Below are 144,179 nucleotides of genomic sequence, written 5' to 3'. Positions count from 1 at the left end.
CGGGGAGATCATGGAAGGATTGTCTACTGAGTCTCTGTGGGTGGAGGTTAGAAACAGGAAGGGGTCAATAACTCTACTGGGTGTTTTTTATAGACACCCAATAGTAACAGGGACATCGAGGAGCAGATAGGGAGACAGATTTGGGAAAGATGTAATAATAACAGGGTTGTCGTGGTGGGAGATTTTAATTTCCCAAATATTGATTGGCATATCCCTAGAGCAAGGGGTTTAGATGGGGTGAAGTTTATTAGGTGTGTTCAGGAAGGTTTCCTGACATAATATGTAGATAAGTCTACAAGAGGAGAGGCTGTACTTGATCTGGTATTGGGAAATGAACCTGGTCGGGTGTCAGGTCTCTCAAGGGGAGAGCATTTTGGAGATAGTGATCACAATTCTATCTCCTTTATCATAGCATTGGAGAGGGGCAGGAACAGACAAGTTGGGGAAGTGTTTAATTGAAGTAAGCGGAAATATGAGGCTATCAGGCAGGAACTTGGAAGCATAAATTGGGAAAATATGTTCTCAGGGAAATGTACGGCAGAAACGTGGCAAAAGTTCAGGGGATATTTGCGTAGCATTCTGCATAGGTACGTTCCAATGAGACGTGGAAAGGATGGTAGGGTACAGGAACCGTGGTGTACAAAGGCTGTTGAAAATCTAGTTGAGAAGAAAAGAAAAGCTTACGAAAGGTTCAAAAAACTAGGTAATGATAGAGGTCTAGGAGATTATAAGGCACGCAGGAAGGAGCTTAAGAATTAAGTTAGGAGAGCCAGAAGGGGCTATGGGAAGGCCTTGGCAGGCAGGATTAAGGAAAACCCCAAGGCATTCTACAAGTATGTGAAGAGCAAGAGGATGAGACGTGAGAGAATAGGACCAATCAAGTGTGACAGTGGAAAAATGTGTATGGAACCGGAGGAGATGGCAGAGGTACTTAATGAATACTTTGCTTCAGTATTCACTACGGAAAAGGATCTTGGCAATTGCCGGGATCATTTACAGCGGATTGAAAAGCTTGAGCATATAAATATTAAGAAAGAGGATGTTCTGGAGCTTTTGGAAAGCATCAAGTTGGATAAATCTCCGGGACCAGATGAGATGTCCCCCAGGTTACTGTGGGAGGCCAGGGAGGAGATTACAGAGCCTCTGGCAATAATCTTTGTATCATCAATGGGGACAAGAAAGGTTCCGGGGTATTGGAGGATTGGAGATGTTGTTCTCTTATTCAAGAAAGGGAGTAGAGATAGCGCAGGAAATTATAGACCAGTAAGCCTTACTTCAGTGGTTGATAAGTTGATGGAAAAGATCCTGAGAGGCAGGATTTCTGAACATTTGGAGAGGTATAATATGATTAGGAATAATCAGCATGGTTTTGTCAAAGGCAGGTCGTGCCTTACAAGCCTGATTGAATTTTTTTGAGGATGTGACTAAACACATTGATGAAGGTAGAGCAGTAGATGTAGTGTATATGGATTTCAGCAAGGCATTTGATAAGATACCCCATGCAAGGCTTATTGAGAAAGTAAGGAGGCATGGGATCCAAGGGGACATTGCTTTGTGGATCCAGAATTGGCTTGCTCACAGAAAGCAAAGAGTGGCTGTAGACGGGTCATATTCTGTATGGAGGTCGATGACCAGTGGCGTGCCTCAGTGATCTGTACTGGGAGCCCTTCTCGTCGTGATTTTTTATAAATGACCTGGATGAGGAAGTGGAGGGATGGGTTAGTAAATTTGTTGATGACACTAAGGTTGGGGGTGTTGTGGATAGTGTGGAGGGCTGTCAGAGGTTACAGCGGGACATTGATAGGATGCAAAACTGGGCTGAGAAGTGGCAGATGGAGTTCAACCCAGTTATGTGAGAGGTGGTTCACTTTGGTAGGTCATAAATGATGGAAGAATATAGTATAAACGGTAAGACTCTTGGTAGTGTGGAGGATCAGAGGGATCCAGGGGTCCGAGTCCATAGGACACACAAAGCTGCTGCGTAGGTTGACTCTGTGGTTAAGAGGGCATACGGTGCATTGGCCTTCATCAACCTTGGGATTTAAGAGCTGAGAGGTAATGTTACAGCTATATAGGACCCTGGTCAGACGCCACTTGGAGTACAGTGCTTAGTTCTGGTCACCTCACTACAGAAAGGATGTGGGAACTATAAAAAGAATGCAGAGGAGACTTACAAGGATGTTGCCTGGATTGGGGAGCATGCCTTATGAGAATAGGTTGAGTGAACTCGACTTTTTCTCCTTGGAGAGGTGACCTAATAGAGGTGTATAAGATGATGAGAGGCATTGATCGGGTGGATGGTCAGAGGTTTTTTCCCAGGGCTGAAATGGCTAACACAAGAGGGCACAGTTTTAAAGTGCTTGGAAGTAGGTACAGAGGAGATGTCAGGGGTAAGTTTTTTTACGCAGAGAGTGGTGAATGTGTGGAATAGGCGGCCGACAAGGTAGTGGAGGCAGATACGATGAGAGACTCCTGGATAGGAACATGGAGCTTTGAAAGATAGAGGGCTATGGGTAATTGTAGGTACAGCATGTCGGGCACAGCACTGTGGGCCAAAGGGCCTGTATTGTGCTGTAGGTTTTCTATGTTTCTATAATACACAGAGATTCTCTAATAATTTGCAAGCCAGCAAGTGAGACATTCAAAACATGGCATTTTTACTTTGATGGAAAATTAAAGCTGAGTTAAAGCAATTAGCAGGCATTGATTGATATGTGGAAATTGTTTAATTATGATATCTACCTTTGGCCTTGTCAGACTATTTTATAAAATATTCATGTACTGAAGACTGGAGGCAGAGCATAGATATTCCCAGCTCTTTGCAACTTTCTCCATGTCACAAATAGTCATCAATTAGAATTTATAAATAGTTTAGGAATAACACTTAATTGAACAGAACATTCATCAATCAAGTCATTTGCAGTGGGGAGATAGATTCTCCAAAATCACAACATAATATCACCAATGCTTCAATACATGTTATTGTCACCCTTTAGAGTCATACCATCTTCATCAGAGTTGTAACTTTTAGTCCTTGCTTTAAGATTCCATTCCTAAGAGTTTGAATCTGATCTATCCCTGGCTGTGCTGTAATTTTCTTGTTGTAAGTACACTTCCCGAAGATACAATTCTGCTTCAGCAAGTGAAAATCAGGTGGGTTTATGTTAACTCCAGCCTGTGGTAGCCCCACAGCTGAACTAAATATTTGCTTCCATGTAGCTACTAAGACTGATAACAAGGAATCACACCACAAACTTTTCATAAGGCACAACAGACCACAGATGGCAGAAAGTAAGCCTATGCCACCATTCTGACAACTCTCACACAGGCTCATCTGACGTCAGGACCTTATCACATCCAGCATGTTTTGAATCAGTGGTTGCTCATAACTTTCATTCCCAGATCATCATCCTGCCCAGAGGAAGAGGAAAAGGTCAGATCCATGCCCAGGTGTACTCCCTGGTTGGCTAAGAATCATAGTGTTCTGCATGGCAGGAGGATGGCAATGTGCTGTTTTGCCTAATTAAACTATGAGCTCATGGACAAAGACTAGTTCCTAATACTGTGCTTCTGGGAGAAGCTCCAAGAAATCTGAGCCATGCTGTGAGAGCGATGACTTGCCAGAATAAAACTCTGATCCACTTTCTCCTTTCAGCACCTGAGGAAACCAATTCCCTAGGTACAGGAAAGACTAAAACTCTACCCTGCAGTCTGTACAACAAAATAGCAAGTAGCAACGTGATTTGGCTCTTCTACTCAGACTGGCCTGAAGAACACTGAAAATGGTGACAATGGTCCAAACCTTTCTGATGGCCTTGTTCAGATGAAAATGTTGAATGGGCATATAAAAACAGAGAATATATTTCAAAGATGGATGCAAGGTGAGAAATAGATTAATTTTTCTGCACTGAAAACAGAAGGAGCTTTATGCAACAGCTGTAACCATGGCAACTCCATTGTTTGAAAAAAGACATATAATTTTCTTATTGTTTTGTCTTTCGTGAATATGCAGCTTCATTGCTGAGAATATGCATTATTCACCTTGCAGGGTACATTAAGTATCCAAAGCAAAACCAAGGTTATAGCCAGTAGGAAAATGGTCCTTAAATTTGTGTGCCTATGTTTTTATATGAAGAGTGAATTAATTTTAATGCTCAACAGCAATTAGTAACTTTGGACATCAGATAACAGAATAGTATAAATGTTGTCAGTGATAATAATGTCCATGAAGGAGTTAGCTATTTAGCTCTGTTTGTCAGTAAAGACCTAGATAACTTGGAGAGCCCCAAACTTACTGCAAAGAGACTTAAATAACTTATTCCTTTTATTGAAAGAGCTGTTGAAGCTGCACCCAAACAGGTACTTGTTGTGTGATTTAGTGTTTAGAATATGCTACAATTCAAAACAAATTCCAAAAATAAAATATGTTTAGGGGAATTATTTCTTTTTTGAGAGAACGGGAGACCAAAATTTGGACACATGCATGAGGGAGGAGGTAAGTTACTTGGGAATTTTGTTCTGGGATGCAGTCAGACAATAGATTAAATACTGTAGAATCTGTCAGTCAAAAGCAACAGGAGGCTGCAAAGATGAATTAAGCACCAAGGTATGATGTACACAGGAAGAACTTCAATCATTAAACTTTGTCAACAGGTATGAAATTTGTGCAGCCCATGTGCATAGGAGTACAAACTGCAGAGGCGCTGACCAAAGTAACAAAAGCACTGTAGTATCAGTTGTAATTCGAGTTAGGATTATGAAAAGCAATGTAGTAGCAGACAAAATTATTAGGGGAATAGATACTGATCTCTGCAGCTGAGGGTATAAATCCAGAAGAGTCCATAACCTGCCCATTGTCAGGAACATCTACTCAGGGCTGAAAACAAACTTAGAGTTGTCGTAGTCCAATTGTGAAGTAATGACTTAAACAGATCAAGAAAGAGGTTTTGTTGAAGGAATACAAACAGCCAATATCCAAATTACAAAACAAAACCACAAAGTTAACACCCTCTGGATTACAACCTGAACTACATGAAGATTTAGCATGAGGACAATAAGACTGGAAAGCTGAATATGGCATTCAAAATTTAATGTGTGAGAAATGGATTTCAATTCATGACCATCAGTACTGTATTGAGCAGGAACATTCTGCTGGGACCAGTATCCGAGCAAATCAAATAATGAAGGCTACAGATAAGGGTTCAAACTAAACAGTGGGCAGTGTGGATTGGGAATGTGGGGTGGGAAGGAGCTTACAGATGAAAGGAAATTTAGAATAATAAAGATTCTAAAAGACCAGAGTTGCTAAATTGAGTACTGTGCTAAGAAGAGGACAGAGCATAAAACATCCATGCATACCTCCACTTAGAGTAGAGTCAGGAAAAAAAATTAAAAAGTAAAATCAAGTCTCTTTATTTGAATGTGGGCAGCAAGATAGACAAATTAATGCAACAAGCAGCAATAAGTGTTATGCTGCATAGAGGTATGCTTGAATAGTGATCAAAGATGAAAATTATATATTCCAGAATACTTAGCTTTTTAGAAGATACACCTATCCTCGTCATATGCGTCTTCAGACAGTGTGGATTCACAGTTATGCGAGGAACTTATTTCCACCAACTTCTCCTTATATGCGTCCAAAACTCACAGTTATGCGAGGAGCACTGCTTTTCCGCCAATACAGGTCACGTGCACACGCCTCATGGTCTCACCGTTGGGACGAGAAGCACCGCTTTCCCGTCAATACAAGTCACGTGCGCATGCCTCACAGTCTCACTGTTGCGAGAAGCACCGCTTTCCCGCCAATACAAGTCACGTGCGCATGCCTCACAATCTCACTGTTGGGACGAGAAGCACCGCTTTCCCGTCAATACAAGTCACGTGCACACGCCTCACAATCTCACTGTTGGGACGAGAAGCACCGCTTTCCCGCCAATACAAGTCACGTGCGCATGTCTCACAGTCTCGCTCCCGCCAGTTTCGCATTGGTTTTGGCAACGTGTGGATGTGCGATCTTGGGCTCTTAAACTTTTGTTGTTTTTACCTACGGTGCAGTGATATTGTGCTTGAAATATTTAACTATGCCTCCTAAGCGTCCGATGTCAAGTCCTGGGCCATCAGCCAAGCGGCAGAGAACCGCTTTAACACTTGAAAAAAAGTTGGAAATTATAAACAGGGTGGTGTCAGGTGAAGGTAACACAGCTCTGGGACGCTACTTCGGCCTGGGTGAGTCCATGATCAGAAACATAAAGAAAAATGCTGAGAAAATGAAAAGTGCAGTGATTGATTCATCACAAGTGTCTTCAAAGATTGTTACCAAAGTGTGTAACCCGATTATGACAAAAATGGAGAAAATGTTGAGTTTGTACATTGAACATGAAACAAAGGGAAAAACAACACTCAGTTCCAATCATCTTCGTGTGAAAGCTTTGGAAATTTATGGTCGCCTTTGTTCAGAGGCTAGTGAGGAAGTGTCAAGTCCTATTGTTAGCTTTAATGCAAGTAGGGAATGGTTTTCTAAGTTTGTTAATCGTCACAGGCTTCACAACTTAGCTGTGTGTGGTGAGCAAGCTAGTGCTGACCACGAAGCTGCTGAACTCTACCCTGTGCAGTTGCGGGCTTTGATAGCTAAGTTCGGCATCACACCAAAGAGGGTGTTTAATGCAGACGAGACTGGGTTTTTTGTAAGCGTATGCCGAAACACACTCACATAAGTAAGGATGAAAAAACTGCGCCAGGTTTCAAGGTAGCAAAGGATAGATTGACTTTGCTTACATGTTCCAATGCCGAAGGAGACTGTAAGACGAAGCCTCTCTTAGTTTACCATTCACTAAACCCCCGTGCTCTTAAGGGTTTGAGTAAGAATATGCTCCCTGTCCACTGGGCAGCTAACAAGAAAGCATGGGTCACTGGTCAAATCTTTGAAGATTGGTTTGCTAATCATTTTGTTGTTGAGGCAGAACGCTTCTGCCGGGAACAGAATCTTGCTTTAAAGTTCTTTTGTTGCTTGACAATGCGCCAGCCCATCTTAAACATTTGGACAGCATTCACCCTGTTCAACAGTGCGTTTCCTGCCACCTAACACAACATCGCTGATTCAACCACTCAACCAAGGTGTGATATCCACAGTTAAGGCGTATTTTTAAAGGCAAACTATCTCTCAGGTGCTGCAAGTAACAGACGATTTTGAAAATCCTGGAAGTTTACAAACGGTGAGGGAATGGTGGAAGCCCTTCAACATCAGACATGCCATCAACAACGTTGATGAATCCTGGAAGAAGTCAGGTCTTCCACTCTCAATAGAGCGTGGAAATCAATTTGGGCGGAGTGTGTGTGCACCCTCAAGGGGGTTCCTGCCTTCACTGCAGTTGTCCAGGATTGTGTGGCCCGGGGCCGTAAAATTGGTGGGAAAGGATTCTCAGATCTCGAGACTGCTGACGTGGTAGAACTCCTGGATTCTCATGATGAAGAATTAAATGTGGATGACCTTCTGTGTTTAACTCAGACTGAAGGTGATAACGATGAAGAAGAAAGTGTCAAGTTGCAGGTGAAGGATTTTACGGTGAAGTAACTGGCAGAATTTTTTGAGGCTGCGGAACACTAGGCACAAATGGGGATGGACATGGACCCAAGTTTAGAATGGAGTCAGCATTTCAGTCGTTCCCTGCAGTCAAATCTTCTTCTCTACAAGCAAATTTATGCTGAAAAACAAAATGCTGCCAAGCAAACACCCCTCACCACTTTCTTCAAACCGGTGTCATCTCCTGCTGCCGGCAGTGCTGAGAGTTCTGTGAGTCTTCCTTCACCCCTTGCTGTCCTTGATGATCCTGACGACATACAATCACCCACCTCATCCGGGTCAAGCTGCCTGACACCACTGCACAACCACTCATCTCCCGCAGCCAACACACCTGCCACTGTTGGTGAGTACTGTACACCCTAGTATGTTAACTTTCTATGATTTATTACGTTGAATATTACCTTAAATTGATGAAATATTATACAAATGTTTCCTTGTGGTACTGCTTTTGTGTCGTATTGGTATGAAAATGTGAATAAATTACAGATAAAATATATTTAGCAGGCCCTCCAAAACGCATTCCTATTTTCTCCATTTAAATAATTATCCACATTAAGCGTTTTCACATTATGCATCGACTGCGAGGAATGTATCCCCCACAAGCAGAAGAGTAGCTCTCATTATAACTATGGGATAAAGAGACCAGAAAAAGAGGGAGAGAGATCTAAGCATGCAAGTCAAGAAGCAGAATTAGTTTGAGCAGTTATGCAGTGTCAGAGTAGCATTACAAGTGCACAGATAGACAAAAATAGAAATATTAGAAGTAGGGAAGAATAAAAAAAAGTTACCTCGAACAGTTTAACAGGAGGAGGAGTCATCATTTCCCCACTATAGGCTGGTTCATTATAGAGCCTAAGGCCAAGGGTAAGGATTACCTCATATAGTGCTCTTTGAAGCAACGCTGTTGGCTTAGTCTATTACTAAAAGTGCTCCTCTGCTCAGCCAAGGTGGAATGCAAAGGAAGAGAAACACTGTTCAGAATTGCCAGGATTTTCTGTCGGGTCCTTTGTTCTACCACAGCCTCCAGTCTGTTTAGTTTGACTTCTATAATAGAGCCAGCCTTTCTAATCAGTTTATTGAGCCTGTTGGTATCACCCATGTTGATGCCATTGCTCCAGCACACCACTGCATAGAAGACTGTACTGGTGACAACAGACTGGTAGAACATGTGAAGGAGGGGCGTGTATTCTCCAAAGGACATCAGTCTCCTCAGGAGGTAGAGGCGACTCTGGCCTTTCTTGTACACAGCCTCTGTGTTGGTTGTCCACTCAAGTTTGTTATACAGGTTAACCCCCAGGTGCTTGTAGGTCTTCACCACATCCACGCCCTCACCATCAAGAGTAACAGGGAACAATGCAGGCTTCTGTATCACCATCTCCTTTATCTTACTGATGTTGTGCTGCAGATGATTCAGCTTCCACCATTTGACAAAGTCTTCCACCAGGGCCCTGTATTCATCCTCCCATCCTCCCTTTATACACCCAACTACTGCTGAGTCATCAAAAGAATTTCTGCAGATGACATGACTCAGTGCTGTATCTAAGGTCAGAGGTATACAGGGTAAACAGGAAAGGAGCCAATACGGTCCCCTGTGGAGCCCCAGTGCTGCTTATAGCCATGTCTGACACACAGCTCTAAAGTGGCACAAACTGTGGTCTGCCAGTCAGAAAATATTGGAGGGTGTTCTTCATCCCAAATTGTTGTAGCAATGTGGCTGTTGTGTAGATCAGGAAATTGGACACATAAATAATAAGACCAATACAAGAATCATGATGGTTTTCCATCTACATACCAACTGGCAAACTAAATTAACAGTAATAACATGCAGAATAAATTCATAAGGTGCCTAAAAAAGAGGTTTCTACAACCAAATTGACAATAAAAATATTTTAGATCAATTGTTGTACAATGAAAAAGGGTTAATATTTGTAGTAAATTAGTGCTGTGAAGCTGCACTTGGAGTACAGTTTTGGTCACCCTATTCTAGGAAGGATCTTATTAAATGAGAGAGAGTGAGAGAGTGAGAGAGTGCTGAAGAAGAAGGATCTGGTGCTTTCCAGTGTATATGATGAATAAATTTCTTCTCAGGTCACCAGCCAGGTACAGGCATTGATTTTAACCAATGTTTCGATGACAACCTCGGCCATCCTCATCAGGGATGTTTACCAGATTGTTGACTGGACTTGGAGGCCTGAGTTACAAGGAGAGGTTGCATAGACTAGGACTTCATTCCCCAGAATGTCAAAGACTGAGGGATCACCTATATATAAGATCATGAGGAGCGTAGACAGGGTGAAAGCAGATAGTTTTTTTCCAGACAGGGGGGCTAAAAACACGAAGGTTTAAGATCAGAGGTGAGATATTTAAAAGGAGCACCAGCGACAGCTTCCTTGTGCAAAAGGTAATGCATATTTGGAATGAGAGGGCTATGAGTCAAATATGCGCAGGTGGGACTAACCCACAGGGCAACACATTCAGCATGAACAAGTTAGGTCAAAGGGCCTGTTTCCATGTTGTATGATTCCCTGACTGATAGTCCCAGAGTTAAAGGGCCTTTCCACGAAAATCATCATAATATGGTAAAATTTCATTCCAAGATTTAGCTTAATCCAAACCAGGGTCTCAAATCTAAACAAATCAGACTACAATTGCATGAGGCATGAGCTTGTGATGATAGAGAAGGATATTACCTTAAATGGTAAGACAGAATACAAACAACGGTTCACTTTAGAATAAGAAGATGTAAACAAGTTTAAAAGAGCACAGAGAAAATTTACAAAGGATGATGCTGGGTCTGAAGGTCTTGAGTTATAAGGAAAGATTAAATAGGTTAGGACCGTATTCTTTAGAATGTAGAAAATTGAGAGGAGGTTTGATAGAGGTATACAAACTTATGAGAAGTATAGATAGGGTAAATGCAAGCAGGCTTTTTCCACTGAGGTTGGGTGGGACTACAGAGGTCTTGGCTTAAGGGTGAAAGGTGAAAAGTTTAAGGGGAACATGGGGGCAAACTTTTTCACTCAGAGGGTGATGAGAGTGTGGAATGAGCAGTCAGCACAAGTGGTCCATGTGAGCACGACTTCAATGTTTAAGAGAAATTTGGATAAATACACAGATAGTATGGATATGGAGGGCTGCAGGTTCAGGTCCATATCCAGGTGCAGGTCGATGGAAGTACGCAGTTGAATTTGGCATGGACTAGATGGGCCAAAAGGCCTGTTTCTGTGCTGTTCTTCTCTATGACTAGGAAATTCAGTGAGAAGACATGGGCTTTAGCTTATAAATAATGTAGCACTTCTAATAGTTGTGTTCCTTTCAGGCACAAAAACACAGTAAGAAAAGTGATCCAACTGTGGCTGATAAGAGAAGTTAGATCAAACAAAATTTCCTATTATGTTGCCAAAAAGAGCAGTACATCTGATACGAGCATAGCAGTATGTCAGCAAATGAGGACCAAGAACTTTGATAACGAATGCTAAGGTAGAATGCAGGAGTACTCTTATAAAAAAAACCATTAAAAACTTGATGTAAAAGCTTCCAAACACATAAAAAGCAAAACTTAAGCTAATGCACATCATTTACTGACTGAGACAGAAGAAATTATAGAGGGCAATAATGAAATATTTTCCAAATTTTCCAAACATTTCACCCTCTGAGTGAAAAATCCCAAAAAAGTCTGCCATTCAGGATTTAGATGAGAATAAATTTCTTTTTCAAATAGCAATCTTTGCAAGTCTCTACGCAAAGAGCAATGAATACGCCGTCATTCGGTACATTAAAGACTGAGAGTAATAGGTTTTGAATATTTATAGAATCAAGAGATACGGGATAAATTTAGGAAAGGAGCACTAAGGCAAAAATTTGGGCATGTATTATTGGATAGTGGGAAATTGCCAGGAAGACCAAATATGGTGAAAATATTATTTGGTTCTTCATGAGTTCACAGAGGAATTTTTTAAAAAACACGTTGTTTAAAACCTAACAAGAAATTAAGCAATCAATCACCTGCTGCTGTAAAAGAGAGAATTTGTTGTTATATTTGTAATCGTGCATTGAGACCAAACCGAACCTGAAGTAATCCAAACATAATATCTACTTTACACATCTCAGGAATGGAAGAAGAAGTTCTATAACATGTTCTGGCCTAATTATTATCCAACTCACAGCTGTACTTCATCATCTGTATTTGATCTAGGACTCTCATGCACAATGGCTCACTTAAAATATTGAAAAATAGCAAAAAAAATGTGCCAAGAACACGTAGTAATAATTAAGAAGAGAAATTAGAAGACCTACCAGTAATCCAATTTTGCTCCACTTCTTTTTAAAATACAGTAGATTTGGATTAATTGGGACACATTGGGGCCTGTACATTTTGGCCCAATTAAGTGGCTGCTCCAATTAGCCAAAGTTTCATGCAAATAGTTAAAAAGGTATAAAAAGACAAAATGTGTAGCAAATTATGTATTTAGATTAAAAATACAGAACAAATTAGAACACTACCAATACCACCAGTACTAAAAATCTGTATACTTGTTCCTAATACTTATCAACAGAGGAATTAATCCACATTGCATTCTTTTTCACCGTAAATGAACAAAATCAGCGCAGACACCTAGTGCAGAAAATGGACTGCCTTCATACAATGTTGTTGATGGTTGAATCCTATAAATCTTCATTTTCATTGTAACATTCAAGATGATTGTCAATACTTTCAAATTTTTCATAGTTCTGAACTTGCTGAAGTAGTGAAATTGTTTCATTTTCACTCCTGGTATCTCCAAGCGTGAAAACTTGAAACCACAGTGAGCAAAACAGTCCTGAATTGTCTACTGCTTACTTCTTGCCAACTATCAGTGACAAAAACCACAAACACACGCAACTGATGCTATTTAACAACTGCTTGCTCAAAGCACGGTGTTGTGACCGACACCAGTTAGAAACTGTTCCGCAATAGCCGCCTATCCCAATTAAGTGGCAGACTTTATACTTTATACTTTATTGTCGCCAAACAATTGGTACTAGAATGTACAATCATCACAGCGATATTTGATTCTGCACTTCCCACTCCCTGGATTACAAATATTAGATATTAAAAATAGTTAAAATTAGTAAATATTAAAAATTTAAATTATAAATAATAAATAGAAAATAGAAAAATGGGAAGTAAGGTAGTGCAAAAAAAAACCGAGAGGCAGGTCCAGATAGTTGGAGGGTACGGCCCAGATCCGGGTCAGGATCCGTTCAGCAGTCTTATCACAGTTGGGAAGAAGCTGTTCCCAAATCTGGCCGTACGAGTCTTCAAGATCCTGAACCTTCTCCCGGAGGGAAGAGGGACAAAAAGTTTGTTGGCTGGGTGGGTTGTGTTCTTGGTTATCCTGGCAGCACTGCTCCGACAGCGTGCAGTGTAAAGTGAGTCCACGGACGGAAGATTGGTTTGTGTGATGTGCTATGCCGTGTTCACGATCTTCTGCAGCTTCTTTCGGTCTTGGATAGGACAACTTCCATACCAGGTTGTGATGCACCCTGGAAGAATGTTTTCTACGGTGCACCTATAAAAATTAGTGAGGGTTTTAGGGGACAGGCCAATTTCTTTAGTTTTCTCAGGAAGTAAAGGTGCTGGTGGGCCTTCTTGGCAGTGAACTGTGCTTGGTTGGACCAAGTCAGGTCATTTGTGATATTGACCCCGAGGAACTTAAAGCTTTTGACCTGTTCCACTTGTGCACCACCAATGTAAATTGGGTCGTGCGGTCCGCTACTCCTTCTGAAGTCAACAACCAATTCCTTCGTCTTGCTGATGTTGAGGGATAGGTTATAGGGATAGGTTAGTATCCCAAATAAACGAAGGGAAACACGGCTATTTTCTCAATTAGTTTTTGCTCTTTAGGAGTTGTCCCAAATAAGAGTTGGCTCAATTAACCAGAAACTACTGTATTTATAAATGATCTCTACACCATTTAAGATAATTGCCAAGCTATAGGATGTACATCTGAAAGACTGACAGCAACTTGCATCCACCAACAAGAAAACTATCACAGAGTCAAGGACACATCCAATCATCACAATTCCATCTACAACATCAGAATATGAGAAATAGGTGCAGCAGAAGGGCATGTAGTGGTTATTCTGCCATTCAATATGACAGCTAAACTCCTGACTTGGCTCCACTTACATGTCCTGAGTCCCTTAAAACCCAAAAATACACTCACCTCAATCTTGAGTATATTCATACTCAGCATCCTCAATTCTCTAGGACAGCTTTCTTCTGAATGAAGAAATTTCTCTTCACCTCAGTATTAAATGCTCAGTTTCTTTCCTGAGACCACACTCCATCATTCATGATTGTTTAGCCAGGAGTAACAACCTCTCAGCATCAATATATTTAAATGTTAAATTTCAAACTCTCTCCAAGGACCACCTCACCATCAGAAAATGAAATGTGGAAATGATATGCTGCAAAAGTGTGCAACCTTGTCTTAAAGGCTAATTCACTGCATAAATCTCTACTATTAAATCATTGTGTATTGTATTTCTGTGTACTATCTCTTGAATCACTCATTCTCAATGCTTGTGAAAAGAACAGCTTGGTTTTAAACTACCATGCCACCTCTTGTAGGAAATCCACTGCCTTGAGATGTCGTGCGACAAGATAAAGAAAATAGCAATGCTTCGGGACGCAGCCCTTTGTGGAGTTGTAGCACTGGCATAATCACTGTGCATCTATTAAAGGGCTGTATATTTGAAACCACAAAAACCTTTCTTATGCACAAGTTCTGATTCAGGGGATAGTAAATTTAGTATAAATAATGCCTACTCTACCTTTGATATTTTTTGCCATTGTCACTTTATACTTTGGACTATGAGCCATTTCACCCACCACCATCCCCTCCCCACCTCCCCCATCTTTGTAGTATTACCGGTTGATCTGCAATTAGTAGCAACTCTAATTTTTGGAATGCCTTTTAATGAGCTCTGTGAAAACTTGCAAGAACATCGCTCAAATAATTCTGAACACAATTCATAGCAAGGCTGCTCAGCTGTTTTACAACTGACCTAACCACGTAATGAAAAACTTTCTCAAGTTCTACATGTAGAATTAAAAAGACTTCACTGGAGCAATATCAACAAGTTGTACTTGACTCATGCCAAGAACCACGATGAAAGGGGATGGTGTGTCAACCCAATAAAAGCTGCGGACTGGTTAAAAAGAACAAAAAATGTTAAGCTACTTTGGCCACTTCAGGATGATATTAGTGGTCATGATCAGATTTATTTTGGTGAAGAAGGGCAGAAGCCTGACAGAAGGAATCAAAACAAGCTTCTATGAGTAAAATAAATGAAAACCTTGGAAGCAACAACACATTCAAGAACTATGGATTGAAAGGTTGGAAGTGGGCGTATTGTAAATAATAAACACAGGAGATTCTGCAGATGCTGGAAATCCAAAGCAACACACACAAAAATGCTAGAGGAACTCAGCAGGTCAGGCTATCTATGGAAATAAACAAACAAATGAAATTTCGGACCTAGATCCTTCTTCATAACTGGAAAGGAAGGGGGGAAGATGCCAGAATACAAATGTGAGGTGGGAGAATGGTTAGATGGGTAGGTAGAAAAGGTAAAGGGCTAGACAGGAAGGAACCTGACATGAGAGAAGAGCAGAGTGGACCACAGAGGAAAGGGAAGTAGGAAGGGAGCCGGGGAAGGAGATAGGCAGGTGAGGAGAGACCAGAGTATGGAATACGAGAGGGGAGGGTGCGGAAATTCTTGCCATCAAGTTGGAGGCTACCCAGAATACAAAGTGTTGCTCCTCCACCCTGAGGGTGGCTTCATCGTGGCACATGAGCTCATGGACCGACATGTCAGAACAGGAATGGGAAGCAGAATTAAAATATTTGGCCACCAGAAAGTTCCGCCTTTGCAGGATAGAACAGAGGTGGTCTACAAAGCAGTTTACCAATTTCCAATGGGTCTCACCAATGTAGGAGAGGCCACATTGGGAGCACTGGACACAATAGGCAATCCCAGCAGATTCGCAGGTGAAGTGTTGCCTCCTCTGGAAAGACTGATTGGGACCCTAAATGGAGCTGAGGGAGGAGGTCCAAGAGCAGGTGTAGTACTTTGGCCACTTGAAGGGATTAGTGCCAGGAGGGAGATTAGTGGGAGGGATGAATGGATAAGGGAATCACTGAGGGAGCAGTCCCTGCAAAAAGCCGGGGGGGGGGGGTGGAGGTAAAGATACGTTTGGTGGTGGGATCCCTTTGGAGATGGAGGAAATTGTAGAGAATGATGTGTTAAATACAGAGGCTCATGGGGTGGTAGGTAAGGACAAGAGAAGCTCTATCACTGTTAAAACGATGGGAAGATTTGGTGAGCATAGATATTTGGGAAATGGAGAATATACTTGCAAAGATAGAGGTGTCAAGAGGTTCTTTGTTTTGAAAAAGTGTCAGGAGAAAGTGTCAGATTTCAGGACAGGAAAGAATTAAAACAAAGGTATGAGCATCTGCTAGGCTGGGGTATCCTTATAATGGGCAAGGCTGGGGACAAAGGGCTTGGAAGGAGAGAAAATGCTAAAGTATTTGAACAGAATGTACCAACTTCAGTGAGAAAAAAATTCAGTGAACTTTCCAAGTCAGTTAGAGTAGACATCAGAGGGGTTTAAAAATGTGCAAGGGAGGCCAAGAATATCCTGGAGCGGTTAGGAATCAGTTTCACAGGTGCAAGTTGTAATTTTAAGGTGAACAATGTAGATCTGACAGTGAATAATTCCATCAGTTGCCAGTCTCATCTCTTCCAATGGAATTAAGACTAATATTATTTTTATTGCATATAGACACTCTCCATATATGTTAAAACAAAATCAAAATAGCACATTTGAATCAGTGCCAATGTCAAATTTCTGAAAAGAGAAACTGCAAAAATGTAAAACTTAAACCTCTACCAGCTGTTCTTCTTAAAACAAATGACAGCAAAATTGCATTCAGGAATGTGTGACAAGGCCGATAAATTAGTCAATTTCTAATTTAAATGAACATTCAATTTAGTAACTGAGTAATGGCCAAAAGAGTGTCCAAATTACTGAAAGTTTCCAGTAAGCTGAATTTATTCACTTTTGACCATAAAAGGGAAAACTGATTCAAGGACATAATTTATTGCTCAAGGTGCACTTTTGGAAGTTAAAGTATCTTTAAATTAGTGCAGTTGTATGTTCACTGGGCATTATGACAATCAAGTGTCTTTGCTCTTTACACTTACTCCATTCAATCGATGCTTTTGCAATACCACCAGTCTTCGAAATCTTTTTGTAGAAGTAACCATCAATGCTGCTGTTGTGCTTTTGGATTGATTTTGACTTTTCCTTCCCCAGCTTTGAGGAGTTACTCTTGGGCCTAAAACTTAACTGGGGTAAAACACCACCACCAATTTCCATGCACAAGTGCAAGCTCAGTTTATGCAGTCAATTCAGGAAGGGCAGCAGGACTAACCAGGTAGGTACAGGCTAGTGTACGACTTAAACATCAATGAAAACTTAGACTCCTCTTCAGCCTTGACCTGAACTCCGTATTTCATACATAAACACATCTACATCATACATTTTCATTCTATTTCATCTCTGCCTATATTGTCATCATCCTTGATTTCAATTCTCCATAATGTCCTCCCTGCTAGTGCTTTTTGGTTGCAAAGAGCCCTTCCTACCAGTTAGTGATATAAACCGCTGGGTGTATTCTGCAAATAAGAAGCAAACTGCTGGAGGAACTCGGTGGATTAAGCAGCATCTGTGGAGGCAAAGGGGTGGTGTATATTTCAGGTTGAGATTGTACATTAGGACTAAGAGTGTAGACAGAAAGTAACCAGTGTAAAGAGAGTTGAGAAGTGGAGACAGTTAGCAGTTTCAAGTTCCTGGGTGTTAGTATCTCTGAGAACCTAACTTTGATGCAACATATTGATGCAGTTATAAAGAAGGCAAGACAATGGCTAATTTCATCAAGTGTTTGAAAAGATTAAGTTTGTCAACTAAAACACTTGTAAACTTCTGCAACTGTACTGAGGACAGCATTCTGATAGGCTGCATCATTATCTGGTATGGGGGTGTGGAGGGCACAAGATCGAAGTAAGTTGCAGAAACTTGTAAACTTAGTCAGCTCCATCATGGGTACTACAATACGTAGTATCTAAGACATCTTCAAGGAGTGGTGCCTTAGGAAGGCAGCATCCATCATTAAGGATCTCCATCACCCAGCACATATCCTCCTCTCATTGTTGCCATTTGGAAGAAGGTACTTAAGCCTGAAGGCACACACTCAGCAATCCAAGAACAGCTTCTTCCCCTCTGACATCTGTTTTCAAAATGGACATTGACCCCATGAATATTACCTCTATGTTTTTTTATGTTTTTTTTGTACTACCTATTTTAACAACTATTTAATAGCTATATATATTTACTGTAATTCAGTTTTTTTCTCTATAATTATTTATCATGTATTTCATTGTACTGCTGCTGTAAAGTTAACAAATTTCATGACATATTCCAGTGATATTAAACCTGATTTTGATTCTGACAGGGGCTGGTCAGCGACAGGTCGGTGGTTGTGATGGAAGAAGATGATTTTTTTTCCTGCCAGCTTCCCTCTACTACACTCAGTCCTGATGGAGACTCAGCCTGAAACATCAACCTTCCCACTGATTGCAGAGATGCTGCGTGACCTGCTAAGTTCTTCCAGCAGTTTGTTTTTTTTTTTCTCCAGATTCCAGCATCTGCAATCTCTTGTGTCTTTGTGCTTTCTGCACAGGAAAACATTCACCATTTTTTCATCATTTTAAGTTGTGCTGTTGGGCTTGCTCTCATGTCACCAATAAACAAACCCAGCCATGAAGGGCAATGGAAGTCCAACAGAAAAAGAGCAGATAATTTACTGTTTCCACATAAGTGCACAGCATCTTCAAAATTCTTGGTAACTGCCCTATATCTTAGTAAAATGCATACCTTGGGTATTTTATTATTTCATTAATACTTATTTCTAATTTTTAATGTTCAGGTGTTATTAACAAAACTTTTGGTGATAAATTTAACCTTAATAAGTTTCTCTATAAATAACTATGTGAAATAAATATAATTACTGTGAAAGATTACACAAAACTTTTCTGTCCTTTTCTCTGATTTTTTTTTCCACTTCTGCCCAAATCCCACATCAACCCACGGACTGAAAGGAGGTGTGGGTTAATGCCACTCCTGACCTTGCTATTTAAAGACACTCTCCAACTCAATTTGTGGAAAGAAACCAAATGTTAATTTAATTGATTGCAGATGTGTTTGTGTGATTTCTTTTGCTTGTTTCAAATTTTCTGGTTTTTTCTACCGATTATCATTCATGCTTTTCTCCCAAATAACAGGAACAGGAGACACAATGAGTTCTAATTCCACATGACCAGCAGAACAAACTGGACTCAGAGAGAATTTCAACTTTCCTGCACATGTATAAATTGGCCATAAGTTTATTGTTAAGTACAAACTAAAATTCTTATTTAGTGAGTTTTACTCCTGATTACCAGACATGGTGGCTAATAAGACTTACAATAATCATTGTAAAACTCTTTCTGCCTACAAACTCTATCAACAGCATAGCAGTGCAGCTGGTAGTTTACATGCTCTCCCTGTGATCATGTAAATTTCCTCCAAGGTACTCGGGTTTCCACCCACATTCCAAAGATACACAGCTGCCCCAGTGTGCATACTGTGTTAGTGAATGGTGGAATCGGAGTGGGGAAGGCAGTTCATGGGAATGTGAAGAGAATAAAAGTGGGATTAGTATAGGCTTAGTTTAAGTGGGTAGTTGATGGTTGGGATAGACTTATGGGCCTACGGACCTGTTTCCATGCTGCTTTTCTCTATGACTCCACTATAACATCATTCATAGCAAAAGGCAAACAAGAGAAAATCTGTAGATGCTGAAAATCAATGTAATGCACACAAAATGCTGGAAGAACTCAACAGTCCGGGCAGTATCTATGGAAAAGAGTAAACAATCGTCGTTTTGGGCTGAGACCCTTCATCAGGACTGGCCCAAAACATTGACTGTTTACTCTTTTCCTTAGATGCAGAGCCTGCTGAGTTCCTCCAGCATTTTGTGGGCAGTTCATGGCAAAAGGCATCATTTCATCTCATATGGTTAAAATCATATTGTTGAGCTGGAAGAATGAGGTATTTGGTAGCCTTTTCCCACCACCCGAACAAAAAAAAAATCAGTGGCAAGTATATTTTTCCCTTTAAATTAAGTAATTATTTTCCTCCATCATGTTTTGTCTTCATAAATTTCTCCCATTGACCTTATGTAGAAGGTAGTGCCTGCAAACTAAGTGGTCCAGGAGTATGTTGAGGTGGATTATGAAGTCTTTAGAAAGCCACACATTATGATATTTAAAAGTTGCTCTGTAAAGGTTTGTTTCACTTTTTTGTTCTTCCAAGTTCAATTTGGAAATCACAAGCCTTCCCTGCCCAAGACTTCTTGTTTTATTCATTTCTGGAAAATGGGGATCACTGGCAAAGGAATTGTTCATTGCCCTGAAAAAGATGGCACTGCGCTCCCAGTTCCGAGATCTCTCCCAGTGCACCGGACTGTATTAAAGGCCCATTTTGTGGAACATACTCAAAGGTTCACAGGTAGACAAGGTCTACCCAATTTTTTCTGGAGATCAACATCTTCTTTATCCCCAATTTCCAGCTGATGTGAGTGGGAAGTGGATCAACTGTCAAAACAATATAGCTCCATGGATGAGTGGGAAAGTAATTAAGACCCTGTCTTTTGCTGTTAAATCCTTACATCACTTTCCTCATGTAATCTTACAGTGATACACGATCACTAAAATGGGGCTAAAAACTTTAATGGCTCATTTTTTCTTAACTTCTAGGTGCATTAAATATCTTATTCACATCTGTACATTTAAATGTATATTTAATCAGGAAGTACACATGGTACATCTTCGAAGATCAGTTAGTCCAAACTAATTGAAAGCATGGTGTGTGAATTCCACTTCACCCTCACCTGCATAAGACTTGCAAGGGTTGAATGGAAAAATGCTTGAAACACTAATGCTCTCATCATTAAACAGAAGCTACAGCAGGAACAGCTGGAGAAGCAAGAGTGTATGATTAGGCTCAATTACGTGACCAACATGATTACTTATTTCAATTACTTAATTTGCACAATATATTAACTAAAATATCAAAAATATACATTAGGTACAATGCATAATAGGCATGTGTCTGTGATTGGATCATCTCAATGTTAAAAATTGATTTTAATGATATAAAAATATTACTATGTAGCCACAGAAATACCCTCAGATCCTCATGTTAATCACAGCAACTTTAATCTGCAACTATGATTCTTGGCAGAGCAATACTGACAAATGTTGACATAGTAATGTACATTTAGAGAGTGGTACAAAAATCATTGTAATGGAAGTCTAATTTTTTTCTATTTCCATATATAATATCCAAAATAATCTTGTTGAACCAAGGACAGACTAGAGAAATCAACTAGTGAGGTGTTATGGGTGGATCTGAGAAATAAGAGAGGTATGACCACGTTAATGGGGCTATATTGCAGACCACTCAACAGAATCAGGTTTATTATCACCGGCATCTGACACGAAATTTGTTAACAGCAGCAGCAGTTCAATACAATACATAATCAAGCAGAGAGAGAGAGAGAGAAAAAAAATAAACATAATAATAAATAAATAAATAAATAACATATATTGAATAGATTTTGTAAAATGTGCAAAAATGGAAATACTGTATATTAAAATAAGTGAGGTCGTGTCCAAAGCATCAATGTTCATTTAGGAATCAGATGGCAGAGGGGAAGAAGCTGTTCCTGAATCGCTGAGTGTGTGCCTTCAGGCTTCTGTACCTCCTACCTAATAGTAACAGTGAGAAAAGGGCATGCCCTGGCTGCTGGAGGTCCTTAATAATGGATGCTGCCTTTCAGAGACACTGATCCCTAAAGATGTCCTGGGTACTTTGTAGGCTAGTGCCCAAGATGGAGCTGACTAGACTTGCAACCTTCTGCACCTTCTTTCGGCCCTGTGTAGTAGCCACTCCATACCAGACAGTGATGCAACCTGTCAGAATGTGCTCCAGAGTACAACTATAATAGTTTTTGAGTGTAAGGTGGTTGTGGTAGGTGAATTTAACTTTCCACATATTGATTAGCAATTCCATACTGTAAAAGGACTAGATAGGATAGAGTTTGTCAAATGTGTTCAAGACAGTTTCCTTCATCAGTACAAAAACGTCCCAGTGAGAGAGCGTGTGTTACTGTATCTGATATTAGGGCATGATATAGGACAGGTGACTGCAGTTTGCGTAGGGGAACACTTTGCATCCAGTGACCACAATGCCATTAATTTCAAAGTAAATATGCAAAGAGATAGTTCTGGTCTGTGGGTTGGAAAAAGGCCAATTTTGATTGTATCAGAAATGATATGGCAAGTGTGGATTTGCTGTTTTCTGGTAAAGGTGTACTTGGAAAGAGGGAAGCCTTCAAAAATGAAATTTTGAGAATACAAAGCTTGTATATGCCTGTCATAATAAAAGGTAAAGACAACAGGTGTAGGGAACCTTGGTTTTTGCAGTGCAGTCTCAACAGGCCAGATGGCCTACTGCTCCTGTTTCTTATGTTCTTATATACTCAGTCTCTTACCCAGTATAAAGATTGGAAACAGCCATTATATTCATTTTCAAAATGGTGAATGCAAATAATGGTTTAGCAAATCATATCTACGCTTCCCACAAAAACTTTATTTTTCATGGGGTTTTATGGCAACTGACTTTACACTGAAACTAATGGGCAAGTCAAATACCATTTCTGTAGTTTCCTGCTGCCTCAAAGAATCAATGATATATTGAAAAACAGACTTAAACTAAATATGGAAATGTTCTCCTTTGCGACAACTGTGATAGATACACTTTACCATTTTAACTATGTTTGGTGTGAGATGGTGTCTTGCACATGTACTAAAAATCACACGCCTGGCATTTATCCAAAACTGACAGCTCTAAACCCAGCATGAGTTAAGTGCTTTAGCACTGAAATGGCAGAGTGATATGATTCATTATGTGATGCAATGACAACATTGTCAATCACATTTAGATCTCCAGTTGTTTTATATTCTTAGCCTCATTCTCTGTGATACAAATCACACATCATAGATAGACTCCACTGCTGTAATACAGATTTCCAATATCCTGAAGACAATCTCACTGCTGCAAAATAATTTACAATTACTATCGACAAGCATTTGTCACTATTTTCCACATCAGGCAATAGATGGGACTCTTACCTACTGAAGTTTACCACAGTAGCAAATGTATCAGTGTTCGTAAAATACTGCAGTCAAACTAATGTATTATTGCAAAGCAGCTTATTTATGACAGCCAATAGGCTGGCAAATCTGTCAAATCTTTTGCTATAGAAGTTGGCATGGTGGTATTGGAGTTGAATGTGAAACCAGATTATTCCAGCCAATTTAAAACTTTGCATTGAGCAGACAACTCTATATATTTAAAGCTCGTGTTATTTTTGACAAAAGGTGAAAATTGTCTCCTTAATAGAAATTATTCCAATATCGCTGTGAAACTTTCCTGTTGTTTCAATACAGCCAATTACGTTTTAAACTGAGAAATGCTGCAAATTAGTGTACTAAGTAAACTCAGTATTTCTAAGAAACCATAAACTAAAATAGATTTATAAACACCTCATGAGCATGTGTCACACATTGTGTGAACTATACAATTTAGCCTGGAAAGATTGATGCATGACATACTTAAAGCTTAGCAAAATACTTTCTTGACAAGTTATGGTGTCAGCTGTGATGAGTTTAAGACCTGGCATCACATCACAGCTATAGGACATATTTTATAGATAGGTACAGAAACTGAACTCCCATCAGCAAATAAAAGGAAGCACACCCATAGGCTTGATAGCATGAAGGTCACTACAGAATTTATGGCCAAACCAAAGCATTATTAAACGGGATAAAACCTTCTAGGTAAATGTAATCTATAAATTTTTAAATCTCACCAACTGCAGCCCTTTGTAAAGCTTTAATTTACTGCTTCCCATGGTTCAGGACATTTACAAGGACAGGTGTGTAAAAAGGGCCCGTAAGATCACTGGGGACCCAACTCACCCCAACCACAATCTATTCCAGCTGCTACCATCCAAGAAATGGTATCGCAGCATAAAAGCCAGGACCAACAGGCCGTGGGACAGCTTTTTCCACCAGGTCATTAGACTGATTAACTCACACTGATTTGAGTGTACTCTATGTTACATTGACTGTTCTATTTATTATAAATTACTATGATTGCATATTGCACATTCAGATGGAGACGTAACATAAAAAGATTTTTACTCCTCATGTATGTGAAGGATGTGAAAAATAAAGTCAATTCAATTCAATTCAATTCAATACAGGCAGTCCACAGGCTACATAAGATTTCAGTGGCTGAGAACTGTCCATAAAACAATTTCTCCATAAGTTAGAAATGTCCATTTTCTGCAGTAACGCATATCAGCCTGCAAGCATGTGTTACAACACTTTCATTTCATTGAATAATCATACTAACACTATACGTTATCAAACAAATGGAATAAAAATGTATATCTTATTCAGTCATTAACGAATAGAATGAAATATTTTATTGTTATTACTAGCTTGAAGAGTGCTTTAAAATACAGTATATGGTAGAACCTGCATATAGATGGATTTCCCAAGCTAAATCAATTGAAACATGAGGAGGTCCCATACACTATATGTAGTAAACAGCTTTGCTTTATTCTGTGTTGGCAAGATTGATACTCAGAAGTAAAGCAAGCAAAAATGCAAAGACAAGTATATTATGCACCCACCTCAGCAAACGGTATCTGAATCTACTTCAGACTGATCTAATTCTCCAGACTTGGCAAGTATATGCACTATTTGAAGGACACCTGAATCCTATGGTCAGGTCACTCGTCTGAGTGCTACTGGTACCACGTAACCCAGTACTACCTGTCGCATGGTCGGGTAGTCAGCGACTAAACCGGCTCCCCCGCCAGGTTTGCCTGGTGAGGATGGTGGCTAGAGACATCCTGAAGGATGAAAAACAAGACCTGTCAAAGAGCGGATGAACCCTCTCGTAGGGTCAACAGCCACCTAGCAAACATGTGCCGTGAAGCATGGAAAGGGCATCCCTTGCATCGAAACTTGGTCTGGCCATTCACTTAAACAGAACTTCTCCCAGACATCTTGGACCCCACCATGCCGCTGGATCCGGGAGGGGATGTCGAGAGGGTGGGTCTGGACCTGTGCAACCCCCTACTCACCTAAGATCCATTCACGCACATGCTGTTCCTTGAAAGGAACCATCATCATCCTATGGGATGGATAGCCAGAGAGAGAGAGAGAGAGAGAGAGAGATGTGCAAAGGACATAATTTCATGAAATTAGGGTAAATTGATGCAACATTAGCAATGGAGAGGGGTTGGAAATTGCCACTGTCGAGAATGAAGTAGAGTTCTCAATGATGTTGCAAAGAATGCAATGTGAGCTGTAGGCTATACAACATTTTGAGTCAGAGTGGCTAGAGCTGTTGCATTCTACATCTAACCACACTTGACGCTAGCGGCTGTCTAAGGTCCAATGTTGTTTCATTTCCCATCACAGGCACTTTGTAGTTCAAAACACTGCTGAAATAACTATCAATTTAAAGGCTAATTTGTCCTCTCCCATATCTTAAGAAACCTGGAAACGGCAGCAGTGAAGGTTCCACAACTAAATCCTTCTTTATCATATCTGCCGTGAATCAATGATTTACATTCCCAGCCTGCTGCACCTTGTCAAGACTGGACAGCAGCGGGAAGGACCCAACAGCTCTGATGGAATGGAAATGTCTCTTAACAGTCTTCTATCTCAAAGCATTCCTCCAAGCTCACCTGCTGAAGGCTCCAAATGAGACCTGGAAGTTTGCTAGAATCTGTTCAGTCCTTTAATTGTGGTTTCCTTATCTCCCAAAACTCAGGATCACTGGCGGGCTCCCAATTACACATACAAAATGCTGGAAGAACTGAGCTGGTCAGGTAGCATCTATGGAAAGGAATAAACAGTCGAAGTTTTGGGTCAACACCCTTCAGGGATTTCCAGGTGCTGGCTGTTAAAAGCTTCACTAGGAGCTTACAATGGAAACATAGTTCACTGTAATTCGAGAAACTATGACAAGGTCAAGGTAAGGTTGGCGGCATAGGCATAAATTCCAACTTAAATTTCTAACAGCATGAAGAGGAAAACACAGGCCCAAAACTTCTGTACATGAAATGACAGGAAACCACAGAAAACCAGGCACATGCAGAGTCTAGCCTGCTCTGGACCAAGGTGATCACTTCTCCACGGTGGCAACCACACAAGTAGCCACATAGACTCAGAAGACAGGACAGAAGGAAAAGTCGGTGAAAAAAGAAAAAAAACGTGAAAAACTACAGATGATTCCACACAGTAAAACAAAGATTCACTGGAAGGAGTTTGTTTTGCTAAATTAGTCGTCTCACCTGGAAAAAGTAAAGCTGGATACTTACAACGTGCTTCCTTTGGCCCTGCAGTGATGGAAAAGTTAGCCATTGTTCCATGATCTTAGAAATTAGCCTCTAAATCATGGTGAAAACTGACGTCGAGCAAGAACGACAATTTTAGTGTGTGATTTCTCCATGTCAAAAATACATTTATTGATGCTCCTTGCTGGGTCTCAAGTATGAAAATTGGTCACTTTAGTGATGTTGCAGGACAGCTGGTACCCAGATCCCAAAGAATAAATACCAAAGGAAGATTTTAATCATATAAACAGGAAGTAGGAGGACCAAAAGGAAGAAAACAAGGAGAGCTGAGGATAAAAAGGAGGGTAAATCTATTAATATTACAATCAAGCTACATTGAATGAACTTACAGTATTTTTATGTATAGAAATAGGTGCAATAGTTTCATTTCCTGTTTGCACACCAGACTGTAAAAATTAGACCATTAGGCATTGATTTTATGCCAGCAGTAGCTCAGAATCTGAAATGCTTGTTCATACCCATTCACCTGTATCTTTTCTGTAAATTCTTAAGCTCAACCTGTGACACTGCTTGTTTTAAATTGTTATACATCTTGCCTTATTGACCTTTACTTTCTAATAACTTTCTGTGTATAAGTAGTCAGATATTTTAACTTCCTTCAGATTTCCAATAATAACTTTCAATCATTATAAAGCCTATCTGAGAAGATAGCCTGAATTTTGGTCATTCTATGAAAATATTAGACTATAAGACCATAAGACAAAGGAGCAGAAGTCGGCCATTTGGCCCATCGAGTCTGCTCCGCCATTTTATCATGAGCTGATCCATTCTCCCATTTAGTCCCACTGCCCCGCCTTCTCACCATAACCTTTGATGCCCTGGCTAATCCGATACCTATCAATCTCTGCCTTAAATACACCCAATGACTTGGCCTCCACTGCTGCACGTGGCAACAAATTCCATAGATTCACCACCCTCTGACTAAAAAAATTTCTTCGCATCTCTGTTCTGAATGGGCGCCCTTCAATCCTTAAGTCATGCCCTCTCGTACTAGACTCCCCCATCATGGGAAACGACTTTGCCACATCCACTCTGTCCATGCCTTTCAACATTCGAAATGTTTCTATGAGGTCTCCCCTCATTCTTCTAAACTCCAAGGAATACAGTCCAAGAGCGGACAAACGTTCCTCATATGTTAAACCCCACATTCCCGGAATCATCCTAGTGAATCTTCTCTGTACCCTCTCCAACGTCAGCACATCCTTTCTTAAATAAGGAGACCAAAACTGCCCAAGTACTCCAAGTGAGGTCTCACCAGCGCCTCATAGAGCCTCAACATCACATCCCTGCTTCTATACTCTATTCCTCTAGAAAAGAATGCCAACATTGCATTCGCCTTCTTCACTACCGACTCAACCTGGAGGTTAACCTTAAGGGTGTCCTGTATGAGGACTCCCAAGTCCCGTTGCACCTCAGAACTTTGAATTCTTTCCCCATTTAAATAATAGTCTGCCCGTTTATTACTTCTGTCAAAGTGCATAACCATACACTTTCCAACAATGTACTCCATTTGCCACTTCTCTGCCCATTCTTCCAATCTATCCAAGTCTCTCTGCAGACTCTCCATTTCCTCAGCACTACCGGCCCCTCCACCTATCTTCGTATCATCAGCAAACTTAGCCACAAAGCCAACTATTCCATAATCCAAATCGTTGATGTACAATGTAAAAAGAAGCGGCCCCAACACTGATCCCTGTGGAACACCACTGGTAACCGGCAGCCAACCAGAATAGGACCCCTTTATTTCCACTCTCTGTTTCCTGCCAATCAGCCAATGCTTTATCCACGTATGTAACTTTCCCGTAATTCCATGGCTCTTATCTTGTTCAGTAGCCTCATGTGTGGCACCTTGTCAAAGGCCTTCTGAAAATCCAAATATACAACATCCACTGCATCTCCCTTGTCTAGCCTACTGGTAATTTCCTCAAAAAATTGTAATAGGTTTGTCAGGCAGGATTTTCCTTTAAGGAATCCATGCTGAGTTCTGCCTATCTTGACATATGCCTCCAGGTACTCTGTAACCTCATCCTTGACAATCGAGTCCAACAACTTCCCAACCACCAATATCAAGCTAACAGGTCTATAATTTCCTTTTTGCTTCCTTGCCCCCTTCTTAAATAGCAGAGTGACATTTGCAATCTTCCAGTCCTCCGGAACCATGCCAGAATCTATCAACTTTTGAAAGATCATCGCTAATGCCTCCGCAATCTCCACAGCTACTTCCTTCAGAACATGCGAGTGCATTCCATCTGGTCCGGGAGATTTATCTACCTTTAGACTATTCAGCTTGCTGAGTACTTTCTCTGTCGTAATTGTGACTGCACACACTTCTCTTCCCTGCCACCCTTGAGTGCCCGGTATACTGCTGATGTCTTCCTCAGTGAAGACTGATGCAAAATACTCATTCAGTTCCTCTGCCATCTCCTTATCTCCCATTACAATTTCTCCAGCATCATTTTCTATCGGTCCTATATCTACTCTCACCTGTCTTTTACTCTTTATATACTTGAAAAAGCTTTTAGTATCCTCTTTGATATTATTTGCTGGCTTCCTTTCATAGTTAATCTTTTCCCTCTTAATGACCTTCTTAGTTTCCTTTTGTAAGGTTTTAAAAACTTCCCAATCCTCTGTCTTCCCACTAATTTTTGCTTCCTTGTATGCCCTCTCCTTTGCTTTAACTTTGGCTTTGACTTCTCTTGTCAACCACAGTTGTATCCTTTTTCCATTCGAAAATTTCTTCTTTTTTGGAATATACCTGTCTTGCACCTTCCTCACTTCTCGCATAAACTCCAGCCACTGCTGCTCTGCCGTCTTTCCCGCCAGTGTCCCTTTCCAGTCAACTCTGGCCAGTTCCTCTCTCATGCACTGTAATTTCCTTTACTCCACTGAAATACCGACACATCAGATTTCAGCTTCTCTTTTTCAAATTTCACAGTGAACTCAATCATGTTATGATCACTGCCTCCTAAGATTTCCTTCACCTCAATCTCTCTAATCACCTCAGGTTCATTACAGAATACCCAATCCAGTACAGCCGATCCCCTAGTGGGCTCAACAACAAGCTGTTCTAAAAAGCCATCTCGCAGACATTCTACAAATTCTCTCTCTTGAGATCCAGTGCCGACCTGATTTTCCCAATCCACTCGCATGTTAAAATTCCCCACAATTATCATAACACTGCCCTTCTGACAAGCCTTTTCTATTTCCAGTTGTAATTTGTAGTCCACATCCCTGCAGCTGTTTGGAGGCCTATAAATGACTGCCATCAGGGTCCTTTTACCCGTTTCTTAGCTCAACCCATAAAGATTCTGCACCTTCCGATCCTATATCACCTCTTTCTAATGATTTAATATCATTTCTTACCAATAAAGCCACACCTCCCCCTCTGCCTACCTTCCTATCCTTCTGATACACTGTGTATCCTTGGACATTCAGCTCCCAGAGACATGCATCCTTTAGCCACGTCTCAGTGATGGCCACAATATCATACCTGCCAATCTGTAGCTGTACGACAAGATCATCCACCTTATTCCTTATGCTGCGTGCATTTAAGTATAACACCTTAAGACCAGTATTTGGTACTTTTCGCTTTGATTTCACTGCAACTTTATTGCACTGCAACTCATCCCTATGGCTACAAATTTGCCCCATCACCTGCCTGTCTTTCCTGACATCTTTACTGCTCACTATCTTAGATTTATTTCTGTTTTCCCCTTCCTCCGCTCTGTCATTCCGGTTCCCATCCCCCTGCCAAATTAGTTTAAACCCTCCTTAACAGCTCTATTAAACTTTCCTGCCAGGATATTGGTCCCTTTCGGGTTCAGGTGTAACCTGTTCTTTTTGAACAGGTCATACTTCCCCCAGAAGAGATCCCAATTATCCAAGAATCTGAAGCCCTGCCCCCTGCACCAGTCTCTCAGCCACGCAGTCATCTGCCTGATCCTACTATTCTTGCCCTCGCTAGCACGTGGTACAGGTAGCAATCCCGAGATTACTACCCTGGAGGTCCTGCTTCTCAGCTTCCTTCCTAACTCCTGGAAATCTCTGTTCGGGACCTCCTCCTTTGTCCTATCTATGTCATTGGTACCAACATGTACCAAGACATGTTTGCTACTTTAAAATCATTCATCAGTTCAAGAAGGAATAACCAAAAGTACAGCACAGAAACAGGCCATTTAGTCTGTGCTGAGCCATTTAAACTGCCTACTCCCATTGACCTGCACTAGAACCATAGCCCTCCATACCCCTACCATCAAAGTGCCTCTCCAAAATTCTCTTAAAGGCTGAAATCAAGCTTGCATGCACCACTTGCGCTAGCAGCTTGTTCCCACACTCACGACCCTTTGAGTGAAGAAGTCTCCCCTGATGTTCCCCTTAAACTTTTCATCATTCACCCTTAACCCATGACCTCGAGTTGTAGTCCTACCCCCATCACAGTGGAAAAAGCCTGTTGGCAATTACCCTATCTATACCCCTTTTAATTTTGAATATCTCTAGCAAATCTCCTCTCAATCTTCTACATTCCAAGAAATAAAGTCCTAACCTATTCAATCTATCTATATAACTCAGGTCCTCCAGACCTGGCAACATCCTTGTAAATTTTCTCTGTACTCCCTCAACCTTATTGATATTTTTCTTGTAGGTAAGTGACTAAAACCTGCACACAATACTCCAAGTTAGACCTCACCGATGACTTATACACCCCATGTCCGGTACTTTGATTTATGAAAGCCGATGGCCCAAAAGCTTTCTTTACGACCCTATCAATCTGTGATGCCACTTTGAATAATTATGGACCTGTGCTCTCTGATCTCTTTGTTCTACCACACTCCTCAGTGCCCTACCATTCACTGTGCAAGACCTGCCCTGGTTGGTCCTGCTGAAGTGCAACACCTCGCACTTGTCTGCATTAAATTCCATCTGCCATTTTTCAGCCCAGTTTTCCAGCTGGTCCAGATCCCACTGCAAGCCATGATAGTCTTCCTCACTGTCTATTACACCCCCCAATCTTGGTGTCATCCACAAATTTGCTGATCCAGTTAACCACATTATCATCCAGATCACTGATACAGATGACAAATAACCATGGTCCCAGCACCAATCCCTGCGGCACTCCACTAGCTACAGGCTTCCAATCGGAGAGGCAACCATCTACTACAGCTCTCTGGCTTCTCCCACAAAACCAATGTCTAATCCAATTTACCACCTCACCTTGAACGCCAAGTGACTAAACCTTCTTGACCAAACTCCCATGTGGGGCCTTGTCAAAGGCCTCGCCAAAGTTCATGAAGACAACATCCACTGTCTTGCCTTCATCAACTTTCCTGGTAAATTCCTCTAAAAACTCTGTAGGATGGTTGAGGCATAACCTACCATAATGACTATCCTTAATCAGTCCGTAACCATCCAAATATTCATATATCCAATACCTCAGAATATCTTCCAATACCTTTCCCACTATTGATGTCATGCTCACCGGCCTATAATTTCCCAGTTTATTTTTAGTGCCTTTCTTAAACAGCGCAACAACAATGGCTATCCTCCAATCCTCCGGCACTTCAACTATCGTTAAGGATGATTTAAATATCTCTGCCAGGGCCCAGCAATTTCTGCACAGAGTCTCCCACAGAGTTCAGGGGAACTTGTCAGAGATTTATCCACCCCAGTTTGCCTCAAGACAACAAATACCTCCTCCTCTGTGATCTGAAAAGAGTCCATGAAGTTGATGCTGTTTTGCCTTACTTCTATAGATTCTGCGTCTGTCTCCTGAGTAAATACAGATCCAAAAAAATTATTTAAGATCTCCAACATCTCTTTTGGTTCCACGCATAGATTGCCATTCCGATTTTCCAGAGGACCAATTTTGTCCCTTGCAATTCTTTTGCTCTTAACATATCTGCAGAATCCCTTAGGATTCTCTTTCACTTTGTCTGCTAAAGCAACCTCATGCCTTCTATTCGCCCTCCTGATTTCTTGAAGTGTTCTCTTGCATTTCTAATACTCCAGCAGAACCTCATTTATTCCTACCTGCCTACACCTGCTATGCACCTCATTATTTGTCTTAACCAGGGCCTCAATATCTCTTGAAAACCAAGGTTCCCGACATCTGTTATCTTTACCTTTAATTCTGACAGGGACATACAAACTTTGTACTCTCAAAATCTCACTTTTGAAGGCATCCCACTTACCAACTATACCTTTGCCAGAAAACAACCTGCCCCAATTGTGAGAAACAACATCCTGACATTTGTGTTTTGCTAAGCGAATTTCTAAAATAACATTGGAGATCTATGCAACATGTCATTGTTTGCATCCATTTTTGGCTAAGGGAAACCGAGAAGTTAAATATGTGCTCAGTTCAAATCTGACAATTTTCAAGATTCAAGTTTATTTGTCAGGAGTACAACAAAGCATAGAGTGAAATGTGTAATTTGTTTTAACAACTACACACCCAAACGTGTGCTGGGGCAGCCTGCATTCCAGCACCAACATAGCATGTCCACAGTGCTTGGCAGAATACAAGCAACAAACTGCAGCTAAAAAAGGCCTGCTTCTCCTCCCACCCACACACAAGCACAGACCTTTAACGCCACGACCCAACCTCCAGCAGACACAGACTCGGGCCTGCAGACACCATTTTGACCACATCAGCAGACTCATGGAGATTTGCAGACTCGGCTCACGCCAGTGGACCTCAAATCTGGACTTTCGACTTGCCCTCGGGCCTTGATCCTTGTCATCTATCCTAGATCACACCAATCACCCAACATTAGGCCTTGAACTCCAGACTCTCTGATTCATGAACCCAGAGGGACATTGGAACTCGTTACTCTTGCCTGAACAGAATTCCAATTCCAGAACCCTCCAACAACTCACTGATCTGGGGGAAGGCGGGGATAATCTTACCCACTCTCTGCCAGTCCGACATTTAACATCCAACCGTGGGTATCCACATCCATGTGACTGGCCTTCAAATGTGGAGCAGAGACTTAAGAGACTGGCCTAACCTCCAGTTCCACCACATCCTTGTTTGGAAACCCTATCCTGACCCTTAAATTCACCTCTCTGTCCCCAAAATCATCCTCATGAACCTGAAAATCAATTAAAAATAAAACAATTTTTAAACAATCTGATCTGTGACTCAATGGAGGTCACAGCTCGACCTTTTCTTGGAGATATTTTTCATTCTCCATTACCACAGCAGAGCAGTACGAGCATATGGCTTCCTGAGCAGTGCAGCAATCTCCATGGTTCAGACTGCAACTAGCTCAACACACACACTGCTTTGCTGGCACCACATGTCAATTTCCACAAGTCACCTAACCAAGATTTTACTCCTTTATTGTCCATTTTGTGCTTAAGCATTCACCACACACCATGCTGGTCAATAACTAGTATCCAAACAATAGCTCTGATGATTGTATTCTGTAATGGGCTGCTGTGTCATCTGAATTTATGCCACCAAACTAAAGGACAGTTCCTGAATGAAGATGGCTCTGTCAATGGCATGGTTCAAGATGTCAATGAGCACCAGGTTGCCAAACAAAATGCAACAGAGCAGGTCATTGAGGTGCTCGAGTAATCAGCTAAAAAATGAACTCTCAGCCAGTGATTCCAAAGTCACCAGCTAGCAGCAGTTCACTCAATAATGCATCCCAGATTTCCTTTCCTGAGCATTCCATATATATCTACCCTTTTAAACCAACACCTGCACTCAGTGGTGGGTCCATGTGTAGACAGATGTGCCTCCTATCCAGTTCTTCAACTTTACATCAGCCATCAATGATACATCCAACAGGGATCCATCAGTTCCGAATTTTCATTCACAAAGTAGGTAAAACTTATCTTTTTTGTTTATTAAATTTCATTTAACTCTAATTAGTTATTGTCAATTAATTAGCAGGTTTAATGTACTTTAAAATAAATAATTATTTTACAAATTTTCAATTTTAATTATTTTTACAACTTCTTCATTAGTAAAAGGATGAATGCCAGAGGGGTGTATCAGCATGAATGCTTTCAATGAAAGCCTCCATGTGCAATAAACCTAAAAGACTCCTTCTAGTGGTGAATGCAGAAGTCACATTACCCAGAAATCTAACATGGTTGAGCACGTTTTTTTTAATTTCACAGCAGCAATTCACATAAGAAAGGAGCATGAAAAGGCCACAGCCCTCAGCTTGACTCTACCATTCAACATGATGATGGCTGAACTACCGCAGGCCTTGTTTCATAAGTGACATACTATATGTCAATAAATACCATCTACAAGGACCTTGAAGCAAGGATTCTGAAAGTGAGAGGAATATTAATTTTGACTGAGAGCAGCTCAGGCGGTTTTAGCTTATACATGAGTTTTATTGATCACAGAACAGCTTGCATACCTATTGCTCCTACAAGAGGTGCCACGGTAGTATATTGGTCAGCCCGACGTCGGTACAGCTCAGAGCATTGGAGATCAACTCCAACAGTACATGTAAGGTGTTTGTACATCCTTCCCTTAAACACGTGGGTTTCCTCCAGGTGCTCCCACGTTGCAAAGCTGTGCCAGTTAGTAGGTTACACGAGGAAATCGGCAGATGCTGGAATTTCAAGTAACACACATAAAAAATGCTGGTGAACACAGCAGGCCAGGCAGCATCTATAGGAAGAGGTACAGTCGACGTTTCGGGCCGAGACCCTTCGTCAGGACTAACTGAAAGAAGCCATAGTACTTTCAAATCTCTTACTATCTCTTCCTTCAGTTAGTCCTGACGAAGGGTCTCGGCCCAAAACGTCGACTGTACCTCTTCCTACAGATGCTGCTTGGCCTGCTGCTTTCACCAACATTTTTTTTTTGTGTGTTGCCAGTTAGTAGGTTAACTGGTCACTGTAAACTGTCCTACAATTAAGCAGGATTAAATAGGTGGATTGCTGGGTGGTCCACACTGTATTTTTAAATAAAAAATAAATAAGTAAAGAGCATTGGATTGGATGATATCTCCCTGTGAAGCGTGGGTACAGAAGGTTTTTAGAAACATTGATTTTATCTGAAATCCTTTTTCTACTTTTCACTCATTTGACACGTCTGTTTTGCATGATTTCATCTGGCTTTTCAGTCCCCCACATTTTGACAGCAAGTACACTGAAACATCATCACAGTTCCCTGCTGACTAATACCTGGCTGAGGCAGTCTACTGGAGGTTTCTGCACACTCCGCCTGTGACTACAGGCAGGAATTTCTCAACAACCAATCCCTATCTTCAGTGTTATCATGAATTTGTTCTTCGGGAGGAGAAAAATGCCAGTCTCTATTAAAATCACTGAGATGCAAAACCTTGTCAGAAATTAATGTCAAGCACTGTACAAGTGTTGACATTACTTGATGTCAAAAGATAGTGCTGGGTAGTGCTGCATAAAAATTAAACTAATATTTATACTGATTATCAACTGCTGATAATTCTCCAAGAAACATACAGCAAATTGGCCATCATCATTTTCATCTCCACACCTAGTTTATCATCAATCCAATTTCCACATTTCATTATAAGCAAAGCCCATGTCTCCTCACTGACTTTCTTACAGCCACAGTGTCATAGAGAAGTACAGCACAGAAACAGGCCCATTGGCCCATCTAGTCCTTGCAAAAACCATCAAACACCCTACTCCCGACAACCTGTACCTGTACCATCGCCTTCCATATCCCTACTGTCCATGCACCTATCCAAACTTCTCTTAAACTTTGAAATCGAGCTTGCATGCACAACTTATGCCGGCAGCACATTCAACACTCTCACAACCTTCTGAGTGATGAAGTTTCCCCTCTTGTTCCCCTTAAATGTTTCACCTTTCACCCTTAAACAAGCATGATCTCTGGTTGTAGTCCCATTCAGCCTCAATGGAAAAAGTCTCCTTGCACTTACCTTATCTATATCCCACATAATTTTGTATCTCCTCTCAACCTTCTAAGTTCTAAAAAATACAGACCTAACCTATTCAATCTTTCCTTACAACTCAGGTCCTCCAGGCCCGGCAATATCCTTGTAAATTTTCTCTGCACACTTTCAAACTTGTTTACATCTTCCCTCTCGGTAGGTGACCAAAACTGCACACAATACTCCAAATGAGGCCTCACCAACATCTCATACAGCTTCAATCTAAAATCCCATCTTTTATACTCAATACAATGATTTATGAAGGCCAATTTGGCAAGAGCTTTCTTTACGACCCTATATACCTGTGACGCCACTTTCAACAAATTATATACCTGTATTCCCAGATCCCTTTGTTCTACCACACTCCTCAGTGCCCTACCAATCACAGTGTAAGACCTATCCTGATTGGTTCTACAGAAGTGCAAAACCTTACATTTGTCTGCATTAAATTTCATCTGCTATTTTTCATGCTATTTTTCCAGCTGATACAGATCCCTCTGCAAGCGATGATAACCTTCCTTACTGTCCACTACACCCCTATCTTGGTGTCATCCACAAATGTGCTGAACCAGTTAACCGCATTTTCATCCAGATCATTGCTATTGATGACAAACAACAAAGTGCCCAGCACCGGTACACCACTAGACACAGCCCTCCAGAGAGGCAATCCCCTACTACCACCCTCTGGCTTCTCCCACAAAGCAAATTTCTAATCCAATTTACTAATTCATTCTGAATGCCAAGCGACTGAACCTTCTTGACCAGCCTCCCATGTGGGAACTTAACATGTAGTAATGTCAATGTAGACAGCATCCACTCACTGCCTTGCCTTTATCCACTTTCCTGGTAATTTCCTTGAAAAACCCTTTAAGATTGGTTAGACATGACATACCATGCACAAAGCCATGCTGATTATCCTTAATCAGTCCATGTCTATCCAAATACTTATATATCTGGTCCTTTAGAATACCTTGCAATAACTTTCCTTCTACTGATGTCAGACTCATCAGTTTATAATTTCCTGGTTTCTGTTTAAAACCTTTTTTAAACAGCGGAATAACATTGACTACCCTCCAATCCTCTGGTATCTCCCCTGCCACTAAGGATGTTTTAAATACTTCTGCTAGGGCCCCAGCAATTGCTGCACTTGCCTCCCGTAGGGTCTGAGGGAACACCTTGTCAGGCCCTAGGGATTTACCCAACCTGACTTGCTTCACGGTAGCACACACCTCCTCCTGTCATCTGTACAGGATCCATGAAGTTGATACCACTTTGCCTCCCTTCTATAGACACTGTATCCCTCTCCTGAGTAAATGCAGATGCAAAGAATGCATTTAAGATCTTCCTCATGTTTTGGCTCCACCCATGTATTACCATTCTGGTCTTCCAGAGGACTAATTTTGTCCCTTTCCATCTTACATACCTGTAGAATCCATTACAATTCTCCTTCACCTTGTCTGCTAGAGCAACTTCATGCCTTCTTTCAGTCTTCCTGATTTCCTTCTTAAGTGTTCTTACATTTCTTTTATTCCATAAGCACCTAATTAGTTCCTACTTGCCTATACCTACTGAAGACCTCCTTTTTCCTCTTAACCAGGGCCTCAATATCTCTTGAAAACCAAGGTTCTCTACTCTTGTTATCTTTACCTTTTATTATGACAGGCACATACAAGCTCTGTACTCTCAAAATTTCATTTTTCAAGGCCCCCCTCTTTCCAAATACATGTTTGCCAGAAAACAGGCTGTCCCAATCCACACCTACCATATCATTAACGATACTGTCAAAATGGGCCTTTCTCCAACCCGCAGACCAGAACTATCTCTTTGCATATTTACTTTGAAACTAATGGCACTGTGGTCACTGGATGTAAAGTGTTCCCCTACATAAACTTTTGTCATCTGCCCTGTCTCGTTCCCCAATAGCACATCCAGTATCACACACTCTCTCATTGGGACTTCTTTGTATAGATGAAGGAAACTTTCCTGAATACATCGGACAAACTCTATCCCATCTAGTCTATCCTATCCAGTTCTTTTACAGTATGGGATTCCTAGTCAATATATGGAAAATTAAAGCATGTATCATAACAACCTTGTGCTTTTTGCAACAGTCCACAATCTCTCTACAAATTTGTTCCTCTGAATCCCAAGGACTGTTGCGTGGCCTTTAATATAGCACCATTAACATGTTCATACCTTTCTTATCTCTCAGTTCTACTCATAATGCCTCACTAGGAGTTCTCTAGCCTGTCCTGACTGAGCACTGCTGGGACATTTTCCCTGACTAGTAACGCCACCCCTCCTCCTTTAATCCCTCCCGCTGTCACGTCTAAAACAACAGAACCCCAGAATACTGAGCTACCAAGACTACCCTTCCTGCTACCAAGTCTCACTAATGGCTACAATATCATAATTCCAGGTGTTGATCCATGCTGAGCTCATCCGTTGTCCCTATGTTATTCCTTCAATTGAAATATAGGCAGCTCAGGACACCAGTCACATCATGCTCAACCTTTTGATTCCTGACTTTGTCTCAGGTCTTACCAACATCTGCCTTCACAACCTCTCCACTAACTGTTGGCACTCTGCCACCCTGCAACTCCAGTTTAAACAGCATTAACAAACCTTCCCACTAGGATATTAGTGTCCCACCAGTCCAGGTGCAAACCGTCCCTTCTGTACAGGTCCCACCTTCTCTGGAAGAGAGCCCAATGATCCAAAAATCTTATGCCCTCCCTCCTACACCAACTCCTTAGCCAAGTATTAAACTGTATAATCTTCATAGTTCTAGCCTCACTAGCATGTGGCACAATCCTGACATCACAACTCTGGAGGTCCTGCCTTTTAACTTAGCACCGAACTCCCTCAGCAGAACTTCGTCACTTGTCCTACCCATGACATTGGTACCTACATGGACCGTGAGCTCTGGCTGTTCACCTTCCCACTTAAAAATGCTGAGGATTCGATCCGTGATGTCCCGGGCCATGGCACCCAGGAGGCAACATGTCATCCAGGAATCTCATTCTTGCCCACAGAACTTACTGTCCGTTCCCTTAACTAATGAATCCCCTATCACCACAGAGTGCCTCTTTCCCCTCTACTGCCCTTCTGAATCACAGAGCCAGACTCCGTGCCAGAGAGCCAACCACTGTGCCTTTCCTCTGTTAGGTCAGCCCGCAACCCCCCCCCCCACAAAAATATCCACAGTAATGCACCTGTTGTTGAGGGGGATGGCCACAGGGGTACTCTGCACTGGCTCAACCCCTTTCCCCTTCCTGACTGTCACCCAGTTTCCTGTGTCCTGCACCTTGGGTCTAACTACCTCTCTGTAAGTCCTATCTATCACCCCTTTAGCCTCCCAAATGATCTGGAGTTCATCCAGTTCCAGCTCCAACTCCTTAATACAGATTGTTAGAAACTACAGCTGGATGTAATTCTCACAGGGTGTAGTCATCAGGGACACTGGATGTCTCCCTGCCTTCCCAAATCGCACAAGAGGAGAATTCCACCATCCTCTACTGTCCTAGCTGAGCAGATATAAAAAAAGGAAGAGGAAAAAAAAATAGTTTTGAGATACAACCTTTGACAGAAATGTAACCAAGCAACTCAAGTTCGATTTCCTTATTCAGTGGCACCAACGGTGGTTCACAATTCCTTTTCTCTAGTTGCCAGATATCTACTTCCCACCCTGTATATTCCAGAATGTAGGGGAGAATGACTGTATTTATGTCCCATGCTCAGCAACCATGAACAACCAACCAATGATTAGTTCCTACATGTTTACAAGGCTACAAACTATGTGAAGAATAGACCTTTCTCTTTTAAATAGCATTGCCATGAAAATGACTCAAAGGAGTGAGGAGTAGTTTTTGACCTCTTGTGATAATGTGTTGAAAGGTCAACTGGTAGTTTCATATCTTTACTGATATTTGGTTCCATTGACTTGAATTAAAGAGATGTAACTAAGAACAGCTTGTCAACCTGTTTCATACAAACACAAGATAATCTGCAGATGCTGGCAATCCAAACAACATACACAAAATGCAGGAGGAATTCAGCAGGCCAGGCAGCATCTATGGTAAAGAGTAAACAGTTGAAGTTTCAGGCCAAGACCCTTCATCAGGACACCTTTGCACCAAGTCAAATTTTTCTCATGAAGTCTACCTAGGTAAGATGGTAGGATTCCTTTTTGAGTGACAGCATATGATAGATGAGTCTACCACAGTTGGAAAATGTTAAAATTTGGAAGAGCAGTAGAAATGCAGCTCAAATAATTTCAAATTAATAACTGTACAAAAATTGTAATAAATGGGAGAATTAAAGTTTATAATGATTGCTGTCGAAGTAACTAGATGGCTTCAATTAAATTTAATTGGGTACTTATAAACATGTAAATGCATTTATCAAAGGAGAGCATAATTAACTTGTATCATGATTTTCCATTACTTTTTTTGGTTGCTATGGAGCTCATACAATGACCTTGTAGTGAGTAATATTTAAAGTTATTACAATTTAAACTTCCAGTTTACATTTCCAGAAATAATTTTGTCATTTCCTAATATCTGAGAATTGGAATTACAAGTAGAAACAACTCCTGCATAATTATTATTCATCATTTCTTTAAATGCTATAACCACTGCCATTGGTTCAGTCATTCTCAAAAGTTGATAATAAATGAAATGTGCTTAAATTGAAGTATTATCATTATACATCATCTAGTGAAATCATCCACTGTTTAAGAAATATAATTGCTATTATTATAAAGGCACTATGCACACCAAACTAATTGTACATAATGCAGTAAATTAGTAAGGAGGACAAAGCACCACATGTTAAACATAATACAATAGAAATGGGAATTGATTACGCAATGACAGGCAAGAGGAAAGAAAGAAAAATGAATATTGATGTTTTTGCAGGGGGCAGCATAGTAAGAATAATATATTAATAAGTGCAATAAATACTAAAACATCAATAAAGAATTTTTACTCTTGTTCCCAGTTCTAAGGCATGAATAAAAAATCAGTGAACATAAATGTTTCATAAAGAAATCATGAATATTAACAGAAAAATCACAAAAAGTGAGAACCGATGCTTTTTTATTATAACCTGACAATCAAATGTGTGTGATTAATTCAAGATATTTCAGAAGCAAGTACCTTTCTGCAATGGGTGAGATACAGTTCTTTGGTACCTTTTAATTTTGTCAAGGAGCTCAAGGCAGACATTGAGCTGCATTGTATCTGCATTTAGGAACTTGTAATGCGAAAAGGAAATTACGTAAATTATGTCTGACTTTCTATTCAGGATTGAAGGCTACATTCCCATTAAGTTCTAGAGAATTTTGCACATGTAATGTACACTCAGTGCCCACTATATTGGGTACAGAAGGTACCTAACAGAGTGGACACTGAGTGTACGTTCTTGGTCTTTTGCTGCTTTAGCCCATCTACTTCAAGGTTCAACTTGTTGTGGATTCAGAAATGCCCTTCTGCACATCATTATTTTAAAGTGCTATTTGACTTACTGTCACCTTCCTGTCAGCTTGAAGAAGTCTAATATCGTCTGATCGATCTTATTAACAAAGCATTTTCACTCACAGAACTGGATTTTTTTTTTTTGTTTTTTGCACCATTCTCCAAAATTTGTAATGACTGTTGTACATGAAAATCCTGGAGATCAGCAGTTTCTGAGATGCTCAAAACACCCCATCTGGCACCAACAATCAGTCAGAGTCACCTAGATCATATTTCTTCCCCATTCTGATATTTAGTCTGAACACCAACTGAATCTCTAAACCATATCTACATGTTTTATGCACTGAATTGCTACCACATGATTAGCTGATTGGATATTTGCAATAACGAGCAGATGTACCTAATAAAGTGACCACTGAGTGTATAAAGAAAAAAATAAGAAGCTAGCTATATGAGATATACTGTGCATTCTCTAATGTACATGGACACGTAAAATGAAATTATTTCTACCTGACCTATCAAACATTGCTTATTACTCAGCTTTAAGGATGACTGATGTGATAGAAGGGGTAAAATTATAGCACATTATGTAAAACTGTGCTCCTGAGACGGAGACTGGGACTGAGAAATCTGCTTGCATAAGGTACAGAATGCTTTATTCTGCACTTCACTGTCAATGGTTTCAATCCCCACAGCACAACAAAGATTGAAAGGAGAAATTTGTCCATAGTGATAGAACTAAATAACCATAATTGGAGCAATTATCAACTAAATATTAATACTATAATAATAATGAATATACTATAATAAATACTATGATAACTTATCCACAATAATATTAAGATTTAGATTATATATTTCTTTTCAGTTTACCTAAATGAATCTTACATTTAAATTAGTTTATTAATTGTGCTTTCTTGAAAAGGGCTATTTATACTGCCTTTTATTTGATCATTTAAGCATGGCAGCACCTTTGCCAGTCCTTGTTTTATTTATGTAATCTAGCTAGCTGAGGTTGGTCCTTCAGCACAAAATCCACGTTTACGGGACAAGGCTAAGCTGAGAGATCCTGCTAAGCAAGCTGGTGTTTGGAATTCATGACAGTGGGAATTTAACCTTGATAAGATGAACCTGTATTTAAAAAATTAATATATACTAAATAGCCACTTTATAAGATACACCCATTGATGCAGATATCTAAATTGCCAATCATGTGGCAGCAACGCAAAGCATGCAGATATGGTCAAGAGTTTCAATTGTTGTTCAGATCAAACATCAGAATGAGTTAGAAATGTGATCTCAGTGACTTAGACCATGGAATGATTGTTGGAACCAGATGGGGTAGTTTCAGTATCTCAGAAACTGTTGATCTCCTGGGATTTTTGCACATAACAGTCTCTAGAGTTTACAGAGAATGACACAATAAACAAAATCGCATCCAGTGAGCTGCGGTTTTGTAAGCAAAAACGCCTTGTTTATGAGAGAGGTCAGAGGAGAATGGCCAAACTAGTTTAAACTGACAGGAAGGAAACAATAAATCAAACAGCCATGAGTTACAACAGTGGTGAACAGGAGAGCACCTCTGAATGCACAACATGTCAAACCCAAAAGTGTATGGGCTACAGCAGCAGATGACTATACCGGCTTTCACTCCTGTCACCTCTTTTTTAGGTACATGCCAGCATCTGCAAAATCTCATGTGTTTATCAGTGCCTCTCCACATCCTTCCAGTGCAATTAAAAGAAATCAGAAAGCTAAGAAACTCTAGGATTTACTCTCACTGTTAGGTAGATTAAAAATGCTATGGCTTGTTGCATGAAATGCAAGCTCATTTACAATGGAGTCATGCTTACTGCTTCGCTCTTGCTCAGGCCTCAATATTAACCTTAAATATACTTGGATTGTAAATGACTGATAATTATTTCAAAATATTAAAATATTTTAAAATTTATATTAAATTACTTCATGCTTTATAAAATGTAATTATTATACTACTTATTTGCATGTGTTTCAATCTATAGTTTTTACATTGAAAAATTTTTAAAATAGCTAAAAACTGTTGTCCTTTGTTCCTAGTTTTCTGTGGGAATTCTTTTGTGATAGATACCCAGCTGTTTGATGACATTGTGACTGCAGTATGTAGGGATCCCATTTCTACAGATGGCTGAAAGCTACTAACGACAGTAATACTGAAGTTTATGCCACAGACATCATGGGCAGCTAGCTTCAAGGTCAGTGAGAAGTGCATGATCATTTACCATTGCCAGTGACCATAAAATCCAAACCAATATCTAATACTCAATAAAGACCAGTGTAAAATATCATGCAGTTTTAAAATTTCTATTTTTGCAATTCTATAATTATATTTAAGATGTGGCTCCACATTTACAATGATAGACCATACATTATAATGATATAACCATGAATAGGAAAACATTTCAGTCGGAAGGATATTTTTTCTAGTCACTATTTTATCACTGGATAAAATAGTGTAGAAGCAGAAAGTTAATTTATTCATTTACTTTTCTTACAAATAATCATTGCAAGACCATATCTCTTTCAATTGTCAAAAGTAATGAACCATTAAAACTTCCAAGGTTAATTATGTTAAAAATACTGAAGAACGCTCTCCTTATCAAAGCTTTATTTTCCCTCACACACCACGTTCACCACCCAGGATTTTCAACATCATGCACAAAATTCCCAAAGGAGAGCTCAGATGATGCCTGCCTCAGTCATGAAACAAAATTCCTGGCCATAGTCTTTTGTTGACAATAAAAGAAAAAGGCAGTGTTGGAAGCCTGAAGTAAACAGAAAATGTCAGGAATGAACTGAGTTCTCATGCAGGGTCCAATCTGAAATACTGACCTATCATACTCCTTCAGATTTACCCAGTGTAAATGTCCAGAGTATTTTCAATTTATTTGCAAGATCATGATTTTCTTTCATATTCTAAATGGCTCACATAGATATACAGCCCTCATACTAAATTCCAACATATTTTTGTATATGGTGCAGTTTAATGTTGTCACCTTATCAAACTTTTAAAATTTTCAATTCGAAATTGCAAATGAAAACATAGTGTGATATAAAATTTACACAACTTGTTAATTCATCTGGGGATAATACAAATATGACTTCATCTCTCAATATAATTAGATGCACTCACTGTATAAATATATGCAATCAAGTCCCATGGGACATCTCTTTGTGAAAGCAATGACCAGGGACTGAAAAAGCAAAGAGAAAAGAATGAAGAGCGACATAAAATATAGGAAACAAACAGGCTAAACAGTAGAAAAGAACACTAAAAATCTTCACAGGGAAAATTAGCGGAATTTAATTGTCAAACATAAGAAAAATTAGAAAGAAGAAAAATCAAACTATATAAACATGGAGAAGGGGAAAAGGAAGAAAAAAATCTGGAGATCTTTGCAAGCATGATAAGCAGTCTGCTCAATATTTCTTTTTGTTCTAAATACCTATGATCATATTTAGAATGGAAACAACCTAGGTAATGGTAAATCCTAGATCTACACTATAATTGACATGTCGCAGTAGTACTAATGATGGACAGATAACTACAGTATTACAAGCAAGAGACAAGTAATCGTCTTCTAATCCTTGCAAGGATGACCATCAATTCTTTCAAAGACCATCTTCATTTCACTTTCAAGACCACCTCTTAGCTATTTTTTTATCACTGCTTCAGCTTGCAAGTCTTTGGCGTCTGCTTTAATCTTCAGTATGTGCAGCTTGCTCCTTTCCTTGTCAAATTGGACTTATTTTCAGGTAAATCCTCTTGCCAAAGCAGTCAGATCAGCCCTCTGAATGACAAGATTACACTGGCAATTCCAATTACAAAGGTAGTTGCAACACTTTAAAGGTAAATAGACAGATAATTTATTGATCCCAAAGGAAATTATAGTGTCACAGTAGCAGTACAACTGCACCAATATAAATATAAGTAGAAAGAATAAAAAGTAAGTTACCACAAACAATCTAACAGGAGGAGGTCATCCTGGCTTTAATCTATGATTAAATCAAAAGCCAAAGTATAAAAAAAAGAAAATATTTGGCATCAGAAAGGTACCTAAACTGCAAATCTGCCCCGATCAACAAATCTCTCCCCGTAACTTAACTTCACTTTTATATTTCATCCATACAACCTAGAGAAATTTAGCAAATATATATATATATAAACAAACTAAATAAGAACAGCAAACATCATGTAAAGATAGATATTTCTTCTGCAGCACAGTTAAAAAAAAAATTCCTCTTGTAAAATGGATTCCTAGAAGCCACCAGCACAGTAGCACAATGCTTTACAGTACCTGCAACCTGGGTTCAGTTCCCGCCACTGTCTGTAAGGAGTTTGTATGTTCTCCCCTTGAATGCATGGGATTCCTCCGGGTGCTCCGGTTTCCTCCCACATTCAAAAGACGTACCAGTTGGTAAGTTAATTGGTCCTTGTAAATTGTCCCATGATTAGGCTAGGATTAAATCGGGTGGGCGGTATGGCTTGGAAGGCCAGAAGGGCCTACTCCGTACTGGATCTCCATAAATAAATAAATAAAAGTACATGCATCACAACATAGTGACCATACAGCTATATTTTTACATAATTATAAAAAAAACTGAATAACTAATCACACTCAGACTGAAATTTCACTGTAAAAGTAGTAAATGGAAATTAGTAAACTATTTTTAACTAGAGCGATCATTAGTACATTACACAGTGTAATCTGAGTCTTACACTATGGGGAAGGTTGGTGAAGCGTTCTACTGGGCTTTTGTTCCATTTGACAAAGTCATATATAATTCCAGAGTGCAAGACCAGGAAGAAAATCACAAATCATCTCTTACAAGTTTACTCAGTTACATCAAAACTGTCATTAGCTATCAACAGATGAGGAGCCTACAAAGTATATCAGAAAAGGTTAAAAAAACTCAGAGGTTTGTTCATGGAATCAATTCCACAACTATACAGATAATGAGTTTACAATGAGGTTACCTCTATGCCTCACCTTAAGCTCCATGAGAAGCTAACACCTTTTTTGGTAGTTGCAAGTTTCACTTACAAATCCAAAAGATACTCATGGGTGCCTGTAGCTCCCTCTGCAATTTCATTAGCAAACCTCAATCAATGAGGATTGGCAATAACATCTTCTCCTTGCTGAGCATCAACACTGGTGCATCTCAAGGCTGCGTGTTTAGCCCCTTGCTCTTTTCCCTATAAACATGACAGTCTGGCTAAACACAGCTCCATCGCCAAATTCAAAATGACTGCTGTTGAACAAACCAGAGGTGATGATGAGTCCATGTATAGGGCACCTGGTGAGTGGTGCCACAGCAATTTCTCGCTCAATGTCAGTAAAACTAAAGAGCTCATTGTTGACCTCAGGAAGGGGAAGGAGAACAAACACAGACCTGTCTACACTATAGGAATCATCTTTTCCGCATCTACTCCATTTAGGCTTTTCAATATTCAATAGATTTCAATGAGATCCCCCCTCATTCTTCTAAACTCCAGCGAGTACAGGCCCAGAGCCACCAAACACTCCTCACACACTAAGCCTTTCATTCCCAGGGTCATTCTCTCGAGCCTCGTCTGGACCCTCTCCAATGTCAGTACATCTTTTCATTGGTAAGGGGCCCAAAACTGCTCACAATACTCCAAGTGTAGTCTAACCAAATCCTTAAAAAGCCTCAGCATTGCATCCTTGATTTTATATTCAAGTCCTCTTGAAACGAATGCTAACATTGTATTTGCCTTCTTTACCACCAAATCAACCTGCAAGTTATCCTTTAGGGAATCCTGCACTAGGATTCCCAAGTCCATTTATCACTACCTCTGTACAACAACACTTTGAACACATTGCACAACAATAGACATTTTATTCTAATTGTGTTCTTTCTTATACAAATACTAATCTAACACTTAGTTTATGTTTTTCTTGTGAATGTTGTGCCTCTGATGCTGCTGTTTAAGTATTTTTATTGCACCTGTGAATACATGAACTTGTGCATATGACAATAAATTTACTTTTGACTTCAATGTAGAAAATCATAGCAAGAACTTAACTAAACAAAATTTGACAAGCCACATAGAAATGTGTTAAGAGCACTACCAAAAGGTTGGTCAAATAGGTAGACCATGAAGAATGAGAACCAGAGATTGCTGAGATAATTTCAGTGCTATAATGACTGCCAATCATGCAGTAATTAAATAACACAAGAAATTTGAATTGATGGAGATGACTATCCAGGAAGGCTGCAGAATGTTATGGAATGTGGAGGGGACAGGTTACAATAAGATTTGAAAATAAGAATGAGGATTTTTAATTTTGAAGTATATGCAGTAAAGAACAAATGAGGGCCAGGAATCTGTTAGAATAATCAAGCCTGTAGGTAACATATGGACAAGGGTTCCACCAGCAGATGATTTGAGGTAGGATGCAGTCCAGCATATATTGACGGCAAAAATAGGCAAACACCTCTCACCAAGATTGCAAATGGTCTGATTCAACTTCAGATAACAGCAAAGGAAAGGCTTAGAATAAATGGCTAGAGGTCAGTTAATGACAGCAAAATAATTATACTCCCAGAATCTGAGATGCAATTTGCCGCCTTTTTCATAGGTATTGTGGGGATTCTAATCTGCTATCCTTGAATCAGTAATGTGGTAACTCTTACACAGAATTTTTAACATGTGAAAGATTTCATTCAATAATAACTTTCTGGTCATGCTGGGACACAACTTCTTCTCATCTCAATGAAACATTCTACCATCTGAAGCAATGCTATAGAGTCCTCACAGAATTTCTATCCCTGTATTTAGACTATTTGATCATTTTTTCCAAACCTATAAAAAGGCTATCTCTTATAAAATGCAGAAAATATCATCCAAGAATACAAATTATTGAACCAACAAAGAAACCATAATCTTAAAAAACTCCACTCCCTTTACCAAAGCATTTAACTGGAATCAACATTATGAACTCTAGTCTGAAGACTATGTACCCAATATATACTTAACAGTAATTTGACTTTGCTATGTTTTAAATCATTTTTAACTTTGCAGCAAAGTATTACAATGCCAACTGTGTTATTGAATACTATAACCTTTATGACCAAGAGATTATTAGAAGCCAAAAGCAAGCAAAAAAACGTGTGTCCAATTTCTAGTGTTCAATTCTACAAGATCACTAGTGTTAGTAATAAGGGAGGCTTACAAGTATAACCTTTTGCAATAGACGATTTGCTGTGAAATTACTGCATTCCCCTATTAATTTGGTGAAATGTTATTTTATAAAGATGCCTTAATTATCAAAGCTTTCACTGCTGGAAAATGGAACCTTTTCCAAATTAGGTATCCAAGAGCAATAGTGAACATTTCCATGGTCATCAATATGATTCATTGGTACAAAAAATTGCTCCTTTTGCCTATCTCATGAACATGTTCTATCACCAGTATGTTTTGTTTCATTCACTGTTCTCATATCACCCTTCAGGGTGACTCGGGAGAAAGTACTGTAAGGTTAGACAGTCTGTGTTCCCATTCACTTTATCAGAGAGTTGAGGTGTGTATTGCAGATCACCTGTCCATAGACTCCTCATGATAAACTCCAGTAAGTCAGAAAATCCATCTCTTAGTGGATGTACTAACAAAGTAGAAGGTTATATTAACCCTTGTGGCCAATCTCAGCTGGATGTGAATCAGGTTATCACTTCAAAGAGGGTACATTAATCAAATGCCCCACAACATACACACAGACTCTTGATCTATGTGCTAAACTCAAGATCTGCATTAACAAGTATTTTGAAGGTGTATGTTGTATTGATGCGTAACATTCTATACATAATTTTGCTATGAATTAAATTCAATTAAGGGGATAAAACACAACAACTGTTCACAGAAAAAATGTATTAATAATATATTGTAAACAATTTAAACATAAATATTTACAAATAATGAAATACAGATCAATTCAGCAAATCATTAATGAAAAGTACAATTCTTAAATATGCCTGGCATAACAAATAAACACAAACTAATAACAACCTGACAGTAGGGGTTAATCTTCCAAATAATTATGCATTTCAAAATTCTAATGCAAGAACAATCTGAATTTATGTAAAAATTGAAGCTGTTGTTATGTGCATGCTTTTGAAAGAAAAAAAATCAATAAAGTTTTTTTTCATTACAGGCCAAATGGAATTTCAGTGCACACAAGGAGTAGAAGATAGTGATATCTGGGTAAAATCCATAAATTGCGAACGCAATTATTTTATTCACACAATTAAAAATTCTGAAGCAAAGAGATGCTTTGATGCTGGGTAAATTTTAAATTAGATTAAGCCAATGTTTTAAACTTTGATTTCTTTAAAACTACAAAAGTTATTACTGGTAGCACATTCACCTATATGCAGAAGTTCAATCTGTATCACATATATGCATTTGCAGTTCATTTCAAGATATTTTAAAAAATAGTGACCATATAATAATAAACAGCCCCATAATTTAGCAATATTTTTGATCATAAAGCTGCAGAAAATGTTAAATGCAAGTACCAGATTCAAAGGCATTATGAACTATTTACAAACTTGACATGAAAAGCCATTAACACTGAGTCATCAAAGTATGAAAATAACACAAAAAAGCCTTTTCGGGCCCAAGGCAATAACTATTTGTCAACAGAGGGCTACCTGCCAAACAAAGGAATGTCATGCAGTAAAGCAACACCTTCTACATTGAGTTCACAGTGAAGTCAGCATGATAGCTCTGTGTTGATTCTCACGATAAATCCAATGAATATCTGTACATTAAATATGAAAACAGCTGCATTAGGATGCAAGGTTCTGTGTACATGTCATGGATGTAAATAGCATAGACTTTGAGAAATATTTTAACATTACAGTATACTGTATCTCAACAGGACTATTCATTTTCTATTAAATAGAATTTGTTGTATTACTTTATCTATTTACATGCTTAAGGCAAGTTCTCTAAAAAAAAGTGAAAGACTAACCTTTGATCCTTTGACTGTGGCTGTAAACGACATGCACAAGTCTAGCTTTTTTGGCCATTTGAAGATACTGACGATCTTGTTATCAGTTCAGAATCTGATTATCAATTGATCCCATCTCAGGACTTATTAAAATGGATGTAGATTTGGGGAAGAGTGCAGTCACTGTTCTACAACATTGTCCAAATGTCACTTCCTCAATACATTTTCAAAGATAAATCAGATTCTTAACAAATAGCAATCCAGAATGTTTTGCTGTGATCATCTTAAAGGTGCTTCCAGTTCAAAGATGAGGGAGATCTTTTGTTTCATTATTTGATTTGTTCTCTAGTGTCAACAAGTATTATTTAACAACGTTCAAACTTCTGGTACTTAATCCCAATCTTCATATGTTCTGACAAACCAGTTTTCAGATCTACTGTTCAGGATAAATATGCAGACTTAAAATCTGTAACTAAACAGCAATGTCAAACAGTGCATTCATTTAGATCTTTGTACAATGGGACATTTTCAATTCCATGTGTGCAACACATTAAAGGTATCATTTCCACAAAATATTTTCCAACTCTACAAGTAAAAGACAGTCCATCGTTTAGCCAATTGTGTATATTCTGTATAAAAAAGGTAACTGTGTATCTCGGTCTGCAGTACTATGGAGAAAATACAAAAAGCTCCAATTATTTCAATACACTATTCAATAATTAATGCATAAACATTTATGTTTGTTTCATAAAGGCATTGAAAAAATATATTATAAGTAGACATAAACACCATTGCATTGATCCAATCAGTACCCCATATTTGTCTTCATTACCAACACATTCTTAAAATGAACAATTATATTTTTCTGCTTAATTTTAGAACAGTTGCTAGAAAGCAAACAATAAACACTATTACAAAACCTCTAAGTGGACCAGCTCTGTACTTAATCATCTTCCAGCAAACCCATTCACCTGTTGGAAGTTTTCTTGAATACTTTGAAGAAATAAAGCAGAAAACACAAATTCAAATAATCCACAACCTTTTCCCTTCCCGGCAAAATTAAACTGAACTATTTCAAACACTTACCCCCCCCACAATAACAGAACAAAAATAAACTCATGGAATTTGAAGACGTTTGTTTTCTATCACTTATTAAAGGCACAACAAATGCAAAACGGGACTGTTAAATTAATGCAAATATTAATGTGCTCCTTTCCCTTCAAGTTTAAGTTGCAGCGCCCATGCATATACCCAATCTTATTTGTATTAATTTTTGTAAGATAAAGTATGATGTATAAAATTAGTCTCTCTTTCCATCGAACTATTCTAACTTTTGTAATGTGTACAAATGTGTCTTTACTTCAAAATTATTCCTCCTATAAATAAACCTAATCTGTATAGTTCAAGCACCCAGCTGTTGACTACAAGTCCGTTTCAGTATTTGGATCAATACAAAGTGCGTACAGGGGCTTCCTGATGTCCGAGGTGCTGTTAGCTTTGCAATGCGTCCCTGGGCCATAGTTCATGCCATCGCTGTTCTCGAAGTGGTTTCCAACAGAGTTCCTGCTCTTTTTCAGATCTTCGGAGACGCTGCTCTCAGTATCGATGTCGTTGTGCAAATACTGAGCTTGTTCTTCGTTGTCAGTCTCCCGGTGGTAGAAGTAGTTGAAGTTGGACACAATGACGGGCACGGGCAGCGCGATGGTCAGGACGCCGGCGATGGCGCACAGGGATCCCACAATCTTCCCCGCCATGGTGATGGGCTTCATGTCGCCGTAGCCCACCGTGGTCATTGTGACCACCGCCCACCAAAAGGCGTCTGGGATGCTGGAGAAGTGGGATCTGGGTTCGTCAGCTTCGGCAAAGTAGACGGCGCTGGAGAAGAGGATGACCCCGATGAAGAGGAAGAAGATGAGCAGACCCAGCTCCCTCATACTGGCCTTGAGGGTCTGCCCCAAAATCTGAAGCCCTTTGGAGTGCCTGGACAACTTGAAGATGCGAAAGACCCGGACCAATCGAATGACCCTGAGGATGGCCAAGGACATGGCCTGCTGTCCATTGGACTGCTTCTCCGCTAGCTCGGTGCCCAGCGTGATGAAGTAGGGGATGATGGACACAACATCGATTACGTTCATGACGTCCCTGGCGAAGACGGACTTGCTCGGGCAGGCGAAAAAGCGCACCAGCAGCTCCAGGGTGAACCAGACCACACAGGTGGTCTCCACGATGAAAAAGGGGTCGCTCAGGCTGTCGTCGCCCGTTCCCCGGGTGCCGTTGGCTGAACGGTTGTGGTTGCTATCCCGCTCGTCGCGGAACTCGGGCAGGGTCTCCAAGCAGAAGATGATGATGGAGACCACAATGACCAGCACTGAGACGATGGCGATGCCCCGGGCCGGGCTCGAGCTCTCGGGGTACTCGAAGAGGAGCCAAAGTTGCTTCTGGAACTCGGGCTCGGGCAGGGGCTTCTCCTTCTCCTTGATGAAGCCCTCGTCCTCCCGAAACCTCTCCATGGCCTCGGGTCCCAGTTTGTAGAAGCGGATCTCCTCGGCGAACATGTCGATGGAGACGTTAACGGGCCGGCGGATCCTGCCGCCCGACTGGTAGAAGTAGAGGATGCCATCGAAGCAGGGCCGGTTGCGATCGAAGAAGTACTCGTTCCTGAGGGGGTCGAAGTAGCGCATCCGCTTGTCGGGGTCGCCCAGCAGGCTATCCGGGAACTGGCTCAGGGTGCCCAGCTGCGTCTCGTACCTCAGGCCGGCGATGTTGATCACCACACGCTCCGAGCGCCCACCGCCGCCGTCCGCCACATGGCGCCGGCCCTCCTCCGCCAAGCTCTCGGGCGGCCCCGCCAGCTCGCACATGCTGCCCGTCGTGGGCACGGGGGAGGGTCGCGGCTCCGCGCGGTCCTGGCCCGGGCGCGCCCACGAAGTGATACCGCCACCGCTTCCTCCTCTGTCGCTGCTCGGACACCTGCTGTCCGCGGCGCCCCCGCCGTCCTCCAACCTCAGCAAAGCGATGTCCATGCCCGTTCCATTAAATATTCATCGGTGCTGCTGCCTCACTGATTTCACAGCAGCGAATCAGTCGGTGCGAGGTAGGAGCGCCCAGAAACAGAGAGAGAGAAAGGATGGAGACTGAGCGAGAAAGAGAGAGAGAGAGAGTGTTGGGAACCAGCACTCAGACCCGATGATCAAAACCTCACTTATAATCCCAGTGCTCAGTGATGCAAACACTTCGGATAACTTCAGCAAAATCCACGTCCGCAGTCTTTCCACTTAATAGTCAAACCTTATTTTAATCCATAGTTCTCCTCACCATAAAACAGCCTTTCCCCAGAATGTACCGCCTCCCAATCCCACCCCTTCCCTCACCCTGGACTCGTTAACACTGACGCTATCCGACTTTTTTAAACCTATAACACATACATAACCCCGTCCTTCCTCCTAAATCTACCTAAACCAAGGGTTCCCAACCTCTTTATGCCATGGACCAATACCATTAAACAAGGGGTCCGTCCTACTTCATCTCCTAATCCCTACTTTACTCGGTACGCCAACTCCCCAGATGCTTTACCTCACCTGTCAAAGGATCATGCTCATTGGAGCCAAATCACCAGCATTAATTTTCCAGAAATCAGCCTTCCCGTCTTAAGTAAACACCATGATTTTAATGACAACACAAGCGGCTAGAATATGAAAACAAAAAAAGTCAAACTGTGTGTTATTTGGTTTAAATTGTATGCTGAGTTAAAGATTGTACAGGATGTTGTCTTCTTTATAAGATGGAGGATATAGAAGTTTAATTGTTCATGGAACAGTGAGAGGTGTCTCAATCTCTCCCTGACTAGTGAAACAGAACTAATCACAAATGGTCTCAGAACTGCTGCTATTTATAATTTGCATAAAGCATTCCAAGCTCACTGTCACTGGAACTGCTCAATTCAAACCATCCTCCTCCTATTTGTAAAGCTTAAGTGTAAAATACTTAAAGTACTTCATGGTATGATTAAATAGTTTACAGTTTTTAATCCGGGAGTTTTAGAGAGTGGAGTTTGTGCATCATGGCATTCAGTCAAGCAGCAAGCTTGGCTTTGCATAGCAAATTCCAATTTAGATCCATCCCCAAGCAAAGATTCTTCAAAGGCAACCCGACCAGCACAGTTGCCTGACAAGCTTTTTAGATGTACTTGCAGTTAAGTTTTAGACCACAATGATTCTTTATCTCCACATTCATTTCATTCAATAAAACACTGAAGACTGACACTCTTTTCAGAAGATTGGAAGACAATATGATCCAACCTCTACATCTGACTGAGAACATTCATTTATTTATGGATTAAAGAGCCAATTTTATAAAAATCTTTTTTCCAGTGGAAAGACTTAACAACCAGGAAATCATATACAGACCTTTCTTGATTTTGCCAACCTGCTAGTATAGGACTTCCTCCAACAGGTTTGAAATCAAACTATAAGATAGATTTGGTAAAAACGACAGTTGAGATTGAGAATTCTGTCAACTGTGGCTGGGAAACCATAATTAGGGAAAAGGAAACACAACCTGGAAATCGCGAGGTATTGCTACCAGAACGGATATGATGGAATCCAGTAGACTTGGAGCCTGGAATGGAATCCTTACATAAAACAAGGTGGGTGTAAGTGGAGTCAAGAAAGCTGTGAGAGCCTGTGTAAAGGATTTTGGTTACCTATCCAACGAGATGAAGACAAAGGAATCAAGAAAGGGAAGTGTTAGATGTGGATTGTGGAGTGCATGAAAAGGCAATGGAACTTTACAGTTATGTGCAAAAGCAGGAAGAAGCACCCCTGCAGCCATCAATTTACCAAAGCAAGCAGTGAGGGACTGAAACAAGGACCATTTCACTATCCCACAAAGAAATAAATATGGAGTAATAGAGTACAAAAACAGGCTCATCAGCTGAACTGGTCCACACTGACTATGGCATTGACCCAGTTGCCCCCATTCAGCCCATAACCCTCCAAACTGCTCCCCTCCATGTACCTATCCAAAGGCCTCTTAAATGTTGTAGTTGTGTTATCCTTATTCCAGGTACTCTCTACTCTCTGTGTAAAGATATTACGCCTCAGTTCTCTTTTAAATCTTTCCTCTCTTATCATGTGTCTGTGCCCCCTAGTTTTGAATTCCCAACCTGGGAAAAAGACTGACTGTCCAACTTATCCATACCTTCATGATTTTATAAACTACTATGATGTCACATTTCATTCTCCTACACTCCAGGGAATAAAGATCCAGTGTGTCCAACCTCTCCCTATAACTCAGGCCCTGTAATCTAAACAACATTCTTGTAGATCCCTTCTGCACCTCTCCAGTTTGACAATGTCTTTCCTATAACAGGGTGACAAAAACTATACATAATACTCCAGTGTAGTCTGACCAACAACTTATAAAGCATCACCACAATGTCCATACTCCTAAACTCGATGCCCTCTCTGATGAAGGCCTGCATGCTAAATGCCTTTTTCACTGCCCTGTTGACTGGTGCGGCCACTTTCAATAAACTATTCACTTGTACTTCAAGGGGTCCCTCTATTCCATAATGCTTATTGGTAACCAGTCATTGGGTCCTAAGCAAATTTGAAAGTACAAAATGCATCACCTCACTCTTATCTAGGTCAAAAACTATTTGTCATTCCTCTCCGGTCTCCCTAACCGATCAAGATGTCTTTGTAATTCTTGTAACCTGCTTCCCTATCAAGCCCCAATTAGTATTGTCAGCAAACTTGCTAATCATGCCGTGTACATTCACATTCAAATCATTTATATGAATAGCAGAGGTCCCAACACTGCTTCTTGGGGCACTCCACTAGTCAGACACCCCGCAGTCAGAGAATCAACCTTCAACCATCAACCTCTGCTTTCTATCATCAAGCCAATTCTGCATCTACCTTACTCGCTGTCCCTGAATCCCATGCAAACTAAATTTCCAGACCAGCCTGCTGTGCAGGACCTTGTCAAAGGCCTTTCTAAAGTGCATATAGACGATATCAACAGCCTTGCCTTCATCTGTCCCCTTAGTTACCACTTTAAAAAATGCCAAACGATTCATCAGACATGACCTCCCATATGGAAAAGCATGCTGACTATTCCTGTGATCAGGCCTTGACTTTCCAAGTGAAGGTAGATCTTGTCCTTCAGAATTCCGTCCAGTAATTTTGCTACAATTGAAGTCGGGCTCACCGTCTTGTAGTTCCCTGGCCTATCCTTACTACCCTTCTTGAATGCAGAACAACATTAAACATCCTCCAGTCTTCTGGAACTTCACCACTGGCTAAAGATGAACAAAATATCTCTACATGGACCTCCACAATTTCTTCCCCGACATCCTCCACAATTTCTTCCCCGACATCCTGCTTCGGGTTTGATTCGAAGAAGGAGTCTGAGAGTCTGAGTGAGAGTGCCGAGAAAGACATTTTTGAAATTTTCGTTATTTTTTTTTCTCCAACGGCGTTCTGAGAGGCGGGACTGCGCAGGCGTGTGACGTCGGGCTGTGCAGCGCGGCAGATTTAAAAGGAACAGAGCCTCATAGAGCGGGCAGCGGAGTTTGCGGGCTGCGGAGTGAGCCGGGAGCAAAATGAAGACTTAAGGGCTTCGGCTCAACGGGCTTAGGAGGAAACGGGCGAGGTGAGGGAGGTTTGGCATTCATTTTCTGTTATTTGAGGAGAGGGGCAGTATGAGTGTGAGGGCAGTTTGCTGTTCTCGGTGTCGGATGTGGGAGGCCCTGCAGTCTCCAAGCCTCCCAGACGTCTACATCTGCGCCAAGTGCATCAAGATGCAGCTCCTAAGGGACCGCGTTACGGAACTGGAGCTGCAGCTCGATGACCTTCGTCTGGTCAGGGAGAGTGAGGAGGTGATAGAGAGGAGTTGCAGGCAGGTGGTCACGCCGGGGCCACGGGAGGCAGACAAGTGGGTCACAGTTAGGAGGGGGAAGGGGAAAAGTCAGGTAATAGGGAGTACCCCGGTGGCTGTGCCCCTTAACAACAGGTACTCCTGTTTGAGTACTGTTGGGGGGGACGGCTTACCTGGGGGAAGCGACAGTGGCCGTGCCTCCGGCACAGAGTCCGGCCCTGTAGCTCAGAAGGGTAGGGCAAGGAAGAGGAGGGCAGTTGTGATAGGGGACTCGATAGTAAGGGGGTCAGATACGCGATTCTGTGGATGCAGTCCAGAGACCCGGATGGTAGTTTGCTTCCCTGGTGCCAGGGTCCGGGATATTTCTGATCGTGTCCAAGATATCCTGAAGTGGGAGGGTGAGGAGCCAGAGGTCGTGGTACATATAGGTACCAATGACATAGGTAGGAAAAAGGATGAGGTCCTGAAAGGAGAATATAGGGAGCTAGGAAGGGAGTTGAGAAAAAGGACCGCAAAGGTAGTATTCTCGGGATTACTGCCTGTGCCACGCGACAGTGAGAGTAGGAATGCGATGAGGTGGAGAATAAATGCGTGGCTGAGGGATTGGAGCAGGGGGCAGGGATTCAAGTTTTTGGATCATTGGGACCTCTTTTGGCGCAGGCGTGACCTGTACAAAAAGGACGGGTTGCACCTGAATCCTAGGGGGACTAATATCCTGGCAGGGAGATTAGCGGAGGCTACTGAGGTGACTTTAAACTAGAATGGTTGGGGGGTGGGAATCAAATTAAAGAGGCTAGGCGTGAGGAGGTTAGTTCACTACAGGGGGATGGGAACCAGTGCAGAGAGACAGAGGGGTGTAAAGTGAGGGTAGAAACAAAAAGTACTATGGAGAAAAGTAAAAGTGGCAGGCCGACAAATCCAGGGCAAGCATTAAAGAGGGCCACTTTTCAGCATAATTGTAAAAGGACTAAGAGAGTTGTAAAAGAGCGCCTGAAGGCTTTGTGTGTCAATGCAAGGAGCATTCGTAATAAGGTGGATGAATTGAAAGTGCAGATTGTTATTAATGATTATGATATAGTTGGGATCACAGAGACATGGCTCCAGGGTGACCAGGGATAGGAGCTCAACGTTCAGGGATATTCGATATTCAGGAGGGATAGACATGAAGGAAGGGGAGGTGGGGTGGCGTTGCTGGTTAAAGAAGAGATTAACGCAATAGAAAGGAAGGACATAAGCCGGGAAGATGTGGAGTCGATATGGGTAGAGCTGTGTAACACTAAGGGGCAGAAGACGCTGGTGGGAGTTGTGTACAGGCCACCTAACAGTAGTAGTGAGGTCGGAGATGGTATTAAACAGGAAATTAGAAATGTGTGCAATAAAGGAACAGCAGTTATAATGGGTGACTTCAATCTACATGTAGATTGGGTGAACCAAATTGGTAAAGGTGCTGAGGAAGAGGATTTCTTGGAATGTATGCGGGATGGTTTTTTGAACCAACATGTCGAGGAACCAACTAGAGAGCAGGCTATTCTGGACTGGGTTTTGAGCAATGAGGAGGGGTTAATTAGCGATCTTGTCGTGAGGGGCCCCTTGAGTAAGAGTGACCATAATATGGTGGAATTCTTCATTAAGATGGAGAGTGACATAGTTAATTCAGAAACAAAGGTTCTGAACTTAAAGAGGGGTAACTTTGAAGGTATGAGACGTGAATTAGCTAAGATAGACTGGCAAATGACACTTAAAGGATTGACGGTGGATATGCAATGGCAAGCATTTAAAGGTTGCATGGATGAACTACAACAATTGTTCATCCCAGTTTGGCAAAAGAATAAATCAAGGAAGGTTGTGCACCCGTGGCTGACAAGAGAAATTAGGGATAGTATCAATTCCAAAGAAGAAGCATACAAATTAGCCAGAGAAAGTGGATCACCTGAGGACTGGGAGAAATTCAGAGTTCAGCAGAGGAGGACAAAGGGCTTAATTAGGAAGGGGAAAAAAGATTATGAGAGAAAACTGGCAGGAAACATAAAAACGGACTGTAAAAGCTTTTATAGATATGTGAAAAGGAAAAGACTGGTAAAGACAAATGTAGGTCTCCTGCAGACAGAAACAGGTGAATTGATTATGGGGAGCAAGGACATGGCAGACCAATTGAATAATTACTTTGGTTCTGTCTTCACTAAGGAGGACATAAATAATCTTCCAGAAATAGTAGGGGACAGAGGGTCCAGTGAGATGGAGGAACTGAGCGAAATACATGTTAGTAGGGAAGTGGTGTTAGGTAAATTGAAAGGATTGAAGGCAGATAAATCCCCAGGGCCAGATGGTCTGCATCCCAGGGTGCTTAAGGAAGTAGCCCAAGAAATAGTGGACGCATTAGTGACAATTTTTCAAAACTCGTTAGATTCTGGACTAGTTCCTGAGGATTGGAGGGTGGCCAATGTAACTCCACTTTTTAAAAAAGGAGGGAGAGAGAAACCGGGGAATTATAGACCGGTTAGCCTAACATCGGTGGTGGGGAAACTGCTGGAGTCAGTTATCAAGGATGTGATAACAGCACATTTGGAAAGCGGTGAAATGATCGGACAAAGTCAGCATGAATTTGTGAAAGGAAAATCATGTCTGACGAATCTCATAGAATTTTTTGAGGATGTAACTAGTAGAGTGGATAGGGGAGAACCAGTGGATGTGGTATATTTGGATTTTCAGAAGGCTTTTGACAAGGTCCCACACAGGAGATTAGTGTGCAAACTTAAAGCACACGGTATTGCGGGTAAGGTATTGGTGTGGGTGGAGAGTTGGTTAGCAGACAGGAAGCAAATAGTGGGAATAAACGGGACCTTTTCAGAATGGCAGGCGGTGACTAGTGGGGTACCGCAAGGCTCAGTGCTGGGACCTCAGTTGTTTACAATATATATTAATGACTTGGATGAGGGAATTAAATGCAGCATCTCCAAGTTTGCGGATGACACGAAGCTGGGTGGCAGTGTTAGCTGTGAGGAGGATGCTAAGAGGATGCAGGGTGACTTGGATAGGTTGGGTGAGTGGGCAAATTCATGGCAGATGCAATTTAATGTGGATAAATGTGAAGTTATCCACTTTGGTGGCAAAAATAGGAAAACAGATTATTATCTGAATGGTGGCCGATTAGGAAAAGGGGAGATGCAACGAGACCTGGGTGTCATTATACACCAGTCATTGAAAGTGGGCATGCAGGTACAGCAGGCGGTGAAAAAGGCGAATGGTATGCTGGCATTTATAGCGAGAAGATTCGAGTACAGGAGCAGGGAGGTACTACTGCAGTTGTACAAGGCCTTGGTGAGACCACACCTGGAGTATTGTGTGCAGTTTTGGTCCCCTAATCTGAGGAAAGACATCCTTGCCATAGAGGGAGTACAAAGAAGGTTCACCAGATTGATTCCTGGGATGGCAGGACTTTCATATGAAGAAAGACTGGATGAACTGGGCTTGTACTCGTTGGAATTTAGAAGATTGAGGGGGGGATCTGATTGAAACGTATAAAATCCTAAAGGGATTGGACAGGCTCGATGCAGGAAGATTGTTCCCGATGTTGGGGAAGTCCAGAACGAGGGGTCACAGTTTGAGGATAAAGGGGAAGTCTTTTAGGACCGAGATTAGGAAAAACTTCTTCACACAGAGAGTGGTGAATCTGTGGAATTCTCTGCCACAGGAAACAGTTGAGGCCAGTTCATTGGCTATATTTAAGAGGGAGTTAGATATGGCCCTTGTGGCTACGGGGGTCAGGGGGTATGGAGGGAAGGCTGGGGCGGGGTTCTGAGTTGGATGATCAGCCATGATCATAATAAATGGCGGTGCAGGCTCGAAGGGCCGAATGGCCTACTCCTGCACCTATTTTCTATGTATGTTTCTATGTATCCCATAAAGTCCAGTGCTGCACCTGATCGGGCCCTGCGAATTCACATACCTTAATGCCCTTTAAATTTGCATATACCTCCTTCCCCATAATATGCATATATTCCAAGACATCATTACTTATTACCCACATTTCTTTGACATAAATAATATTCATGGTAAACACCAAAAAGAAATGGACATGTCTTGACCTATATCTGTTCCCAGAGATATACCTTTGATTTGGAGGAAGTTTAAAGAGAAGTTGTTCCGTGGAAGAACAAGGCAGAGCAGGGGTGGAAGGAAACTGACTGGGCCTCTGTTTAAGGAAGAAGTGAAAGGCCCCAAGTCTTCCTGGAGTGGGATGAGAGTGTAAGGGGATTAGAGTCCATGGTGAACCTGAGCCAACTGGGTCCCAGACGATAGGTTACTTTTATGATGTGGAGACTAACCAAAAGGGGAGAAAAAATAGGAAGGGAGTATGGGAGCCTCTTGTGTAGCTCCTTTTAAAAGCCTCCTGACACTCCAATTACGATACATGTAACCATATCTGCTGGTTGCCCCCGTTTCTGTTTTTTTCTAATTACAACATCAAAGCATGAGCAGATTTGTTAAACATAATTTTCCTTTTGTAAATCCATCTTAACTCTCCCCTGTACTATAACAATTCTCTATGCGCCCTTTTACTAGTTCCCTAACAATTACAGCATTTTTTCTGCACTGATATTCTGCTAACTGTTCCATAGTAGAGTTAAATTTGCTCTCTTCCACTCTGTGGGAAATACTGTGTAATAGAACTCTGAAAGATAATAACAGCACTATTTACTATTTCCATTGCTATCTCAGGCCCTGAGGATTTATTGGCTTCCAGTCACATTAATTTCTCTTGATATTTATTTGTATGTCAAATTTTTTTCCTTCCCTCTAGAAAAGTAAATCACAACTATTTCCATGAGGGTTTCTTTCAGGCAAATGGGTACTATATATACAGTTTGTTTAGTTTCTCTGCCATTTCCTCATTCCCAAATATAGTTTCTCTTGTTTCATTCTACAACTGGCCCATATGAAATTATATTAATCTTTTCCCTTCTGAACCTCTATGAAGAATAGTCTATTTTAACGATTCTCTCTAGATTTCTCATTTTCTTATTTTCCTTTCCTTATCAATGTTATTGTCTTCCTTTGCTGAATTCTGAAATATTCTCCAATCCATCGCTTTTTTGGCAATATTATCTTTGATAGAATACTATCTTTAAATTCTCTTGGTAGCTACAATTAGAATATTATTCTCAGATGTATGTGCCTTAACCTAAATTAATTCTTCAAATGTTACATTACTTTTCATTTACTTTATAGATTTAATGTAGTTTCCCAATTTAGCAAGGTCAAATCATGCATCGTATTTCGTAGCTTGCTTTCTGTTTGGATTTAAGGCATTGTTTTTACATTAATGTACATCATTTTTACTATTTGTATGAAATCCTGTTTTATGCACTCTTCCTAAAAGGCCTCTTTACTACCAGATTTTAAATAACCTGTGTTTTTGACACTTAGAGTGGCTCGCCATGGCACAGCTGCACCACAGTTCTAGGGGCTTGACATTTGGTGTTGTCTGTGTGGAGTCTGTACATTTCCCTTGTGACCATGTGGGGTTCTTCATTTTCCCTTTATATCTTAAAGATCTCCCATTATTTTAATGTGATGCTGTCAACAACCCTTAATTTAGTTAAACGGCAATAGAATCAAAGGGATATTAATCAGCATGTGAGCAAAAGAAAGCTGCAGGAGTACAGGGAAATAAGAAAGGAAAATGGACTGATGGGATTTCTCTGCTGGAAGCAGTGTTGAACTGATGGGCTAAATAGCCTCCTGTGTTGTAATAAAATGAGATCAAAAATAGCCTATTCTCTTGTAGAGTCTTCGGCATATCGATCTAGAAAGCTATCTCTGACACACATCACAAACACACTTCCATACCGTATCACAGACAAGAGAAGATCTGCAAATCCGTACCATGTCAACTAAGTTGGTTTACATAGAACATAGAAATCTACAGCACATTACAAGCCCTTCAGCCCACAATATTGTGCTGACCATGTAACCTACTCTAGAAATTGCCTAGAATTTCCCTAGCACATGGTTGTCTATTTTTCTAAGCTCCAGGCACCTATCTAAGAGGCTCTTAAAAGACCCTATTGTATCTGCTTCCACCACTGCTGCTGGCAGTACATTCCACATACCCACCACTCTCTGTGTGGAAAAACTTACCCCAGACATCCCCTCAGTACCTATTTTCAAGTACTTTAAAACTATGCCCCCTCATGTTAGTTATTTCAGCCCTGGGAAAAAAGCCTGTGCCTATCCACACAATCAATGCCCCTTATCATCTTATAGACCTCTATCAGGTCACTTCTCACCCTCTGTTGCTCCAAGGAGAAAAGAAACTTAAAACTCCCTCATGCTTATTGTAATACCCTAGATGTATACTTTTCAATATTTTAGTGGAATTTAAGCACCAGTTTTCCATCTTCTTTGATATGCAATCTCACATTATTACCCTAGATTAAGATTACCTTGCATCAATACACAAAAATTTCTTTAATTCTTATATCCCTAATAGCTCCTTCACTGTCATCTACCCTTTCTACTTTTGCATCATCTGCAAATATTAATAATGTACCTTCAAAATTTGTGTGTATGTAAGATGCAAGAATTGTGATGTGCAAAGGGTCTCAACAAAGACCTCAAATTAAGGAAAATCACTGTTTACATCACTCTCTCCAGTATGAAAATATTTTGGAATATCCCTCTGATCATTAAACAACATTGCTCCACTAATATCACATTTTTTTGATACACAGCTTCTTTATCAATAAAGTTATTTGTTAATTAAATGTCTTTTGATATTTCTTATACAGAACATCATCTGTAATACACATCACTGCTTTCTACATCTCTACAAAAACTTTATTATATGAATAAAATTATAAATAAATTAGTGTCTAGCAAGTAAAATAGTCTGCAGAGTGGCATTGATTTAAGTATTTAAGCCTGAAAAGAGAATAGGAGCTTGGTGCTTACTCATTCATCCAAATAAATTCTGCACACAAGATCAAGTACGCACATTTAAAAAAAAATTTGAGTATCCATTTGGCTGAACTCAAGGTTTAAGACCCATGTTGTCCAAGAAACACAAAATATCTGTGTTGTTGAGATAGTCTCCATCTTGCATGTTTTTAAGATTATATACTAAAGCAAAGCCCCATCTGGCTAGCATTAAAGGAGTGGAGAATTCTCCTACTTGTCTGACAAATATTCCCTGCTGAATTGATTCCCAAGGAGTCCATCAATGTGCTCATTACTGCTTGTTGCATAATGTTGGTTTGGAACAGTTGGTTTGTTTGCTTCCTTAACAAACAGAAAGCCTGAAAATCTTGCTAATTTACTAAAATTGTTAAAAATTATAATCAATGATAAGCACAGATTAATTGGCCACTGTAAATTGTAGGTGAGCTGTGGAAACTGGGTTGAACAGATCTTAATGTTGAGAAGGGTTAGTGTACGATTAGTGAAATGGGTGCTTGATAATCGGTACAGACTCAGTAGGATGAAGGGCCTTTTCTGTGCTGTGTAATTCCATGACAGATTAATCAACAATATCTTTTAGAGTCCTCATTGAATTGTAAGATACTTCAGAAATGTAGTTCCAATTTATTGTTCCTAGATAAATGTTTTACTTGCTTTCCTAATTCATGTAAATGGTTATTCAATTTAGAAAATTTAATTAACTTGTTTCTGAGGTGAAGCCTGTGTATGATGTCATCAAATCAGCACTCAAATTTATGTCCCAATTATGACAGGGCCTGGCTGTTTTGTAGAAACAAAACATTCCTCTTTTATTCTGATAGATCCTATATTGCCTAACTTGGATTATGATTGGTTTATAGATTTGCCTTTTCTCTTACTATCTTGCTTCTATTATTCTATGATTCCTGTGGTTCCTATTTTTTATATTTTTAGCTTTCCACATTCTGCTAACAATTTAAATAGATGCAATGGATGGAAACATCTGGGATCATATCCTGTCTTCTGGTAGAAGCTGGACACCTTCAGTTTTCTGTTACAGTAATTTAACAAAAATTCACTTTGATTTTATTCTGTTCTTAGTTTTATTAGATGTTGGTGCGTGGCCAAGTGGTTAAGGTGTTCATCTAGTGATTTGAAGGTCGCTAGTTCGAGCCTTGGCTGAAGCAGCGTGTGTGTCTTTGAGCAAGGCACTTAACCACACATTGCTCTGCGATGACACCGGTGCTAAGCTGTATGGGTCCTAATGCCCTTCCCTTGGACAACATCGGTGGCATGGAGAGGGGAGACCTTCAGCATGAGCAACTGCTTGTCTTCCATACAACCTTGCCCAGGCCTGTGCCCTGGAAACCTTCCAAGGCGTAAATCCATGGTCTCATGAGACTAACAGATGCCTATAAAAAGTTTTATTAGCCATTAGAATCAAGGATCAGCTGATGTTTTTTATTGAATGATATTTCCACTGCAGGCTTATCTGTTCCCACTGAACTCCTAAAATGTCTCAAGACATTGTAGCCCACCCGAGACTATGTTAACCTGAAGAAGGCAGCTTATAATGGTAAATTTCCCCATCCTCACGGGACTGCTTGCATTTATAAACAGCTGTGGCTAATGGGCAGTGGGCTATTAATGGTAATCTCTCAGGTCACCGAGTGCGTGGCCTCATCTTCTTTTAGAACACCACCAAGGAACGCAAAAAAATTAACCCAAAAAGGTAAAAGTTGTTGGCCATTCATCTTCCAGTTAGTGTTTGTGTTTCTTTGAACTAAACTACTTTTCTGAAGTCCAGATCTAGATAATTTTTTGATACATGTGGCTAGAAATATATGCAAGAAACACAAATACTTCTCCATATTTTCTGGACTTATCTGTCTCCATCTCATACAGAAAAATTGCAATTGACATTTTCTGTAAACCCACAGCTCCCACCCTGTTCCCTGTAGGTGCACCAAAGCTTTTATTCAATTTCTCCATCTCTGCCACATCCATTCTCAAGATGATGACTTCTATTCCAGAGCTTCTGAAATGTCCTCCTTCTTCCAGAAATGTGGCTTCTCTTCTCCCTTATTCAATGGAACCCTCACCTGTACTTCGTCCGTTTCCCAGATTTCTGCTCTGAAACCCCAATCCTACCCTATCCCTAATCACCCCAGCAAAGCAGGTCCCTTCATCCTCACCTTTCTCCCCACCAGCCTCTGCATCTGACGCATCATCTTCCATCATTTCCACCCGCTTGAATATGATCCTGTCACCTCCTTCAGCTAGCTTTCCCTGCAGAAATTCTGTCCTCGGGACTCCCTGTTCTACTCATCCCTTCCCATCCTTTGGCATTTCCTCAGGAACCATAGGAATGTAACTCCGAGGAAGGGACTAAAATGTCAAAAATCTGAAAACCACTCAGAGAGATGGTTTGGGAAGTACTTGCCACTATTCTGCTGTAAAGCATTTAAAATTATTAATGGAGCTATAACTTTAAATGAAATTATCAATTAATATCGGCTGGCCTCCCAACCACCGAAGAAAGGAGGATTTCAACTGTTAACTGCTACTCCAGCACTTCCTGTAAACACAAGGAACAAAAACAAGAAGTCTCTTCCAAACAAACCTGCCATAAAATTAGTTCTAGCCCACACACCAGCGAATACCCCATAATCTGAACCCCCACTGCTGGTCCCTGATATTCTCAAATTCTCCTCCCTTGTCCGAGGGCTCCACTCTCTCCTCTCCGCCCCTTGAATGTATCCTTTCACCAGATGTCCACTCAGTTTGACCAACCGTCATCCAGTAAAATAACAAAATAGTCAAACAGAACCCTATTGTTAATTTGACAGAATATATCCATTACCCAGATTCAGTTTTCCTACTGCTAACACTCACATTCAACTTTCAATACTTCAATTCCACATATATATTAGTGTCATATTTGGGACTATTGTAATACAACTATTTTAAATTTTCAGAGACAGTTGAATATTGAATTAAAATTCCTTCACGGCTATTTTACGCCATCTGCTGTGTCAGTGTTTTTTACAGCTACCATCACTTAAGACTCAAATTGTGAATATGCATTGTGTGCTGCAGGAAATGTGTGCTAGAATTGTACAGTGACAGAAATACTTCAGGTCAATGACCTAAACCTCTGGAGACAGATCATTGACCTGAAATGCCATTTATTTCTTGCTCCACTGATGCTGCCTGTTTTTCTGAGTATTCCAGACACTTAGTTTTTATTCCAGATTTCTGGCATATACAGTTTTCTCTTCACTCTTCAAATGCATCTTATAGAATTGCTTGAATTTATCTAACTTGAATATTCCCTTCAAAAGGGCACATTGCAATCTTATTGCTAATCTGAACTCAAAGCATTAAAACATTTTGCAAATGACAATAATTTTGTTTATCTTGAGCTTCTTCTTAATGAGCAGAAGTTTATCATTGTGGACTTTGCTGCTGTAGAGTTAAAAAAAAACAGATAAGTAATTCCTGTCTGTGGCTGGAAATGTGACATAGATTTTCAAAATAAAGCTGGATAAGAATTCCTTACCAACCAGTTATTCACCCACTACTTGTCTAAAGATAGGTACATGGGAAAGAAGTTTTTTTTCCCTCGAATCTGTCCATGCTTATAATTCTAGCAACTTTGTAGGAATGTTGTATCAATTACAGAATGGCCTGTTATGTAAGGGATCCTCCTCTATAAGATAATAAAGGACCTGTGACCTGAAACATTAGCTCTGCTTTTTATTTCCACTGATGCTGTCCAGTTTGCTGAGTGTTTTCACAGTTTCTACTTTTACTCCATAAAAAGATGATGCAACACTAACTATGTAGAGGAAGAACTATATTCTGTGGTTCCAAATAATTGTCCAGACTTAATTTTGCAAATACTTTGTTTCAATCCCAAATTTAAACACAGGTCCTGCCCACCTGAGTAACCCACACATTCGGTACAAATAAGCTTTTGGGAGACTGGTAGTCTGGATTTGTTGGCAGTGCAGGGTTGCGTGCATCTTCCCCCACCTGGGAACCTGGTTCATGGCTGCAAATCTATTTATTATGTCATTGCTGCAAAACTGTTTGGGATACAGGAAGCTCACAGGAATGGAATACTGCCGAAACCCGGGGAGAACCTGTATATTGAATTTTCATTATTTTGCTTATCTGTTCTAATTCATTTAAATCTGAACCTATTTTTACAAATATAAAATATTTACACGTTTGTATTTTGTTGTTGGCAATATATTTTTGCAATTTAGGTGTCTTACTAACTCTGTAGACAATTATCTGTCAGAATGCAGAAGCGTACAATAATTGTAATCACTAAACTCATTAGATAGAATCATATTATGCAGGTATGTAAATCTTTACAAAATTAATGATCATCTAATTTATTCTGGAGCTTTCTGCATAAATCTCTGAAATAGAGTGGGTACCACAGTGAAATTGGCTTGGTGTAAACTGATTCACAATAAACATCCTACTATCCTAATTTTTTTGTATTGCCTACGGTTTTGCAGCAATGACATAATAAATAGAATTATTTTCAATTGTACCTAGCAGAATATTTTTGTTTAATCTGAAGCACTGAACACACTAGAGATTCTTCAAAGCATGAGAATATATTTCTCCTTCTAGCTCTTCATCTGAACAACAGTGCAACCCAGCTCCTGTTGAGCAGCTTTTCAATAACAATGAAAAGTGAATTTGCATATGTAAAATTAAAATACCACAATCATTTTGCCGCCCAAATTAGTATGTTATCAATACCGTTAGTCTACCTTGTAAATCAACAACAATTGTAAGCTCTATACTTTGAATTTCAGTGTGCCAAGAAATGGGGCAAGGTGTGCTCAGCAGCAAGTCCTCTAAACTTCATTAAAGGTTAAGAAGCACACCCTGAACGATACAAAGAATGACTCACTGCATGCCCTGTTCATGTGGTAAAATTAGGCAGCATTTCCTGTCAAATTCAAAGAGCTGTATACGGCAATCCATATATAATTCATAACGAGTGTATCGCCATCTTATATAATTCATCAAGAGATATGTGACACACCCTGAGTGCTTGAGAGATCCTACTAGGAATTACTTACAATATATGGTAGATCACAGATATAAAACATACAGACCAAAATCTCTGAGGCAACATTAAGACTCTCCAATCCCCCTCCCATTCTCTTTCACCCGACCCTACTGCCATTCCGCACCTTTCTGCTCATATTCTTATACAGTTTCTTTGAAAGGCATCAATACCAATTGGCTCAGCTTCTTGCTGTGGAATGGATGCCCATATTCTCAACATGCTCTGGACAGAGAAGTTTCTTCAGAGATACCACATTAAATTTTTGGTAACAATTATATACTGCTGGTTTCCAGTTACTTGACTCAGACTGATTTTAGAAATTGTGGTTCCAGCACTGCTTCACATGGGACGCCATTCACCTTTGCCACCGTGAATCGCTACCAACTAGTTCTAAAATCTGTCCTGTCAGATTCAAATGCCTTGTCATTTCTCCAGTTGTGCTGAAAATTAAACAAAACCTGCAGGTGTTGGAAATTTGATATGTAGGAAGAAACAGAACTAAACGGATTTAGATCATAGCATTCTGAGGAAGAATTTTTGACTGAAATGTTAATTCTGTTCCTCTTGCCACAGATGCTGACTGACCAATTGACTGCTATCTGTAACTTCTGTTTTTAACCCATTTATGCTGCTTATTCGTAAACTCCACATCAATTAATGTTATTCATTAGTCTGTTGTACAATACAACATGGAGATCCACCACACTAACCTTGTCCACACTCTCTGTGACCTCTTTAAAGAATACAGAATTTGATTAAGTTCTTTAACCTTTTTGAATGACGTGCTGACAATCATGATTTTACTTACTTTTTTTTATCTATTCTTTTCTGCAGTAGTGTTTCTGGAAGACACATGGGCAGAATTATGCCACTTAGCCCATTGAGTTCCATTACGTTTGTGTCATAATATTAAAGTGCCTCATCCAATGTTACAAATGTTTGATTCCCCCACTGAATGAAAGCGTGACTGCAAATTTTGTTATCTGCTCTGGCAGTACATCTCCTTTCTAATACATTATTAAATAGACATAATAGAACCTTTCCCTAGGTTCTATACTAATTTCTCATATTTCCTTACAGTGTGAAAGAGGCCATTCAACCCAGCAAGTGTATGCTGGCTCTCAGGGCAATCCCATCACTCCATTTCCTCGCATATTTCCCTGTGACACATTCTGTTTCATGTGCCCATCAACTTGTCTCCCGTTCGCTGATAACCCATCTACACTAAGCATGAGTTGCTGTGGCCAATTAACCTACTGGCTGATCCACCTTTGCGATGCGGAAGGAAACTGGGGCGTCTGGGTGAAACGCACTCACTCACGATGGAGAACAGGCAGACTCCACAGCACCTGAGATCTGGTGCTCACTGACTTAACTCATAGTCGGGGTTTCATTCTGTCTGGCATAAGGTTTCATCCATGAGATTGATTGGTTTATTTAATAATTTAGTATTCTGTTTAAATGGGGCCTTAGTGTTTCTATTGTTAAATGAGGATGCCTAGTCAACATTGTATCTTTGATATTAATAGGAAGCATGTAGTGCCCTGTATAATTCAGTGAGTATATGATAGGCTCTGTGTCATTCAGTAAGTTGGATACAATACTTATATATCTTGTCTACAACCCCTTATGTAGGAGACATATATAACAATGTAATCATACATAACTGCATAATCTACATAGAGTCATGGAAAAGTACAGCACAGAAACAGACCCCTCGGCCCATCTAGTCAATGGCAATCCATTTAACCTGCCTACTCCCATTGACCTGTGTGGGACCACAGCTCTCCATACTCCTACCATCCATGTACTTATCCAAACTTCTCTTAAAGGTTGAAATCGAGCTCACACGCACCACTTATGCTAGAAACTTGTTCCACACTCTCACGACCCTCTGAATGAAGATGGTTCCCCTCGTGTTCCCCTTAAACTTTTCACCTTTCATCCTTAACCCGTGACCTCTGGCTGTAGTCCCACCCAACATCAGTAGAAAGAACCTGCTTGCATTTACCCCAATCCATACACCTCATAATTTTGTATACCTCTATCAAATTTCTTCTCAATCTTCTACATTCCAAGGAATAAAGTCTGAACCTGTTCAGTCTTTTCCTATAATTCAGGTCCTCCAGACCCGGCAGCATGCTTATTAATTTTCTTTGTACTCTTACAACCTTATTCACATCTTTCCTGTAGGTAGGTGACTGAAAATGCCACACAATACTCCAAATTAGGCCTCAACAATGTCACCACAAATTATGAAGGATGCACTAAAGGATGGGTTTTGCATATAATACATAGCAAAGAGCAAGTTTTAATTTAGTAAAGTCCTACCTGGGGATTGAGCTGTGTTTTCTATATTCAGCACGATGTTCTCCTTAATCTGGCAGTTTCCTAGGACCTGCAAGTACTGCTCCAATTTCTCTTGAACTGCCAGTTCCATTCTAATAGTGCCGCTGCACAGAAAAAAATAAAACAAGAAGAGATCTCTTCAGAGGCTGAATCTCAAAGATGCTACTTGTAAGCTTATTGGTTGAAGCCTGCTTTCGATGGTTCTGGAAATTAATTTTCTCTCATTTTTTAGTCTTGAAATTTGGTCCCCAAAACATCCTTGGGGCTACATTGCTTGCAGCCAGCATTTTTCATCATCTGGAAGGCAAAAGTAAATTTTATCTAGTATTGGAAATACACTCAGTGATCATGTTATTAGGAACACCTGCACACCTGCTCCTTAATTCAAATATCTAATCAGCAACTCAATGCATATAAACATTCAGACATGGTCAAGAGGTTCCCTTGTTGTTCAGACCAAACATCAGAATGGGGAAGAAATGGAATTGGGCATGAAGTAACTGTTGGTGCCAGACGGGGCTGTTTGAGCATCTGAGGTACTGCTGATCATCTGGGATTTTTCCAGCACAACACTCTCTGGAGTTTACAGAGAATGGCGTGAAAAACAAAAAAAAAAATCCGGTGAGTGGCAGTTCTATGGGTGCCTAATTAAATGAGCGAGGTCAGAGGAGAATAGCCAGCTGGTTCAAGCTGACTGGAAGGCGACAGTAACTCCAATAAACATGCCTTACAACAGTGGTCTGCAGAAGAGCACCTCCGAAACACAATGTATCAAACCTTGAAGTGGATGGGCTACAACAACAGAAGACCATGAACATGCACTCAGTGATCACTTTTAATCGGTACAGGTGGACACTGAAGGTATAGTGTGATAATGATTGAGAGTACAAATTTGTTCACACATCCTTCAAAGGAGGAATTCACTATTTGTCCCCTCATGGCAAGGAAACCCATTGCAACCTGATTCAACAGACAGAAAATTTTGGAGGAAATCGGCTGCTCAGGCAGCATCTAAGTGAGAAAAGGAACAGTTAATGTTTTGAAGCTTTCAATGCCAACCATCTTTTCTTGTTCAGTGTATGGACTGATACAATTCACTGAGAGCTAGTACAGATGACATTTTCCTCAAACCATGTATCATTTCAGTAGTTATTGAGCATTCTTTTGTCTGATCCATTTGCTTCTCATATGCTGCCAGGCTGAGGATATTCTTGCTGTGCAACAGTCTCTGTTTTCTGTCTCCAGCTCAGAGACGATAAAAATGCTTTGGACCGCCTGGAGATTTGAGATCGTTGTGCTCTTCTGAACATTACATGAGAAAGAATACAAGTATTAGGTCACCTGGTCCCTTAAACCTGCCCTGGCATTCAATATCATCAAGGCTGATGTATTGCTAGTCTTGCGTCAGTTTCACAGAACTCAATTCCCCAATCTTTCAAAAACTTCCCTAGCTCCTCTTTAGAAACACGAGAAAATCTGCAGATGCTGGAAATCCAGAGCAACACACACAAAATGCTGGAGGAACTCAGCAGGCCAGGCAGCATCTGGGGAAAAGAGTAAACAGTCAATGTTTTGGGCTGAGACCATTCATCGGGACTGAAAAAAGGGGAAGAGTCAGAGTAAGAAGGTGGGGGGAAGGGAGGAAGAAGTAGAAGGTGGTAGGTGATAGGTGAAACCAGGAGAGGGGGAGAGGGTGAAATAAAGAGCTGGGAAGTTGATTGGTGAAAGAGATAAAGGGATAGGGAAGGGGCAATCTGATAGGAGAGGACAGAGGACCATAGAAGAAAGGGAAGGGGAAGGAGCACGAGAGGCAGGTGACAGGTAGGTAAGGAGATATGGTGAGAGAGGGAAACAGGACTAGGGACTGGTGAAGGAATGAAGGGGGAGGGCAATTAACAGAAGTCAGAGAAAGCCAAGTTCATGCCATCAGGTTGGAGGCTATCCAGACAGAATATAAGGCATTGCTCCTTCAACCTGAGTGTGGCCTCATGGTGGCAGCAGAGAAGACCGTGGACTGTCGTGTTGGAATGGGAAATAGAATTGAAATGGGTGGCCACCAGGAGATCCTGCTTTTTGTGGCGGATGGAGCGAAGCTGCTCAGTGAAGCAGTCTCCCAATCTTGCAGCGTCGCCTCACCTGAAAGAACTATTTGGGGCCCTGAATGGTAGTGAGGGAGGAGGCATAGGGGCAGGTATGGCACTTGTTCCACTCGCATGGATAAGTACCAGGAGGGAGATCAATACTGCCACCATGAGACCACACTCAGCTTGGAGGAGCAACACCTTATATTCTGTTTGGGTAGCCTCCAACCTGATGGCATGAACATTGATTTTTCTAATTTCTGGTAATTGCCCACCCCTCTCCCCTTCACTCCTTCACCATTCCCTACTCCTGTTTTCCTCTCTCACCTTATCTCCCTACCTGCCCATCACCTGCCTCTGGTGCTCCTCCCCCTCCTCTTTCTTCCATGGTCTTCTGTCCTCTCCCGTCAAATTCCCTCTTCTCCAGCCCCTTATCTCTTTCACCAGTCAACTTCCCAGCTCTTTACTTCCCCCCCAACCCACCCCTCTCCCCTTCACTCCTTCACCATTCCCTGCTCCTGTTTTCCTCTCTCACCTTATCTCCCTACCTGCCCATCACCTGCCTCTGGTGCTCCTCCCCCTCCCCTTTCTTCCATGGTCTTCTGTCCTCTCCCGTCAAATTCCCTCTTCTCCAGCCCCTTATCTCTTTCACCAGTCAACTTCCCAGCTCTTTACTTCCCCCCCAACCCACCCCTCTCCCGGTTTCACCTATTACCTGCCACTTTGTACCTCTTCCTCCCCTTCCCCCACCTTCTTATTCTGACTTCTCCCCTTCCTTTCCAGTCCCGATGAAGGGTCTCGGCCCAAAACTGTTTACTCTTTTCCATAGACGCTGCCTGGCCTGCTGTGTGTGTGTGTGTGTGTGTGTTTGTGTGTGTGTGCCTGTGTGTGTGCGTGCGCGTGTGTGTGTGTGTGTGTTTGTGTGTCTGTGTGCGTTTGTGTGTGTGTGTGTGTGTGTGTGTGTGTGTGTGTTGCTACCTCCTCTGAAAATGCTTCCAATGCTCTGCAATACAGAAAGCTCCCGAGATTCGCCAGCATCTCTGAGAAAAAAAATTCCTACTGGATCCTTTGATCTAATTTAAATTTATAGTTTAGAAAGGAAAAATCCCTCCAGGATTCTGTAAACTTAGAAGCTAAACTATGATATAGTTTAAGAAAATTAAACATAGTTCAAATCTGAAATCAAAACATAAAATGCTGGAAAAACTCAGTGAATCAGGCATCATCTGTAAAGGGCGAAACAGCTTAATGCTTTGGGCCTGAGTCCCTTCACCAGAACTGGGAATGGAAAAAAAAACAAGCTGGTCTTCGGCAGCAGATAAGATAGGGAGGGATTTGTAGGACAAAGGAAATACCTGTGATGGAGTGGGTGCAAGTGACTTACAGAGGACAGCAATCAACACATTAAACCTCTTTGTGTAATATGTTGCAAATGGCACTCAATAGCAGCCAGTCACTCAGCAAGCCAGCCTGTATAAACAGACAAAGAAATGCTGAGCCTAATGAATGACAGGCAGAAATGGACAGTTCTGGTACAGACGGAAAGACCTGAGGGATAACTAAAGTTAGAAATTTTGCTATTGAGTCTTGAAGGCAGCAACCTACCTGGCATAAGATAAGGTTTTGTTCATCAAGCTTGTATTGAGCCTTATTGTAATAGTGCAGGAGGTTATAGACAGAAGTATCAGTGTGAGTGAGATGGTGAGCTGAAGTGGCAGGTAGCTAGATGTTCAGGGTCACCCATGTGGACTGAACGCAGTGGTTTGCAGGAGTACTGATATGCTTGCTCAGCAAGGAAAGGGGTAGTTAGATCATGTGGATAGTCGGAGCTTTTTTCCCCAGGGCCGAAATAGCTAACATGAGGGGGCATAGCTTTAAGGTGCTTGGAAGTAGGTACAAGGGGGATGCCAGAGGTAAGTTTATCGCACAGAGAGTGGTGAGTTAATGGAATGCACTGCCAGCGAAGGTGGTCGAGGTGGATACAATAGGGTCTTTTATGAGACTCTTAGATAGGTACATGGAGCTTAGAAAAATAGAGGGCTATGCTGGAGGGAAACTCTAGGCAGCTTCTAGAGTAGGTTACATGGTCGACACAACGTTGTGGGCCGAGGGTCCTGTAATGTGCTGCAGGTTTTCTATGTTCTATGTTCCAATAGGTAATGTAAAAACAGACATTACAGACAGAGCAACAAATAAAAATTGCTAGAGGAACTCAGCAGGTCACAGAGTGAAATGAACAGTCAATGTTTCGGGTCAAAACCCTTCCTCCAGCATTTTTAGTGTGTTGCTCTGTTCCACCATCTGCTGTCTTCCTTATGTCTCCACTGTTGAAAGAAGCTGCAGAGATCGTCATGTTCGTATTGGTTCACTGAAAGAGCCTTACAGTTTGTTCTTCCATTGTGGCCCCAAACATCTTTACATTGCCAATTTCCTTTTGTCTCCATCTGTTTCTAAGCTTCCAAGATATGAACTGTGGATCACAGAAAATGTCTCATAATTTACATTAGATCCCTGTTGATATCTTAAACCTTCCCTGCAAAAAAACACACTCTTCTTCCACTAAATGCAGGAATTCTGCTGGAAGACATGACCACTTAGGGCATGGTTACAGGCCTTTCAGCCTATCAGTTTTTCTCTTGTCATGAAGCAACCACTTACACTAATTCCATTTTATTATATCTACTTTCCCATTAATTCTCCAGAGATTCTACCACTACCAATGCATTCAATAACATGTTAGGCACATTTGCAGCGGCAAATTAACCTACCAACTCACACATCTTTAGGGAAGTGCATTGAAACTGGAGCACCTGGAAGAAACACGTGGGTCTACGGGTTGTAGACGGGTCATATTCTGCATGGAGATCAGTGACCAGTGGTGTGCCTCAGGGATCTGTTCTGGGACCCCCACTCTTCGTGATTTTTTATAAGTGACCCGGATGAGGAAGTGGAGGGATGGGTTAGTAAACTTGCTGATGACACAAAGGTTGGGGGTGTTGTGGATAGTGTGCAGGGCTGTACAGAGGTTACAGCAGGACATTGATAGGATGCAAAACTGGGCTGAGAAGTGGCAGATGGAGTTCAACCCAGATAAGTGTGAGGTGGTTTATTTTGGTAGGTCAAATATGATGGCAGAATATAGTATTAATGATAAGACTCTTGGTAGTGTGGAAGATCAGAGGGAACTTGGGGTCCAAGTCCATAGGATACACAAATATGCTGCACAAGTTGACTCTGTGGTTAAGAAAGCATGTGGTGCATTGGCCTTCATCAATCGTGGGATTGAGTTTAGGAGCTGAGAGGTAATGTTGCAGCTATATAGGACCCTGGTCAGACCCCACTTGGAGTACTGTGCTCAGATCTGGTCACCTCACTACAGGAAGGATGTAGAAACTATAGAATGGGTGCAGAGGAGATTTATTAGGATGTTGCCTGGATTGGGGAGCATGCCTTATGAGAATAGGTTGAGTGAACTCAGTCTTTTTCCTTGGAGTGACGGAGGATGAGAGGTGACCTGATAAAGGTGTATAAGATGATGAGAGGCATTGATCGTGTGGATAGTCAGAGACTTTTTCCTGGGCAGAAGTGGCTAGCACGAGAGGGCACAGCTTTTTAAGGTGCTTGAAAGTAGGTACAGAGGAGATATCAGGGATAAGTTTCTCATGCAGAGAGTGGTGAGTGCGTGGAATGGGCTGACGGCGACAGTGGTGGGGGCGGATACGATAGGGTCTTTTAAGAGACTCCTGGATAGGTAATTGGAACTTAGAAAAATAGAGGGCTATGGGTAACCCTAGGTAATTTCTGAGGTAAGGACATGTTTGGCACAGCATTATGGGCCGAAGGGCCTGTATTGTGCTGTAGGTTTTCGATGTTTCTACATAGAGAATGTGAAAATTCTGCGCAGAGAGCATTCAAGTTCAGGATTGAAAGATCACTGAAGCTGTGAGGTAGCTCCCCTATCATCTGCACCATACATTGCCCTAGTATTCGAAACCTGCGACTTTTTTTTGTAGCATTGTACCTGGAAAGATTGAAGATGGCCAAAAGAATTTAAATGAAGCCTGTAAGACAGCACCAAGACTAATTGCTGAATAAGTTTCAAACAAAAAATGTTACTACCCTCTCACGGAAAATGTTTAACTGTTGGCATTGGACAGTGTATGAGCTAGATGTTATCTTCTCCCAAACAGATACTCTGGATATTAATGTTTACAAAATACAGAAGTGATGGAAGGGATGACGGAGGAACCGGCTAACATAGACTGGGTACACAGTGTGGGACTGTTGAGGAACAGTGGAAGACTTTCAAAGAGATTTTTCATGGTGCAACGGAAGTGTTTTCTAGTTAAAAGCAAGAACAGTAAAGGGTGAGAAGAGCCGGCCTTGGACAACTAAGGAAATAAAAGAAGACAACTAACTAAATGCTCATGCATACAGTCACCTAGAGTAGTGGTAAACTGGAAAATTAGGAAAACTTTAAAAAGCAACAAAGAACCACTAGGCAAGCAATGAAAAAAGATACATAGATTTTGCAGAGCCTTTAAAAAGTATCCACCCCCCCACCTGGAAGTTTTCATGTTTTATTGTTTTACAACATTGAATCACAGTGTATTTAATTAGGCTTTTTTTCACTGATCAACCGAAAAAGACTCTTTTGTTTCAAAGTGAAAACAGATTTCTACAAAGTGATCTAAATTTATTACAAATATAAAACACAAAATAATTGATACCACAGGTATTCTCCCCCTTTAATATGACACACCAAATCATCACTGGTGCAGCCAATTGGTCTTAGAAGTCACATAATTAGTTAAATGGAGATCTCTGTGTGTACGCAAGGTGTTTCAATTGATTGTAGTGGAAGGTCAGTATCCTGGCAAAAACTACGCCATGAAGACAAGAGAAAACCCCAAGCAACTCCACCAAAAGGTTATTGAAAAGCACAAGTCAGGAGAAGGATGCAAGAAAATTACCAAGTCACTGAATACCCCATGGAGTACATTTCTATAGGTGTACCATAGAACAGCTGCATCACTGTCTGGTATGGGGGTGGGGGGCTACTGCAGAGGACCAGAAGAAGCCGCAGAGCGTTATAAATTTAGTCAGCTCCATCTTGGGCACTAGCCTACAAAGTACCCAGGACATCTTCAAGGAGCGGTATCTCAGAAAGGCAGTGTCCATTATTAAGGACCTCCAGCACCCAGGACATGCCCTTTTCTCACTGTTACCATCGGGTAGGAGGTACAGAGGCCCGAAGGCACACACTGTAATTAATAAATTAATTTATTTATTTTTTCTTCTTCTTCTGTGTTATGTGTTGCACTGAACTGCTGCTAAGTTAACAAATTTCATGACACATGCCAATGATAATAAACCTAATTCTGATTCTGATTAAGTCAATCATCAAGAAATGGAAAGAATATGGCACAGCTGTAAATCTGCCTAGAGCAGGTCGTCCTCAAAAACTGAGTGACCGTGCAAGAAGGTGTCTAGTGGATGCGTTACAAGCTTCAGTGGCTGAGATGGGAGACACTGTGCATACAACAACTGTTTCCCGGGTGCTTTACCAGTCGCTGCTTTATGGGAGTGGCAAAGAGAAAGCCACTATTGAAAAAAAGAACTCACATGAAATCTCAACTAGAGTTTGCAAGAAGGTATGTGGGAGACTCTGAAGTCAGATGGAAGAAGGTTCTATGGTGTGATAAAACCTAAATTGACCTTTTTGGTCATCAGAGTAAATGCTATGTTTGGCATAAGCCAAACACCACACATCATCAAAAACATACTATCCCTATCATGAAGCATGGTGGTGACTGCATCATGCTGTGGGGATACTTCACTGCAGCAAGTCCTGGAAGGCTTGTGAGGGTAAAGCCTAAAATAAATGCAGCAAAATACAGGAAATCCTGAAGGAAAACCTGATGCAGTCTGCAACAGAATTGTGGCTTGGGAGAAGATTTGTTTTCCAACAAGACAATGACCTCCATAAAGCTAAAGCTACACAGGAATGGCTTAAAACAACAAAGTTAATGTCCTGGAGTGGCCAGGTCAGAGTCCAGACCTCAATCCAATTGAAAATTTGTGGCTGGACTGCTCACTCAAGATCCCCAAGCAATCTGATAGAGCTTGAGAAGTTTTGTAAAGAATGGGGAAAAATTGTATTGTCCAGATGTGCAAAGTGGATAGAGACTGCCTACACAGACTCAAGGCTGTAATTGTTGCCAAAGGTGCATCTACTAAATATTGACTTGAAGGGGGTGAGTAATTATGCACTCAATTATTTTGTGTTTAATAATTGTAATAAATTTAGACCATTTGTAGAAACTTGTTTTCATTTTGTCACGAACAAGTCTTTTCTGTTGACCAGTGCCAGAAAAGCCAAATTAAATCCACTGTGATTCAATGTTGTAAAACAGTAATCATGAAAACTTCCAAGGGGAGTGAATACTTTTTATAAGCACTGCAGGTCCCTTGGAAGATGTGAAGTGGTATGAATGTTGGGTAATGTGGAAATGGCTGAGTCTTTGAATGACTATTTTGTGATAGTTTTCATGGCGGAGGATATGTGCATACGTAGATGCCATGGGAGATGAGAGCCTCAGTACAATTAGTAGGCCTAAGAGTAGATAAGTCCCTGGGTGCTGATGGGATACTGAAAGAAATGACAGACATTATAATAGACTCGTTTGTGATAATTTACCAAAATTCTCTGGATTTGGGCAGGTCCTGGCAAAAGTTCTACACTCTTCAACTAACAATAATATACCACAGTATTAAGTATGTAGAAGGCCTTCAGTACCATTACACACATCACTGGAAGCGCCCAATTTGCAGCCCTGGGAAGACAGGAATGATCACTAAAAAGTTGTTTGGTTGACTAAATTGTAGTTACTGCAAACTTGCTCTGTCCTGCAGGCTAATCCATTCCAAGTTTGTTGTATTTATCCAACAGTGATCCAAAGCAATTGTGATGGAGGGAAACACCACTCATGGTTTCTAGGACAATGGAGATTTTGTTTGGGTGGAAATCCCTAGCAACCCCCTTCTAAGGAGATCCATGTGTTACACTACCACATTGTTTCCAGTCTCTTGTCAAATGACTAAAACAAGATATCCTAATAAGTCAAAAAGAAACAGACATACCAGAAATAATGACTCTGGTGAAGCTAAACAGAGCAGGTTGTTTCAAGAGGTGGTGCTGTTGAACTTGAATTTATTGATGTTGATTTATAATGGAGAGCTATACAAATTCAAGAAATTTTGCAGTTGCCAATGAGTCCATGAGAACCTCTGAGGAAAAATCGTTATCTTTTACAGCTTTAAGAAGTTCAAGCACTCTACTTACTAATGTGTGATTGCCAACACTAAGCTGCATTTTCTTGCAGATAGGATTCTACTAAACATTGCATTGTTTTCTCATACCTCTATGTAGTTATGTAGCTACTTCACTGTATCTTTGACATCCACTCATACCTGACTTTACTTGATTTTAACATTGACCTATTGATAGCCCAGCATTCAATTGTCCAGAAATCCTAATAGTTCAGCATCTGCCCCCCTCATTAGTCTGGAAGGCGGGCCAGAGGTCTAAACTATGAGAGGATTATGTGGCCGGGGCTGGAGGTGTGATCCAGAGTTCTTGTATATTTCCTACTCCCTTAAGTTAACTGAAGCATTTATTATACTATTATATAAGTGTATTAAAGAAAGTGAAATAAAAGTGTGTCTAGGTTTGGAGTAACATCCAATAGTCCGGAAAATCTGAAGGTCCTGCATTGTCAGAATCCCAGTGGTGATAGATTGCTGGAAGTTTACTGACCATCCATTGGAATCATTTGGCCTGATTTGGCTGCATTGGTTGATCACTGCCATTCAAGGTTGAAATATAGTGCTGAGATGCAACCCATAAAAGGGCTGTGGATTCCCCTTAAGAGGGAAAATATCTCATTAACAGGAAATGCTTGCACAAAAATACTGCAATAAGTAGATACTTTCAATTGGAGGCTTCTTTACAAAATAAAAGAGAGGTGGGTTATCATGCTTGGGTCTCCACAGTACAACATACAGCAGGCTAGGAAATCTACCAAAGTAAGCTTGGTAGATGGCAAAGAATGAATGACTCAGAGATTTCCTCTTGCCTGGTTGATCCATAACTCTTCTGGAAACATTGGTCTCAATCTTCTGACACTATTCCATTACTAAGGTTGGGAATTATCCATATTTTCCATTTTCCAGCATTGCTAGCCTTAAACTGATGGTAGCATGTTCCATTCACCAGTGATGCACCAGTAGACTCGTGACACAGACAGGCAGGGCAGCAGAATATCCCATGAGCTCTCAGGCTCGGAAATCTGTCTTCCCCATTCAACACTGGCTACAAGTTCTTGCATGTCTGTTAATGTCAAGTACTTCCATTTTCAGTGAACCAGGGGTAGGGCCACACAGATAATCACAGCCATTTTTCAAGTTTTAAGGTTATTTGCCTGATGTGATTTCTACAGAAATACTGTGTCCAAAACAATACTAGAGTAAACCAGGTCAGGGCCTGTTATTTGACACATTTTGTGCAAAAGTCAGGAGCAGAGGTTTTTCATGTACTTTTTAACACTTTACATATTTTCCATTCGTTTTAGGATTCAGCAATCTCAAAAATATAATCACATTAAAATTACAATGTTTAAACCATTCTTGACATAGTAAAGCTCAGATTCAGAGTTAATAAACAAATGGATCTCTTGTTATATGCTTGTCCAGAAATCACTAATGGTTTTCCATCTGGCTCACTGGGTGCTGTTTTCCATACTCCTTTTAAACTTACCCAAGTCTCATTTCCTTTGCTCCACTTAAACCCACTCGGGTCCTATTTCCAACAACTTTAAATTCGCCAGGTTCATTGGAAAATGTACTATACTCCAATGCAACGTATTTTTAAAAATGTAAAGGTGTGTCAGGTTACTAATAAGAATAGCATCCAACAGGCTAGAAAGTCTGCCAGCCCAGCATCTCCAAAATCCCAGAGATGCCAGATTACTGGAATTTTAATTTTGGAGTTTCTGGCGTTCAGATTTATAGCCTCTCCAGCCCCATCTTGTGGTAGAAGATGGAACAGGTGTGATTTCGTCACAGAATTGTAATGCACAAATAAGGAGCGCCTGACATGCATGGAAAATGTATTATACTGTGTAAATAATTACCATACCAAAGAACAATTCATCTGATTCCTGCCTGCTTCATTACACTCATAATGCAGATACACAGCTAAGCTGCAATTAGGTATCCTTACATTTATTTTTAGGTCAAACACAGTGATATTTAAAGAAATATTTTTTTTAACATTGTTATTATTTAAACAGTATTCTATGTTATAGGCTTTACTGTTTTCCAGCCAAATTTTATGAGTAAATGGCAGACTAAATTGAAATAAATTATATCACAAGACAAATTAATTGTCACTTAAAGTTAAATTGGATAGCTATATGGACAGGAAAGGAATGGAGGGTTATGGGCTGAGTGCAGGTCAGTGGGACTAGGTGAGAGTAAGTGTTCGGCACGGACTAGAAGGGCTGAGATGGCCTGTTTCCATGCTGTAATTATTATATGGTTATAAATTGGGATTTGGGTTCTTTCTAGTTGTAGTATTGCTAAATATTTAGGGACTTCTCCATTTTAATTATTTACCAAGTTAATTTCTGAAATTTATTTTTCCACAAGCTTTAGGCTAGAAAGTAGCTAGATGAGGCAGAAATTATTTTGAATATATATAAACCTTCTTGGTTTTTTTTCATCTCTTTATTGGTCTGAAACTGGTTACCAAATAGTAAAGGATCCTTTAAACAGGAAATGCTGTTTTCAAATGAAAATTACTTAACAGCTGCTGACAAGATATGATTTTACTGGTAGAATCTGTTAATTCAAGCCGCATTTAGAATAAATGTACAGTAGCCTGTAGAAGTCTTAGGCACATGTACAGGTATATAGTTAGAGTGCTTAAGACTTTTGCACAGTCCTGTAGTGATTTTATATATTGCACAGTACTGCTGCCACAAAAAAAAAACAAATTTCATGAGATGTCTGAGTGATACTAAACCTGATTCTGATTTGAGTCTCTATTGTGGGTTGAGAGTGAAAAGGAGGCAGGAAGAGGGGATCATGTTTGGCAAAAGGGGGAAGGAGAGGGAAGGAGGCAGGAAGCACCGGAGAGGCATTCTGTAATGATCAATAAACCTATTGCTTGGAATCAAATGACCTTGCTTGATGTCTCTCATCTGGGTGTGTCTGCCCCTGTGCCAACACCCACCCCTGACATTGTTCCTCCTTTTCCACCTGTCCCATGCCCCTCCCGCAGTGCTCCACCTTCTCCATTCCCATCATCCTTTACTCCCGCCAGATTTATAAACTCACTCTCCACTCCATGTTGACATATACAGTGCTGTGCAAAATATTTAGGCACCCTAGCTATATGTACCTGCCTAAAGCCTTCGCACAGTACAGTATATTCACAATCAGTTGTAAGTTGCCTTCAATGTCAGCAGAGAGTGGACTGTGACAAAGGGAAGGCAGCTAGCTGCTAGAAGCAAGGTACTGTATCTGTAGCACAAAAGCTTGTTCATTCTCCTTATATGACTTAGTCGCCATTATTTTTCCTTCTGTCAAAACTGTAATGTATAAGTCATGAATTTTTGTGACAGATTTATGAATGCACTTAAATGTGTACAAATAAGCTTGTGTTTACCTGAGTATACATTATGTATATCCTGTATACATGTATGTCCTGAGAGCTCATTTATGTATAATGCTGTTATGCAGGTGTGTTTTGCGTATTCTGAGTGCAAGTGTATGTGTGCATAAACTCATCTAGAACTCTGTTGTCAACATTGATTCTTCTTCATCATCATACCCAAGCTAGACCAGCATTTGCTCTGATGAAGCCACAACTTTAAACCGATAGTGCTTGCTTTCAATTCTTTAAGTAGTGTTTCTCCCCAGTTGTGTCATTATTTTGTTTGATTAAACTTCTGTTAATAACCTTCAGGAAATATCACTTTGGAGGTTCTATGTAAATGTAAGTACTTGTGCATAAATAAATACGTTTGTGTGAATGCACAATAGTATTCCATGTAGATGTGTGAGTCAGTGCAATCATCTGGTAGTTTGGATGACACCTGGATTATTCCGATGGGTTGCATAAATTGTTGGGGGTCAGCTGTGAAACATCAGTGTGTTTTATTTGTACTGCTGACATTACATGAACACTGCAAAGAAGTTGCCATGGTTACAGCTTGCACTTAGTGATGGAAAGGATGGGCAGAGAGATGTTGATATATTTTTAAACTGTCTTTGGCTCATTAGAAACTAAGTATAATAGGCTGCTTCCCGCTGTTATCTTTGGATATTGGATGGCTTAGGATAGGGGACTCATGCTTCAAACAGTTGGTATTAATTACTGCCAAAAGTTCAGAAATTTGGCAAATTGCACAGAATACCAGAAGGGAACTCATTTTCTATTGCTCAGATAAAATATATTTCAATAAACAAAATCTGCACTTGCATTTCAGCACCAGAAGGTGACAGTCTGAGAGAGAGTGAGAAAGAGAGAGGGAGACAGACAGAATTCTATAGGAAACACACCCATGTGAATTTTGATGACTGACATTCCACGTGTATTTTACTGATTGATGCAGGAAGCCTAAGCATAGCCAAAGGCCCTCTAGTACTTCTGATTTGAATGTGAAGGTCTGGATTAAGAACTTCTCCAGTCTTATTGGTGCCCAATCAGTCCAGGAGAGTTGGTCCTTTGCTTGGGAAGCTGACAATCATCTCAGCTTTGTAATATCAGTCAGACTCCAAGATCAGGAAATAATTGATCCTGACATCCCCCTTTAAAGTCTATAGATATAATGACAACTTTTTATTTCTGTCTGGGTCCTCCACTGAAAAGGCCAAAGGCCCCACTATTCTATCTATTGGTGGATTGACCTGGCTATATGACTAATGGTCCCGGACTATATAATGAACAGGCCCTTTGGCCCATCTAGTCCATACCTAAACCATTTAAACTGCCTGCTCCCATCAACCTGCACCGGGACCATAGCCTGTTTCTGTAGTGTACTTCTCTATGACTCTGTGACTCTAATTGTCTTCATTGAACCCTGCTATCTAAATAAGGTGTGACTTTGCTTGAAGGTTGTCACCTGAGCAGAAGGGAATCAGTGCATCAGGACTTTAGTTCAACAAGGGATTTTGAACTAAATGAGAATGAGGCTAAAAACAATTTTTATGTGGAAAATGCATGGCAATTTCCAGTGAATGTACTTGCACAGATAAAAGCAGACATTTGAAGGTTGCTATCCCTAGTGTGATGCACCTCCAAAAACTACCCAATCCATTGGACTCAGAAATCTCATACATAAAACAGCATGCCATACACATATCCAAAAACTGCCCAGCAGAAATTGGGCATGGACCATTCCCTTGTCACTATCATTTCAGCATGTGACTGACATTAATTACTGGTAAAACTGATTGATTATCTTGATTAAGGTTACATTTGTGTTACAAATTAACACACGTCTTTGATGCATTAAACAAGAGTCAGAGTTAGCATTAACTCCCAATTTGGAGTCAGCACAAAAGCAGAGTCAAGGGTTGAGGGATTATGATTGGTCTGAGGATGAGCCAGGGATGAATATACCATAGTGAAACAGATTCATATTTAATATCACTGACATATGACATGAACTTTGCTATTTTGTGATAGTAATACAACACAAAGACTTAAAAAAGCTTTAAGTTACAAAAATAAGTTCATGGACTGTTCAGAAATCTGATGGCACGGGGAAGAAGCTGTTCCTGAATTGTAAATGGGATCATTTGAAAAAGAAGGGGCTTCATATTAATAGTCAAGACAATGTCCAAGCAATGAGTCTTTAAATCCCATAACGTTCATTACTTTCAGTACGATGCACTTCTTGTTGAACATTGCATTACCAACACAGTTGATAAATCTTGGTAATGATCCAATTTCCAGCATTAGGCAAATAAAGCTCACTCTGCACAGACGACTTAATTACATGTACCAAATAATACAAGGAAATATCGCCAGCATAAGAGTAAATTACATCAGGATGTATCTCGTCCAGTTTCCTGATGGGCAACATATAGAAATACTTGCAGTCACTTTGATCTGATATTATTAAACTGAGCACTGAGTTGGACGTCTTTTCCATCATCTACATACAACCTACCTTAAATATATATACAGTAATGTCCAATCATGTTGAAAGCTACAGGTTTAACAAGGATTTAGTCATCAGGCCCATGACATCAGAAGCTGCTGTGTTCCTGATTTCAAATGCCATGCAGGCACAATTAAGAAAGTATGCATTTCAGGCCTCCTTCATAAAATCAATACATCATGACACATTCTCTCTCGGCATTGCTTTGAAAGCAAGGACTCATCAGTGACTGATAAAGTCAAGGAGTTCCAAGGACCTCCACAGAAGCCGTATCCAATGCCAGGACATTCAAGCTCCTTGAAATGTTCCAGTGTCATTCTTGAAATGCGTTCTGTGGCTAGCAATCTGGTATCTCTACTGTAGATCTGATGATCTCTGGTTTCACCAAGAGCTGGTGCGATTCTGCAGGTGAAGACTTACAGTTGGCACGTAGTGCAGACTGGAAGAACATAAGTTTAACTCAAGCAGTAAACGGCTCCACCGCATACCCAGGTCTGTACCATTCACAACATCCCAGACAAGATGAAAGCAGTTCATTTCATTTCCTCTCAAGTATCAGCAAAGTAATGGAAAGTGTAATTGAGATGCTAGCAAATGGCACTCACTTGTCAACTTGCTCACCCATGCCCACTTCAGGTTTCCCCAGGATCACTTGGCACCAGACCTCATTAAACCATTATACTAAACATTGTCTAAAGAGCTGAATTCCAGAAGTAAAGTGAGAATGACTTCCTTTAGCCTCAAGACAGCATTTGACAGTGTGGCATCAATGTGCCCTAGTCAAACTGAAGTCAATAGGTATCAATCAGAAAACACTCCAATTGTTGGTGTTATACCTCATAGGAAATAGCAAATGTTGTGGTTATTGGAAGTCAATCATCAAAGGTCCAGAACATTATTGCAGAGGATTCTCAATGTAGTACTTAACGAGTTCCTCGAGTCTGTGTCTGATGTTCAACTATTAATTCCTTCATCAAAGGCCATCCTTTTGTCATTGGAGAAGAAGCGGGATGTTCACTGATGATTGAACAATATTTACTTCCATTCAGCACTCTTCAGCAAATGAAGCCCCACATAGTACCTGCAGTAAGATCTAGACAACATTCAGGCATAGGCTGACAATGAGGCAGGTAACATTCATCTTACCATCAAGTATCAAACAATGAGCATCACCAACAAGAGAATATCTCACGACTTAGCCTTGACATTCAATGGCATTATCATCACTGAAACCTCTACCATCATCATCCTGGGGGTGTCACTATTGACTAAAAACTCAGTCGGGCTAGCCACATAAGTACTGTGGTTCAAAGCTCAGGTCAGAGGTTGGGTATCCTACAATGAGCTAGTCATCTCTTCATACCTTCCGCCCATTTGAAGGCACAAATCTAAAGTGTCATGGAAAATTCTCCACATTCCTGGATGAATGCAGTTCCAAAAACAGCCAAGACATTGACACTATCCAGGACCAAAACCCTACTTGATTGATAGCCCATTCATTACATCGAAAATTCATTCCCTCCATTGCCTGTGTGCAATGGCTGCAGGGGTGTGTACCGTCTACAAAATACGCACCTAGGTGCATCTGACTGTACCTTCACTTCTAATACCAAGAAGGGCAAGAGTTCAAGGTGCATGGAAACACCACCACCTGCAGGTTCCCCAGATCTTACATATTCTGACCTGGAAACACATTCAGTATCATTGGGTCTAAATTCAGGACTTCCAAGCATAGTGATGTGCAGTACCTGCACTAACAGGAGGGCAGGAGATCAAGATTTGGATTCATGTTTCAATTTACCACATGCACATTGAAACATACACTGAAACGTGTCCTTTGCTTTAATGACCAATACACCCAAGGATGGGCTGGGGGCACGTGTCACCACAGATTCCAGCACCAGCGGGGCATGCCCATCATGTTCAGCACAACAAAACAGAACACAGCAAGCAAAAAATAAACAGGATAACAACATCTTCCCTCCCTCTCACTCACCAACCCACCCGCGCACCAATAGGTAAATCAAGAAGGATACCCACCATTGCTTCCTCAAGGATAGCTGGTATTGGCAATAGATACCTGGCATTTCCAGTAGCACACAACATCTGAAAACTGAATTAACAGATATTCTATGTCAGCAGCTTCATCAGCTAAGACTTCTTGGGTAATATAGCATGTTAGAGATCACCACTGTCTTCCCCTCCTTGAAATATTTTATATTATGTCAAAATATTGCAAGGAAGAACAAGGAGAAAAGGAAAGATATGCAGCAATCCTTTCCACCAGACCACTTTTCAGCTACGTGTATTTTCCAGGGGACTTCAGAGCAGAACACAAGAAACAGTTCATTCCAATTCTGGATCATCCCCATGCATCTGTACTCATCCCCGGCTAGAACATCTGTTATCCTGTTCTGCACTCTGGACAGAGCAATAAGGAGAGTATCCCCTGAATGTTTCCAATCAATGTATCTGTCTTCAAAGAACATCCGACAAGAATGAAGAATACATGTCTGGTCTGTTCAGAATTTTGCACGAATTCTGATGATGTATAATATATATTGGTAATCATAGCACTGAAGACACCTTCATGTTATTATTTCTGTGAATTGATGCTTAATGCGTGATTATTCCTAGAGAAGTAGATGCATTATTAATACAGGGACTTCGGAGCTAATAAGCAAAATTACTTAATAGCATTCCAACTCAACTTTTTCTAGTTTGCATTTGTCAATTAATGCTTATGAGGTTTCAGAGCCAGAGGACAAAGAGAGAGGATGATCATTTAAAATTTGCCCCAAGGGTAAAATACGTTCCCACAAGAGCAACAGAGAAAATAGCATCATTGTCATTCAGTAAATGAATCAGCTGCAGAAATCAGGACCAGTAGTCTCACTACAATAGTTCGCCAAGAAACAAAGATACAGTTGAGAGGATACATGGGGAGGGGAGCAATAAAGCGACACAAAATATGGCCCTGAAGAATAATTTTGCACTAAATTCCAAATATTCCTTGCTCTGTCAAAAGTCTTCCTTGCACTGAAAGTATAACCATTTCTATTGCTAGTATGATAAATTACTGCCAGACTCATATAGAAAAAGAAATTACACATGTACAGCCATAATTTCCAAATATGTATTTACAGTGGGATGGCTCCTAGACCAAAGTATACAAAAAATCTTTTTCCTCAGATATTGGGACTGTAAAACTCCCCTATAGTACCTGTTAATAAGGTGCAGTTGGGTCAATAAACATAACCAAAATATACATGTACATTTGCTGCGCCCCAAAGAACTTAGCACCTGAGAAGTTGGTGCTTGCTTAATGTGTACAGAATATACAGATCATAATGTTAGTCAGTATGCAAAACTGGTTTAATGACATTGCTGCAACACACATCAAAGTTGCTGGTGAACGTAGCAGGCCAGGCAGCATCGGTAGGAAGAAGTGCAGTCGACGTTTCAGGCCGAGCCCCTTCATCAGGACTTAATGACATTGCTGTCAAATTGGAGCTCCATGCTTCACCTGAACTCCCCTCTCTTAATCCCTCAGCTGCATTCAGGAGCAGAATTCAAAGGGGCCATCGGCTATGGCAGGAAGACTCTGAATGATTCCTACTGGTTGAGCTACAATTGTACAAGGACTTCAGATTTTCTAAAGTCAGCATGTTGTGTAGGTTAGATGCCAACGCACTTCTCCTTGACTTCAGACCTTCTGCTTAGATCAGTGGGTCACTTAGTGCACAGCATGAATGGGAGAATGCAGAGAGAATGTGCAGAAATGGACAAGCTTCTAAAAGGAGGAGGTGGAGGAAAGGGGGGGACAAACCTCAACAGATGCCCATTTTGGCCCAAGGTGGTCTCTGATGTGAAGCTGTGAACTCTGGGACCTCAGTGCTTCTGTGTTTATTAACAACTACACTGAAATATGCCATCTGCTCCAGTCAAAACTCTAGGGTAACAGTCACATTACCCCTGGCTATCAAGGACAGTGTGACCATGAGCTCATGCTCTGAATCTCTACAGGCTTGAGGTCCAGACATTTGCATCATTTTACAGTTTGCCATTCACTGTTACATGAGGAACATCCCTGGAGAAATTGCTCATTCTCTCCTGGCTGACAGCAAATGGTTCTAAAGAAAAATGGCCACTTTGCACTAAATTTAAAATACTTTCCCCTGGGGAAAAATGTTAAATTGCAGCATAATTTTCCTTGCACTGAAAATAGGTAGCTTTGTCCTAGGCTCTCCGTGATGCAGGGTGTCACACTGAGCACTGTCAGAAAATGTAGAGGAGCCTTGACCTAAAAGCAGAGCAGTGGAGAAGATTTGGCAATGAACGATAACTTTAATTATAGACTATGAAAATAGCAGGACACGAGAGGCCACAAAACAAGAGAGAACAGATACTCAACATTATAGGCAACAAGGTAACCGAAGGCTAGGAGCAACTGACTGAGGCTGGATGGTTTGATGAGTGATCAAAGACTGTGGATGAGAGCAGGGTTTAAATAGGCTGCAGGTGATGAGTTGGAAACGAGTGGCAGGTGACCCCTGGTAGCTGGATGGAGACTGGGAAGAGCGCGCATGTGCGGGCCTGACAAGCACAGCCACTATGGTATGTTCCCATAAGCTGTATGAGTTAAACTGCCTTTATTCCATGGTAGCCTACATGTATTTAGGCCCATATAATAAGACAAGTCAAAAGCAAATTACTGCCCTGGATTTGAAACATTAACTCTGCTTCTCTATTCATAGATGTTGCCTGACCTGCCAAATATTTCCAACATTTTATGTGTTTATTACAATATGCTGCAAAAACTGAGAAACATGAATTTTCCTGCTGATGCAGAATCGAAGCTCATTTGAGACCTATGCAAAGGATAATATTTTGCTACCACATGAAAACTGGTAGAACAGACCATTGCCATGCTGAAATAGCGATTCCCCTGCCTGTTCTACCTCAGAGTGGAGATCTCTGGGGATTGAGATGACGTGCTGTATCCTGCAAAAGGGCATTGTCATAAGAGCACACCCCTGACACCAGTAATGTGGAGAGCAGCTGGAGAAGGTAGAGTGAAAGAGTGGAATAGGAGAAGGAGGGAAGCATGGAAGGAGGTTGCACATTCCATATATATGTTGGCCTTGCTAGTAACATCCACAACCAAGAAATAAATAAGAAAAACTTCATCCAACTGCAACTCCAAATTGACATTCACCAGCAATCGCATATCTGACCACTGCAGAGTAAAAACCACAAAAATATTTATCTTAAACCAACCATCCTGTAATACAGGGGAGGGTGGTCTGCATTGTAAACAGTAGGATCAAGTTCACAGTGCTTTGTCTATTTCATGAGACATATACAGTACTGTTCAAAAGTCTTAGGCACGTATATATAGTTTGGAATCAACTGAACTTGCCTGGTGTCTCAGGGCTAAGTATGACTGCATCTGTGTCACTCATCCCCCACCCCCGGACTTAGCCCTTCTCTGTCACCTGTCCCACACTTCTCCCGCGGCACTCCGCTCATGCCATTTCGAATATCCATTTCTCCCACCAGATTTACAAACTCGCTCCCCACTCCAAGTTGATGAATGGAGTACTGTTCAATTAGACTCCTATTTCATGAAGAATGGACTATTCTAACTCACACCACCTCAAGCAAGAACTTCTTCTGAAGTTCTCCTGGAAAATGCATGGTCATGCACTTAGGTAGTAGAAATAAATGTGCAGACTATTTTCTAAACGGGGAGAAAATGCAAAAATCTGAGACGGAAAGGGACTTTGTGGAGGACATCCGGAAGGTTAACTTGCAGGTAGAGTTGGTAGTGAGGAAGGCAAAAGTAATGTTAACATTCATTTCAAGAGGTCCAGAGTACAGCAGCAGGGATGTAAAGCTTAAGCTTCATAAGGCACTGGTGAGGCCTCACCTTGAGTATTGTGGTCCTCATTTAAGAAAGGATGTGCTGACATTGGAGAGGGTTCAGAGGAGGTTCACAAGGATGATTCTGGGAATGAAAGGTTTATCATACAAGGGATGTTTGATGGCTCTGAGCCTGTACTCACAGGAATTTAGAAAGATAAGAGGGATCTCACTGAAACTTTTTGAATGCTGAAAGACCGAGACAGAGTACATGTGGAAAGGTGGGGAGTCTAGGACAAGAGGGCACAGCTCAGGATAGAAGGGCATCCATTCAAAGCAGAGATGTTCTTTCAATCAGAGGGTGGTGAAATTGTGGAATTTATTACCACAGGCAGCTATGGAGGCCAGGTTGTTCAGTGTATTTAAAGCAGAGCTTGATTGGTTCTTGATTAGACACTGCATCAGTGTTTACAGGGAGAAGGCTGGGGAGAGGGGCTGAGAAGGGGGAAAAAAGGATCATCCATGATTAAATGGTGGAACAGACTGGATGGGCCAAATGGCCTAATTCTGCTCTTATGTCTTATGGTCTAACGGTCTTCTCCCCTGACCTGTATTCATACCTGATCACCATCACTAGCTCATATGAGGCACAGACTCACGTTTCAGACAACCCCGATAAGAATCTCTGGGCATTCCTTCCAAACATATCATCCAACCGTGCCAGTTTCCTTTGTGAAACAAATTCTACAGTGAAATTGATTTTTTCTCCATAAAAGTTATGTGTTCTTCTTCAGGGCCGGCTGGTGGCGCAATGACATCGGTGCCGGACCAGGGAGCAGAGGTTCCACGGTTCAAAACCATTGGGGTCCACTCCCAAGTACGCTTTCCATCTGTGCTGGGTTGAGTGTCGAGATTGTAACTTGACCTCGTAAAATAAAGGGAAAAATACTACAAAAATGTCTGTGTGAAGAGTAGCACGCCAGTTTCTCTCTCTCGTGCTGCGCCTTGTAAAAAGCCATGAAAAAGACATCATCACGGACGCACGCACGTACACGCAGATGCATCCCAGACGCACAGCCTCGCACACGCAGGCACACGCCACAAAAAAAAAGTTATGTGCTCTATCTCTAATATAAACTTGATACTTTAAACATGGGTCCTCACTTTCATACAGCGTCTCTAAATAGTGTTGTACATCTTAAAGCATCAGCTGGGTAAAATGGCATAAAGTTCAACACAGACATACCATCCAAAATCCTCTTCAAAAGGAATGCAAAAAGATAATCTCTAGGTATACATTGGACACACTGCTTGTCAGTCATTAGGGATGTTGTGTTGAATGAAAGAGATTGATTGCTTGATTGATTGATTGACCTTTGACAAATTCTTTGGATGAGCCTCTACTGCACTACAGTCCTGAAGCCTCATCATTCCTCAACTCTGTCATGTGTTATGCTGTTCTAGAAATGGGTTACTCTACACAAGTTGAAGAAAAAGTCAGCAACGTCCTACCTTCACACTGTACATGTCTTGTCCAGTCAGATTGGATTCAATAAATCAAAGAGAGAATCTGTTTTTAATTTTATTACGGTATCCATGTAGATTTATACTAATGTGATTTATGGTGGAAATTTTAACCCCTTGAACAGGTGACTTTTGACGAGGTTAGAAGGAAAAAAATGGAAAAATTTAAAACCAGTCCCTGCTTGTTTAATTATGGACAAAGGGGGCAGGGAAGCAGTCTACCACCAGGCTAAGCTTCCATCAATAAACTTTCAAGGAGGCTTTCTGCCTCTATTCCTATGGGTTTTCTTTTGTTCAGTTCTGTCAGATTTCCCAGTCTCAGTGATAGATAAAATGAAGCACAAAGGGCCAACTCCATGAGGCAATCCTTGTGGTCTGGTCTGCAGAACAGAAGAACCGGGAGTCTTTCCTCAGGCACACTGAGCTCACAGTCCAAACTTTCCTGACTTCCATGCCCATTTCCCAACTCTGAAAGTGTTGTCACAGATCATGGCACAGGCAGATATGATAGGGGTGTTTAAGATACTCATCGAGTAGGGACGTAAAAATGCAGAGAATAAAGGGACGTAGCCCGTCCGTGTACAGGTAGAAGGGATATGCATCATTATCACATTACCTATGCATCATTAGCTTCATTAGCTTGGCACAACTTCATGGGCTAGAAGCCCTGTTTCTGTGCTGTAATATTTTATGTGCTATCATACCATCAATCTTCCCCTAATTACAATCCATTCATTTCAACTATGACTATGAGCTTTTCCCTAAATACAATTGCTTCCACCAAACCACAAACTTATACAGCACCACCTCCCCTCCCACCCACTCCCCCTCTGCCTTAGTCTACAGGCTGACAAAAAACTGTGACATGCCTTGTGCTACATTTTCGTAGGACATCCAGAATGACCATTTTCTATGAGAGTTTCTCACTAACTCCCACCTCTGCATATCCCCCAAGATATATCAGGGTTACTTGTATAGGATGAAATTCATTTATTGTTAATGTTTCTCCTGTTATTCTCAGGAACAGCTAACACAGCAATGGTGAATGCATAATTTCTGCCTCTGAAAGGAAAATAATTCAAGTTTACTCATCAGATATTGTATATGTTATTCATCATAACTTAAACCTTTGTTTCACCATAGCCTAACACACTTCCCCTGTATAGCTGGCATTTTACATCCAACATAGAATAGTTCTGCTTAGGACTGGCCATTTAGACCCCAATGTTGTGCCAAGTTTGATATGAATTTATACTAAATATCCTTGCCCATATCCCTCCATTCACTTCATATTTATGTGTCAATCTAAAAGCCTCTTAGACTTCACCAGACTGCCTGCCTCCACTATTAACCTTTGGAACCAATTCCAGTTACCTATCAAACTCTGCATAAAAACTTATTCATGTCGCTTTCAAATCAACCACTCACCCACCCAAACTTAAAAGCATGTCCTCTGGTATTTGATATTTCTACCCTGGGGAATAAAATTCTGACTGCCTTATCTATGCCTCTTATAATTAAAAAAAACTTTATCAGGCCTTCCCTCAGCCTCTAACACTCTGGGGATAATATCTCAAGTTTGTCTAGACTTTCCTCTAACCCAGACAGCATCCTGATACATCTCTTCTGCACCTTTTCTACACTCAGGTACAGCTTCTTCCCTTCTGCCATCTGATTCCTAAATGGACATTAAACCCATGAACACTACCTCATGTTTTCAATAAATATTAATTCTGTTATTGTATGATTTTTTAAAATCTATTCGATATACATATACTGCAATTGATTTACTTATCTATTGAATATTATTGTTTTCTTTTTCTATATTATGTATTCCATTGAACTGCTGCTGCTAAGTCAACAAATTTCCCGACACATGTCGGTGATAATAAACCTGATTCTGATTCTGATTCTGATTCTCCACATTCTTTCTATAATGGGGCAAACAAAACTGCACAAAATACTCCAAGTACAGTCTGATTAAAGTTTCATGCAAAAACAGCATGACTTCTTATGCTTAGCACCCCTCAGAAAGGTTACACCGCTAATGTAATGGTCTTCCTGTAGAAGCAGTGTTTGGGTTATGGTTAGAGATAACGGGTGCTTTGGAATGTGTGCCGTCCAATGACGGGAGTGTGTTTTCATGTTGTGTGCCTGACACCAGGGTGATCTGCGTCTTTTGCTCAGCGCGAGATGGAAAGAGAAGACGCTGGAGAGGAGAGGTCGTAGGAATGGACTTGGAGTGGGGCCGGGAGTCAACCAAGCCCGGGGAAATCGATGGAGGATCAGCGAAGGGGAAACCATGAGCTCCAACTTGTTCACATTGGACTGTTTCAATAAAATGGGCCCTTTTATTTTTTTTTTTTGCTTTCCCTTTACTAACCTTATAGTCAAATTAAGAATTATAAAGCTAAATCGTTTAATTGTATAGGGTGTTCCATCTGTTATTTTGTGGTACTGATTTGTAACAGGGTAACAAATCACACAGCATCGAAACAGGGAGTTTCAGGTGAGCTTGCACCTTAATCTCACACGTTTGGCGGGGTCAGAGATTGTGTTCCCTTGACTTACGCAGCCAACAGAACCTCAAGGTTACCAAGGCAGGATGCCATACACTTTCTTTACTACCATTCTTTTTTATAGTTTCATATTTCTAGCATTTGCTGTTTCCCCCTTGCTCCTTAGCTGAGACCATGCTCTTCCAAACCTACAGAAATAAATATAAGAAATACAAAAATGCAGAATACTGAAATGAAATTAGAATTGGCAAGATTTATACAGTGGGTGGATAGTCCTTTATATAAAGAGATGTGCTCATCTATAATCTCTCCAGGAAAGCTTGTCAAAATCTGTTGCTTTCAGCATTTGATGATGTTCACTTTTGCTTTCCATTCCTGTTTCATATCATTCAAAGAGTTTTGTCTAATTACATCTGATTTTTTTCCCATTTAATTGAACGATGTTAATCTTCTTGTAATTAATTATCATTGCATTTCACATATATAGCTGGAAATTCCTCCATGTGTACCTGCTGTATCTTTGCCTTTACATAAATATAAGGCATAGAAAATTCCTATCCAATAAATCCTAGGATTTTAAACCTGTCAGCAGATTTAATGAGCAGAGAGAAGTGACTTGAATGGTTCATATGCAGCCTGAAATAGAAACATTCACTTTTATATACAGAACGATGCTACGAGAGGCTGTCACAAACCAAGTATCACATTCTGCACAAAAGAGCAAACTGAAAAATGTAAGACAATTTTAAAAATTCAAAATAAAAATGGGAAATCATTAATCTTCTGAAGTTTTCCCTGATCTCCTAAATTAATTTAGCTTTTTCCCAAGGAGGAAGAACAATGTACTTGTCAATCTAGTTAAAATTTCAACAGCAAGGATAAGTAGCCTGTAATTGACCTCAAGAACATAATTAGACTACTATCTGGTGGGAATTATCTGAGCATTAAGTTGATGGATATAGTAGCTAATCATCCCAAGACCAAATTGCACCAAGCAGAGCTATCAATACATTTGAAATGGTGATATTTGTACAATGTAATGGAAAAACTTTGAAAAGGTCATTGCTTGCTTTAGAAAACTTACAAAAAGTTAAGAAATGGAAGATGTCCAACAGCCTTACGGGGAGGTGTGCTACTGCAGTTAGGGAGAGTTGGAACTAATTTGCAGGAGAGTGAGAAGCAGAGTGGATGTAGAGCTGTTGGGTGGGGAGGGGGGAGAAGTGCAGTCAAATACACGAGGAAGTCTAAGTCATTCTAGTAGTGAGAGCAGAAACAGTCACAGTAAGGAAAATAGAAGGAAAGCCTACAAGGTCTTGGATTAATAAGACAGGTGAACTGAGCAGAAGGGAACATGATAATATTCGCTATCGCATGATTTAAAGTGATACGACTGGAGGAAGGACAGGGCTGGTAACTCAGCATTCCTGAGTTACAGGAATGAAGTTGAAAGGTAGAAGATGAGGTGACACTCCCATGTTGATTAAGGAGTCCATTTTGACAGTATTGAGGGAGGGTGATCAGGCCACGTGGTTAATAAAAAGAAGGCACGGGTTGAGAATCCCTTTTCTGAAATTCCAAAATCCAGAAACATCTGAAATCCAAATATTTTTTGAGTGCTGACATGACATCACAAATGGAAAATTCCACAAGATGCTGGGAAGGTTCCCAGGCAACGTACAGGTCTCTGTGCACCACAGGCAGTTCTGAAAAGTGGCTTCACAAAATGTTATAAACAGACATTAATTAAAGGTACAACAGCACTGAATAAAGCAAAGAATGAAGACCCAAATCGTGTATCATCAGAGTCTGAGTGAACAAATTCCCTATGCTGATCATGAAACAAGAAAAGTTCTATCACGACAAACTGAAAATTGAAAATAATTGTGAATATACAGTCAGCAAGTTACAGAAATTTAAGAAAATTTGAGAATCTAAATTGGAGAAAGGCCATTTTTTATGGTATCAGAAATGATCTGGCAAGTGTGCATTGGGACAGCTTATTTTTTGGCAAAAGTGTTCTTGGTATTGGAAGGCCTTCAAGAGCAAAATTTTGAGAATGCTAAGCTTGTAAGTGTGTTGGTTTTCAAGAGATATTGAGGCCCTGGTTAAGAGAATAAAGAAGGTGCATAGCAGGTATTCAGGTAGGATGAAACAAGGTGCTTATAGAGAATAAGAAATGCAAGAGAGCACTTAAGAAAGAAATCAGGAAGGTTAAAAAGAGGCATGAAGTTGCTCTGGCAGACGAGGTGAAGGAGAATCCTAAGGGATTCTACAGATATGAAAAGAGAAAACGATTGCAAGGGACAAAATTAATCCTCTGGAAGATCAGAATGGTAATCTATGTGTGGAGCCAAAAGAGATGAGGGAGAACTTAAATGTGTTTTTTGAATCTACATTTACTCAGGAGATAAACATAGAATCTATAGAAGTGAGGCAAAACGGCACCCTGTACAGATTACAGAGGAGGAGGTGTTTGCTATCCTGAGGCAAATCAGGGAAGATAAATCCCCGGCAGCTAACAAGGTCTTTCCTCGGACCCTGTGGGAGGCAAGTGCAGAAACTTACAGGACCCAAGCAGAGATATTCAAATCATCATTAGCAACAGGAGTAGTACCACAAGATTGGAGGATAGCCAACTTTGTTCCGCTGTTTAAGAAAGGCACTAAACATAAACCAGAAAATTACAGGCCGGTGAGCCTGACATCAGTTGTGCGAAAGTCATTGGAAGGTATACTAAAGGACCGGATATAGAAGTATTTGGATAGACGTGTACTGATTTGCCTCTCTGACTGGAGGCCTGTGACTAGAGGTGTGCTGCAGGAATGTTGCTGGGTCCATTGTTGTTTGTCATCTATATCAGTGACCCGGATGATGATGTAGTTAACTAGATTAGCAAAATTGTGGATGACACCAAGATTGGGGGTTGTAGTGGACAGTGAGGAAGACTATCATGGTTTGCAGGGGGATTTGTAGCAGCTGAAAAAATAGACTGAAAAATGGCAGATGGAATTTAATGCAGACAAGTGCGAGGTGTTGCACTTCAGTAGGACCCGCCAGGGTAGGTCTTGCACAGTGAATGGTAGGGCACAGCGGAGTGTGGTAGAACAAAGGGATCTGGGACGATAGATCCATAATTCATTGAAAGTGGCATCACAGGTAGATCGGGATGAGAAGAAAGCTTTTGCCACATTGGTCTTTATAAATCAATGTATTGAGTACAGGAGATGTGATGTTATGTTGAAGTTGTATAAGACGTTGGTGAGGCCTCATTTGGAGTATTGTGTGCAGTTTTGTTCACCTACCTACAGGAAAGATATAAATAAGATTGAAAGAGTACAGATTTACTTTACAAGGATGACCTGATTTACAAGGAAAGATGAAATAGGTTCAGACTTTATTCCTTAGATCACGGAAGATTCAGAGGAAATTTGACAGACATATACAAAACTATGAGGAGTATAGACAGGGTAAATGCAAGCAAGCTTTTACCAGTGAGGTAGGTGGGACTGCAACCAAAGGTCATGTGTTAAGGGTGAAAGGTGAAAAGTTTACCGGGAACATGAGGGGAAACTTCTTCACTTAGAGGGCCGTGAGAGTGTGGAATGAGCTGCCAGCACAAGTAGTGCACATGAGCTTGATTTCAACATCTAAGTAAAGTTTGGATAGGTACATAGATAGTAGGGGTATGGAAGGCTATGGTCCTGGTGCAGGTCGAATAGGAGTAGGCAGTTTAAATGCTTTCGGCATGGACTAAATGGGTGAAGGGCCTGCTTCTGAACTGTACTTCTCCATGACTCTAAAAGGCACAGCATTAAATTTTTAAAGTGTCCTCTGATCATGAAAATCCAGCACCAGACAAGTTGACAATGCTATTTTTTTCGGTTTTAAGGTATAAAAACAAAGTGAAATACAAATACAGTGTACCTTTTCATCAAAACACATCATTGGTGAAGACTGAAAGCCTGCCGTTGTTTGTTGCTCTTCAACAGGTATTCTCCCTATGCCGCTGTGCTGCTTTTGTTACCCTGCACACATTATATTTTCACTATATTAATGATATGTAATAATTTTTACTGTTAAGTGATGAACAAGTTTAAGACAAAGACTGGTTACTGATAGGACATAAATTCAGAGTTGGAAATGATGACAATCCTAAGCTATCTCATTATATATTCTAAAATCCAAAAAAATCCCAAATCCAAAACACTTTTGGCCCCAAGCATTTCGGATAAGGGGTACTTAACCTGTAATTACTTTTCTGGGTGTGTCCTACAGGTCCTTTAACAGTGACTCAGAGGTAGAGGAACAGTGATGCAAAAAAATCACAGATCTGGAAGAATATTAAGAGAATATTAAGGTTGTAGTATTACATTTGTCCCCGCATAAAAGACTTAGTGGGGTGGAATTTTTGAAGGACATCCATGAGGATTTCATGAACGATTCTGAAGATTGTAGTATGAGAGAAGGAGCAGTGCTGGGCTTAATCATTCTGAACATAGCCAAGCAAGTGGTGTAGGATTGGTGAGAAAGTGATAATACCTTCATATATCTTAATTTCCAGTCCACCTTTATCCTTACAGGAAAGGATAAAGTTGGAATGGAAATAAGGGGCCTGAAGTGGGTAGCCTGATTTCATTTTTTTTAACCAGGACCTGGCAATAAGTAGACATGAATCAGTGGCTTCCAGGTGTGTGTGTACATTTGAAATATTTAAAAGCGAAATAGTGAGATTTCAGGCCGAATGTATTTCTGGAATGATTAAAGGTAAGGACAACAAGCCTGTGGAATACTGGGTGTGAAGAGATATTGAGGATTAGATAAAGAAAACATATTAAGCATGCAGTAGGTATGAAGACCGGAAAATAAGAGATGCCTGACAGAACATGCAGGGGAGTAAAAAATTATGAGGGAAAAAGAGAGGTCACAAAATATTACGGTCAAGCCAGACTAAAGGTGGCGATTAATCAAAAATAGCTAGGGTTTAAATGAATTTTTCAAAGATGTAACAGAATGTATTGATGAAATCAGTGTGATTGATGTGTCCCACATCGACCTTAGTGAAGTCCCACAAGGAGGACTGGCTCAAAAGGTTAAAGCTCTTGGAATCCAAGGAAAATTGGCAAATTGGATCCAGAATTGACTTCGTAATAGGAAGCAGAGGGTTATGTTGGACACTTTTTCTGCAGGCAACAGACAGTAATATAGCTATTGTCTACCGATCACAAAAAGCAACCATCATTAGAATGCTAGGACTCTTAAAGTTTACAGTATTTACTAACAACTTGGAGGTGAATGTAGGAGGTTACTAAGATTGCAGAGTACATGAAAATTGGTTATGTTGATATTAATCAGGTAGAGTCATGCTATGATATTGATAAATTGGTAAATTGGTCAGAGCAGCAGAAGATAGAAATTAGTCCTGATAACAAGTGATGTATTGTGGGAGGACCAATGGGGTCAGGTTATACATGATGCATTGTAGGACATTAGGGAATATTGAAGACAAAAAAAAAACATGGAATCTGCCAACAACTAGCAAATGAGAGAAACTGGGGGTGCTGGCAGATATTGTCTCTCACTGAAGTCAACAGCAATATGTGCACTATCAGTTCCAAACAAGATCTTAGACTTCTGAAATCAGAGGCACCTCAGCACTGAAGTGCTTCTTAGTTTGAACTGAGTGCTGCTGTCGACCCAGGTGAAACAATTCTTATCATTGTAACCTGAGAATGATCTCCAGTCACTGAGGATTGTCAAGCAGAGAAGCCAAATAATGAGCAGGAGATTGAACTTCTTACAGTCATGAAGAAAGGAAATCAAAACTAAGAATTCATATTAAAGAAGAAGATTCTTTATTCTTTATTCATGATCTCAAAACATGCAGATAAATATCAGAGGATCTATAAGTCAGTTTATCTTAGATTTCTGTTTTTGTCCTTCCAATAAAAAAAACAGTGACAGCTCTTCACATTTTCATGGTCTATACATTTTAACAATTGAGCATAGCCTCATCCTTAAAGGAAGGTGAAAGATAATGGATGTAAAGTCAGGATTTGTTAAAGAAAACCAGCAAACTCAAGACTGGGGTAGATACACACCTGGTGGAAATGTCACAATGGGTATCATAGGATATGATCGTTCCTGTGTCCCAGGGTCATTAGGTTGCGTCACAGAAATCCTTGTCATCCTTTCTACCCCCTTGTTCCAATAACCTGCAAAAGAATAGCATGGATATCACTGAGTGGATTAATTGAAGCAGATATTTCTTGGCACCCAAAAATATGTGATGATAAGAGTTCATTTTTCCATTCTCAGAACATGGGCAGTAACTATCTGTGTCTGGTCACCCACAGAAGGTGGTGATGATGGATCTTGGAGTCAGTAGTTGCAGAGGATGATTAAGATAGAGAATACTGGAGTAGGATACAAACAAGACCAGACAAGCTTTATGGGTGTGCTTGCCTGAAATAAAAACAAATCTATCAGTAGATATTTCATGACAATCCCTCAACCTTCTGACTGCTTTCTTTGCATTGCTTTCCAAGATAATATTTTTAAAAATAATTCAACTTCACAAGTCCATGGTAGGATTAGAACATATGCTCTCTAAGCTTTGGTCCAGGCCTCCAAATTATGTTCAATATTATCATTCCTATAATACTGTACGCCTTATATGTGTCCTGTATATTTTTGGGACTGTGATGGCAAAGCTAATGGAGGAAGGAATGTGTAGGAGGAGAAGGTCTTGGAACATGGCAATTGGGACAAAAAGCTTTGAGAATCAAAATAATGCTGGATGTCATTCACTTTTTTCGTTAGGAGATGTAGAGGAAACTCAACCCAAAAGCAGAGTAGTGGAGATGATTCGGCAATGAATGATAAATTAAGTAACAGACGGCAAAAATAACAAGCCACAAGGGGCTTCAAAACAAAGAACAGACACTAAGCACCAGAGACAACTGAAGTCTAGGAGCAACTGGTAGAGGCAGGCTGCTTCGATGAGTGAAAAAGGGCTGGGGATGAGAGCTGGGTTTTAATTGGTTATAGGTGACGAGTTGGAAATGAACGGCAGGTAATTCATGTTAGCGGGGTAGAGACTAGAAGGTGCCTGCTTGTGCAGGCCTGACAGAAACTGCCCCCACCCCTCCACCTCCTATGGCCAGTACCCAATGGCCCATGGTGATCTGGATGAATCCTTTGGAACTCCTGATGAGTGATGGATTCAAGATGAAGCTGAACAGCACCAAAGACTTTCCTCCAGGCCATACCCTTCACAGTCAACCAAGTGATGCACATTCTGTCCACGATGACATGAATCCATCAACAGGTGAATGAACCATACTGGACCAGTTTCCACTATCCTAGGTCCTGGAGTTGTAGGCTCAGGTGGGTTGAGTGCTTCATGGACGAGGGGCTTGAGGCAGAACATGTGGAAAGTATATGTGATCCTGAGGGACACTGGCAGCTGGTGATATTAAATGACTGGATTGATGTGACCGATAATCTTGAAGGGACCAATAAACTGGAATGAGAGCTTGTGAGAGTTAGGGCAGAACTTGGGTGAAGAGCCAGACATTGTCCCCAGATCGGAGTACTCTGCCTGGGGTTGGCCTCACCACAGTAAGCATGATTGGTGTCCCGATGGCCATCCAACCCCTCTTCTAAGCATTCCAGCAGTGGCGAACTAGGGCCCCAGAAAGGAGGATCTCCACCGTAGGCTCCTCCACTGGGAACAATCTGGGTCAGTAGCCATGAAGCACTTCGAAAGGGTGACATACCCGTGGCAGAGGAGGTGTAGAGATTGCGGGACAGCTCGGCCAGAGCAGATACTTCTTCCATATGGAAGGGTTACAGGTAGCGAAGCATCGTAGAAGCTTCTCCACTTGCTGATTGGTTCTTTCTGACTAACCTGTGTCTATCAGTGTGAGAGAGGCAAGAGAGTGCAACCCAAGAGTTTCAGTGATCGAAACCTGTGAGGAAAGTGCAGAAGCAGTTCCACTATCCTTTTTTGACTCTAAAATAAATTTCACCTACATCAGAGGTGATGCTTAATAAATTTTAATGTTTTAATGATTTGAATCCTTTTCAAATGTTTGTCAGAATCAAGGAAAAGCAAACAAGCTTGAACATGAGCTGCCAAATGGTGTCAGGGCACTGATGGGTCTCAGGATGTGCCACTGGGAGGTCTGATCCCTTGGCCAGCTGTGGTACAGAGGTGTTCACAGCTGCAGGGAAGTGCATGGCCACAGAGGATTGTCGTGGCCATCGGGAATACAGCAATTGAGCAAGATCCAGCTCTTAAGCCTGAAGTTAATACACAGTACAGGTGCAGTTATTATAGGGCAGATTCTTAAAGCACTGATTTATCTGATTATGAGTCCATGGATGTTGTGCTGTAAAATGGATCAAATCAAAAGAAAATCCATTTTATTCTCAGTCAAAATAGAACATAATGTGCAAAATGGATCCTATACAGCAAACACTCCAGTGTTTTGGAGCTAGGAGAATTTCAAGTGGGTATTCTGCCAAGACAGCTCCAAAGTTTTTTAAAATTATCTGTACACATATACAGTATATATATTTATGTACAGTACAGTGGATTCTGGTTAATAGGGCATCTACTTATTTGGGATAAATCTTAAAGAACAAAAACTAGTCGACAAAATAGCCAGGATTCCCTTAATTTATTTGGGACACCATGCCTCTTAATTGGGACAGGAAACTGTTGCCAAACAGTTTCTAACTAGCATCAGTCACATGTGCTTGTGTGGCCATTAGAAACTACACTGTGCTTAGAGCGATCAGTTTTAAGATAGCGTCAGTAGCACATGTTTGTGTTCAGAAAGCAGTGATTTTTATCACTGATAGTTGGCAAGAAATAATCAGTAAGTCAATTTAGAACTGTTTTCTCACTGCGATTTCAAGCATTCAGACTTGGAGATTCTAGAACCGGCCAGGAGTAAAAATAAAGTGATTTAATTACTTCAACAAGTTCAGAACTACGAAGAATTTAAAGGTATCAACCATTATTTTGAATGTTACCTTTGGTCCCCACCAGACTCTCAGCTGTCACCTGTGGCTCCAAGTAGCTGTATGCATGCTTCAGCAGCTATACCCTGGTATATTGCTTCAACAGGTGGGCTCACCCAGGGGAGGGTAGCCAGCAGCTCGCGTACCCTGATGAGATGGCAACATGCTTGTCCTAGCATGCAAAGTCCATTCTGGCAGACTGGGCTGATAACCAAGAAGACAGTTCTGCAATGCTACATGGAGGGTGAAGGGCTTGACAAGTCTCAAAAAATATCATGTCATCCACTGCGACCAGGGAAGACCCCAGCTGTGACATCCACCCATAGCACTGGATCTGGACTTCTGAAATCGAGATAGTGGAAGTACCCTGTGCAATGGCTTCTCCACTTTAAAAGCTCTCCTGCACAGGTTTCCTATCATCATCAGATATGGCGGACAACCACCAGTAGTAATGGTAGTGTTCTAATTTATTCTGCATTTCATTTCAATACATAATTTGTTACTCAGTTAAACAGGTTTCTTTTTATACCTTTTTAACTATTTCCATGAAACTTCGGCTAATTGGGGCAACCACTTATTTGGGCCAAAATTTACTGGACCTGATGTGTCTCAATTAACTAGAATCCACCGTATATATTATATACTAAATGATATACTGTATATACTGTATACACACACACACACACTTAAGGTGATTGAAGGAAAGTATGGGGGGATGTCAGAGGTTCCTTTTTACTCAGAGAGTAGTGGGTGCATGGAATGTCTTGTCAAGGTGGTGGTAGAGACAGATGCATAAGGGAGATTTAAGAAATTCTTAGATAGGTACATAAAGGATAGCAAAATGGATGGCTATGTAGAAAGGAAGGATTAGGTTGCTTGTGGATCGATCAGAAGGTCGGCACAACATTGTGGGCCAAAGGGTCTGTACTGTGCTGTAGTGTTCCATGTTCCATGCTCAAAATCTTTGGGAGTCAATAAAGTTGTGAATAAATTGGATCTTTGCTTTATAAATAAAGGCTTAGGGTATGAAAGCAATAGAGGGATGTCTCATCTGTATGGAATTTTTGATTGGCTGTGTCTAACTCTGTTCAAAACATTTTAAAAAAGAGGCCAACACTTAGAGACGATGCATGGGTAACTTCCTTCAATCAGCGATATGTTTAGACTTAAAGGAGGAGTGTAGAGATAAATGGGGAGTAAGGCATATTCAATATACTGAGTGGTTTTACTAGACAGAGAGAAACAGTTTCTAGTGGGAAGAAGGTTGAATCAGAGCACACAGATACAAGGTCCTGTGGTAGATCATGCTTTGCACCGTGTTCACTAATTCCCTGTGTCCTCAACCATACATTTTCTCCCCCTGTACTCTGGGTGTAACCTTTCACTGTCAGCCCATTTCCCAGAAACTTCAGAGGGGTCAGTGGCTTGCTCCAGTGACAGGAGCTCTGACAGTGCCAAAGTCAGCAGCCAGTTGCCTGGCTATCAGACTTCCTCTTGAAATCAAATATTTATGCATCAGACACTTGGCCTCACTGAAATTACACATTGATAAAGTAATGAATTGGCGCATAGCATTGATTAGTGTCACATTTTCCTCTCTACAAGATTTATCACCAGTGTATTTATTGGCTGTAAAGTGGTTTGAGGTGTCCTGAGGTAGTGATTAAAACAGTGCAAATACAAGCTTTGCTCTTAATCTGTTTAGATGTTCCAGATCCAATTAATATCTTTAAGTTTAGTTGCACATTTATGAAGGGAAAAATCCCTTGTTCCTGTAAACTAATTAATAATATCACTTTCCTTTGCAATGTCATTTTATGGACCATCTCACCAAGTTCTTTTCTGGATTTTCTGTGGATATTTTTCTGATCATATTCTACACAAGAAGATTTTTTGCTTTTGCATGTTTGACTTCTCTTAATATTTTGGATAACTTACAAGATTTCCAGCACCCTGTTGGTGAAGTAACTCGCCACCTGCAATGCTGAGACATTGTAATAAAGGTTGGCATTCCTCAAATCTACCAGCACTGTGAACAGGTTCATCAATGCTTAAATGACTTCTACAGACACCTGCACTATTTGCACGTGCTTAATGTTACAGCTGAGGCCTGTCAGAATACTCGCCAATAGGCAAAGCTGGATCACAATATTAAAAAAAAGCTAAGCATCCAAACAAAATGGGAAAATAGGAAGACTTTGCTTGTCATATAAATTTACACGTATTAAGACTATGTGGGCACGTGGCCAAGTGGTTAAGGCATTGGACTAGTGACCTGAAGGTTGTGAGTTCGAGCCCCAGCTGAGGGAACGGGTTGTGTCCTTGAGCAAGGCACTTAATCACACATTGCTCTGCGACGACACTGGTCCTAATGCCCTTCCCTTGGACAACATTGGTGTCGTGGAGAGGAGAGACTTGCAGCATGTGCAACTGCTGGTCTTCCATACAACCTTGCCCAGGTCTGCGACCTGGAGAGTGAAGACTTTCCAGGCGCAGATCTATGGTCTCACAAGGCTAACGGATGCCTTTATTAAGACTTTGATGTAGTGCGTTGGCACAACAAAAAACAACATTCAACAATTAAAGAAAACTTAGAGGTTAAAGTACAGATATGGAATAAAATTTGCATAAATACATAAATACAATCATGTATTTACAAATCTGACAATTCTAGAGTGACAAACTGACCGGAGGAGAGACTTAGCAGTTGGAGGGGCATCTATGAGGGGAAAAGAATTGCCAGCATTTTCCCTTCACAGGTGCTACTCAATCCACTGAGATCCTCCAGCAGTTTGCTTGTCGCTCCAGATACCAGCATCTGCAATCTTTCCTGTATCAATATTATATTCTTACTGTGGCAGACAAATCACACAGAACAAGATTAGCAAGATTAGCAAAAGCATTCAAAAGTATCTGCACTGACTTCAACACAGAATGATGCATTTCAAGGGAAAACCTGGTCATCCCATTGCTGATTGAACAATCAATCACCTGAATACATCACCTTCCACTGCAAAACATGGCTTTTGGCTTACATTTCTTGTGACTATATTTAGTTGTCCCTATTAACACAGCTTGCTCAACTGCGTAATGTAAAGATGATCTTTATACAGCCGTTTTGTCTGCAGCAGCCCAGAGACTTGCTCTTTTGCAGTGTGCCAGTTTCCTTGCCCTTGGCTTCTTACCTTCTTTGCATACTTCAGAAAGTAGGCCATAGATTGCTTAGCTGCTCCTGGTTCTGCATGTGATGAAGAATCCCATCTCTGTAAGAGAGCAGAGAAAGATTACAGGAGACAAAAACCTTACACGCTGCATAATAATATCCTCTACAGCACCCGTAAAAATGCAAAGCTTTGTAAAAATCAAACTCGGTCATACTGGAATATTGTAATAAAATGTTAAAATGTTAAAATTTAGAAACAATAAAAGGCTAGCTAACAGATTTTCAGTTCTTTTTTAATGATTTGAGAAGATGAAACATTAACAATTCATTCCCCATGCATTTCCTCAGAATTATTTCTCTTGGACTGAAAGCAAACATTGGGGAAACATTTCATTTAGACTTAATAGTGCATGACCCTTACCACAATAAATATGAAACACTGCATCACAATTTATAACTAAGGAAAGAATATAATTAGAAAAGGAAAAGGTTCATAGAAGAAAAGATCTACTTTACTGTTCCTTAGCCAGTGTGATCTCCATTGGCTCCCCAGGCAGAAGGCAGCTGGCACCCTCTGCAAGACTTTGCCAAGGAGATCTCCCCCCCCCCCCACTCCAAATGTGTTAATGTTGTGGTTCCACAAAAGGACAGAGCCAGCTCTTTACGTATACTATTCTAATCATATTAGCCACTTCAGAGGGCAGTAAGAGACAAGCACATCTAGTAGGAACTATGGAGAAAGAAATTAGCATGTGCAATGATATGTGACCAAGACTGGAACCATTGCAGAACCACCTACCATGGAGATTTCATAATAGAATTTAAACTCATAGACTGGGGCTATCAAATCTCTCAATCCAGTTTAAACGGATCTCAGTTTTCTAGATTCAATATGCTGAATGATTGGATTGAGATATGATTGATTAAGCCAACTCATCATTTCCCTATAGCCCGCTCACAAGCAGATACCAAGCCATAATAAGACGCTATCCACAGTTGTACACAATGATAGAAATATCCATAAGATTGCTGCCCCACCTAACTAATGTGCTGGTACAGCAAAGGAAAGATGAGAACGTGCGCAGTATTATGTCAGAGGTCTCTCCTGAGATCGTCACCATTACAGAAGTCAATCTGGAGCCAGTTTGATTCACTTCATGTGAGAAGAAGAAATGGCTGAGAGCACTGAATATAGCAAAGTCCCATAGAACTAGTCAACATTCCAGCTGTTATAGCAAAGATTTGGCTCTGTAACTATCCCTGCCTGTAGCCTAGCAATTCCAGTGCAGTTAAAACATCTACCCAACAGAATGTACAATTATCCATGCTAAGAGCACTAGATACAGCACAGGTGACTGGACAAGACAGACAGCGGCTCTGTATTACTGCTTACCTGCACCATGAACTAGCTGCCTCTCTAGACAAGCCATTCCAGGAGACTTACAACAATTCCATCTTCCTGGTTATGTGGAAAATTGCCCAGGTATGTCATATTTACAAAAGGTAGGATAAACCTAGAACAATCAATGTGCCTCACTCAACAACAAAATAAGTGAAGTCATCATTAACTGTGCTACTAGGTGGTATTTGGTCATCAGTTCCCATTGGGGATTTTAACAACAGCGTTGAACTTAAACATTTGTCTCAGGACCAAAGAACAAAACTCCAGAAGTAAGTTTATAGTCAACCTCAAGACAATATTTCCTAAATATGGCATAAACTGATATCTATAGGGGAAAACATTTATAGCTGGATTCTTACATCCCTGGTGAAGAAGATTGTGATTGTTGGAGGTCACCCATCAGAGTCCTAGGCCATCACTGAAGCTCACTACTGTAAACTGGGCTACATAGCATTTTATTTTTCCGGACACAGGAGCTAAATGTTAATGATTTGCACTGTTGAATCCATGATACAATATTTCACAGCCTCTTGATGGAAAAGAATTGGAGGGCACTGTGGAGTTAAGAAGCCACATCTTTCTCCTGTAGGATGTTCATTCATGTTTCAGAATCTAGGCATCACTGACAAGGCTAGTGTCAATTATCCATCCTTAATTGCCTTTGAGGAGGTTGTGCTGAGCTGCCACCTTAAACTTCTACAGTGCTTCTAGTGAAGACGAGTTCCAAAGTTTTGAATCATAACCATGGAGTTGTACTGCACAGAATGGGGCCCTTCACCACAACACATCTAAGTTGACTATGATGCCTGTCTGGGCTAATCAGTGTGCCTACATTCAGGCCCATACCTTTTCTACTCTTTTGCTTACAAGGGAACCTCTCCAAATACCTTTTAAGCACTGTAATTCTATCTGTCTCTATCAGTTTCATTGACAGCTCATTCCATACACCTAACACCCTCAGTGTGGAAAAACTTGCCCTCAGATCTCTTTACATCTTTCCCTTCTCACCTTAAACCTATGCCTTCTAGTTTTACACTTGACGGTTGTAGGAAAGGACTCTCTAAATCCCATCTATGCCCCTGATAGTTTTATAAGACTCAATCATATCATCCCTCAGTCTCCTATGGTCTGAGAAGAACAACCCACCCTATCCATTTTTTCCCTATAAGTAAAACCCTCCATACCAAGCAACATCCTGGTGAATCTCTTCTGCATTCTTTCAGAGGCTACCACATGCAGCCTGCGACGGGGTAACAGAACTGCACACAATATTCCGAGTGTAGCCTGACCAATATTATGTACAGCTGCAAGATAACATCAAGCACCAAAGGCTATTGCACCCAAGTGCAACACAATTCCAGTGGATAGGGACATCTGACAGAAACGTAGCTGAGCACAATCCATTATGATTATTCTTACTCATAAAATGTTGGAAATGACCCCCTCCCCAACCTTTGTCTTATTTCAGGCTTTGTTCAGCAGCAAGACAACAAGAGAGATACAAAATCTCTTAATCAGGAAATCCTGCCTTAACCCTAAACTGAGAAATGTAAATCATCTAATCCCTTATTATCCGGAGATCACAGTTATCTGCTTGTGACAGCACCTGAGACCTGTTATTCCAATGCTACAACACAAGCAGCCTTCATTACAAATGTATCCTCAAATTGTGTGCTTATTTCGTCAAGAATGCCAAATTTTGAAAAAACATCTTAGCAAAGATTTTCTTCCAGTTTCCATTTGTTACACTTTTGCTTCTTTCAATAATCCCCGAGTTTCCTCATTCTCACTAATCTCCAGATTCCCTATAATTCCAGTATTATATGTCCACTGTGATGTTAACTTCCTTTGTTGCTGTAACTTGGATGATTGTCTAATAACATAAGAATGGGTTCTCTGCTATGTATGACACCGATAAAAAACAAGTAAGGACTATGGTTCCTCTATTGGTTACTTCAATGCAGGTATTAATCTGCTTATTTTAAATTTGCTAACGCTGTCATGGTGAGCAGGATTATCCAGTCTAATATGGGCAGTCACAGCCATAACTCAGGTGGCAGGGTGGAGATACACCTCTACCAAAGGAGATATAAGATGCTCCTTCCCTCCACCAGCCTGCAGGTCACCCTTGGGCAACGTGTAGCACCTGCTTAGCTCCGTGATCAAGGTAACGTAAAACCAGGGGATCAGGTGGTAAATGGTCATATGAGCAGCTGGTGCATATCACAAGTCCTGGTTATGTGACCACCGACGCCAGCCAGACAAACTCTGAGGAGTATTAATAACGGCTGGGGTCACCCATCTTGTAAAGACACTGCCCAGAAGAAGGCAATAGTCAACCATAAAAAATTGCCAAATACAGTCATGGTTGTGGGACCATGGTCACCTACGTCATACAGCACAGGACACAATGAACGACAGCCATAATTTCCTCAGCTTTTGAGGGGCTCCTCACATATTGGCAATCCACTGGTTTTGCAACCAGCCACCTGTCGGAGAACTTAGTACCTTCCTCCCCCCTCCCCCATTCTCAGTACATGGGTCACTGAAGCCGAAGGGCTCTGACTGAATTTTACCTTGGGAAGAAGCAGATGACCCCTTCTCTGCCTAGAACCAGAAGAGGGAAGGGATAGGAGTGAATCAATGGGTGTTTTGTCATGAGGTTGGATGGGAGTGATGGGTGGTGTTGAATGGTGGAGGTGTGGATGGAATGTTGCTGGTAGGTGCATGGGTGGAGGTCAGGAAGATGAAGGCAGATATAAGGTGTATGGAGCTCATGTACAGAATAGGGTAAGTAGTAGAAAAGAGCTCATGGGACACAGGAGATATACTGAGAGGAGATGGGAAAAACTGGGGGAAGTTTCGAGCGTCATGCAGGGTGGTGGGCTGGCATGGGTGGGGTGAGGGCTGCTGGATCAATCAGGCTGCATGAAAAGTTGTGGGGAAGGCAGTGGGTGGGCACGGGGAGTTGTGTGTCCATATGGGTACAGGTAGTGACAGATAGGGAGATGGGATGTGTGCTAGTTATCATAACATGAGAAAATATCTTTGGAATTAATTTGTCGAATTTCGATAGGAAAACAAAAACTGGCAAGAGTTTGTCTTTAATGGCATTTCTCTGGAAAGGGGCCAGTGGCTACAGAATTTCTCTATTGCTCCGGCATTGACAAGGAAATGGAAGACATAGCCAGTTGCCTCAAGCACTTAGAAGATCATCCTAAGGGCGCCAGACTGATTATTGTACAAAAAGAATGGGTAACTTCTTAGAGTTCATTGACGGCCTTTTGACATGATCAGAAGCAAATCGTGAGGAGTCGTGTACTATCGCAGAATGCATGGTGGAGAAACTCAGATCTAGCTTCAGTGCAATTGGATTTATTGAAGGATTTGCATTAGGTGGAGGAAAAGAACCCCCATGAGTTTAAAAGGACCTGACAGAGGACTGAGAATGGAGAGAGCACATTAAAAAGAGAGCCACTGAGCTGTGTATAAAGTTTGTGAGAAAATAGGGGCATGTACTACAAGTTTAAAAGAAATGAAGGAAACAGATACCTCGTTAATTCAAAAGATCAAAGGAAGCAAAAATTAAGCATAGCCTCAGGATAGAGGGGCGTCTATTCAAGACAGAGATGCAGAGAAATTTCTTTAGCCAGAGTGTGGTGAATTTGTGGAATTTGTTGCCACATGCAGCTGTGGAGGTCAGGTTATTGTGTGTATTTAAGGCAGAAATTGATAATTTCTTGATTGGACATGACATCAAAAGTTACAGGGAGAAGGCTGGGAAATGGGGTTGAGGAGGAGAGAAAAAAAGGATCAGCTATGATTAAATAGTGGAGCTGACTCGATGGGCTAAATGGCTTAATTCTGCTCCTATGTCTTATGGTCTAGAGAGGAAGTAGAGAGGCTACAGAAGGGCTTATGGCAGATGGAATACAGTGTCAGGAAGTGCATGGTCATGCTCTTTGGTAAATTTGTTTAAAATGAGATAGAAAATTTTGCTGAGTTAACAGAGGATTAATAATAGAAATGTGTTTGATATGGTATGGATGTACATCAAAAGAAGTTATTTGTTAAGGTACCACCAAATAGGCTTGGTATCAAGACTGAGGGGCCATAGAATAAAAGGAACTGCCACATCATGGCTAGGAAATTGACAAAATTTCATGAAACAAAGAGTGATAGTGAGAGGCTTCTGTTTGCACTGGAAGAAAATGTACAGTGGAGTTTTCTCAGAAGTCCATAGTATAACCACTGCTTCTCTTAACATATATTAATGAGTTGCATTTGGGTACCATCTCCAAATATTTAAAAGATTCACAACTTTGGAGACATACAATGCCTTGAAAAAGTATTCAACACCCACAAGGATTTTCACATTTTACTGTCTCATTTCACAAATTTAAAAAAATACTGAAGTATGATTTTTGAGATAGACGACAAAACAGTGTGCATCATGTCAAATCAAAAGAAATTCCAAAACTTGTCAGCAAATTAGTAAAAATTAAAAAGCAAAGTTTTGAGGCTAAAAAAGCCTTCATCCCCTTCGTAACCACTATGGTAACTTTCCTCAGATGCCTTGTCCAGTGAACCTTTTTACTTCGGGCAAAATTAAGAGATCATCATGCCCTCTCTGCTTTGGCAGAGGGACCTTGGAACATATTCTCAGCAGCAGACCAAAAGCCCTCCGAGAAGGCTGCTACTCCCTTGTCGTGACCAGGTGCTGAAGGCAGTGGCAGAAAGTATCTCCTTAGCTATTAACAACAGAAAGCCAGATACCAGGAGCTAGCAGAGCAATGCCAGAAACAGGGGTGGAGGGCACAATGTAAGCCCATAGAGGTGGGATGTAAACGTTTTGACGAGTACTCGCTCGGCAGAACCTACTCTCTCCTTGGCATTACGGGGGCTGCAAAGAGAAGAGTCATCAGGAACATCACAGAGCTGCTAAGCAAGCCTCCAGTTGGCTATGGATCAGAAGTTGTGACCTATGGGTAAGTGGGTAAGTTAACATAATGCTGAGATATATCCTAGGATGCTGCTGGGACACAAGCTATAGTCTGATCAACCTTGGAGAGGTCGCCTAGGTGAGAGTGTGTGATGTTAAAAGACCCCTTGTTACATCAGTGATGATGTGTCCCAGCACATCCCAGGATATATCTCAGCATTATCTTAACTTACCCACTAACCCAATTTGTTGATGTAGAAATTTGGAGGATCACCCCTTTTCAATCAGTTCACAAGAATAAATATCCCTGCCCTCTGTCAGATCCAACTGTCTGGTAGGTTTTCAACAGACCAAACCAAAATGAAGACCTTCTAAACTTAGTCACTGGAGAAGAATGGGACTTGTAAGAGAGGCTACTGTGATGTCAACAGTCACTCGTGTGTGAGCTGCAGAAGTCAGTGACTGCAATTGGATATGAGTTAATGGTACCACAGTCTCCAAGGCCTTGCGCAAAAAAGGTTATTTATGGAAGAGTGTCATGGAAGAAGCCCTGGCAAAAAAAGTATACTCTTGCCCATAAAGACTTTCACTTAGAAGATATTGTAAAGGTGTGGAAGATGGTCTTGTGCTCGGATGAGACTTGGCCCCAGCACTAAGTGGTACGTGTGGTGTAAATCTATTTCTGCGCATCAGCCGGGTAACAGTAGCCCAACTGCAAAGTATGGTGGAGGTAGCATCGTACTGTGGAGATGCTTTTCAGCAGCAGGGACCGGAAATCTGGTCACGATTAATGGGAAGACGAATGCTGCTAAATACTGAGAAATCCACGATAAAAATCTGCTAGTCACTGCCAGAAAGCTTAAACTGGGGAGGAAGTTTGTCTTTTAGCAGGACAACACCCAGAGAAACCATCAGGGGCTTCAAATGAAGAAAATTGATGTCCTTGAGTGGCCAGTCAGGGTCCTGACCTTAATCCGATCGAACATCTCTGGCAAGACCACAAGACTGCAGTTCAGCACCACTTTCCAATTAACCTGGCACAGTTTGAACAATTTTGCAAGGAGAAGTGGGCAAATCTCACTCTATCACATTGTGCAAAGCTAATAGAGACTTACCCATTACTGGCTGTAACAGCTGTGAGAGGTGGTTCAACTAAGTACTGAGCAACTGGGGATGAGTACTTTTGAACTGCTGACATTTCAGTTTTTGAATTTATTATTTTTCATGCTTCACAATTCTCCCTGTTTATGGACTTCACTGTGAAAAATGAAACATTTGTTTCACAAATAAAAGTTCTCAGTTAAATTGATCGAAATCCCTCGTTGTAATACTTGTTTATGTGAAGAAAGGGTTGGGAGCTGACTTCTTTTACAATGCACCATTCTTGATGCAGATTTGGAGAACGAGGCCTATTTTCTTTATGTGGGTGGGGTATAGACATGACAGAGAAAAGGTAAATACACAGGACTGTATCAAAATGTTATAGGAGATGGGAAGATATTGATAAGATTTGTAAAGTTACAGGTCCCTTAGGATAAGCTGTTCTGAATCAATGCCTGCTAAATAAGACTTACTTATAATTGCCAAAGTGTTTGTGCGACCACACCCTCTGATTCCTCAGGTGTCTCAGCATCATCCTTCAGCTAATTCCCAGACGGCCTTTAACCACAGCTGCTGCCTTTAACGCCTCCATCAGTTGCCAGGTCATTGAGAATACACAGTGCCAAAAATACCTTGGAGTTGTTATCAAGGTTATACTGAGGAGTAACCCTGAATGTCAGGACAGATGAAACAGTGTGTCTTTGATACACTCAGAGGAGGGCCATCATCAACTCTGTTCCCTGCTGGCGTTCAGATCAGGACCTAAGGCGGCAACACAAATGCATGTCCCAGAAGTGAATTTTCCACAGTCTGCACATTGTGCAGAATCACAGCACAAAATGAATGCATTATGACTGCTTCCTGGAAAATCAGGACTACACTTTCAGTGTCCTCTTATGCACTTTGAATTAAAGTGCACTCATTGACAGCAAGTTACACGTATACATCTTTATTCCAGTGACACGTTCCAAGATTCACGGGAATATTGTCAAATAAAACTTGACACTCAGATACATGATCAAAAACAAAGATATGTCCTGAGGAGAGAGTGAGAGAGGTGTGAGGAGGTAATTACTGAGTTTATGGTCCTATAAGCTGAAAACACAGTCACCATTAAACTTGGCGTTGCACGAGAGACATGAACTGGAGGAGTAAAGAGATCTTGGAGATTTATAAACAGACATGGGGACAGGGAGAAACAGTGAAGTCAAGATGTATACAAAATCAGGGAAGAGAAGTCTTCAAATCTCAGCACTGCCAATGCTGAAAGAAGTGTGAATCAGTGAATGCAATGGTGGTGTATGAACACAACATTGTGAGTTCAGAGGAATTCTAACATATCTAAGTATTCAGGGGCCATCAAAGTCTCCCAGGTTTCTAGAAATATTGTGTTCACCTGATTTCCATTTCCTGACTTGAACAAAATGGACAACAGAATATGTAATATCAAAAAGGCAGAAGTAGGAAATAGTGAAAAAAGTTCATTACTACAAGTCTACCCTTGATTTGGGTATGGATCTTCTAGCAGAATGGTTCACAACCCTTCCACTAATTTTTTGTTTCTGATTTTTCAAAGACATTTGCTCCTCAGTCTGCTCCATGTCGTTTCTCTTCTGCTCATTCAATCCATTGTCAGTACAATGTGAAGTGGGTAACCCACTTCTATAGTGGTACATCGTTTTTATAACATCTAAAGGTTCAATCTCAATCACCTCTGTTCCTTTGCGTAACTAAAGTACACACGGTCTCCCCAGGGAGACATGCAATTTGCAAAGTGAAGTGGTGACAGAGGAGAGGGAAAAAAATATTTCAATTCTTTACATATTGGTCCCACAGTGTAGCCAATATAAATACTACCTTTCAATAATATACACACAAATTGCTGCCTCCCTCCTCAGCTTTGCATCTCATGCAGCCTAGCAACTGCCAACCACAGAGTTTGCTCACAATTTACTTGCATCCCTAATGCACAGCATTAACAAATGAAAATAGCATAGGAGGAAATACAGTTTCTCCGTCATTGTAAGGAGCAAATTGTCTGCACCATTTTTGACATGCCCTTCCTAAATTCATCTGTCCTAGTCCTGGAAATGTGCATCATGCATAAACAGAAGCTAGCCTGGCAAAGCATGACCCCCCCCCCCCCCCACCGTTTTGTTCTTGTCTGGTTGTCCTGGAAACAGAAACTAATGAGTCATCCTAATGAGAGAGATCATCTCTAAGGAGTTTAATTTCAGCCACAGCTCAGAAATAGATCAGTATTCGAGCTGAAGTCAATTCAACACTGATTCGAGCTGGTTTCCATACAATGGGCTTGAGAAAAGGAGCTGGACTACATTTGAATCAACATGAACCAATGTGGCTTGAGCACTCAAGAGATTGGAAAGTCTTGTGTATCTAAGGCTCCGATTTTAACACCAAAGGATTTAGGATGGAGAGTGAGGTGGGTTGGAAGTCATTTAATATCCAACATATACAGTCCTATTTCTTTCATGTGAAGCCCAACAATAAAAGTCACATGACTTAAATGACCTAATTAACCCACAGAGGTGAAAGGTTAGTTTCAAAGGGCCATCTTGCTTGCAGGTTCAAAGTTGAAAGTGTGGCTGGAGAAGATGACAGATCCCATTAGGTTAGGATCTCATTTACTGTGCAGGATAGTGATTGCTAGAGTGCCCTTCTTGCCCTTTCTAGGTTTGATAAGTTTTCATTGTATTAAAGGGTTTTGTAGGAGTGACCTGGGTTCAATTCATGTTGCTGCCTATATGTTCTCCTTGTGACCACGTGGGTATCCTTTGAGTGCTCCAGTTTTCTCCCAATGTCCAAAGACGTACCGGTTGGTAGGTTAATTAGTCGCTGTAAATTATCCTGTGATTAGGTTAGGGTCAAATCGGGGATTGCTGGCCAGTGTGCCTTGAAGGGCTGCAAAGGCCTATTCTGTGCTGTATTTCAATAAATAAGTAAAGTATTACAGACAAGATGAATAACAATATTTCCCAGGCAGTGGCTGGTCATTCAAATTGTTGTAGGATAGTTCCACGCAATAAATGATGGGGTCGTGAAAAACAGGAGGCCTGTTTCACAGGTGAGCCTTCCACTGGTCTGCTGCATTGCAAGGGGCTGAACCAGCACCAGACTGCAAGTTCAAACTAATTAATTTTTGTAAATAAGTAATTTCCTCCAATTTTACTGGCAACTTTTAAAGCTCATGTTTCCTCCAGTTGTCTTCAAAAGTTAATCAGAGGAAGGAAAATTTCAACCTGTAATCTCAATGAATAAACTCTCCTCAGGCTTCCTGCCGGGGACAGGTATCCGTTTTAACTGTTTCGATGACAAACTACGTCATTTTCATCAGGGATAATGCCTAGACTAAATGTGCCTAGGCATCATCCCCGATGATGGCAGAGTTTGTCATCAAAACATTGGTTAAAATCAATACCTGTACCTGACTGGAAGCCCGAGAAGAGTTCATTTGTCATATATGCCGGGAAGGCACCAGATACTTTCTCTGAAATCTTAATTTTTCTCTTGCGTGGTCCTTCTCAGACATAAGGGACATTTATTTATCTGAATGGTTATGTCACGAGATATAATGGAACAAACAGATCTCTTAACTCATCATATGACAGTATGCATCCAGACTAAGTATTCATGGATGAACTGATAGACTTTCCCATTTGCTTGAGAAGCAAGTGAAAGCGGGTACTCTGAAAACATTGAACAAATTAAACATAGTTAGATGAGCACTTGAGGGAATTTGAATGAACTGCTGGTAAATCCGATTAGTGTAGATGGGTAACTGATGGTCGGCATGGGACATGTTGATCTGATGCAACAATTCTGTGTTTTATTACTCCACGACTCAAATGTTAAGAACTTGGAGACACATGTGATGTAGACAAGCAAACATTGCAAGTATCTTGAAAAGTTCCTGCTCCTTCCTTTCTGTCTGAGTGAACTGCACGCCCTTGCCTGGAAAAGGTATGGCAGAAGTGATTTTCATCATTGAGGTGCTACTGACAAGCAAGCTGTAGCAGGAAAGTTTCTGCTGGCCAGGTACTGGTTACATTATAGGTGTCACATAAGAGGATGTTGCATAAATCAAAAGCCCGTGGTATTGGAGGAAATGTGCTTGAATGTCTTGAAAACTGGCTGCCCCATGGAAAACTGAGAGTCGGAATAGCTGGATCCTTCTCAGACTGGAAGGAGAAGCATCAGAGGGACTAATTCTCAGCCCGTAATTATTCACCGTGGCATGTAAGGTTTCCAAACTTGCCAGTAATGCAGAAATAGATGGAAGGGCATGTTTTGATAAGGAGACTATAATTCTGTATTGGGAAAAAGATAGATTTGACTGAGTAGCACAGGGCTGTCTTAAGGAGAAATGGAGAGATGTGAAGTCATGCACTTTGGTTCGTGAAGTCAAAAGGCAGATCACTATTAAAATGGAGAGAGCTTATAAGTTTTTTTTAGTGTGTTGCACCAGATGGTCAGTCATTCTTGTCTGGTGCATGGTGTCAGGATTGGTCTCCTTTCAGATTAACCGGGTCACGATATGAACGTTCCTGACTCGACCCTTACTTTTTTACGAGGCCAAGTGGCTAGCTCAACGCTCAGCCCGGCACAGATGGTCAGTGTGCTCGGGTGGGGTGGGTGGCCTGACTTGGATTCGAACTCCGGAGCCTTCGCTCTGGAGTCCGGCACTGTTTCCATTGTGCCACCAGCCAGCCAGACTGTAAGTGAGTGAAGTAAAGAGGTATCTAGGCCTTCTGGTGCATGAATCACTAAGTTAGCAGGCAGGTCCAATGAGCAGTTAAGAAAGCAATTGACATTCTTTCCTTCATTGCAATAGAGCTGGGGTTTAGAAAACAGGGAAGGTTTTTGCAAGTCTAGAGGGGGTTGGTGCGGCCACACCCAGAATACTACACAGTTTTGGCCTCCTTCTTAAATAAAACATTGGCAGTAGTTGCTGGGATGAGAGGGTTTTCCTACCAACAGAGACTAAATAGTTTGAGCCTGTATTCTTTGGAGTTTAGAAGAATGAGGGATGAACTTTTCAAACATATCAGACCCTAAGGGGGCTTGACAGAGTGTGGATATTTGGATGTTTTCACTGGTGGGAAAGTCTTGAACAAGAGGGCATAATGCAAGATCAGATGCAGGACATTTAAAATGGAGGTACACAGAAATTTCTCCCTGCAGAAGGTGGTGAATCTCTGGAATTCAGTACTCCGCTGGGTGGAGGAAGCCAGATCATTATCAGTATTTAAATTGCAGGTGGATAAATATTTGATAGATCAAGGAATTGAAGGTGTGGAGAAATGACACAGAAGCTCAAATCAATCACTTATGCTTGTATTAAACGGTAAGGCAGGCATGAAGGCCTACCCGTGCTCTGGCTGTCTCCAGAGACCACCTCCTGTTTTCAAATCACCAGGCCTCTGACCCACCCTTCAGGTCCACACCTTCAACTCTCCCGCCAGCTTCTGTTTTCCTACAGCAGTCTGAGTGCTTTATAGAGTTCCACCCTGTGTCTTGTTTGGCCACCAGACAGCAACCCTGCCATTTCTCTAGCATTTGTCTGTTTTATAAGGCTGAGTTGCTAGCTCATGCTCAACCCAGCACAGATGGAAGGTGAGCAAGGAGCTGGTCAGATCCAAACCCGGGATCATTTGCTCCGAAGTCCAGAGTGGATGCCACTACTCCACCGGCCAGCAACTTTATAGAGTGCAGAGAAAACTTACAAGGATGTTGCCAGGATTTGAGGACCTGAGTCTTGGGGCAAGGTTAAATAGGTTAGGGCTTTATTCACTGCTGTGCAGGAGAATGAGAGAAGATCAGATGGAGGTATATAAAATTATAAAGGGCTTAGATAAATTGAATGACTGCCGGCTTTTTATCCTCTAGTTGTGTAAGAATTAAAATTAAGATGAGATAGTTTTAGGCTAAAAGGTGAAATAGTTAAGGGGAACCTGAGGGTGAATTTCATCGCACAGAAGGTGGTGTGAGTGTGGAAAGAGCTGTCAGCAGCAGATGTGAATTCAGTTGTAATATGTAAGAGGTTTGGATAAGTACTTGGTGAAGGAGGTTTGGAGGGCTATGGGCTAGGTGCAGGTAGGTGGCATAAGTTAGAACACCAGGCCCACCATTGATGTGATGGGCCAAACGTCCTGTTTCTGTGCTGTAATGCAATGGGCTTTATTGCCTTGCTCCCATCGGAACCTGGCTATGACTATTCCCCCACTGATTTCTACATCTCCAGCTCAACCTGTTTCCAGGACACCGTCCCACCTACTGATACACTGCCAGGACCTACACTGCCTGACCCCACTCTTGTAGTAAACCATACCATACTCCCTATGTCATCCTACCTGTTAAACCTGCACCTCCACCCACCCCCATTATTTCTACTGCCCAGACATCCTTACACTGATGCAACAACCCACAATTTACTCTCCCCACGACTGTCTACCCAAGCGCAGGGTCCAGTTGCAAAGACACCACGAGATCAGAACTGGGCTTTGGTAATCTTCTCCACATGTGGATGAGCCATTGGTAAATTGGTCAAAATAAGTGCAACCCTCTGAAACGACTACAAGCCAGATTTCAGAGCCTGGCTTCTAAATGTTATTTTAGTTGACTCATAGAGTCATGCAGCTTGGAAACAGGGCCTTCAGACCAACAAGTCCACATCAACCATCAAGCACGCATTCTTCCTATGATGTACTAGTCCTCCTTCTATTAGCTGAGCTAAACCCATGATCTTAACCAGTTCACTGAAAATGTTCAGTGTTCGTTTATGTCAGAAGGGACATGAGGCCTACCTGTTGGCCCCAAACAGTCAGATGCTTTCAGCTCACTTGATTTATCCTGATGAGGCCCAAGGACAAACATGTTTTGTTCCCTGAGACTCTTCATTCAGGCATGCTGGCAAGGTGAGGTCCACGCCCTGTTTAGGGCACTGAACAATTGCAGCCCCATTGAAATATACAGGATACAGTCTGCTCATTGTGATCTCATTATTGAGGAGGCAGAACATAATTCCAAAGCTGCAAACAGACCACAGAAATTACACACTGACATAACAGAGCACGCTTAAATGTACCTGTAAGGTTGAATGGTGCTTTCTGAAGCTGTTCTGCAGCCAAGCTCCAGTTAGCAAACGTGCACAGCTCCCGTGATCCTATCCTTAACCTGAGGTAGAATTTTGGGAATAATAATCAGGAAACACTGACGTCTCAGAGGTAGATTCATTCATTCTTATGTCTGAATTTCCCAAAGCAGTTTGAAACATCATCTTTTAATAGCGTTTGCTATTACCTCTTTAATGTCCTCACCTGCAGAAGAATGTTCATTTTGTCATTATTTATCGTCTTCTCAGGGAAATAGCAGCCGTAGAGTGAAAGTGTCTCTGAGAGATTCTTTCGGTTATCATCTTATTTGGACTGAAACCATTTTCCGCTTGGTATGATCTCCTTAACAAAGAGAAAAATATAGAAAATGCTGAAAACACGCAGCATCAGGAAGAATTAAATCAAACTCAATGTATTTTAAGAACAGGCCAGTTGACTGCTGTGTACTTCCAGTGTTCTCCAATCTGGATCTCTCTCCTTCTGTTGGACTGTTCAATGAATTTAGCAGCTCTGATAGCAGAGGTGGCAGGGGTGTGGATTTACCAGCTGTCACTGACGTTCGGGGGTGGGGAGGGTACTCTTCATGAGTAGGACTTTCTCTATCCCTACCATGACATCTGATTATGTTGGTCAGGACTTGTCACCACTTGAAGCATTGCTGCTTCTCTCCAGGAATACCTAGCAGCAAGACCATCATTTTCTGCGTTGGTTCGCCAGTACAATGTTCACAGCCATCCAGCTAGTGTATTTATTGCCTGTCTGAGATATCTGCCTTTCTTATTCACTTCAGCAATCCAATCTCAACCCTAGCAGTGCAAAGGGTTGGACAAGTGGGGAAAATCTTGTCAGTCATTGGCCTGGCACAGTCCAAGCTGCTATGATATTCAAAGCAGTGATCCGGATCAGCAAGAGGATGGGGAAACCATGGTCAAACTATTGTGTTAGAAGCTCATGGTCAGCAGAAGCCTACATTGATTTTAAAGAATGCTTTATCTTCGAGCTCCTTGCAGCCCTGTGCATTAGGAATATTTCCTTTCAGATACCTCAGATAACTCCTATCCCCCATAACTGTTTTTTTGAATTCCCAGCCCTCCCTGCTCATTGTCATAAGGGGATCAATATTACTAAATGGTCTATGTCTTAGTTTGGAGAAAATTAGAAGTCGAACCTTTGAACCTATGTTTGATTCTGAGAAAAGATGGGGTTCATTTGCTCGCTATTATCGTTTGAGTTAATTGATAGATTTTCTCCACGATCTAATTGTAAATTTTTGGTACATTTTTTTTCTTGCTGGCAGTTTGATGTTTATCTTTAGAAGCTTTTTGTATGACGCATGGTTCCGGGGTTGAACACCTAATGGGGTTCCCCCCCCCGTTTTTTTGCTTAGTAGGGGATTTTTTTTAATCACCAAAATTTTTTCAATCTTTAAAATAATGTTTTTTTTCTTGAGACATTGTAAGTGTTGCTTACGTCGATGTACTCGTGTTAATTTTAGATAATAATAATAAAAAGATTTGAAAAGAAAAGAATATTACTAAATGGTGCACACCACTATTTTCCTGGAACCCTTTGATAAAGATTAAAGGTTAGATAAAGATAAAGATTTGCTCTATTTGTTAAGCGTATATCACAACACACAGTGAAATGTGCCAGTTGTGCCAAATCAAATCTTCAAGGATTGTGCTGGGCAGCCGCAAGTGCCACCACACTTCTAGCACCAACATAACATATCCAAAACTTACTAACCCTAACCATACGTCTTTGGAATGTGGGAGGAAACTGGAGCACCCGGAGGAACCCATGCAGTCACCGGGAGAACAGACAATGGTGGGAATTGAACCCACTTACAGCTGGCATTGTAAAAATTATATTCTAACTGACTGCTGTAGCCTGTTTTCTCTGGTAACTGGCTGTGAGCTCTTGTGGACAAATGCCCACCATAGCTGCCTGCCAGGCTGTGGATCTTGATAATGCTAGCAGGTCATCTTCCTTTCTCTATTTAAAAAAGGCTCTGTGTCATTTAAATGTACAGAATGAGGAGTTCTTCAAAAATATTGAAGTGGTGAAGCACAGAGGGTCCACATTAGTTTGAGGATACAATATTCCATCAAACATGAGGCTAAAGGTCCTAGCCCCTAGCTCCCCAACACATAAAGACCTTAGTAGTTCTGTCCTGCCACTGCAGAGAATGAAGATTGTGAAGCAAAGAAGCTGGGTCACAAATTGGTAGGGGAGGAGGGATGACTGCTGCAAAAATGAAAAGGTGTGATAAGGGGTTTAGACCTGTGGACACAGTGAAGTTTTGTCAGCTATGCGTGTAGGATGGAGGAGAGGATCCCATGAGTTCAGAAGAGGCTTCCTTTTTGTCTGGGGATGCAGTTTTGCAGATGACCTCCGGGATGGTGGTGAGGAAATACTGGGGCCTGGAGAGATGATAGGAACGCTGAGGAGAGAACACACACACACAAAAAAAACTCTGGAGGAAATGAACAGGTCAGGCAGCATCTACGAAGGAGAACAAACAGCCAGGTGATCAGATAATTGGAGTCAGGACATTGCCAAGGGTATGGTTGAAAAGGAGATTCACAGATATCCATGGAGTTAGGGGGCCTTGACAGAGACAAGTGTGGAGCATATTGCAACGTGTAATGCCCTGGTTCATATTTTACTATTATGCTGTATGTATTTCATTTTGGCAGTCTGTTCTGTTTTATGCTTGTTTGGGTTACTGTTGAGGTTAAGAGATAAGGAGAAATGTGTGCCATCCAATAAGGATGGTTGGATTACGGGGAGGGACACTAAGGTTGGGCTTGGGGTTTTTGTTTGAGAGGAGATGAAGAGAGAAGACACTGGGGAGAACCGGTCATAGCATACAATCCAGTGGGAGACATGTTTGTTCGAGATGGATTGCGAGCGACATTCGGAAGGTGGTGCCTGCTTGATGTTGACAGAGGGCCCGGCGTGTGAGTGACAAAGAAATTCAAGATGAGCTCCAACTTGTGCACATTTGACTATTTAATTAGAATGGGCCCTTTTCTTTTTGTTATTCTTTATGAACCCTTTAGTTAAGATTCATAAATATAATTCCTTTAATTGTATGCAGTATATTGTCTGTTATTCTGTGGCATTAATTTGTAACAGGGTAGCAAATGACACAGCATCCACACAAACGGTGTTTGGAGTGGAATCGAACATCATCAGTTTGGCGGGGCCAGAGCTTGTCTTCCCTAGACTTACACAGCCAAGGAAACCAGGGTGTTTCAGATATAAAAAGGGAAGCATGATTCCCTGACTAAGTGTCTAGAATCAGGGACCGCATTCTCAAAGAGAAATTTCTTCATTCAATGTGTAGGTAATCGTTGGAATCCTCTGAGGGCTGCGGAGGCTTCACCATTGATTAGGTAGTAGTTAGCATAATGCTATTACAGCACCAGTAACCCGGGTTCAGTTCTACTGCTCTCTGCAAGGAGTTTCCATGTTCTCCCTTGACCGCGTGGGTTTCCTCTGGGTGCTCTGCTTCGCTCTCACATTCCCAAGATGTACCAGTTAGTGGGTTAACTGGTCACATGAGTGTAATTGGGTGCCATGTGCTCGATGGGCAGGTAGGGCCTGTTACCATACATATCTCTAAATGAAAATAAATAGTGTTCAGAACAGAGATAGATACATTGCTAATATTGAATAATTAAGGGTGTAGAGAAATAGTAAGAAAATGGTCGAGGTAGAAGCTCAATCATGGCTTTGTTAAATAATGGCTCAGGCTCAAAGGGCCTGCTCCTGTTCTTATATTGTTATAAACTCTAAGAGAAAAAAAAAGTAAATGTACCTCAAGGAAAATCAGCACCTCTGACTATACAGCAGTGACCCAGACAGGATTAAACTCTGTGCTGATGGTGGACCTGATACAGTAACTGAGCCCTATCAGCCATGGGCCTTGGTCTGACCTCAGTGGTTGGGAAGGTGTTGGAGTGAATTGTTAAGGATGTGGTTTCAGGGTACTTGGAGGCATAGGTTGCAATCAGCATCAAGGGAAAATCTTGCCTGACAAACCTGTTGGAATTATTTGAAGAAATAACAAGCAGGATAGACAAAGGAGAATCAGTTGATGTTGTGTATTTTGATTTTCAGAAGGCCTCTGACAAGGCACCACAGATGAGGCTGCTTAACAAGCTATGAGCCCATGGTATTACAGGGAAAATTCTAGCATGAATAAAGCAGTGAGGCAAAGAGTGGGAATAAAGGGAGCCTTTTCTGGTTGGCTGCCGGTGACTAGTGGTGTTCCACAGGGGTCTGTGTCAGGAACATTACTTTTTACATTATATGTCAATGATTTATATAATGGAATGGATGGCTTTGTTGCAAAGTTTGTAGATGATACAAAGATAGGTGGAGGGGCCGGTAGTTTTGAGGAAGTAGAGGGACTACAGAAAGACAGACAGATTAGGAGAATGTGGCATTTGGAGTACAGTGTCAGGAAGTGTATGCTCATGCACTTTGGTAGAAGAAACGAAAGGGTAGACTATTTTCTGAATGTAGAGAAAATACAAAAAATAGGCGCAAAGGGACTTGGGAGTCCTTGTGCAGGATTCACTAAAGGTTAACTTACAGGTTGAGACTGTGGTGATGAGGCAAATTCAATGCCAGCATTCATTTCAAGAGGACTAGAATACACCGTAAGAGCAAGGATGTCATGTTGAGACTTTATAAGGTACTGATGAGGCCTTACTTGGAGTATTGTGAGCAGTTTTGGGTTTTCATCTCAGAAAAGATGTGCTGAAACTGAAGGGGTTCAAAGAAGGTTCACCAAAGTGATTCCAGGTTTGAACGGCTTGTCATATGAACAGCATTTGATGGTTCTGGGCCCGTATTCACTACAATTCAGAAGAATGAGGGGTGACGTCATTGTAACCTATCGAATGGTGAAAGGCCTTGATAGAGTGGATGTGGAGAGGATGTTTCTTATGGTGGGAGAGTCGAAGAGCCAAGATTTTATGTATATTTAAGGCAGAGGTTGATAGATTCTTGATTGGTCAGGGCATAAAGGGACACGGGGAAAAGGCAGGAGATTGGGGCTGAAAGGAAAAATGGATCAGTCAGGATGAAATGGCAGAGCAGACTTGATTGACCAAATGGCCTAATTCTGCTCCTATGTCATATCGTCCTATGAACTTATTGTACGAACATTGTATGAACTTGTGCTAGTGGTGTGAGTTGTACGTTATCCACTGATTGAAATTGCTATACATGCCTAGGAGCCTCCATGTCGAATGACATCACATGTATGGCCGTGGGGGGGGGGCGCAGGGAAACCAGGTCAGATATCCAGAAGTACACTAAATGCACACAGAGTACCCTCCCCCCTTGTATGGCAAAGATAAACTATTGTAGCTTCATGGAGAAATTGTAGGCCACAGTGTTCAAATATTTCTTTGTCGAGATGCAAATTTTGCAACAGTCACAAGGATCTGCAGGCAGCAGACTGATTTCCAGCTACATACAATACTGTGGAAAAGTCTTTGGCATAGATATATATTTCCCAAAACAGATTTTGGGAATGGCGAGGGCGACGTACCGCAGGAGGGGTGTAGGACAGGTGGCAGTGAAGGAGTGCCGGGGTGGCAGGGGAGAGTGGTGGCACGTGTGCAGTCGTACTCAGCCCTAAGACACCAGGCAAGGTCATTTGATCATTACCATATGTTTCTCTGGTGCCTCCTACCCCTCCCCCCTCCATTCCCCTTTCGCCTGCCATGATTCCCCTCTCCCTGCGTCCTTCCCACCCTCAGTCCACAAATGAGACCCACATCAGAATCAGGTTTATCATCACTCACATATGTTATAAAATTTGTTATTCTTTTGCGGCCGCAGTACAGTGTAATACATAAAATTACAACAGTACTGCGCAAAAGTCTAAGGCACTCTAGCTATATGTATGTGGCTATCACTTTCGCACTGTACTATGCATGTTCTATTTTGGGAATTTTCCATATTGCATTGCTGTGTTTAATTCTCCTGTATATTCAGTATTTATTTGACGTCAAATGAATTGGAGCTCACTCCTACAGAGTAACACAGTCAGCTACTTTTTATCCCTGAATGTGTAAATATTCTGCCAATGCTCGAGAAAGGTGCTCCAATATATCCATGCTCTGTAAACAATAATCACAGGCCACAGCACAAAATGTGTAACGTGCATTCGCCGGGTTGAAACTGAAACATGGCTGGTGCCAATCTGCCAGATGGGGGAACAGCTTGATGTCAGAGGCAAGCACATCGTTATTGTTGAACATCTCCCATGAAAATAATACTCAAATGATTAATGAGAAAATATTGCACATACATTAAGTTAATATGACATCACCTCTCTCTAACATTTGTCATTTTTTTGACAGTTAACAAATTCATGAAAAGTTGAAAGGTTATTTCAACTTCGGCTGAAATAAAATAAAGGTAACCGTGCAGGGTGCAACCATTTCTGCAACATTAGAAGAGCAGTAATGAATCTAAAACAAGTAAAGAGCATATTGATTTACAGCACTCAGAAGGGCTTGAAACTGATATGTTGCCTAACAGCATTGATGTCAATGCACAGAAATTACACAACTGTTCTGCCACTGGGGTCTAGAAGCTAGCTTGAAAGAAAGCACAGGATGCTGTCATCACCTGTCTCCACCACTGGCCTATACTGCAATTTCTCTCAGCTAGATGGGCTATTGGAGAATCTTTCATCTTCCTACTCATTTGTCAGCCAGCTATTGTTTGACTCTTTATAATCTGTTAAGTATCTCATGACCACTAAGCACTGCTGGGACCCGATAGATCTGCCTAAAGGCCTCTTTCTCAGAGATTGTGAAATATTTTTTGTAGGATTGATGCATATTTATCCAATAACCCAAATTCCATTCATTTGGAGACAATATTTCTCAACAGGCAGTGAGTAAGTATACAGTTCCTCTCTGCTGAATACCAAATTGATGTCGAGCATGATCTTGGGATTCGAGTCCATACATCTCTAAAGGTGGCCCTCATTCAACAGGGTGTACGGCACGAAAGTTGGGAAGTCATATTGCAGTCGTATAAAAGGTTCCATAGGCCTCATTGGAATATTGAGTGTAGTTTGAGTTGAAGGATGTGAGGGCTTTGGAGAGAGTGCAGAAGAAGTTTACCAGGACGCTGGCTAGAATGAAGAGTAGATGTTATAAGGGGTGGTTGAATGCACTAGGATTGTTTTCTCTGAAGCATTGTAGACTAAAGGGTGACCTGACTGCAGTATATAAAATTATGAGGTACATACATAGAGGGTAGATAACTCAGAGTATATTTCATTGAGTGGAAGTGTCAAATGCTAGACAGCACGGATTAAGTTGAGGAGGAAAGTTTAAAGGAGATTTATGGGGCAACTTTTTTGGTAGGTAAGTGCCTGGAACAGCCTGCCAGGGAAATAGTGGAAGAAGATACAGGTGCAATGTTTAAAAGGCATTTAGACAGGCAAATGAACATGTAGACCTGTGGACAGATATAGACCATGTGCAAGCAGATGGGATTATCTCGGACTGGTATCATTGTTGGCTCAGGCATCATGGACCGAAGGGTGTTCTATATTCAAAAAAAACATTCTAAGCCATACGTGGGAGAATTTCTTAAACATAACTAAAAGTGAGGATATGTATAAAGCTCCCATGTAGAACAATGTACAATAAGGCACCACTTTATTAGTCTCCTGTACCTAATAAAGTGGCCACTGGTTGTATGGTTGTGGTTTTCTGCTTCTGTAGCCCATCCACTTCAAGGTTCAGTGTGTGGTGCATTCAGAGGTGCTCCTCTACACACCACTGCAATAACACATGATTATTTGAGTTACTGTCACCTTCCTACCAGTTTGAACCAGTCTGGCTATTAACAAAGTCTTTTCACCTACAGAACGGCTGCTCACTGGATGTTTTTTGTTTCCTGCACCATTCTCTGTAAACTCTAGAAACAGCTGTGCATGAAAATCCCAGACGATCAATGGCTTCTGAGATACTCAAACCACCCCATCTGGCACCAACAATCTTTCCATGGTCAAAGATACTTAGATCACATTTCTTCCCCATTCTGATGTTTGGTCTGAACAACAACTGACCCCCTTGATCATGTCTGAATGCTTTTATGCATTGAGTTACTGCCATATTAGATATTTATATTAACGAGTTGGTGTACAGGTGTACCTAATAAAGTGGCTACTGAGTGTATAGTGTAGGCTGATGGAGAAAAATAGATTTGCAGACATAACTTCTGCATAAATATTGAAATAAGAAAAGAAAATATTCAAAATATTCAGTGGTATTTGGTATGTAAATAGAAAAGTTAATGTTTCAAGCTGAAGATTCTTTATCTGAAAATTTAGCTCTATTTCTCATTCCACAGATGCAGCCTGACCTGTTGAGTTTTTTTTTGTGGATTTCCAGCATCTTCAGTTCTGAGGTTCTAAATTGCCAATAAAAATAATAAGCTACAGGGTCTTCAGCACTGTAGATCTCAGTGGGGTGCAGAATGGCTCAGAATTTCTAATCTATATTTATAGTACCTAGAGAAGCTTATTTCTGCAAGATGAATAATTCAATCACATCAGTTATGTGGCACTTAAACACAGAAATCAGAAAAGAGAGAATTGGTCAATATCAGTATAAAAACAGTTACTTTGTGAACTTGTTTAGTACTTTTAGGATTTGCCCTCAGAGTGTGAATCTGGCCAGAGATCAGTACCCTAAGCTTGTAACCTCCTTGAAGTGAAGTTTATTAATTGCAGTGGATAGTGCATAAACACGTCTCAATAAAATTAATGGTCAATATTTAACCAATTGTTTGGAATCAAATTACCTTGCCTGGTGTCTCAGAGTGGGTATGTCTGCACCCGCACCACCCCCTCCCACCCTCTGCACTCCTTCCCCACCACTGTCCCCCACTCGTCCTGCAGTGCTCCACCCTCAGTGTTCCCAACATCCTGTGCTCGCGGCAGATTTACAAATTCACGCACCGCTCCACATTGACAAACACAGTACTGTGCAAAAGTCTTAGACACCCTAGCTATGTATGCCGGTAAACACATACACAAAGCTGGAGGAACTCATCAGGCCAGGCACCATCTATGGAGAAAAGTACAGTCGAGGTTTTGGGCTGAAACCCTTCAGCAGACTGGAGACAAAAAAGCTGAGGAGTAGATTTAAAAGGTAGGGAGAGGGGAGGGAGAAGTGCCAGGCGATAGGTGAAACTTGGAGGTAAAGGAAGGGATGAAACAAAGAGCTGGGAAGTTGATTGGTGAAAGAGACAGGAGGCCATGGAAGAAGGAAGGGGGGAGGGAGGGAGGAGCACCAGAGAGAGGGAGGCAATGGGTCGGTAAGGAGATAACATGAGAGAGAGACAAAGGGATGGGAAATGGTGAAGGGTGTGTGGAGGCATTACTGGAAGTTAGAGAAATCAATGTTCATGCCATCAGGTTGGAGGCTACCCAAACAGAATATAAGGTGTTGTTCCTCCAACCTAAGTGTAGTCTTATCCCGACAGCGGAGGAGGCCATGGATGGACAAATCAGAATAGGAATGGGAAGTGAAGTTAAAGTGGGTAGCCATGGGGAGATCCTGCTTGTTCTGGTAGACGGAGCATAGGTGCTTGGTGAAGCAGTCTCCCAATCTACGTAGGGTCTCACACCGGAGCACCGGACACAGTAAATGATGCCATCAGACTCACAGGTGAAGTGTCATCTCACCTGGAAGGATTGTTTGGGGCCCTGGATGGTAGTGAGGGAGGAGGCATAGCACTTGTTCTGCTTGCAAGGATAAGTGATATAAGGGAGATCAGAATGGACAAGGGAGTCGCGTAGGGAGCGATCCCTGTGGAAAGCAGAAAGGTGGGAAAGATATACTTGGTGGTGAGATCCAGATGGCAGAAGTTTTGGAGAATTATGTGCAGGACGCAGAGGAGGGGGGTAGGTAAGGACAAGAAGAACCCTATCCCTGTTAGCGGGAGGATGGGGTAAGAGCAGACGTGTGTGAAATGGAAGAGATGAAGTTGATGGTGGAGGAAGGGAAACCCTTTTCTTTGTAAAAAGGAAGACATCTCCTTTGTTCTAGAATGAAAAGCCTCATCCTGAGGTCAGGCGTGGCAGAGACAGAGGAATTGAGAGAAGGGGATGGTGCTTTTACCAGCACCAGTGCAGTCTCCTATTATGTACACAGGTATGTGCCTATGACTTTAGCACAGTGTTGTACATCCAGCACATTCTTAAACGTATCTTCCAGTCTGTTTAAGAACTTGCTAGATATAATACGAGGGAGCATGCTAATACAAGGAGGCATAATTTTAACGTGATTAGAGGAAAGAATAGGGGGAATGTAGAGGTAAGTTATTTTTACACAGAGAGCAGTGGATGCCATGGATGGCAGAAACATTAGGGACATTTAAGAACAGGCACATGGATGACAGAAAAATGGAGTACTATTTAGGAGGAAAAGGTTTAGATTGATATTGGAATACATTAAAAGATCGGTATAATATCATGAGCCAAAGGGCCTGTACCCTTCTGTAGTGTTCTATGGTTTATGTTCTATGGTTTATGTTCTATGTATGCAATAATTTTCCATCAGGGTTGCTACAAAAAGTCACAGCTGTAACATAGCAGAGAAAGTACTCTGTAATGATATTTATTGCTGTTATATTACAGCTTAAGTTGTTAATTCACAGTCCTCTGTGGAGGCAATCACTAAAGGTTTTAAAATGTCAAATTTTAAATTCTTATATTTTCTCTATTTTTCCTTTTATTCCACATTCTTTTCTGCATCCTTTCTTTTAATTTATATTTTCATACCAGATTCTAATGAATTCACTGTTCCACTGCACCTTTCTCGCCATTCGGTGAGGTTCCAGCCAGCTGATCAGCTGGCCTCACTGGACTCAGCACCTCCAATGTATTATGGGCTGATTTCTAGCAGGAATTTTCAAAAGATGAGCCTCTGTGTTTGGGAGCTTGTTCGTTTCACCATTGCAGGAGTACAACAGTGGCACATCTGCAAATAATTAATTCTACATTGGCTAACTAACAGTAGCCCTTTAAGAAAAAGCAGGCAGGGACAAGTGGAGCAGCCATTGTTGGAGCGGTCAGTGTCAGAGTTGGGGTTTGAGGTTTTGACAAGAAGAGGCTGAGTAAGAGGCCGAGATGAATGCGAAACTCAAAGGTTTCAGAGAGAAGGCACAGGTAGGAACAGGTAAGCTTCTTTTTTGTCTGTAAATCCATAGTCCTTAATTAGGCGTAGGCAGGATGTGGGACTTCAGAGTACCTAACCATCTCCTGATGACTACATCCATGGGAAGTCCACCTACTTCACCACTGACCAGGTCAAGAAAATGGAGCTGGAGCGAGATGCACTCAGGACCATACGGGAAGCGGAAAACCTCATAGATGAAAGATTTACTGAGGTGGTCATACCAGTGTGCACGCTTCAGATAGAAAATGAGTGATCACCAGGGAAGCAAGGGGAGAAAACAGTCAGTGCAAGGGTCCTCTTTGGCCATTCCCCTTAGCAAAAGCATACCCCTTTGGATACTGTTGGGAGGGATGGCCTATCAGGGCAGAGCAGCAGTAGCCAGACCAGTTCCTGAGGCTTAGCAGGGAAGGGTAAAGTCAGGCAGAACAACAGTGATAGGAGACTCAATAGTTAGGGGATGGACAGTGAAAGAGATATCAGGACAGTGTGTTGCCTCCCAGGTGCTGGGCCAGAATGTCTCAGAGTGACTACAGAAGATTCTCGCGAGGCAGGGTGAGTATCCATAGGGCACGGTGCACATTGGCACCAATGCCAGAGTTAGAAAAGGGGACAAGGTCCTGTGCAGTCAGTATAGGGAATTAGGAGAGGGGCTGAGGAGCAGGACCTTTAAGGTAGCAATCCTTGGATTACTCCTGGTGCCACATGCTGGTCAGGGCAGGAATAGGATGATAGTACAAATGAATGAGTGGCTGAGGAACTGGTGCAGGGGCCATGGTTTCAGGTTCTTGGATCATTGGAACTTCTTCTGGGGCTGGGGTGAACTATACAAGAGGGACAGGTTGAAGTTTTTGACGTTTGTGTACTTTAATGCTAGGAATATAATGGGTAAGGGAGATGAACTTAGAACATGGAACTATGATGTTGTGGCCACTATAGAGACTTGGTTGAGAGAGGGACAGGAATGGGTGCTTAACATCTCAGGGTTTTGATGTTTTAGAAAAGATAGAGAGGGAGGTAAAAGAGAGGAAGAAGAGTCACACTACTAGTCAGGTACAACATCACTGTAACAGTCAGAGGGGACATAATGGAGGGCTCCTCCACTGTCTATATGGGTAGAACTCAAAAATAGGAAGGATGCAATCACTGCAATGGAATTGTACTGCAGACCCCCAACAGCCACTGGGATATTGAGGAACAGACATGCATGCAGATTAATGAAAGGTGTAAAAACAATAGGGTTGTTTTCATGGAGGACTTCAACTTCCCTAATATAAACTGGGACCCTCTCAGTGCAAGAGGTTTAGATGGGGCAGAATTTGTTAGGTGTATCTAAGATGGTTTCTTACATTAATATATAGATAGTCCAACAAGAGGAGAGACTAAACTGGATCTGGTGTTGGATAATGAGACTAGCCAGGTGACTGACCTTTCAGCTGGTGAACAGTTAGTGAACGGACACCAGAAAAGAACTCTAGAAGGAAATTAGGAAAAGCAGGAGGGTCCATAAAAAATCACTGGCAAATAGGATTAAAGAGCATCCTAAGGCATTCTATATATACATCAAGAGCAAGAGGATAAGAAGGGATAGGGTAGGACCACTCAAGGATAAAGGAGGAAACATTTGCTTGGATGCAGAGGATGTGGATAAGAGCCTTCAGCAGTATTTACCAAGGAGAAGGACGTGGAGGATAGGGAGATCAGTACCAAGCATATTAATTGCTAGGGCATTTTGAGTTAAATGAGGAGGTAGTGTTTTATATCTTATTGAGCATTAGGATGGATAAGTTCTCAGGGGCTGATGGGATATACCCCAAGTTATTGAGACAGGCAAGAGGTGAGATTGGTGAGACTTTGACCAATATCTTCGAGCCTATTATTTAAATGGGGAGAGAATTCAAAGTTCTGAGATGCAACGGGACTTGGGAGTCCTCATATAGGATACCCTTAAGGTTAACCTCCAGGTTGAGTCGGTGGTGAAGAAGGCAAGTGCAATGTTGGCATTAATTTCTAGAGGAATAGAGTATAGAAGCAGGGATGTGATGTTGAGGCTCTATAAGGTGCTGGTAAGACCTCACTTGAAGTACTGTAGGCAGTTTTGGGCTCCTTATTTATGAAAGGATGTGCTGACATTGGAGAGGGTACAGAGAACGTTCACTAGAGTGATTCCGGGAATGAGAGGGTTAACGTACGAAGAACTTTTGTCCGCTCTTGGACTGTATTCCTTGGAGTTGAGAAGAATGAGGGGGGACCTCATAGAAACATTTCGAATGTTGAAAGGCATGGACAGAGTGGATGTGGCAAAATTGTTTCCCATGATGGGAGAGTCTAGTACGAGAGGGCATGACTTAAGGATTGAAGGGCGCCCATTCAGAACAGAGACGCAAAGAAATTTTTTTAGCCAGAGGGTGGTGAATCTATGGAATTTGTTGCCATGGGCGGCAGTGGAGGCCAAGTCATTGGGTGTATTTAAGGCAGAGATTGATAGGTATCTGAGTAGCCAGGGCATCAAAGGTTATGGTGAGAAGGCAGGGGAGTGGGACTAAATGGGAGAATGGATCAGCTCATGATAAAATGGCGGAGCAGACTCAATGGGCCCAATGGCAGACTTTTACTCCTTTGTCTTATGGTCTTACGATCCTTTCTAGCCACAGGCAAAGTCTCGGATGACTGTTGGGTAGGTAATATTGTTTCATTATTCAAGAAGAAAACCAGAGATACTCGTAGAAACTATAGGCCACTGAGTTGTTCATCAGTAGTAGGGAAATTACTGGAGAGAATTCTTAGAGATAACGTTTATGAGTATTTGGAAAACCATGGCTTTGTGCGGAGCAAGTTTGGTCGTACTAACTTGATTGAGTTTTTTGACAAGGTAATAAGGGGGATTGATGAAGGTAGAGCTGTGGATGTTTACATAGATTTTATTAAAGTGCTTGACAAGGTCCTTCATGGGAGACTCATCCAGAAGATTAAGATGCATGGGATCCAGGGCAAATTGGCCACTTGGATTCAGAACTGGCTTGCCCATAGAAGACAGAGGGTGGCAGTCAAAGAGACTTATCCTAGCTGGAGATCTGTGATTAGTGGTGTTCTGCAGGGATCTGCACCAGGACCTCTTCTGTTTGTGATTATATAGACAGCCAAGATGAAAACGAAGGTGGGTGGGTTAGTAAGTTTGCAGATGATATGAAAATTGATGGTGCTGTGAGCAGCATAGAAGACTGGCAAAGAATTACAGTGGGATATAGATCTGTTGCGAATATGGGTGGGGAAATGGCGGGTAGAGATTAACCCCGCCAAATGTGAAGTGTTGCACCTAGGCAGGCTAAATGTAAAGGGACAGTTCATCATTAAGGGCAAGACCCTTAACAGTCTTGATGAGTAGAGAGATCTTGGGGTCCAAGTTCAACACTCCCTGAAAATATCTACATAGATCAAAAGGATAGTTAAGAAAGCATATGGCATGCTTGCTTTTATTTGTCAAGGTACTGAGTTCAAAAGTCAAGAAGTTATGGTGTACAAGGAGAGGCAGTGGATGTCATTTAATTGGATTTTCAAAAGGAATTTGATAAGGTGCCTCACATGAGGCTGCTTAACAAGGTAAAATCTTACGGCGTTACAGCAAAGATACTGGCATGGATAGAGGAACGGCTGACAGGCGGGAGGCAGTGAGTGGGAATAAAGGGGGCCTTTTCCGGTTAGCTGCCAGTGACTAGTGGTGTTCTTCAGCTGTCAGTATTGGGACTGCTAGTTTTCAGATTGTTTGTCAATAATTTAGATAGTGGAATTGATGGCTTTGTGGCAAAGTTTGTGGATGATATGAAGATCGGTGGAGGATAGGTCGTGCTGAGGAAGTAATGCAATTGCAGCAGGACTTCGAAAAAAATTGGAAGAACGAGCAAAAAACTGGCAGATATCTATAAAATTGCAATTTATAGTGTTTTCAAGTGTTGTGGAATAGAGCATTTTGCATTTTGGTAAAGAAACAATGGTGAAGGCTATTATCTAAATGGGGAGAAAATTCAAACATCAGAGGTACAAAGGGACTTAGGAGTCCTCGTACAAGACTCCCAGAAGGTTAATTTACAGATTGAGTCCGTGATAAAGAAGGCAAATGCAATGTTGGCATTTATTTCAAGGGGAATAGAACATAAAAACAAGGAGATCATGCAGAAGCTTTATAAGACACTAGGCAGGCCGCAGTTGGAGTACTGTCAACAGTTTTGGGCCCCATATTTCAGAAAGGATGAGTTGTCATTGGAGAGAGTCCAGAGAAGGTTCATGAGGATGATTCTGGGAATGAAGATGTTAACATATGAGGAGTGTTTGGCAGCTTTGGGTCTGTACTCATTGGAATTTAGAAGAATGCATGGGTATCTCATTGAAACTTACCGAATGTTGAAAGGACTAGATAAGGTGGATGTGGAGAGGATGTTTCCTCTGGTAGGGGTATCCAGAACTCGAGGGCACAGCCTCAAATTTGAGGGGCGACCTTTTAAAACAGAGGTAAGGACGAATTTTTTCAGCCAGAGAGTGATGAAGTTGTGGAATGCTCTGCCACAGACTGTGGTTGAGGCCAAGTCCATGGGTATATTTAAAGCAGAGTTGATAGATTCCTGATTGGTCGGGGCATTAAGGGATATGGCGAGAGGGCAGGTATATAGGGTTGAATGGGATCCGGGATTAGCCATGAGGAAATGGCAGGGTGGACTCGATGGGCTAAATGGCTTAATTCTGCTCTTACGGTCTTTATAAAATTCTAGTTAGGTCGCATCTGGAGTATCATATACAGTTCTGGTTGCCCCATTATAGGAAGGGCGTTGAGGCTTTGGAGAGGGTGCAGAAGAGGTTTACCAGGATGCTGCCTGGATTAGAGCTCATGGGCTATAACAAGAAGCTGGACAAACTTAGGTAATTTCCTCTGGCATGGCAGGGGCTAAAGGGAGATCAAAAGAGGATTAGAAGATTATAAGAGGCTTGTAGTAGACAGTATTTTTTTCCCAGGGTTGAAATGTTTAATACCAGAGAGAATGCATTTAAGGTGGGAGGGGATAAGTTCAAAGGGTATATGAAGGACAAGTTTTTTTTTTACACAGAGAGTGGTGGGTGCCTGAAATGCACTGCCAGGAGTGGCAGTAGAGGTAGGTACGTTAGGGACTTTTAAGAGATGTTTAGATAAGAACATGAATGGGAGGATGCGAGAAAACTGGAAGGGTATGGACATTGTGTAGCAGAAGAGTTTAACTTAGTTGGCCATTTGATGACTAATTTAATTAGACTGGCACAACATTGTGGGCTAGAGGGCCAATTCCTGTTCTGAACTGTTCTATGTTGTATGTTCTATAAGCTGTGCCATAAATTATGTTCAAACTGGGGAGTGGGGTGAATGGTGTAGCAGAGGATATAAAATATTCTGCTCCAGCATTTATCCCTTGACCTTCTTTCAGTTACAAGCACATGGAATTTCAGGATCTGAATATCGACTATTCTGCGAAAGTAACGGGCTGAATCATTCTCCCTGTAGAATTTCCAAGGCCCCACGTGTCTAATGAAGTTTCAGGCCTGCTTCTGTGCGCTTTCTGCACAGCAGAGCAATTTACAAGTCATGATCAGGCCTCAGGGGATGGATTCTGAAGCTCTCACCAAGAACACCTTGCTATCAAAGGCAATTTCAACAACTTTTGAATTTGTCTGAAAATCAGAGACATGCAAAAACTATCAAAGCAGATTTTAGAAAATGTTAATGCTATTAAAAAACATTATAATGTAATGCATTTTAAAAACATGTATAAAAGGATTGAATTGAACTGACTTTATTAATTACATCCTTCAAATACATGAGCATTGAAAATCTTCACGTTACGTCTCTGTCTCAATGTGCAATGTCCAATTTATAGTGCAATTTAATTACCAATATTAATTAAACATTTAGCCAAACTTACCGAACCAATCCAGGCCAGCAAATCTATTCAGTTGATTGTGGCAAGACCATATAGGAAAGCTCTAGTCAGCAGAAAGCTGAGGGTCCTGGTATGAAATGTGGCCAGGTCCTCAGCTCAGTGTGACTGAGAAGCCTCTGTTGTTCTGCACATTCCCAGTTACTGCACTGCAACACCTGCTCTTTAATGCAAATATCTAATCAGCCAATCATGCAGAAACAACTTAATGCATAAAAGCATTCAGTCATGGTCAAGATGTTCAGTTGCTGTTCAGACCAAACATCAGAGTGGGAAACAAATGTGATCTAAGTGATTTTGAGTGTGGCATGGTTGTTGGTGCCAGACAGGCTGGTTTGAGTATCTCAGATACTGCTGATCTCCAAGGATTTTCATGCCCAACAGTCTCTAGGATTTAGAGAATGGTGCAAAAATGAATGAGAATGAGAGAGGTCAGAGAATGGCCGGACTGGCTCAAGCTGACAGGAAGGTGACAGCAACTCAAATAAGCATGCATTACATCAGTGGTGTGCAGAAGAGCATCTCTGAATGCACAACACGTTAAACCTTGGGCTACAGCAGCGGAAGACCACACACATACACTCAGTGGTCACTTTATTAGGTAATAAAGTGGCCACTGAGGGTATGAAAGTCATGAAACCGCTGACTTGTGACAAAGATGCACTATGGCCCAATATTTTGGGGGCTTGACATCTAAAAATGTAAACTTCTGAATGAAGACTACTTTGCATTCCATTTAAAACCTTCCTGTGATTGTTTTATCATTCTTTGCTCAGTTTGGTAGACTGTGGTTAAATGTGCTTAACATCCAATAGTACAAAGGCCTAGAGAGAGGAATGCAAAAGGATTCCTTACCTTCAAACGCAGCAACCCATTGAAATACTAGAGGAGTACTGCAACCTTCAGTGACACTTGAGCTTCAAATGCTTTAGTTACTTAGAACAACTTTAATGAAAACAAGACAAACAAATATTAGAAATGCCAGAACATAGAAAGTAGTCATCATTATCTATCCTTTTGTCATGTAAAATTTACAGTGTTAAATCTTAGGGCTTTCTAATTATTTATCAGTTTGTTCTGGTTGCTTTATAATTTAATGAGTGCTTGTGGATATTACCTTCTGATGCTTTTTCTGCCTGCCAAGTTGTTTATCTAACCAATTCAAATTGTTATTGTAAATCATTCCGATCTTGGAAGTGGATGTAGGGAATGTGGAATGCTAGGCAAGGAATGACAGACTGAAAAATTTTGTATGGATAACTCTCTCTACTGCAGAAGTTTGTTGCCTCTATCTGTACCCACCCCTCCAAGATGACCAACTCCCTTCTTTTGCCTCACCATCGTTGCATGATACTCTCCACAACCTCTCCCCATTATGCAATGTGCTTCCAAATGATTCTCTGATTCAGTTTTCACTGACACAAGTACAGCTGGACACTTTTATGTAACTTCTGTTGTCCTGAAACCATAAGAAGCAGGAATGGGAATAGGCCATTCAGCCCATTAAGCCTGCTTTGCTATCCAATATCATCTTGGTTGATTCATCAAGTTCACTTTCCTGCCCTCTCCCCATTACCTTGATTCCAAATATATTCAGGGACCCTGTCCCACAACTCTCTATAATAAGGTGTTCTGAGGACTCATGCCTCTAAGAGAAGAAATTCTTCCTCACCTCACTCTTAACTGAGTGTACCTCATTCCAAGATGTCTGCCCAGGTTGAGGACTTATTACTTAACTTGTCCAAGAACCTTATCTTTTTCAATAAGATCACCTCTCATTAATAAAGTCCCAGCCTGCTCAGCAATTCCTCACACGACAATCCTTCCATAATAAGCCATCTTCTTTAAATTTTCCTCCCATAAGATATTGTATTAACTAATATGTTATCTTTCTTTTAAAAAATGCATACATTTATTCAATATTTGCCCTATGCAACCAACTTCTTTGAAAAGAGAAGTGAGAAATATTTTAACTTAGCTTACCAGTGTTCAGTCGATACATGTGCATCCTGATGAACAGAAGGCTCACAAGTCTCACCATATTCACTGGGAAAATTACTTAGGTCAGTGAAAGGAAGCCTGTCATCTTTGGCAGCCACTAAGCTGAAAATCTGCTTCAGCTATTTAAGTGTTTGAAGAAGTGAGCGACAAAATATTGGTCTGAAGATTTCATTACATATAGTGCTTAATGTAAACATATCGGAAAATCACGGGTAGGCCATACCTGAAGCTTGCCATTTGATAATATTACTGTTGTTTCTAACCCCATCTCTCTGCCAGCTCCTCATTAGTGTCAAGAGATCCATTTCAGTCTTGATTCCATGAATGTTCAAAAATCTCATGGACTCAGTCTTGAATATACTCCACATGCAGGTCTGTGAATATACTACTCATCAACGGTTTCTGAAGGAAGTATTTCAAGAGATTTGCAACACTTTGGTAAAGGCATTGCTCCTCAACTCAGTCCAGACCCTCATCCGGCTTGAAGAAACAACTATTCAACATCTTCTCCATCAATCCTTCTCGGAATCCTCTAATAGATCACCTATCATATTTCACAACTCTGTGGATATACATTACTGCAATATCCCTGATTATTTTCATCTTTCACTGTCTTTGTACCTTCACAGTTAAAGAACTTTTGTTCTCATTTCCTTCCATGTGAGCATGATGCTAATTGAATGCCTTAAATTGCTCTGTCTTCTTGCACTATCCACGTGATTTTCCTCAATTACAGGAGCTGGAACTTTCTTCAGGATTACCTTCTCCCAAAAGATATCTGGAATGCCTCCACCATAGGTGGCACTTCCAGCAAGTTTCTCTATTCACACTGTTCAAAACAATAATTCCATCTCCTTCTAAAGCTGTTGGAGTCATTATCTACCTCACCCAGATAACTCAATGTGTCTTTGCATTTGAAAAACATCCAGTCTACTAGTTGTCATTTTGTAAATTAGCTGATTAGAAAATGTGGTAAGGTCAGCCCTCTGTGTGGTCTTACTTGTATCATCATAGCACGGAAATCACTAATTTAACTTGTTTCTACTGATTGCATCTTCTTGCTTATCAGTATGGGATTCAG

The 144,179-nt window shown here is 41.1% G+C and overlaps 1 protein-coding gene and 1 long non-coding RNA gene across 2 annotated transcripts; both read right to left on the bottom strand.

Annotated features, from left to right (window-relative positions):
- Positions 1-51,139: 51,139 nt before the first annotated feature.
- On the bottom strand, positions 51,140-53,663 carry LOC140186812 (potassium voltage-gated channel subfamily A member 1-like). Its single transcript, XM_072241403.1, has one exon. It carries the CDS (start codon positions 53,661-53,663, stop codon positions 52,062-52,064), a length of 1,602 nt encoding a protein of 533 aa, XP_072097504.1. The 3' UTR covers positions 51,140-52,061.
- Positions 53,664-54,249: 586 nt separating this feature from the next.
- Positions 54,250-142,086, bottom strand: LOC140186772 (uncharacterized). The gene is made up of 8 exons (XR_011882939.1): positions 141,953-142,086; positions 124,111-124,248; positions 123,879-123,967; positions 109,351-109,428; positions 103,234-103,347; positions 101,060-101,160; positions 71,894-72,015; positions 54,250-54,325 (listed from the first exon to the last, which is right to left on the bottom strand). It is a non-coding gene; the product is annotated as an uncharacterized lncRNA (long non-coding RNA).
- Between the last annotated feature and the right edge of the window lie 2,093 nt (positions 142,087-144,179).

The sequence above is a fragment of the Mobula birostris genome, chromosome 23 (assembly GCF_030028105.1).
Source record: "Mobula birostris isolate sMobBir1 chromosome 23, sMobBir1.hap1, whole genome shotgun sequence".
Classification (NCBI taxonomy): domain Eukaryota; kingdom Metazoa; phylum Chordata; class Chondrichthyes; order Myliobatiformes; family Myliobatidae; genus Mobula; species Mobula birostris.
Note: the sequence above shows the minus strand (reverse complement) of the source record. Positions and strands in the feature narration are given on the sequence as shown.

Coding starts and splice junctions, on each gene's coding strand:
- LOC140186812 (XM_072241403.1), bottom strand. CDS start 53,663: ATGGACATCGCTTTGCTGAGGTTGGAGGACGGCGGGGGCGCCGCGGAC.